This window comes from Sinohyriopsis cumingii, chromosome 7 (genome assembly GCF_028554795.1).
Source record: "Sinohyriopsis cumingii isolate HCF-2022 chromosome 7, ASM2855479v2, whole genome shotgun sequence".
NCBI lineage: Eukaryota > Metazoa > Mollusca > Bivalvia > Unionida > Unionidae > Sinohyriopsis > Sinohyriopsis cumingii.
Genome location: NC_142967.1, coordinates 19,189,180 through 19,333,358, shown reverse-complemented (window position 1 = coordinate 19,333,358; position 144,179 = coordinate 19,189,180). Strand labels below are relative to the sequence as shown.

The following is a 144,179-nucleotide window of genomic DNA, read 5'->3' as shown; positions in this document are numbered from 1 at the left end:
GGTCGGCCAGCGATGCCAAATTGCTACTGGTTGATCCCGGCAAAGAATTTCTCGGCGCAGTAACGACACTGATGCATTAACATAATGTTAAAATCAGACGTGAACACACTGCGATACATCGCGATCAGGCAATCATTGAACGATTTAATCAAACAGTTGCACATCGACCCTTTAGACATCAATATGTCCAAGAATTACTGAGCGGAATGCTGAGCGTTTAGGAAAGATTTCGTGAATGGGTTGCAAGACTACCTCATGTAGTGGACTCGTTAAACAATGAGGTCACAAGTGTAATTAACATGAACTTTGCAAACTTGAGGGTGGTGCAGCAAGAGCAAATGATCCCGTGTGGAGTATAACAGTACATACAAATTCAGCATGGTAATATCTACTACGCAGCCACCAATCTATGTTTTAGATTCAACAGCTTTTCAGCGTGGATTTGTCCGTGAACAATTATAGGTAATTCCTGAAAACACCCAGTGTTGCAGACCCTAGCGGGGGACTCCCCTACGAGCCAACAAAAAATGCTAACAAGAGTCACACGCATTGAGGAAGGATGCTCCTCTAAATCTCTTACATTCAAGAGAGACATTTTCGCGTATGTGGCTGAGACTACAATCGATTCTATCCAAGGTAAATTGTCGCACATCATTAGGAACATATTGCCACAACATTATTGTGTTAGAGCAGACAAAGTAATTACTTTGTGGTTGTTTCAGAGGTATGACAAATTCCAGGTCCAATTCTCGCATAACTTGTCAATTTTTTCTTCACTGCGTTGATAATTGACGCTGTTGTTGTTGGTGACATTGTTGGCAACTACAGCACGTGGACAACCCCGTGTATCTGAGATACTTTTGTTACTCTAGACACAGCCAGATAAGCTAACTTTGACCATTCTGTGCAATCATCGTCTATCCAGATATTGGTATCTGATAATGTTAATCCCTGAGACGAATGAAATGTTACTTCATATCTCAGATTTCATCACGATGGGTTGAACGACAACGCCTCTTGCAAAGCCTCTACTGGAACCTCGGCGATATCATTAAGAACGAGTTTTTGTTTTTGGTGGATACCTACGGTGCCTGCTGCTGAAATGTTAACGAACATATTTTGTCTGCGTGTATTTGTTGGTCGATAACATAACGGAACCAGTTGATCAAGAAATTTGTTCTTCTGAAGCTCAAATAATTTACGCTGAAGTGAATCACGGACATTTTTCCTGTATATAACTATTAGATTATTAGGGCGCCATAAAGTCCAGAAATATGGCATTGGAGTCTCTGAAATTACGCTACGCAGTATTTCAGACTGAAATGTGTCAGGTTGTAATCTAATTAACGATTTCAGTTGTAGTTGTTCATCTTGTGATCGATGGTCATACAAAATGTCTTCATAGTGGCTAACGCAGTTTATCAACCATTCGTGTGGTGATTCACCTGTAAATGGCGAAGGCTGTCCATGATCGTCACACAAGATAAATGTAGTCGACTGTGTTAATAACCGATCAACAAATGTCTGTAATGTTTCTTTGGATACTGTACAGATCTCATCCCAGATAATTATTCTCAAGATATATTTCTCACCCATTCATTTGCGGGTATAGGCATAACCTTGCAATCTAAAGAAACTATGATATTTGCATGCGCTGACACTACGTTTTCTCATCTCTCTGGCACGCAGATGAATTTAGCGTCAACACAATCATATAAGATCTTTTTAAATAATTCTATCGCACGCGTTGTTTTACCATAGCACCTGAACTATTCAGATAGACCGTGATATGTCTTGTGATTGGATTGTTTACTGACGGTGACGATGAAATCTGTGATAAGTAATCTTTGCGATGATAAACGTCAGATGCTTATTTACGTATTTATTCGTGTTTGATACGACACGACCCCCATTAGCACCTTCGGTATCTTCTTCTGTAATGGCTCAAGATATTCCACTTTACACCGATTACTATAAACAGAATCCGTGACGAATCTAACAACATCATTGGGAAATCTGTTGATCATCGATAATATATTTATTGAAGAGTATGCCAGCATATATGATCTCAAATGAGTAAACTAAGGAGGTTTGCCATCGTAGTAGCTAATGATCATGTTAATAATCATTCCATCTCGTGTTGTCGCATTTCTCTGCGACACCAATACACATTTTGCCGCTATGTCCTTGATAACAAAATCTAATTCTGCTGGATCCATGATCAATCTTGTACAACGACGTGATGAACACTGAGTAAATTTACCAATAATTGTTTCTGCAATTTTCTTTGCCATCTTGGGGTAACCAAACTTATTTTTGTTGTTTGTACAAAATTATCGCAGATGTTACCGTTAACGATGTTAAAATCTTAGTATCTAAGATATATTTCGTAATAACACTATTGGAGCCCAACCACGCTGATTTATTGCGCAGCAGTCGTTGAGATTGACATTGGTATCTGATTTATTAAATTGTCTACAAAGCCGAACTGGTGCAACCGGGTGAATACTCGCTGAAAACTAATGATTCAGTCTCCCCAAATCCAGTACAATTGATAAATTAGTAGTGATCGTTTTATTGCAACTCGTCTCATTTCGTATGTTGGGTGCCCGAAAAACGATGACACTCGCCAAGTCCAAGAAAAGCCGCCTGATAAACAGCGACATTGTCAACAGAAATCATGCTGAATGTGATATATTTTGTGTCATATTTTATGTTCCAAACACCGCCATGACCAAAGTCGACACAAGCGTGAGAAACAGCTTTGAAAAATTCGTTTGAAGTTGTTCATCATGAATTTTTTGGTTGGGTTCTATGCACAAGAACAGACGACGCTGTAAAACAGATTTTGAGTAATTCATCGTTGTCTATGATATATATTACCATATAATATGTTGCATATTTTGCTGGTGTGATTCAATACGATAAATAACTCCAGATGGTAACATAAACTGATCAAATGTTGATTAGTCTATAAACTCATCTCCTTGAAATAACCAGACTGATACAGGGTCATACTTACTTATGTTGTAGATTTCTTCGCATATTTCACCGTTGTAAAATCGTATTATTCTCTCTTAGAAATTTTGTTACAGACTCAGTCCAAGCATGTGAGTTATGATCAATTAATGTTCTTTGAGCACCTTTACGACAATATTTACCAGAATTGTTTAAAATCTCGTTTGTGAATGTTTTAATTTTTATCGGAAACTTCAATATTTCTTATCTAAACCACATCATCTATCTTAGGTCTGTTAATAATAGAGTTTTCCTTTTTAATTCTTGATTCTCTAAGTCCATTTCAACGTTTGGAGTTTACAAAATGCTCAATTATACGTTCAGCAATACATTTTAGCGAGCCTGTTTTCACTGGAGCAAGTGCAGATATGTCTAGTTCATTTAAATGACAAATGGCGTAAACAACTCGGAAACTGGATAAGATTCATAGTATTGTTTGTAGATTCCTGTGTAAATATCTGCTTTAGAATTTGTATCTATTATGACGACATTGCTATTATGACGACATTGCTAAGAAAACAATGAAAGATTGGTTAAGTGAATATTTTGTTTTCCGCGATAAATGTTACGGTACATATATAACGCATCGGTTGCGTTGCGTACAACTTCATCGTGGGATTTGTTGATCATCTATATGAATTTTTTGCTAACATACGCGAGTATATGTGCTCTCAAATGAGCGTATTAAGTTGTGCCCGTCATGAAAATCTCGCACAGATACCTGCGCGTGTACAGTCTAGAACAAGAAAATATGACTCTGCGGGTCTATAAAAAAAATAGTTGTAACACACTGATGCAATTGTTTGCCCCTCCAACAGTTATTTTGCCAATGTTCATCAGATATCCTTTGCGTGCCATCATTATTTCTGAATTGTGTCACGCATGGCATATAGAACCAAATACATTTTGGCTGTAGTTATGGCTTCAACGACAACGAGATAAGTCAAAATACGCGTGACTAACATGCAATGCAGCAACACAATAGGGGCCCATCCGACTCTAATCCACCGCTGGGTTCATAAAATTACGTTGGGAGCACGTAATCTACATGTAACCATTACAACACATGACATCGTCCACATCTTAAGCTGTATTCCATAGACCTGTATCACCGTTTGCTATGCAAGGCTGTTTGACATAATCGAGTAATGGAATTGCAGTTGACTGACTCGTTACAAGGATTTGATAGCGCGTCATCAGATTTCTGATGATTGCCATTTTCATACCTGTATGCAGTAGAGAATAAACCATCGTGTACACGTGCTATTCTAAAGCATTTTCAAAGATGACAATTCACACTGATCTATTCTCCGGAAATGGAATAACTCTAAAAACAAAACCATCAAATAGACACAGCTTTATTTGAGGTAACTCTCGCGACGGCTTAGTAAACATTTCTGTCGTAATATTCTACTGCACGCTTGGACCGAATCGCTAATGTAGGATCCTATGCGTGTCCATTGCGCTTAACAAGATCACGATCCGTCGATTTCGTTAATTTGTTGAATTATATAACACTTCCCTAGTGATTGTTTTGATAACGACTAACGTTTGATAGTCCGTTCAAGCGTAGCAACGTCCGAGATAGTCGCGCTACGTTGTCAGACATTGTAAAAGTGTATTTTATCGTCATTCCGTGAATCCATTTCCACCAAAAATATTATATGACACAATCAGCTACACATTTTAAAGTTCAATCCCCTATCGATTATGTTCGTTGATAATGCGTACACGACTGCCTTAATTGTATATGCGTTTTAGTAATACAATTGTCAATTTTGGTCAACATTCATAGTGGAAATAACACAAGAAAGTTTTGACTTCGCGTATTGGTCCCAATTTATCTCGGACAACCGACTGATCATCGTTTTGTAACACGATAAATTTAATATTCAGAAACTAATACTCGCTTCTTTCCAACAAAGATATTACATTTTGTGCATGTCTATCGTGAATTCTAGGTCATCAGCGATGATATGTCCTCGTAGTTTCACGCGCGGAGTTGGATCTTGATGTCTGGTCTGCGTTGATTACCTGGCTTTTCAATCTGCCACGTCGTAATGACATTTACAGTGCTGTCGGCAATAAAGTCATCACAGGCATCTTGGAAACCCTCAAATGAATCACGTGGTAAATTTTGAAGACGACTTCGACATAAACTACTCGGTCAAGATTGAGCGGCGGTGTACTAATTTCAATCTCGAACAGTCTGCCCGATCCTTCCTGGTTAATTATTTCATCAATGTCTACTTGCCTGCCCAATCCTTCCTCCTACATTATTCCACCAATTTTGGAACGACTTTCACCTAACTTTAAAAGCATTCTTGGTTTATATGGATAAGTTTCGGGTGAGTAAAATAAATATGTCTAGTGTGTTAGGAGTTATTTCTTGCAAATCAACAGTTATCTCAATACTGTACAATCTCAGTAGAATCCTCAATTAAAATATTCTTAAAAATATGCATTATTGTGAACATTAAACATGTTTGATTATCTTGACTAGCTTGACCAACTTGATTGGCTGCGTAAGACGATTTAGCGTCACAAGTAGATTTATTTTTATTGGCACTTTATCATTTCATCCAACGTACACTAAGACTACCACTTTACCATATCATCGAATGAACTCTAAGTCCACCATAGTTTTCAAGTAACTTGCATTTTTTTTGTTGGCACTATAAGCAGCAGAGAGGGTGAACAACCTTTAATTGGGTTTCTCTAATTAACATGTCCTAAAATTGTAAACTTAAGCAAATTTTGAGGGGGGTATCATTGAGAACTAATTTTGGAGTCACACCCTCTCTGCTGCTATTCATTTTATCATATTCTGTTTGATATTCATCTGAGCAGAGAGGGCGAACAACCTCTAATTGGTCCATCCGTATTTCGTCAAAATAAGGCTTCCTGGAAAATAATCACTAGAAAACAAGGCTTATTTAATATTAGTCACAATAAGACCATTTCTGTACCAAGTTTGGAGGCGCGCCCTCTCTGCTGCTATTCATTTCATCAAGTCTGATTCGATAAATTAAAATTAATATTATACTCTGTCAGATTAGCACGAGAGCGACTAGAAGCAATAAAAAATATCTTTCTGTAAGAGATTCTGTCAGACGAAAAATACAAGCACGAGAAGAAGCAGAGAGAGGTTTCGCAGAATCATCTGAATTATTATTTAAACCCATTACAGCAACTACTGAAAGAGTCATATTGGGAGATATTAAGGATGAGAAGGAAAGGAAGAAGGGTATTTTTCCAACATTAAAACAAACCGCAAAACAAACTAAAATAATAGCAGAAAGAACCAATCTCCCAGCTAGTACAGTTCAACCTGCTGGAGAAACACTTGAAGATGGTGATACACCAGAAACAAAACAAGCCAGGGCTAGGGTCGATGTGAACGAAATATTTACTGAAGAAGGTATTAAATCTGTAAGGAAGAATGAAAATATAAATAATTTAGCTATATATGCTGCGGAGAGTTATCAATACCGAAGAAGGATTTTAAAACCCGAGTATGCCGATGATAATATCGATCGTGAAAATTGGTACACATGGATATATCGTATATATTATAATCTTGGTATTGTTAGAAATAATGATTTTAGATATGTTGATTATTCCGGAGCAATAGATAACTATTTTTCACGAATACAACAACAGCGACAACAACCTCTTCCACAACAACAATCTCCTCGACAACAACAACAACCTATTCGACCACAATCTCCATAAGAAGAATTTCATGATGCACCTAGTACTACTGGTAGTGGCTTAGGAAATAATTCTGTTTGTCCTGATAATATTCTGAATGATGTATCACGGTTAGACGTTCTTATTGGAGGAAAACGAGCTGGAAATAACTCACCGGAAATAATCGTCTGCAGATATCAGCTGCTTCATTTCTAATGGTGGTCCAAATAAATTATCGCTAACTTGTACCCAACTAAAATATTTTAATAGGGCGAAATCAGCAAAGACCGGAATTCAAATTGATCTTTCCCCAAATGCTATCAAAGTTATGATTAAAACAGGTGATTGTTTCCTCTATTCGCTGCATTACCAGCATTAATAGCTGCTGCTGCACCCGCCATTGCAAAAGCGGCTGCATTACACGGTGTTGGATATCTTGGCAGTAAAGCAATAGAAAAAATAACAGGAGGAAAATATAATTAAAAACAGGATCCGGCCTAAGATTACCAGGAACCCCGCCAACGTGGTACGTAAAGGGTCTAAGACTACCAGGAACACCGCCATCGTGGTATCCAAAGCGCCGTTAACAGACGCAGCGCGTCACGTATCGATGTCAAATTTTGATTTAATAAACGCTGCTAAAAAATTAAAAATAAAATTCTTTAGAGGTGTTTTTATGCGGGATCAGTTACCGGAACAACCGAATCATAACGAAACCGGAATCATTAATCTCGACAACAGTGATGATCCGGGAACTCACTGGGCTGCTTACGCGATAAATCCAAGTGGAATTATTTATTTTGACTCGTACGGGTTAGCGCCGCCGGTTGAATTGTTAAAATACGCACATAAAATACCAAACATTCCTGTCTGGTATTCAACGTTACCAACACAAACATTAACCGATCACCCAATATGTGGTCGTGAAGTAATTAATGTTCTTAATGCATTATCAAAATCAACGAAACCATACCATAAGGTCGTTCACGAATACACTGCAGATAAATTAAATCAGTCAATAATAAATAATGGTTGATATTTATGGAAGATCTCTCCTATCACGAATGAAAGAAAATAAACGCGACGACATAGATTTATCAAAATAAGCAACAAGAGACGAAATTAATAATTTTTTAGCCTTATCCGGAATAGATCCCGATGAAGTTGTTGTTTTCAGGACCAACACGGAAAATTAAAAACGAGTAATATCAAATTGAATGATATAATTACACGGGAGAGATTCCTTGATCATATTTCAGATTTTAGAGATTCTGAAGCAAAAATTAGAAAAATCTATGAAATCAAGGATGAGTTTTTCGGTGTTCGAAATAATGTTATTATAAAACTCGCTGATGTAAAAAAGAACATCAATACGTTCGAAGGAATTCGAGTATTGATTCCTGGAATTATTGAAAAAACTGGTTTTATTAAAATTCCAATAACCTCGTCAGATGTCAATAACATCGTACACACGACATCATCGGGATCTGCAACATGGTCGCAAGATAGCAATACTATTAAATTCACCGCACCGGTCACTGGCGTATACAGGTTATCTGTATTTAGTTCTGCAAGATTTAGAAACTTACAACAAAATACACCTGGTGACATTCCTCCGACAGGTTTCTCGGTTTTATAACTGTTTTATTAAATAAGGGAACCGAAGAAGAATTCATTTTAAAACAAGCTGATGATAAGATATTGGCCACAGTACAATAATGGTGGTGTATAGAATTTGTAGCTGAAACACCTCAATTATTGTGGTAAATAAAATAATAATGAATACCTCAATCGACGACGCACCTCTATTTAGATGCAATCAAGCGCGTAAATGGCAAGCATCACTATTGATTTATATTACAAACAACTATCACTTAATATGACAAAGGCAACTTCCGATAGTAAATTTTACTTCAGAAAAAAGACGATTTATTATGGACTTTTATAACTAGGATATTTTCTCAAGTGGGATCAACAGCAGCAACAACAGAAGGCATATTTATTGAATTAATTGAGATTATTGAATATTTTAAAAAATTCAATCAAGAACATAAACGACTGTTACAACTGCTACGACAGTATTTTCAAGAGTGTGTTTTTAATGTATTAAGGTCATGTACCGAGATTATCAAACGCGTAGAAATACTGAATCAGCTCGCATCCGACATGGAATATATTCACCAGCGATTAATTCAGACAGTAATTAATGATAAATCAAACAATATATAAACTTTTTAGACGCATATTCGTTAACAGAAGCATCGCTGCCGGATTTTAAACTTCCTGGTTATAACGTACCCGAATTAAGAAAATCCGTCAACGATGTCATCAATCAGTTATTTCCTGAAATATTAGCCTCGTGGAGAAATTCACTACCACCGGCAGCTATTCTAGACATAAAAATGATCCATCTGGACAAGGACGGCATATATCTCCAGAAGTTGTAAATATAACCTCCGTGGTCGCAGTTAATCTCGTTTGTGATATCATCGACGGTAGTTACAGAACTGACACAACAATATCAAGTCAAGCTCAGCAAGGATTTTTTCTTCATTCATTTACGCCAAACGAACCACCTACGTTTTTACTTATACAAGAACCAATTAATCGGGTTTATCTGCGATGTCATAATCGTTTGTTATCAGGAATGAATTTTAAATTAACCGATCAGTCTGGGAATTTATTGGATTTGAGAAACGAAACACTAAGTGTTAATTTAGTTGTGAAATCCTAAGTATTTTTATCGTAAATATATTCACTGAAAAATCAGGGCATTTACTATTCAAAATCATACAAATAAATCAATTTTGTTTTTCTGATGGGTATTTACTAGTCAAAATCATACAAATCAATCAGTTGTATTTTTCTGATAGGTATTTACTAGAAAATTCAGTGAAAAAATAAATATTTCAGAGAAAAGATAAATATTTCAGTAAAAATATAAATATTTCAGTGAAATAATATTTCAGAGAATTATTTTTCGTCATTATCTAATATTTTTCTTAATTGTCTCACACGAGTATTAATTATCTTCTTTGCTTCGTATTCGCGAGATAATTATGATCTAGTTTTTTCGATTGCTGGAGATAGATCGACAAATTCTTTTATCTGCGTTTCATTTACGGTAGCCAATAATTGTTACATTGCCGACTGAATTTTCTTTATAAATCTGTATTCGGATGGCAGAACATATCGTCCTTCGTGTTTATTTTCCCGTAGTGTTTCAAAATCCGAAACAATTTTTTCAGTGGTTAATTCACCGGATAATTTTATTCCATTATTTTTTAATTTTTCAAAAGCATTAATTACATCATTGCTATTTTCATTATTCATTATACTAAATATTTATATTTATAAAATGAAGAACCAAAATTTATAAATAATCAAAAATTATAAATAATACTTGAAAATGATTTTTTGTTTTATTTTTTCAAATACGCTGACTTAGATATATTTTCTGAGACTCTTCGTACTGAAGCCCGATGGATATCAAAATATTTACCAGCTGAATATATTGATTGAAATATTATTTTTTCGCCAGTCTCCAGATTTATAGACACAAGAGCTCTGGTAGTTTTATCATTACGACCAGTGTTTCCTCGTATAGAATTCTCTTTTTTTTTGTAACCGCCTGAAGATTAGATATGGAATTATTTAATTTATTTCCGTCAATATGATCAATCACAAGACCATCCTTAATTATTCCAAAGAAACACTCGTATACGAACCGATGACAATAATAATTGTTTTCTTCTAGCGGTGAATTTAAGATAACCAGCATTATTAACAGAAGCAACCGGATTTTTTATTCTACAAATTCTAACCGTACCATCGCAAGATGTTTCGTAGTTTTCAATGATTGGATGCTTCACAAAGACTTCGTTCATTATAAGAATGCTGTTTGTTTAAATTGTAATTTGTCTGTGAACTTATTTATATAATTCATCATTTAATAGCGGTATTATTAGTTGGTTTTTTTTGGTCATAATATCTTTTGAGTTCTCTGCATCGTTTACCGTCGCATTTGCGCACAGTTGTGTTTTTCTTCTGACTCCAACACCACAGCGCAGACACGGTATTGGTCCTAAACCACCTCTACGAATGCATTGTAAATGCTGCCCGCAGAATTGTCCTTTGCAAGATTTTTGACAATGAGCCAACGAACCAACTATTAACCATTTGCATTTATTCATTATCATATTAGATATTTGTCTAAAATATAATATGACTGCAAATAAGCCTTTATTCGATCTTGTCGATATTGAACAAAATCTGACTGATTTCAATAAAGCCAAAAAAGAGTTTCATGATGATGGAGCATCTCATGCGTGGTCTACGTGGAAAATTATACATAGCACTGAAGGTGTTATTGACAATACAATGAATGATACGCTATAAAAAACAATCATCGATTATATTAGTGTTCACCATCGTGATAAGAAATTTATTTTTAGAATAAAATTTATCATGCAAACGACGTATTCTGATGTATGGATTATTCATGATGAACGTGATCCTGTAGTTAGCGGGAAAAAACTGTTATTTTAAGTGGGGATTCAAAACCTGGTTTATTGATTGGCATTGATAAAGCGTGTTATAAACGATCGAATGCTGTAACAGCAGTTGTTTACGGAATTCATCAACTTAATGATAAACCCAACATCAAGGAGATCTTGCGCCGATGACATTCTCTTCGTTAAATTCTTTAGCAGAGCGAGTAATAGAATATTTTACAAACATGAAACGTGGAAAAGGTTTAACAAATTTACGACGTGAAAAAATAACCAAATGGGCTGAATCAATTAGCATCAATAAATGATGTCGCTGAATTATCAAGTAAATTAAAGTTTCCAATGATAGTAAAAACCCTATCAGGAGAAATTTTATACGAATCAGTAAATAAGGGAAAAGGAACACCAATTGAAATTATTCATCAAAATGCTCACGCGTGGACTTCTGCGGTAAGAATATTTCCTCGAAATCGTGGTGTGAAATTTTGTTCTGAAAATATATTTGATTTTATTTACGAAATAAGTAAAAACGATCCCGTGTCAGTATGGTTGTTTAAGAGCTCTGAGGAGGAATATGATCATTTTTGTAAGACCTAATGGTGAATTTTACCGCAAGAAATCCTTAGACGAGAAGATGAAAAAACTTGCAGATAAAATATACTGTGAATTCTGAACAATTATTAGTTAATTGATTTACGATTCCGTCAGTTGCTGCTTATGCTGCTCATGAGAAAAACTCGTGGAAACCGGCACGTGTTGAATTTCTCGAAAATATCCAACAGAGTTGTATCGAATACGGACACGGTGGTTTGTGAAATACTAAATATAATTATAAAAATATATCTGTAGTTATGGTCGCGTGTTATCCAGGAAGTTTTCTAGAAGTGTGTGAATGGGCTGAATATTTTAAAAAATTAGGACATCCCACAAACGAAATGACACGAGTATCAATTAATGGTCCGTTGCCAGATTTTCTATTGACAGGAATGCTTGTGTAGTATCATTTGAGTTTGCTAGAGACCTCCATGGGATTTGTTATATTTGGTTTGGTAGGCATTTCTCGGAGCGACGTTGGGTTCCGATAGTGTTACTAAGGTTTCATTGCACAAGCTGCAATTGTGTAATGTTATGGCGGTATTTGAAAAATGATCCAACACAATTTACCATAGACCGAAAAAATAATAATTGTGGTCATACACGAGAAAATACTATGTTAACCTGTCTTGAGTGTAATCGACGTAACGGCGCTAGTTAAGTGATTTAGGCGGTAATTGAGTATCCTCGGGAATTACTTGCAATTCTTCGCGTGTGAATCCACGTTGAAGAGCAGTTGAATGAAGTATATAAATTGCTGGTCTACCATTTGATCTTGTTACGCCAGATATTTTATGTGTTGTAATGCTCCAAATAGGATCAGTTGCTCTTTTTCTACTTCCTTCGAGTTCACCGGGTTTATATAAATATCTTACAGTGATATTACCTAATACCGGTTGTGTTGAAAAATTACGTCATTGTATTGGTATATATTTTTTTGTGACCGCGTTAATCAGTTTCATATTTATTGCTCGGGTTGTTTCATTATTTACTCCTGCTATCACACTTGGTAATCTTTCAGCACATTCGTGAGATCTGTTATCTTGAATAAATTCTTTCGCGTATTGATATCCGAATAACCGCTCAGCGAGTATTCGATTAAATCGTTCAACAATTGCATGATCATTATGTATTCCGGTGTGTCCTCGTCGTATTTTAACATTATGTTGTTTCATTAACGATGATATCGCACCAAGAAATTCTCTGCCAGGATCAATTTGTAATAACTTTGGCCATTGTAAAGGTCCTAGCAGATAAATTCTTTTAAATGCATCGGCTACTTCAACTGCAGTTTTTGTTGATAATGGTTCCTCTTCCTTATATCTACTTGCAATATCAACTATTGTTAGTACATATTTGTGTGTCTTTTGATGAATAATATCATGCGGTAAAAACATGATATCAGCTTGATGAACTTCATTAGGAACACTATCATCAACATGTGCAAATTGAATTCGTTTAGGCGGTGGTAAATAAATTTGCCATATTGCTTGTTTGAATAACTATAATTTAGCAGTAGAATATTTAACCGTTGCTGCTTTAGCAAGTTTATTAATTGCTGTTTTACCCTTCCAAAATCCTCTTGGAGAATAATAAATTGATTCCACTTTTATATATTACTAGCTCCTAGCGCTAATTTATCTTTCATCGCGGATTTTATTAACCAACTGCTTAATTTTTCTTTGAAGGATTTATCAAGAATAGAATCTAATGTATGAATTAATTTTATATCCGCAAGATGCCTGTCTTGAATATTATTACTTCGATAAGCAATATCATGTGGAAGACATGCCTCATCAATAGCATTTACTGGTTCTTCACCAGATTTTGGTTGATCTTGATTGTCAAGTCTAATATCAAGTCGGGTTCCGGGACCGCAATAACTATATCCTTGAAGATGTTTTTCTCCTGGATATTTAGCCCAGGGAATTCCTGGTAATTTTGTTAACATTGTGGCAATATCACCTCCGCTTTTTTTTAACATTGACTTTGTCCCTGACTTAGCAGAACTAAATCTAAATTTCTTTCTACCGCATCGATCACATTTACCTGTAGCAGCTGTTCTGTTATTTTTTTGTTGTAACCGTAGCTAAATCAATTATTGGAGTACGCGCCTTACATTTTAAACAATATAAATCCATAGTATAATTATATCATGAATGTAATTGATTTTTCCGCGACAAGAAAACGAGAACCAGTTAAACATCATTCCGCGTTACCAAATTCTATTAGAATGATTATAATAGGTCCATCTGGTAGTGTAAAAACACAGTTGTTGCTTAATTTGATAATCAGGCGGTTAAAATGCGATACGTTGTATTTAAAAGCACCATCAGTTGATGATCAACGGTGTTATGAAGTACTAAAGGATTTTAATGAAAATGCGAGATTATTAAATGATCACGGTGATGATATTTTCGATTTTATTACTGATAATAATGAGGCACCGTCAGTTGATTCTACTGATGGATGTATAAAAAATTTGGTCGTATACGATGATGTGATGCATGACAAACAGTCAAATCCAGCTAGAATATTTTCTCGAGGAAGACATAAAAACACTATGTTATTTTTGTTACTCAGCGGTATACGCAGATTCCAAAAGTAATCCGGGATAATTGTAATATTTTAGTTGTTATTAATGGAGTTGACATCCACACACACGCCGAGAAATATTCATCAAACTTGGTGCAACGGTGACATGGACATAATTAAATTCAGAAATCTATTCAGTCAGGCTCAATTATTTCCGCATGGATTTATAACGATAAATTTACATGATCCTCGAACAAGATACCGAATCGGACTCGATACAATGTTTGAATGAAATGAATAGCAGCAGAGAGGGCGCGCCTCCAAACTCGGCACAGAAATGGTCTTATTGTGACTAATATTAAATAAGCCTTGTTTTTGGTAAATACAATGTTTTGTTACTGATTTTTTCCAGGAAGCCTTTTTTTGACGAAATACGGATGGACCAATTAGAGGTTGTTGGCCCTCTCTGCTCAGATGAATATCAAACAGAAGCTGATAAAATGAATAGCAGCAGAGAGGGTGTGACTCCAAACTTAGTTCTCAATGATACCCCCCCCCTCAAAATTTGCTTAAATTTACAATTTTAGGATATGTTAATTAGAGAAACCCAATTAAAGGTTGTTTACCCTCTCTGCTGCTCACTATACTATACCATCCGATGCACATTAAGACCAACACAGTCTTATATTTTGTTATGTATATTTAATTTGCATTGTTTGTTGGGTTCATTTTGTCTTTTTATTATATGTTGTGAGTAATGGAACACTTTATATTGTGCTTGACCATGTCTAAAATTTGTGACAGTTTTGGTAAACCATTTTCTCCCTTTTTCTCACAGTGAGGCTCATTATTTTAATCTGAGTCAAGGACGTGGTGATTGTCTGATGTTTTATTGTTATTTTTGTGAGGGACTTTCTAATTATAACTAAGAGCTTTCTAGAAAAATTTACGTTTGAACTTTATCCAGGTTATCTTCCTGTCTTAGTTTAAAACATAAACTTTGTTAGTCATTCGTGTTTTAAGATCTAGCAGAATCAATGTGTTGTTGTGCCCAGACGTTCATCTGGGCTGGAATTTATTTCTTCAAATTATTTAATTCAGTCGACTTTATTCCTCTGGAAACATATAATGCTGATTAAATAATAATATTTTGGGACAGAGACATTCGCTATGATTTATAGTGAATTCAAACCTAGAATTATATTACTGTGCTGCAACAATAAAAAATTGTTTTGTACAACACCACGATACAGGACACCAAAGACACATCAACAGTTCCAGCGTTTGATTTAATTTGGATTTCCACTAAAGTTTAATCAGAAATTTTATTATTAGGACCAGTGTCTGTAATTCTTGGATGGATTAATTTGTGGATGTATTTCGTAATACCGTAAGTGATGTTTTATTTTCACTTTGAATTCTAGGGAAATAAAGTATTTGCTGACTTTTAAAACGCTTGCTGTTATTCGCTCTTTTCTGTTACTTATCTTAAGAGCATGGACTCGTGAGAATTTATTTTGATGCCAATACCACGACGTTTACTCGGAACATGGAACGAGACAACGGCTGAATCCAGCTAAAGTAGTGTGTATTACAAATATTTTTTTATACTTCGTTGATCACATCGATTCTTTGTAGCAATCAAATCCTATTTCCAATTGTTGTGTGCAAAATAGTTCAAAATCCAAGGTATTTTTAATTTATAGTTCTACTCTTGCGTACATGTATGATCTCCCAGATGAATTTTTCTCAGTCATAAGCCAGATACTATCCCACAATATTGGCCTTTGTTAAAGTCCACATGTCCTATACGAAAAATTCAAAATTCTCAGCGGCGTGAGATTAAGAAACAGACATACATTTTAGGCAGGGAATAAAGATACATGAAGCAGAGACACGGGGAAAGTAAATAATAACAAATTATAACACGAACCAACATACAGATATTAATGGTGACATACTACTGTGATATGTAGAAATTCTGGCATCAGTGAGGATGCCAACATTAATGTGATTTGGATTAATTGTGATACATCTAGAGAATTGTTCCATCAAGTTTCTTGTGACATCACTCCAGATGCCAACATTAATGTGATTTGGATTAATTGTGATACATCCAGAGAATCGTTTTATCAAGTTTCTTGTGACATCACTCCAGAAAATAGATCATAATCTTTTCATATTTTAGTGCTTTGGTTTCCAAGTATAATTAACGAACTGTTGGAAATCCTTTTCGAATCCATAACTTAGTGAGCAATTGCAAATTAGGAATTTATATTTTGTCGATGATCATAAACGGTACTTACAAGTTCCTCATATTACAATGTTGATCAATTATTCAGCAAGCCTATTTGTCGCCCAAGAATCAACTAGACCACGTAACATCAACTTAACCTCCTTCAGTATTAAACATTTGTTCGCATCAATAATTGTTTCTTTCTTTGGTCCACATTTAGTTGACAGACTTTCCAGTAACATTATAATGTATAACTCAGTCAATCTAGAGTGCTATTTTATTGTAGGGAAAGTCTTTCAGACAAGCAATCTATGAAAGGCGCGTGCATTAAGGATTAGAAGTAATTTGTGAAAAGATGAACTGAAAAATACGTTTCAGTTTCACAGTAGATGTCATATTAAAAGTTGGTGAACTATATTTAACAAGGTAAGCAGTCAAACAGAGGAAGCAAGTTGTGAAAATACATTAGTTTGTTGTGGTGATTTCTGTTCTTCATTTGTAGTATGAACTGTGTAAAGTGGGCACTTAAAATGCAAAACGAATTGAATAGACTCAGCTATGTTATTCCAGTGACCCCGAACGTCAGAGGTTTGTCGGTGGGGTTGGATTTGTGATTGTATGTAACACGAATGGACATTTTTGCTTAGAGATTTCCTTTCTGATAATGACACTCGACTATTCTACATTGTCTTGCCTTTTCAGTGTTTCCTATATAGCTTAATACAATATCAAACAAACGAAAACTTTGCAAGCGAACTCCATTTGCATTATTTTATGTCACTTCAAAACTTGGCTTATATTCCAAGTAGACTGAATTCATAAAAGATATAGTTTCAAATAGGATTTAATCCATTCCCCTACAGCGAATAATTTAGAAACAATACTCTCAAGACTATGCCTTTACGTAACTTGTTAACGAATCTTTTATGTATTGTAGTATGCATAGATTGGTATAAAAGTCTGTAGAGAAAAAAAAAATTGTTGAAAGCTTTATCTTAACATCAGTGATTGCATTAATGGAAAACAAGATATGGCTTTACTAATAAAAATGCTAATGACGCAGAGGTTAAAATAAAATTCTATTTTGCCATAACACACGGGTCATGTTCCAGCTTCGGTCCTTGAAAGCAAAGTCTAATTTAAATTTTACATTGAAGAAACAACATACAAAATATGGGAAATTTGTGTAGAAAGAGTAGAAGAGAAAAATGAAAAAGGGGGATTGCTTTACATCCACATGACCAAAATAGTACTTCGTTTTGACAAATAAACTGCAAAAGGGTATACTTCGACAGCAATTACCTATCAGTTTGAAGTTTCATCTAAAATATGTCTTAGGGTATGATCCACTCAGAGGAATATTGCATAGGGCACGGTCCACACAAAGGAATATCTCATAGGATACGGTCCACTCAGTGGAATACCTCATAGGTTATGGTCAACTCAGTGAAATTCCTCATAGCGTACGCTTCACTCTGAAATTAATGATTGCCGTGCAGGCACATTGTGAGTATGATTTGAAGCAAGTATATCGTTCACATTCAAGAAGCACAATGCATGATCACCATCATATGCATGACTCAGGTAGACATGGCCTTAATAACAATACTAATTATGGTTAAAACGGACTGGTCTGTCTTATCAACTATTCCAGAATAATTTTGGGTGGAGATGGGGCTTAGTTGTAGGTGGATGGGCAAGGGTACATAACATGTTTTAGTGTAGCAGTTGGACTAAGCACCAATCCGAGATTGATAGGATGAACCACCCTTCACTCTCTCTCTCTCCCTTATCTCTCTCTCTCTCTCTCTCTCTCTCTCTCTCTCTCTTTCTCTCATCGGTTTTCTGGTAACCGGAGAAATAATATTTAAAATAGCAGTGGTTATATTCCCATACAACGTCAGAAGGAAAGATATCGCAGATAAAATAGATATGCTTCTCAGAAAAAAGTGATACTGTTTATGTTTATCTTCCTTTATATAGCAGTAAACAGCATCACGATCAGCTTCGCACATGGACCAAATCAAACGATAAACCACCCATTCATTACATCACAGTGATATCATTATTCTTAGAAGAAGTGGGATAATCTGTGTGAATGCAACGATGTCGATGATAAAATATCTCTAGTTATTTCACTCCTTTATATTCACATCCACCATATTCAGGGAGGGGAAGAGTTTGGTTCCGATACTGGCACAAATGTTAAATTTGTTTGATTGGTTTGTAACGAAACTTTCAACACAGTATTCGCTATTTGTTAAGAAAATATAAGGTAAGTGCCTTTCACAAGGACGTACTAAGTTAGTAAAAACAGGTTATGTGGGTATCGAACCCCCGACTAAAAGATTACGAATCCAAAACTCTACCAGATGAACTACCGCGGTTCCCGATTACTTTAAGGTGAGAAGATTTTCTCACTGTCACTATTTGCAGTTCTTCTTTATCTTTATGAAATATCAATATAAAGGTACAACTATTTATGTAGCTCATGAGATAAAGAATACTTAGCCATCGGTCTGTTGTATGTAGACAGTGAGGTAAAGAATACATAGCAGTCGGCCTGTTGTATGTAGACAGTGAGGTAAAGAATACATAGCAGTCGGACTGTTGTATGTAGACAGTGAGGTAAAGAATACATAGCAGTCGGCCTGTTGTATGTAGACAGTGAGGTAAAGAATACATAGCAGTCGGCCTGTTGTATGTAGACAGTGAGGTAAAGAATACATAGCAGTCGGACTGTTGTATGTAGACAGTGAGGTAAAGAATACATAGCAGTGGGACTGTTGTATGTAGACAGTGAGGTAAAGAATACATAGCAGTTGGACTGTTGTATGTAGACAGTGAGGTAAAGAATACATAGTAGTCGGACTGTTGTATGTAGACAGTGATGTAAAGAATACATAGCAGTGGGACTGTTGTATGTAGACAGTGAGGTAAAGAATACATAGCAGTTGGACTGTTGTATGTAGACAGTGAGGTAAAGAATACATAGCAGTTGGACTGTTGCTTGTAGACAGTGAGGTAAAGAATACATAGCAGTCGGACTGTTGTATGTAGACAGTGAGGTAAAGAATACATAACAGTCGGCCTGTTGTATGTAGATAGTGAGGTAAAGAATACATAACAGTCGGCCTATTCAAAATTTGTTATTGTTATAAAAAAAATGGAGCTTTGTTTTGCAGAGTCTTGCCTCGGATACAATTTATGGTACTTTATTGCAAATTGATGATTGCACAGACCGATATAGTATTCATTTAATCGTATCAGGGATTTTAGACTAGTTGCTTAGATTTGAAATGACAAGGATTTAAAATGTAATGTCAAGTACACAGTTCCTTAAACATTCATTTAGGATGTCGTCGCGTTTTAGCAAAAATGAACGAAAAACACAAAAACGAAAGCTCATTTTGAAACCTGAGCGAGCTGAATGATTAAAAACCGATTAAATGTTATATTTTCATCTAGGAAATCACGCAAAACAGTATCGAAGCTATCTATATTCCTATAGAAAATCAAGTAGGAAGTTTCACTAGCTAGGTATATTCCTCTAGAATATCAGGCATAACATTATACCAGCCATCAGTATTCCTTTACAAAGTCATCTACAGAGTTTATGTCATGAGCATACTTGTTCATGCAAAACAAAGTTGGTATAACTCTGTTGTCTAACATTAAGAAATATAAATGCATTAATAGGCTGCTGATGAAGCTTTGGTGTCCTCTGATCTTATTTTCCCACCATTTCACAAGTGTGACAAGATCTACTGTATTTAGCAATGTCACTTGTAAGTCTTGGCTAATGAAAATGATTCGAGATTTTGTGATAAGCCTTACAAGCTCACCCCCCCCCCCCAACCAAAAAAAAAAAATACAATGGAGTTTCATCGGCAAGAGTAAGAATTTCCTGTTGATATGACCTTGAATGAACAATCTGGTTGTTCACTGACTTCTCGTTACAAGCGACCACCTCTGGTGGTCTCCATTTTCTCATAAGGATCCCATTTGTGTTAGAAAATAACAAACTGGGACTTGTGTGCCTTCAAGTTTGTTAATAGTCATCCGAAACAAACACGAGATCTCAGGATCTTCCTTTCGACAATGAGTGATTGTCTTTTGTCGTCCTGATTAGAATAGACAGAATGAATAATAACAAGAGGATCACTGTGATCAATATCTATTGATTGATCAATACTTGGAGCACATGTGAACCATCAAAGTCTGACCAATAAATGTGTCAGCTTAAGAAATAATGTCCTAGTCAAGAATGGACTTAAAGGGTATTGGTTTGGTATTTTACGGCACAGCAGCACGCGTAGGTTATTTGGGCTATTCGAGAAGTCATGGACACATTACGGTAGAAGACCCAAGCTGATCATTTGGTACAATTCGGACTCGTATCCTTTCGGACATGAGACCATCATAACCGTTGAGCCACCACAGCTGATGAAATGGGCTGTAAATTAACTTCATTTTTCAGTTGTTTTTTTATCACAAATTGAGATTCGAAATTATGTATCTTTGTGCAGATCTCCAAATGAAGAATACGACTCCTCCTCTCTCTCTTCTGCAATGAAGAATATATCTCCTCCAGGAAACAAAGTGAACGTCTGGAAAGAGATTTCATTGTAACGAATAAGACATCTCCTCCAGGAAACAGCGCGGACCTCTGTAATGATACTCTAATACAAGGAAGAATATATTTGCAGGAAACAGCGTGAACGTCTGAAAAGAGATTTCACTGTAAGGAAAAGTGCAGTTCCAGAGGAAGAAAAAACTGCGATTTTTAAACATTCTTAGCAACATACTATTGAACCTATTGTCTTCACATTTTGTGATATTTTATAGACCAATATACGAGTCACTGAATCATGTTAGATTATATAAACCGATAAAGGAGTTATTGAATCGTGCCAGGAATGTTAGACATATTGCTTAGATATGAAATTACAAGGATTTTAAATGTAATGTCAAATACTCTCTAAAGAAAAGGATTGATATCGTTGTGTTAAATATCTATAACATAGTTAAAATTAGTGACAAAACATTTTCCGACACTGTCTAATCAAATGCAACATAGACAAAACGAGTTAGAAAACAATCTGTCATACTGTTTACTCGAATATTCACAGAGCTTTATGATCATAAACATGGTTCTTCGCGTGTATGGATGGGGACGAGCCTTTCGTGCATTGATTTTGGCTGCATTGATTTTGGCATTGCCCCGGTACCCCTCCCCCATCGGAATGATTCCTGTTGACTCCCATGGTAAAGAAATTCTGACTGAAGATTTGTAAGAAGACTGGCTAAGCTCAAAGATGCAAATTCTTTTAAATGTTCAAGTTTGGTCATATTCAAAAGATTCACTCGACATGAATGAATGTATTTACTAGGTAACAGTTTTGGATTGTCTTTTATCGCTCCGATCCGTTGCTCGGCACTATACGTTCAAGCTGGATATATAATTTCCCTTCGACTGCGTTATAGATTTATATTACTTTAGCAGAACCTCGCGTCGGTCTAGTCAATCAATCAATCAATCAATAGAGAGAGAGAGAGAGAGAAAGAGAGAAAGAAAGAGAAAGAGAGTGAGATAGAAAGAGAGAGAGAGAGAGATTGGTGGAAGATTGATTTATAAGCATACATTTTCGACTCTTTGACCAAGTAGTATTTGCTTACTTTCCGGATATTTGTTCCTCATCGTGTGTGTGTGTGTGTGTGTGTGTGTGTGTGTGTGTGTACGTGCATATGCATGTCATAACCTTAAAAGCCCCTTAGCACAATAATATAATGCGAATTAAAAGTAAAGTTCTAAAATTGTTACAGTAAAAAATCCGGACAATTTATGAAACTAAACTCTTCCAAATGTAAATAATAAGTTCTACAAGATAAAATATAAAGGTCAGAGACGCTATATTTCTGTAAAATGTGTAAAAAAAATAAATAAATATAAAGGTCCGAAACGTTAAATCTTTAAAAATAAGGTCAAAAGTTGTTGCCGCATGTCCTCAAAAAGATCTAAGGTTGTCTAATTAAATTCACATGACAAAACTACAATAATAACACAATACAATAACAATAATAACAACACCCTACCATATTTGTCTCACAGCGTGGATGTCGATAAACTTAAAAAGAATGTGTTTCACAGCCAGTGGGCAATGGCAAGGTATACACTGAGATCGAGGTTCATCCTTCAGGAGATTTGCAGGAATTAGGTATATATGGCCTATATGTGACAGTAACAACATTAGCTCGTCTCCATGATTTGTTCTTTATGAGTGATACAACTTTCTAATGGTGAGTTTGGTATTACAAAGCTTGTTTGTGGAGTTTTCATTCCACATGCCTTGCCAATTGTGTAAAACACGCCGATTTATCTAATATTTAAAGTCTATGGAATCTACCATTCGAAAAGGTTTGACCGAAGGCAGCTCGAGATGGTGTCATGGAGTATTCCAACGACAGCTCCAACCTTTGTCTCCATCTTTCTAACCATCCTTATACTTCGACGTATGGCCACGATATGAGTCTTTCATTTTATCAAGAGTACCCCGGAAATGAAAGGATTTATTCAGGGCTTTTTCAATTGGCACAAATCATTTTTTTTCAGTTGGTGGGGGTGGAGGTGATAACCAAGGTGGCAGAGCCAGCCCAAGAGTAATTGGAACCCTAGTCGAGTTATAACCTTGCCCCCACCAGAAAAAATTACTTCAGCTTACTGTGGCTGCCCTTAAATCTTGTCGCCCTATTATAGCCTAGTTCCCCAATATGACCTGGCCGGTCCTGCAAGGTGGTGCTTCTTGAGATTAAAATTTTGCAGTATCTCCAACGTTGTGATTTGCACGTTTTTTTAAAGGTGAGAACGTATCGAATGGAAAAGGTTGGAATTAAATTTGTTTATGGAGTGTATAAGGTTACGTAACTGGGGATAAAGACCACGTTATGTTCTAAATTAGATATAATACAAGACAGATTTGTAACTTCAGTTCGTCTAATATAAAGGAATGATTCATTTGCCTCAGACATATAGGGGATCACTGCCATCTCACCTCTGTCTGCGTGGGTTCGAGTCTCGGATTCGGCCAATGTGGGTATGCGAAAAGGCTTGCCAGTAGCTTCTCGTGGGTCGGTGGTTCTTTCCGGGATTTACCCGGGTTTTTCCTCCACCATTTATACTGACCGCCATGTATAGTCTATCGCTTGCTGAAAATAGCGTTAAACCCTAAAACAACAACAACAGACATAAAGACTTCTAAAGAGCGGTTCTTAATGCACTCTAAGTCAAAGTCCATGACTGGTCATCGGGTGAATCATCTGCAATCCAGAGTGACGTGTTTTTTTTTTTTTTTTAGGCTCTCTGCGTTACACTTCGCTATACTATAGCCGAGTGGAATGCAGACAGTATACCAAGCAGGGAACCAGACTAAGTATTAACAAGCTAATCAGAGTACTAGTGAAGTGGGGTTTTTTTTGGGTGGGTGGGTGGGTGGGGGTGTGTATTTGTGGTTTTTTTTATATAAAAATTATACATTTTTTTTAGATCTTACTATAGACCTGTTTACAAGCGGCAAGATCCTTCTGTGTGTTCCCAGATCTGTGTGACACGAACTGTATTAAATCCCAGGCATTTATTACACTTTTCCCCTGATGCATATAATGTTTTGTTCCAGATATGGCAAATAAATTAAGCTGATGTAAATCTTGTTGATGACTCCTAGAAGACCGTGGTTTATTCATAAATATATTTACCTTTGCTCTTGAAAGCTATTGAAACTCACGATAGGATCCGTTATTTTATCTGTATAGTTATCCTTAACAAAAGCATTGAATAGCCTGTCAACCTTTTTTTATGGACTGCAGTTCTAATAAGAACTGTGCAAATATTGACATGATTAAGCTGTCTATCAAGTTAGATTCCCGTGTTTACAATATTTGATAAAACGAAGCTACGTTGGTCTTGCATGGAATATATATCTAGCTTAAAAAGGGGCCGAGATAGCTCAGTTAGCACAGCGTCGGACTTGTAACTGAATATCGCCGGTTCGATACCTACTAATGCTGCCTCTGTGTGTTCTTGGTAAAGCCAACTGACTCATGTCTGCAGCATCATAAAGCCAAATGATGTGCTATAAGTGCCAATGAACCCCTCCCCCCAAAAGAAGAGGGGAAAAAACAGCAACTCAAAACAACTCAAAACAAATATATTTTGAAATTTTATGGCATAATTCAGTCTGCTAGAAAGCTTATTGTTGAATCTGCAAGCAAATTTAAGTAGCAGAACTTTAGGATCATTATGGTGATGTTTCCACATTTCGGAAGATTAGTTTTTTCTTTTAAATCTAATAAACACAAGATTACATATGTGTAAATTAAACGCAACAGACAAATTCAAACTAAGTCTCAAGTTAGTGTGTTAATGTAGATGATAACTATGCACATACGTTTAGACTACTGCAATAGTTAGATTAATTTTGTAGTTATTTCGAATCAAAATACATAATTAAGGACTGTCATCGACTTGATTTATAATTCCCAACAATTTATGCATAATTGTGTATCCCTGTTCTAATGGTGAAATTTCAAATGCATTCGTTTTTGATAGAAATCTACTGTAAATCGATTGTAAAATATACATATATCCAAAGCATAACACAATTGATCTTCCTCTCCAGAAGAGTATGTATGTATGTATGTATGTATGTATGTGTGTGTGTTTGTGTGTGTGTGTAAAAGGTTTGAAACGGGAACATTGGTGAGAATACACACCAAAATAACCAACATACTGGGGACACATGGATACGGGACATATTCAAGTCTGCAGCATGATGCCCCAGTGCAAGACATCACTATAAACCACCACAGTGCTAGACATCACTATAAACCACCACAGTGCAGACATCATAGTAATATGAAATTTACTTAAAGTAAGGTTAAATATTAAATCACGCGCGCACACAGAGACACACAAAGTAGTGCAAACTTAGAGAAGAGATGCATAAACTAATTGATTAATATTATAATATATTATCTGTTAAACCCTTCAAACCGTAGATATAGATTATAAATTTGCATGTAAAGAGATAAGGACAACATCCGTGTTTACAAGTAATTTGAGTTCAATGGGCACATTTTCTTCCATGAATAATACATCCTTTGTTATGTACATTGTTGAGTATATCTGACAATTTAGGGCAGATAAGCTTTGGGTCGTTGCAACATTGATGCGACATATAGGTGCATGATACATATATTGATAATGCAACCGGAAGAAATAAAACAAACTGCCTAGAGATGAGTGTAGGCTACTACTCCATTTAAATGGTTACCGATTTTGTGAATATTTACAAGAAGCAAATTAAACAGCCGTTCACAAATTTCCACATTTTGGCCTTAGAAAATACAGATGTTCAATCAGCAAACTTAACCCATCATTCTTATAATTGTAATGCATATTTCATTGAGAACGTTAGGAGTAAATACATTAGTGAATTAGATTTAATATTAATACTAATAGTTTGTGCATTTTTATTAAGTTAAATGTAACCACTAAAAGGATATTTTGTATTTAGTTTTTGTCTGAGACTCCTAATTTTGAGCGTTTACCTCTGAAATAATAAGCATGAGTTTCTAACCGTTGTTGACTTTAATTTAGAAGTTAATCTTTAGGATTGAAATACATAAAACACACTAAGATTAACGGACTGGTGTATTAAGGATGGACATTTACACCTATCGATATATATCCCTTCTATTCATTTCCTATGGAAAAGTGGTGAAATGTTGCAGATAGTACATTGTTGTTTACGTATATTTGGAAAATTATGTCTGAATCTTATACAGTCTAGGAATTATTTTTGTATTATTTACTTATAGATGGACTTGACGTGTTGCATTGATCTCACTCGACAAAGGGTTGCTTTTTCTAAGAAAACATTCGATTGGACATCTTCAGATTAGCAACCAATCAAATCGTTTTCACCGTGCTGACTTCCAGCAGGGATAAAAATAAATTTAAAAAAATACAACAACGATGAAGTCATCATGCTTCGTTTGACTTGATAGAACAGCTAACACATTAGTTATAAAAGGTACAGGTTTTCTCATGTCTATTGGTTGAAACATGTCAATTCCTTTGGGGGCGAAATTTGTTAATTTGATGCTTTGCATAATACGTATAAATTGCCATTATAGAGAAGAAAGGGATTTGTAATGGTCGCTTTTCTTTATTACAAGCATCGTTCATAAGAATTAAATACATAATTAACAAACTTCGAGGAACCTTTGTACCTCGATGAATTTCATCTGAACCTGATACGAGTAAAAAATCAACCCCTATGATGATTAGTCCTTTGTTAAGATTAGTGTCCCCAGTTCGAGGGTAAAAAGTATATTGTTCCAATTCACGGGTTTTACAATAGCATGTATATATGTGAGCCGGGCGTTGTACAAAAAGATACGAACACAGCACCCTCGGGTCGTGAGGTTTATTTTCAAGGATACGAGACAAACGAAGAAAAAAAAACTGAAAGAAAAACCTACAACGAAACAGAACAATTACTTAAATATACAACACTACAAACTTGACCAATACGATAAACAACCTGCACGCAGGTATTTCAATATAGAGCAACACGATAACATATAAATGAGAGCTTACCAGACAATAATCCCCTAAATATTCAGATGCTACAATTCTCGCGATCTATATTCGCCACCGAAAGACAAAATGAATAAGATGTCGTTCGTCCAGAAACGATACGACGAGCGCCTACAGCTTGTATTAGGTACCAGCGTGTTTGGACTTGTAATTCATTATGGCTCTATTAGTAACTCATCGAACACTCATAATATATCAAACTTAATTTTCACAACATTAAAACAGTTTTCTTTCAAAATGTATTTTATCTTCCATGATAATAGGATTTTTTGAAAAACTTAATCAAAGAAGTCTTCTTTTCCGTCACAAATTATAAATCAGATTGATGTATTTAAGACGAATCGCCTTCTGCTATTAATACCGTTATATTGAGGTACGTTTGGAAAATGTAAATTGTAATGTAACTGAGATAAAAGAATACCTATGTAACTGCAGCCTAATAACAACAAAGGCTCTTTTCAGTAATTTGTTTATATAACCGTGTAACATAAAGTACTGTGCAAACTGAGAGAAAGATTAATAAACCTTTAAACAGGTGACTAAGCTTCAAAACGTCGATATAGATTACAAGTTTGCTTGAATGGAGACGAGGAGACCATCTATGATATTTACTTTACAAAATGTTTACAAGTGATCGTTCCGGTTTCCAAGGAGGCCAGGCTTTACTCAGGAATTTATTTGTCTTTACGTATCAAAGCATTTCAAGCTGACAACAGAGCTCACCAAAAAGAATTAACTGATATGTCTGCAAATATCCTATAAAATGCATTGGATTTGCTTTGCAAATTGCTTTGAGTTGGGAACGGTCAAGTTACATTCCTAATTTGAATACGCGTTATCGACTACAGTGCTAATAAAAATAAGACAGAAGGAGATCCTTGGCAAAGATCACTAAAACAAATTGATGAAAGGAGGGTCTTTTGGTCGGATGAAATTTTTCCACTGGCTGAGAATAACCAGCCTCAATACTACAAAATTAGGAGAAACTCCAGAATACAAAAAAATATCATATCTAAATAAAGTTTTGCTCAAAATTCCTTTTTAGTCGCAATAGAACACAAACAAACCTTAGGGGATAAACCTATACATAAAACCTTTTTCCTTTTTTTCGGCAATGGGGGGTGGGGTGGGGTGGGGTTTACCGGTGCCACCCTCCCCGTATATTAACATGTCTTAGCCCAGCTGGTAAAGCGCCCAACTCGTAATATTATAAAATCGCTGGTTTGATACCCACCTAAGAGAGTCTATATTTGTTTCATCCATGATGCGATTATTGTATCAGGATGTCTTTAAGTTTGAATAAACGGACTAAGAATAAAAGAAAACACCTCAAGATAAAATTACAGGTTGGCTATGCATGGAAACATTACAAGGAGGTTCATTATAAGATATCACTAACTAACTGAGCCTGTCAACTGTTATCAATTCCTGTTGTTGTTTTCAAGAAAATTAATAATATATTTATTATTCCTGAAGATTTGCCTACAGGCGATTCACGATACTTACGTACGCGCGTGTGTGTGTGTGTGTGTGTGTGTTACAGAGCAACCGTCATTGAGATGGTAGTTCACTGTCACTGGTTTGGCGTTCTGGGGATATTATCATTAGGGTAAGAAGACTTGCGTCAGCCGAATGTCTACTATGATTCTGTTCATCACCTCTATGAGTGATTCACATAATAAATTTCATGCAAGTGTTATAAAAATAACATGACAAGAATTTAAACATTTTTGATGAAAGACATTAACGTGTTTATTAAACTTGGTTATGCCAAAAGTGCAGCGTGTGTTAAGGTTGTTTTCGGTCATCGTCAGTGAATAACCGCTATGGCGACATTTTCAAAACCCCTTACAATGTTTTCAAAGATAATGAATATTTACTCAATTATACTGAATTGATTTAAAATAAAAAGGCAATCTTTACATAGCTTTTGTTAAGACCAAATTTGTTTTCACATGGAATATATGCATCTTTTCGAAACAGATTGGAAATATTGTAAACAATATTCAATAACAACATAAACATTAGATCTTAATGAAGCTTATGTCACACACAAACACACACAAACACACACACACACACACTATAGTTTCGTAATGTTTACAAAATAAAATCTGAGGTCTGTTACTAATATTATAATATATAATGTGTAGTAAACAATAAGTAGACCTGCTGGCAATTCATAAGGAATTTCCAAAGTCCAAGAAACACAAAGAGATAAACATATCTACTACAAAACCAAAATCAATAATTGAGGCTAAGTACAAAATGAACTTAAATTTGGACAAGGTCAAGTCCAACATACAACGTTACATATAATGAAATAAAAATACAAGCCAACTAACTAAAAAGCAATGTGAATTAAATATACACGACACTACCATTTCAGCTGTTTAGTTTTTAGAAAATTAATGGAATCCACAGCGTACAATGAACCTGATTATTTTTAAAGAATATAAAAATGTGTTCATTTTTTTATACCAGTATATCGTTTTCGTTGTCGCATGTGGACCATGTGGAAAAGGAAACAAAAATTAGCCTGTTAGCGTTCAAAGGTTCATCTTTCCATAAGGAATAGAAGTTTGTTGCATGATAATTATCACATCGTCTAGATATGGCCTTGACTTAATTCTTACACTGAGAAAGAATAAAAACATATTGAAAAGTAATTTACTAAAACTGTCAATGGTTCTGAATCAAGGTCAGAAACTAGATACAGTATTTCTATTATTAGGTGTTTATCAATGAAATAAAAAAGTGAGCTCAAACAGAAATGAACCGAATTTCTGGAAAATGTCAAATCCAGTAAACAATATTACATTAAAATAACATGTAATGAAATTAATTGTTTTTAAAGCTAACAAATAAATAATGAAATTAAATCCCAAAACACGTCCCTTCCATAAAAGAGAAAGAAAGATTTATATAATAAAGCCTTCTTTTTACCATAGGTTAATTATAAACGAGGTTTATAAAAAATACAATAAGAAATCTTATGATTGATACAAAGTGTACACGAAATAATATATCTGTATACACGTGAAAGTGCATCTGCTATAAAATTGTCTTTCCCTTGATGTGCCTCGTGTCAATATTATATTCCTGTAACAACAAACTCTTGCTTAATAATCTCTGATTTTTATTTTTCATCTTACCAATGAAAGTAAGGGGGTTGTGATCACTAAACACAATAATCAGAGAAGGGGCTGAACTAATGTAAACTTCAAAATGTTGTAACGCCACTATTAAAGCCAAGCATTCCTTTTCGATTGTAGAATAATTTCTATGGTGCTTACTTAATTTCTTAGAAAAATAGCACACTGGATGATCAAAACCATTTCTATCTTCTTGAATCAATACTGTTCCAACCCTAACATCACTTGCATCAGCAGACAGTTTAAATGAGTGACTGAAATTTGGAGCTGTAAGATCTGGTGCACTCTTAAGTATGGACTTTAACTTATCAAAAGCCTCCTGACATTTTGCAGTCCAATGAAACTTGGTTTTGTTGCTCAATACGTTTGTCGGAGGTTCAGCAATACAGACAAATTGGAACAAAATTTCCAAGGGTATCCAGCCATACCTAAAAATCACATCAGGCACAGAGAAATCAGAGATAGCCTTGACCTAAGCATCTATAGGTTTATCTTGTCCATGTCCCACGATATGTCCTTGAAATTAATTGTCAAATTTGCATCCGTGAGTCTGTCAAATAATTTATGAATTGTTGCTAAATGTTCTTTCCAGATGTCGTTGTAGATGATGACATCATCGATGTAACCATTAAAAGTATCTAGACCAGAGGTAATCATGTTCATTAGATGTTGAAAAGTACTTGGCGAACCTTTCATCCCGAACGGCATCACTTTATGTTGATAAAGACCATAAGGAGTCACGAATGCCGAAATTTCCTTTGCTCTTTCCGTCAGTTTAATTTGCGAAAATCCTTTCAGAAGGTCAAATGTGCTGACATACTTGGCATTTCCGATCTTATCAATGCAGTGATCGATTCATGGTAATGGACATGAATCTCTTTTAGTCACACTATTTACCTTCATATAGTCAGAGCACATACGGAAAGTTTTACCTTGTTTCGGAACAAGTATACATAGTGAACTCCAGTCACTTTTACTGGGTTATATGAAATCGTTTCCCAGCAAATACTGAATTTATTTATTTTCAAGTATTTCTTTTAGAGATTGTTTCATAGTGTATGGACGTAGTTTAACAGGTGCAGAATTTACAATTTCAACGTCATGTAATTTTTATTTTTGGGAACATCTGGAATTAAGAGCTCATATTCAAAATATAATGTTTAAGTTCATTCCTTTCTTTTTGTTGCAATTGTGAAAGTTTCTGGTCCAGATTATTCATCATTTCTGAATTTTGAGGATTCGTTAGTCCAAAATCAGAAGAGTCCGATTGCATTCCTTCGTTTAACTCTTCACTGAGTGGAAGAGGAAGAACAAAATTAATGGCATGATTAACCTGGCTATCTCTCTCAACATACTGGTACTCTTTTAATTTATTTAGCTACGAGGAGTACTATTATTATAATTTAACTCATTCAATTTCTTCCTAACTTTGTAACGGCTGTAATACCAAATCTGAAGAAAATTTTGAAGAATGAGCAAGAGAGACAGAACTTTATTACCAGACTCAAAAGTTATCTCCTTCGAGGTTCTGTCGAACCATAATTTTACTTTTGACTTGAATTTTAAATGCCAAATTCAAGCATACTTGGCTGGAAAATTCCAGACCTAGCTTCGACCCTTGATCCGTTTGCACAGATTTGGTAAGGCCAAATTGAATTAAAAAAAACTTTATCAAAGCTTTTACTATTGTTTTAGATTTAATATTCCTCAAAGGAATTGCCATTGGGAACCTTGCTGAGGCACACATTATGGTCAACAAGTATTGGTTCCCTGACTTGGTCTCAGTAAGCGATCAATACAGTCTACTTTTATTCTGCTAAATGGTTCTTAAATGCAAGAATAGGTTGCAGATGAGCCTTTGGTATCTTCTGATTGGGTTTTCCTACCATTTGACAAGTATGACAAGATCTACAGTATTTACAAACATCACTTTTGATTTTTGGCCAATAGAAGTGAGCCAGCATCTTGTGATAAGTCGTATTAATTCCTAAATGACCAGCCAAAATAGTTTCATGTGCCAGACTAAATATTTCTTGTATGTATGATTTTGAAACTTCAATTTTATAGTTCACTAACCACTCGTCACCAGCAGGTGCATCGGGAGGTCTCCATTTTCTCACAAGAATCCCATATTTAATTAAAGAACAGACAGGTACTTCAGTTGCTTCAGTTTCACTAATGGCCCTTTAAACAAACAGGAAATCTTAGGATCTTTTTCCTTTTTGACGACAAGTGATTGTCGTTTGTCACCCTGAATAGAATAAAGAGAATGAGTAGTTAAAAGAGAATCACTGTGATCAATACCTTTTGATTGACCGAAACAAGGAGTGAAAGTGACCACATCAAAAGCCTGACCAATACATGTGTCAGCTAAAGGAATATTTTTCTGATGAACATCATTCTCAAGAACTCTTTTTGCCATATCTCTTGTACCTGGACAAGCTGGGCATAAAACAAGGCTTGTCAGTTACAAGTGGATTAACCACAACCTTATCTCCAGCTAGGTTGTTACCTATTAATAATGAATGCCATCAATAGGTTAAGGATACACTGTTCCGACTGTCACTGGTCCTAAGACTAAGTCTGATGACAAATTTACATAATGGATAGGAATATTAACAAAGACGCACTCTACTCCCTGAATAAGAATACTCTCATTAGAAGAAGACTTCTCAGAAAAAGGCAAATTACCTGATAGTAAAAGATTCTGAGAAGCTCCCGTGTCCTTAAAAGTTTAATAGGGATATGATAAGCCAATACACCCAAGAGTATATAGAAATTCGAAAGAGAAAAGTGAAAAAAAGTCAACGAACGGATTAGATTTTTCTGGATCAAGTGTGCGTTCACCCTATTATTCTGCTTTATGCCGTTTACATTAGAAGATTCGAGAGACATTCTTGCCCGTTACCCTGAAAAGGACTGATTCAGATGAAAGTGTTCCAGTGGTCAGACATTGTTAAACTGGAAGTGGGCGAAAAGGATTGGTTTGTTACTTCTGATTGTATGTACTGCAAGGTACACCTACTGCAAAGAATTCCAGAGGAAGAGTTAGAGATTTACCAAAATCTTTTACGCACCGTAAACTTAGTGGAAGAGGAAACTTCTGAACGGTGTCTTTTGATATGCAAGTTAGTCACTAAAATATTTAGATTCACAACTGGAGTAAAATTATCTCTGTGCAGAAAGTACACTTATTCTCTCCAACAAAGAGAGGTATAAAACAGACTACCATGCCGCAACCTTTATCAGAAGTGTTTCAATAGATTCCGTGGAAGAAAATCAATGAACTATTCAAACAGTGAAAGATTACCAACAATTATTACGAAAACTGTATCCTTTCAATTGGGGTGGACGTGTGGTGTGTGTCTTAGTGACTTGTTTTCTGTGATTTCGTTTACCAGCCGATTCCTTGTGGACTCTTTACGAACAATACGTACCACCCAATAAAAATGAAAGTGGTTCCTTTAAATGTCTACGAGAGACTCGTTTTGATCAAAGCCTTCCGTTTTCATCTGGATATTTCTCGACCTCTACGGGAAAGGAAGATTTGTCAACTTTTAGGTACTGAAGATGTGTATGACGGTGCGTGTGTAGCTTGTGACTTACACCCCCATTGGACAGATATACGTGACTGAAAAAAATGGGGTTTGAGGCTTGGACACAAGAAGTGACCCATTATGCTCAAGAGTTGTGATCCTCCATTCCAACGTCCAAGGAAAAAAGTCACTTTTCAGCCTGTGTTAGTGACAGTGCCAGAATAACCCGTCACCGAGTACAACATCTCCCTTCAGGACAGGACTGTCATGGACATTCCTGAAAGACTATTCCAGGAGGACACTTGTGTGACATTTCCCCATGTAGAACCCGTCAGAACATTACACCTTGTTCCTAGGACATCTTGGTCACCATATTGTACAGAGACTTGTTTCTATTCAACTTTGATCGTTTGATGTGTATTTTGTTGTTGTACTTAACCCTTTGGCTTTTATGTATTTTTGTCTTTCGTGTTTATTTTTTAAAACAATCAATAAACATATCATGAAAAAGGTGTATAAACTCTTGTCTTGTCTGCCTTCGTGTCACAATTGACATTGCTTGTACTATGGCTACCTCTGCTGTCTCTGCTTCCTCTTCTTCCACTTTCAAAGTCATCAACGAACACTTAGATCGTGCCAGTTGGGAGGCCTTGTATTTTACCATCCCTTTAACATATTAACTGCTGAACCTAGTGGTTCAGGCCAAACCGAATTTGTCAAACGTTTGATCGAACATAAATACCATCTGATCGATAGTCCACCTCAACGAATCGTGTGGTGTTACAAAGAGTGGCAATCGGCGTAGAGTCTCTTGCGAGAACGTCAAGGTGATTCCATCGTGGTTGTGGAAGGCATTCCTAACGAAGACGACGGAATCGTGTCTTACCCAAGTCAAACCCATCTGGTCATTTTCGACGACATGTTAGGAGAAGCTGAAGAAGAAATTAAACTGTAGTTTACGCGCAAAGGGCATCATCGTAATGCCAGTATCATTTACATTACTCAAAATTTGTTTCAACAAAGTAAAGTCCATCTCACCATCAGTCTGAATGCTCATTACGTGGTCTTGTTTAAAAGCCCTAGAGATAAATCGCAAGTACAAGTCTTAGCCAAACAGTTAGGAACGCCTTGGCTAAATCCTGCGTACGACGATGCCACTCAATCTCCACACGCCTATTTACTCGTCGATTTGAACCCCACTACCCACGATTATTTGCGATTTCGTACCCTTTTGTTTCACCACTGGTGTCAAGACGGAGGGCCTGTCCTGTAGAAGTCTCCATCGTCGACTAAACCTAAAAAATCTATAAAAACCTCGGACACTTTTCGTCTGTCTCACACATCGTCAACATGACGTCCCTTCAGTCTCAATCTTCCCTTGTATGGCATCAGTCGCCAAACAAAATCCACAAATACGTGCTCGTGTCATAGAAGCCAGTCTCAAGGAAGTCTTAAGATGGTTTATGGTGACAGAACGTCAATTACTGCAAGGCATCATTCAGATTTCTCATCAAACCAAACGCTTTTTTGACAGAAACAAAGTAGCCTTGACACAACTGGCTGATCTCCGCATCGACACTCACACGAAAAAAAATCATTTGGAAACCTGGAGGGAGCGGTACGTTAGGAATTGTCATCATTCGCTCCTCTTAAAATGGGATCCTAATTCCCACGAAAATTCTCCCCAAGAACAAAGCCACTCCCAAAACAAAAGCCAAACGAAGCCCAAAGAAGAAAAAGAGTAACTCTGTTAAGACCAAGTCACAACCCCAGAAAAAGAAAAGTCCACACAAATTGAAAAAGAGAAGTCCTCAGAAAAAGAAAAGCCCGAAGAAAACAGCTTCTACCCGCAAGAGAGACACTTCGGCCAGGACGTAACCTTACATTCGCAAACCGCAACCTACAACGACAGTGACCGCGTCTCCGGTAGTCTCACTTTCTTCCACTTCTCCGTTGCATAACCAGCCCAACCCCATTTGACAGCCGTTCGTCCTCATTTGATGATACCATGGAAATCCGCGTCTCCAAGAACTTCAACTCTAGCGGTGACACCGTCATCCTATTTAACTGCAGTGGCAGCTGCTCACAAAGTACCTGCTCCCAAAATCAAAGTCCAAGAGAGATCGGGTATGTTACAGCGCTTACTCGATTTGTCCAAACAAGAACTGTCCCAATTTAATCCTTTGCGAACCCCTCCACGACGCTTGATGCCTGTCGTCAAGTTGATACGACGCAAAGACAATCAGTGGCGACGCATTCTAGTATAAAAAAGATCTGAGACAAAACATGGATATCAGTGTTTTTCGTGCTCCGGAACGCTCAAGGATGTCATCTCAAAAAAGTACGTACCGTCACTATCGTCATTCTCCAGTCCAAAAAGGAAAGAGACAAGGACAGTCTCATCAACTGATAAAGCGCTTAGCCAAGCATCAACGTTACCCTAAGAAACGACACCGTAGTCCAAAGAAAAAGAAGAGTAACCAAGGGGGAGGATTCTTTAGCGATTTCGGAAAACATATTGTCACCTTTATGACGAAGCGATATTTAATATAAAAAAAAATAGATAAAACGGCATGTGCTAAGTCATCGACTTAAATGTATTTTTGGTGAGTGTCCCGAAACCAACAAGCATAGATGTCGCCCTCCAGAAACATCCCTCTTCTAAACCCAAAGGAAAGAAAAGGAAAGGACTGCCTCCTCGTTTAGTAAAACATGGCGACATGTTGTCCGTCTTGTCCAAAGCTTCTCCACGCATGCAAAAAAACTCATTTAAACCGCCCCCAAAGATGTCATTGGTACTGTGTGTGAACGTTGTTTGAACGTCGTGAAAGGCACGATACCTTTGTCAAAACACCAGAAACTTTGCTTAGGCAAACATCATCATGTTCTTCGCCAAACGATTCAAAAGAAAATCCCCATTCGTCAACAGAAGATGTTGGACCAACGCGGAGAAATTTTGCCTCTATTGTTAGGACCCTTGCTGAAAGGAGTATTGCGAACCATGCGGGGAGGACTCGTGGGAGCTAGATAAAAGGGGCCTCTCGAGTCCAAACATCCCAGACGTGACCCTTGAAATCGAATGGAAGGACGCAAACTGTTTTAGTGCTTTACAAACGATGGTTGGAATACCATCGTTTGCAAGAACAATGGACCACACATTTACCTCCCAATCCACATTTTACCGAGATGTCCCAGTTACAACACGAATTGCATTCATTGATGGATCGCCACAATTTGTCCGAAACAGAAAAATCACAAAATTACGATCAACTCTCGCAGCGACTACAACTCTTCCACCAGAAAGTTTTAGACGAAACAGCTCTAACCACTTTGAAAGATTTCAAAACCTTGATGAAAAGTCCATCACCCACACCACTATTACCACCACCACCACACCCAGTGGCCACGAGAGACGCAACCCCACGAAGACCTGAGGAAGAAGAGGTACGGGAAGGTTTTCAACCACCGTCAGCAGCTCACATTCCTAGTAAGATTGCAGCGTCCTTGTTGGCCCCTTCCCCCACACCCCAAAGAGAAGAAATGAAAGCTTGGGTTAAAAAGATGATGTCCACTTCTTCGGCAAAAATGAAAAAGAAAGAATGGAAACCAGAATTGAAGAAAGAAAAGAAGACCAAAGACATTCCATTACCACCTCCACTAGCTTCGACTTCTACTCCCGTGGCCCATTGGACACGTAAATCCGTTTCCAAACCATCCTGTCTGATGCTGAGTCAAGAAGAAAAATTTGACAAGTATCTGGACAAAGCTTGGGATCTCATCTCGGATGAAGCCGTGTTTCATCAGTGGTATAAAGGCCTGCGTGAATATTCTTGTCCTCCATTAACTACTCTGGAGATCCGTCGCATCGAAACACTCTTGGCCGAGGGTACGAAGACGGAGCTAATAACCGTTTACTTGTGAGAAAAATTCAGGCAAAAAGTCAGGATTGAAGGATCACTTATCATTACCTGTGAAGACTAAAACAAGAAATACAAAACAACACAAAAATGGATAACTGGGAACTTTATTACCTTTCGAACCACAGTTCGTACACTGCGTCTTGGAATCCTGTCGTGTGTGCTAAAGATGACAGTCATCTCCCAGGAACCCATTTGTGTAGAGTATTTTGATTCGTATGGATTGCCGTCTTTGGAAGACGATATCATTGACTTTATGAGAAGAAATGCTCAGACAACACGATTCAATAATGTGAAATTACAAGGCAGAGATTCCATGCTGTGTTGACAATATTTTGTGTATTTTCTGCATCAATGCAGTCTTTGATATTCTTTAGAACATTTAGTGACTTATTTTAATCGTCATTCTTCTAGAAACGATGATAAAGTAGATTGATGGTTTTGTGACCATTATGGTTATCTTTTGTCTTTAGCTAGGAAACGTAATGTACATCAATGGCACAATGACTTCCGACAGAGTAAGTCTAACTTTAGTTCACAACGTTGTTAACCTTGTCCAAAATACATTTTAATTGAAAAAAATGTTTATTGTTGAATTGAATTGTTATTTTTTTAAATTGTTGATTGTTAGTTATTTGAATAAAAAAATGTTGTGTTTTGAAAACAATGCGTCTGTCGTTTGTTTGCCATTCGTATCATGAACCATGCTCTTTGACTTCCTCAAATCAAACTAATTTAGCGTTCCGGCACAAAACCGTGTAGGGATGTTTTCGATCGCGTCTGCGCTTGAACGATATAAACCTTGTAGTCTCCAATCTGAATATCCATTGTTGACTCATCCTCGTATGAAGATGTGCTCAAGATTAGCCAGGCTGAACGAAACTTAGGTGAATATGCATCGTGTCAGGCAAAAGCCTGATACCGAAGACTGAAGAGATAGAGAATGTTGAAAGTAACTGAAGACCTGATAGAAGAGCTCTTCGGAGAGGAAATAAACAAGGAGAAAGAAGAATGGACGTAGAAGTACAGACTTCAGAAACAGCAGAGAGAACAGAGAGAGAGCAGCAGCAACAGCAGGTACCTGACAGAGGTTTTGTCGACTGCCGTGTCGACACCAAAGAGTTCTCTTTCTCTTTCCGAAGAAGCAGACCCTATCCTGTGGGAAAGTCTGTCGCCAGACGAGGCCTCTATCTTTGATCATAAAAGATTGCCATAGCTCCTCGTTCACAAAAAAACAGCCCATTTCAAGGTTACCCAATACTCTAGAAAATAAATACAAACTTAATTGCCAACGGTATGTTAGTCAGTTAGAAAAAAATAGAAGTGCGTCTATAAGCACATTATTTCTTTATCTTTGTTAGAAAGTGTGACTATAAGCCCTTCGTTTCCTTAGCTTGTCAAACCTTTTAAATTAGTGATTGTCAGTTAATAAGTGAGTGTTTCTTTTAAGTCCGCGCGTTTTTTGTGATAATATGGGCAGTATAGGTTTTGGTGTCAGGGGTTGTTTTCCTTCACGTTATTGCTTGCCTAAACTAAAGGAAACGCTCGTCAGTCTGGCTTCCCGTCGTTGATTCAACAACATTGAAAAAACGAGTAGCAGACTCACCAAACTTCTTTAACTCCAGATGCATCTCCTAGATGAACTGGCTATGGAGGTCATAGCCGAGGACGCCTAGATATAAGAAGAGGAGGAAATAAAAAAAGAAGAAAGAAGAGAAGGAAAAGAAAAGAGGAATCCTACCTCATGTAATGATGAGACAAGTGTGTGAGGTTAAACCCGAGGTGACGATAACGCAACAGGCAGTACCACCACAATCACATCAGCTAGAGCCACTACCACAGCCATTACCGCCAGTAGCAGGAGTCGAAATCCCACAGATGGAGTTACGAGAACAACCACGTCGACAACAACAACAACATCAACATCGGGTCTGGCAGCGTAGGAGAAGACAGAGGGAAGGTTACAGTATCCCAGAGACAGAAGATTGGGGTGCTGAGGCTAATCATCCAGTCTCTGCACTCCCAACCACAAGGGTGAATTGGGAATGGGATTGGAGTCAGAGATGTGTCTGTGGTGCCAGACCCGGAAGATGCAACCATTAGACAGATGAATTTGGAGTTTTAAAAAACAGCCCTTTTCAAAGCGAACCAAGCTCTAGAAAAGAGTCACTATTCACTTTTCCAATTTGTTTGACTGTGCAGTAGTGTGAATATAAACACTCACTCATTTACTAGTATGATTGTATGTGTGTGCATGTGTGTGTTTGTATGAGCTCGAGTACGTTTGTGTGGATAGTAGATTATTGGGGTTTATAAGCGTGCACGTACATTTGTGTGGATAGTAGAGTGTGAGGTTTTTCACCTTTGCTTCTGTGTGGATGGTATAATTGTGGTTTGATTTTTGCTTCTTCGCGTGTGTGAAAAGTATATTTTTGTTTTGTTTAGCTCCTTCCCGTGTGCGGATAGTATATTTTGGTTATGTTGTTTGCTTCTTCGCGCGTGTGGATAGCACATTTGTGTTTTGTTTAGCTCCTTCCCGTGTGTGGATAGTATATTTTGTTTTTTGCTTCTTTGCGTGTGTGAATAGTAGATTTGTGGTTATATTTGTATCCTTTCCGTGCGTGGATAGTAGATTTGTGGTTAGTTTTCGATTCTTCGCGTGTGTGGATAGTATAGTTTGGTTATGGTTTGCTTCTTCGCGTGTGTGGATAGTAGATTTGTGGTTATTTTTTTTATCCTTCCCGTGTGTGGATATTAGATAATGTGGTTAGTTTTTTGGCTCATCACTTCTCTGTGGATAGTAGATAATATGTGTAGGGAATGCAAGGGATGTTTTCCTTCACGTCCGTGCCTGACATGTAAAAAGTCAAAGCGTTCTTCCTTCGCGCAATTCTACCGAATAAGGAAAAGAATAAGCTGGCAGCAGTGTCAGATTCATTTAATGAGTTGAAGGATAACTATTTCTGGATGATATATGCTGAATATGTAGTTGAAAGGATAGAGAAAGAATGGAGGTTACCAGAGAGACTGAACTATGCTTACAAACTGAAAGTAGCCAGGGAGAAGATAGAAGGGATCCTAGAAGAAGTAAAGAAGTTGAGAGGATTGATTAATCCTCCCTATGTCAGAGTGGGAACATTGAAACATACTTTGGATAATGTAATCCAAGTCAGGTACTTTATGGAAATATAATGAATTGGCCAGAGTGGTCCTATGTGAAGTGGAGAATGGACCAATTAAAATATGCTGAATAACTAACGAGAAAGGTGATGGACGTAGAAGTGAAGAAGATCAAAGATAAGTGGAGTAAAGATAGAAAGAGCAATGAAAACTTAAAGAAGAAAGAGGCCTTTGACCAAATAAATCAGAATTGGATCAAAGTACAGAAGTTTAGGTCAATGGACCATCCTGACTGGATGCCGGAGAAAGAGAAAAAGAAGAAGAAGAAAGAATTGATGGAGAAATTAAGGAAATGGTTAAAGATGTCAAGAAATATAAGAACCCGAAGGCCCTTTTCAGGGCCACTCATATGCCTCGAAAAGAGTAGCTTTCTTGCCTCAATTTGTTTTAATGTTGTATAAGTGTTTGTCTATTGTCTGTGTTATATATGTACACCCGCTCTTTTCTCAGTACTGTTTCGTCACCTCCCATGGTTGCAACATTGTTGCCAATCTCCCCTACCGTGACGTCGGACTCTACTTTCCCTTGTCCCTATACAGGCCCACAACCTTTTCGACTGGATTTTCCATAGTGCCCCTATCGCCCCACTTCACTACTTACCATGATAGCATGGTGTTAGTCCTGATTACAAAGAAGAAAATCAATACATCTAGTAATATTTGTAATGCACAGTCAATTCTAATTGTACCTATATGTTGGCATGTGCAACCAAGTTTGATCCTAAATCAACTTATGACTCATGCAAAATAAATGTAACATCATACCAAAATGGAGGATTATTCTGAACTGCACATTTCGAATTTTAAACATTTTCTCTGCTAGCCGACTTCGCTTTAATGTCTCACGCCATTAATTAATTTGCATTTTCATAAACTCTTGCAGTTTTTGATGAACAATATTTTATGTACCCTACAATTTAAGACAGTTTTCGTTGGTAATGTTATGTCTGACCCTATTTTTAAAAAAACACAACTAGATAAGCACAATTACCTACGAATCTCCATCCAATCAATACAGATTTTTATGCTTTTTCTTTAATTGGTCCTAACATAGTGTTATTACACGGTGAAGAGGACAAAAAGACACTACGTCATCTTCTAATCAGCTGTAACTGTTCAGGTAGCTATAACGTCTACAAGCATATTTCTGGGCTCGGGGCAAAAGAGAAATCGGTCCTAAAATGAAAGTAAACTTGTTCTTGAATGCCACACGTACGTTTTATAATAATGCCAAGAAAACAAGCTCGACGAATCTGACTCATCTTGACATACGAAGGCTATACAAATCATGAATACAAAATAAACCTCCCTTGAGACAACGACAAAAGCCAGCTTTCAGATCGGTAGTTTCCAGTGACGTTAAAGATTAGTTACTATGAAATATGTGTTCTACAAAACAACTTGTGTTACCGGTATGTTACCTTTACATTGATCATTTTACCTGCAAAAGTATCGGCAGGTTGTTGTATCTACAATGACATAGAAAGGGGTTCGCGGCTCCGAACATTTATTGTTCTATAAGGTATTAGTAACAACCGCTTTCGCACCAGTAACATGGATGCTCTTCGGTTAGATACATTATATATTTACTTTGAAAACATTTTGTAAATAAACGATTTGGCGTCATTGTTATGTCAATTATATTATTGTTTATATTGCAAGATAAAGACAGCTTCTTTACGATCTGCATACAATTCGCCCATACAAAAAAAAAACCCAAATAACTTGACCAAAATTGACCAAACACACTTTACAATCTTTTTCGAAGTAAAACTAAATGTATTGGACAGACACATACTTAATATTGGTACTATACAGTATCTTAAGTGAGTGCAATGATACAATGTGTAAAGCGATCCAAACAAACTATAAATTTTATTTTATAACATGTATGATATATATAAGATTCTATACGACAACAAGGGTAAAACATTCATAATTTTCGTGCCAGGTCAGTTGAAAAGAGTAAACACAGGCCAGTACAGATCAAGAGAAATAAGGACATGAGGAGTTTACAAAACACCAGAGAAAATAGCCCACGTGTGATGGAAGTCTAGAATGGGAAATGAAATGCGAGGATAACAATTTTCTAAATAGGTGAGAAAAGGCACAATGCCATAAAATACCCCAAATTTTTGTATATTTTCTCTGCATCAGGAGACATCCACTAAAATTCGCTCTAAAAAGTTGCCTGGATAAATAGGAAACGAGTATTTAGACTGGCCTTTCTCAGACGCCTATTGGAAATTCCAGCCTTGAATCAATCGTTTTGAGTACCATTGTACCCGCACCGACAAATTATGGCACGCTGATTTCTGCAGCGCAGGCCCTAGAGACTGGATATAGTAAACATGGAAAAGATCTGAGCTGAAATAAGAGAACTGAATTTGTTGCCAGGTACACAGAAGACAGTAATGACATTCACTTCGAAGAATGTACAATAACACAATGTTGTCAGGAGTTTGGAAAGTACCGTTCGGCCCTGCAAATCGGTGCCGTTACATTCAGATAGAAATGTAACTCAAAATAACAAGGTATTATTATTATCGTGGTAAACAAACTCTGCGCCCATGGAAATTTCATGCATTTTGGGAAGAAGTTGATAATTGAACATGTAGTGCAAATACGAATGTTCAGAGGGATATCGATGACTTCAGTTTGTAATGGATGTCAACAAGGTGACAGCCTATCTAATTAGTATTAGTTATCAAATAGTTGTATAGTTTCATTAGGCGGATACAACTTAAACCTTTCCATGTGAATGTAATTTGTACAATGAACCTGGGACAAAAGTGAAGACAGTTTAGTTTTTATTATCAAGTCTAAGTAATTATAAATCTGATGCCACATAAACGCAATATTGTGAACTGGAATTTTATACTTTCTGTCGCTTGTCATAAGAACTTTCAACAGCAGTACCTTTCGTGAAAAAAAACTGATTTTATATAATTTTGGCACCCTTTCAAATATTCATTATATAAAAGGAATGCTAGACTTATTCAGTAACTCTGATCTATGGAGATTCATTCTGATGTTTAATTTATGTGTTTCTCCAACATATTGAATGCTGTATAGCTTACATTTGATGAGGTAGGTCACATTTTATTTGCACGTTTGTGTGAAGATGGGGGATTGTATCAGACCACTCAATCATGTAGCTAATATGAGCCTGGAGGTCCATGGATCACAACTCTGAAATCTTTGGATCCACACTCTATGTCTATGTGTAAACACAAATACCCTTACCACTTACTCCATTCTTTTAAATTCCTTTATTATATTAATCTGAGGGAGACAATACTAATTTAAGAATTTAAAACGACATGTACTGCCATTGATTTAGAATGCAGCTATTCATGTTCAATTTATCAAATACTCGATAAAATAAGTAATAGGCACGTATGATTTGAAAAGCAAGCATTATTACTTGCACACCGAAGAAAGATAATAAATACAAGCCGTATCAATTTATACAGAAGAGACCGAGAGTATCGTAGTTGTAAATATTACTGAAGTGTCCCTACATAGAGGCAGACGAAATGGAACACTGAAAACTTGATTTTTGTTAAATAAGAATTTCTATTTTCTTTCTTTTGACGCTATGAAAAACATTGAAAGCCTTTACTGGAGTCGACTTCATAGTTTTTTACGACTAGCAACAAGATCAATTGATCAAACTTAAAGTCTTTGTATTGCAGTAAATACGGTGATTGCTGTCAGTGAAAAGTTAATTTCATGTATATTTTATTGCCTGATAAGCTTTTCGTAGGATTATTTACAAAATATAGATATCCGATTTAAAATATTTCAACATATTTTTTCAGAGTTTTATTTAATAATAAGTATTTTGTTTCACTTTTAGTTCTCTCAGAATGACGTTTCGTTCTGAACGTATGACTATAAAATAGCTATTTGTATACTTATTTGGTCCAGATATTAAAAGCAGTTTATATATCTACCCCAAATTTTGACTGAGACTTTTTTATTCTTATAAAAATATATAGAGGTTATACTAATAACAAAATCAGCAACATTATTAAGGAAGAACATAAATTTCCTTTTCTTCATTATGCGCGATATTTGGAAAGGTATTTATAAGCAATGTTTGTTTAGCGATCTTGGCCCCAGATGTGTCATAATTCGATGAGTTTAACATCAAATGTATCGCTATTTTTATTGTTTCCTTGGAGGTAAAAGATGAATGTTTATCTATGCAGACTCCGACTTCTAACCAGAGAGAGAGAGAGAGAGAGAGAGAAAGTCATTTTTGAAGTTTAGAAGTTATGTACTGTTCAATTTGGTACTCGTGTTAGTTTGAGAGAGAGAGAGAGAGAGAGAGAGAGAGAGAGAGAGAGAGAGGACAAAGGGGGTTATGACATGGTACAAGTACCAACGCGGAATGGAACATTCTCTCTAGTTACAGTTACGAAGTCGATGCATTTTGTAGAAAATATCCCTACCAACGAAACTGTCCTTCTTGGAAATACAAATGCGTAAAAATGCATCCAATCAGCGCTTTGAATTATCTAGCTGGGACAATAATAGAAATAGCGCTGTCTTCATACAACTTTATCAATGGCGTAATACAGTCTGACTGACTAGGTATTACCTGCACCACTTACCCTATATCATGTTTTCAACGGTTTCGTTTGGAAAAAAGTATCACAATGTTTCGGAAAACCACTGAACGAAGGCTTGATTCAGGAAGTGTATAGATTCCATGCAGGAAGATATACCATACACAGAAAGTTTGTATATTAATTAGTGTAAGTTTATTTTGAATATTATTCTCAAAAATAAGTTCGAGTTTTGTGCTTACAGTTTATTCAATATATATTCATCTGCATTTTATTACAGCTCACTGTTGTCAAAAGTAATGAAAATTATTTTAATAATCTTTCCATATTAGTGGCATGCCGATCAGTTTTGAAGTGCTCGTGGAAATGTCTTATTTTCTCTATTCGTCTTTACGATTATAGTTCGTTCAGCACATCATCGCGAAGATATCCACGTCTATTTCTCATTGAATGTTCACGTCAGCGCTTAGAAATGTAACCCAAATTATATAATTCGTTTCGTGTACGAATGATTTAGACATAATTCAAACTGACGTACAGAGCAACACCATTCATTCGATTCATCCTGAAAAAGACTGATATGTGTACATGTCCGTCGCCATGTTCGTCCCGAGTTCTAGGAAAATTCGTTTTAAATACAGAACTGAGCTGTATGGGAACCGTCGTGTGACACTCGTAAACAAACATCATCTGCACCGTCCTTAAATATTAGTTTACTTTCATTAACAACATCAAAGTACCATCGAAAGACAAATGTGCCTTAAATGAATGAAATCAGTATTTTAATTTAAAGAAACTCACAGTGAGCAGCTTCGGATAACAACAACACTAATAATAGTTACGATTTCGATTGTTCCAGACCATATCTTAAACATCATTTTAAATAATTGCTGATTAGTTTGACTTCATTTTCTTAATTGTGATTTTGTAAAATCCAAATAAGGCATTAGTTTATTTATTGGAAACCATATATTTATTTTCTACACCCATATTTAAGTGTCAAAAAACATTATATTAGTAATAAAGTCCCGTTATTTTATTACGCAACTCAGTTATCAATGGCTGCCTTTGTGTATGTACCGATATCAAATAATAAATTCAATTTTTTTTTTGAGCAAAGTAAACCGTTATTTTATTTTTTAAATACATGAAAAATGAAAATTGTGTCTCCTATTTAAATTGTTAATAGCTCTGTTGGTTGATTGGAGGATTATATACCCCACAACCAACACCTCTAGATATTTGGTATGAAATTTGTCCATTTGTAAATGTAGATGGTCTTCATTTTAAAGGTAAAATAATTTTGCAAGTCTGGCAATAAATATTATGACATTGGCAATGGTATGGACATTACTACATGCTTATAGTTTACCTGGATATTATGAACAGTAACTAAAATATATTAAAATGTTGTATTATATATTGGTATACATCATAAACTAAATCTCGAAAACAATAGGATCAATACAAATTGCAATTACTTCACTATGGCAAATATTGCAATATTTAATTCCAACAATATTGTATTTATTTAAGCAAACTATTTGTTTTTATCGACATACATTATAAAATAGTATGAGAATATTGATTTCACCTCTGTTCATCTATTTTTGTGTCCATTCATAAGTCTTGCTATCTATTTTATATGCATTGTGGTTATATTTCATTAATTCCCAGGCTTACCATGTACTAATTCGAAATTAGATATTATGAATAACTTGAATAACTTACACATTATATATATATATATATATATATATATATATATATATATATATATATATATATATATATATATATATATATATATATATATATATATATATATATATATAGTTTTCTGTTGTGACAGCAATACTATTTCCAATCTAAAGATGATTATAATAGATTTCTTCCAAATTCTTATCTTTAATGGTCAGAGACCAGTAAACCACTTTGGTTCATCCAATCTTTATGAAAACTCTGCTACTCCATGTATAATAGTCCGATAAATCAAATCCCCCATACCTGTGTTGCTAAAAATGAACTATTTGTAGGTTTAATGTCAACTATTTTTAAAATGTGCAATTTCGATTCATGCAAATTTTCCGGAACATAGATGCGGACAGTTTAGACACCGGTATTTTAGTGATACCCGTATCTAGCGCTAAATTCAAACTGACCACAGGACAGAAGGTTGTGTTATTCCACGTGGATTAACAGGTCGTAAAGAAAGGATTTGATCTGGAATTATTATGATCATATCGCCAAAAGAACCCTTCTGCCGACAGTAGGTCAGCAGCAGCAAGAAATACCGGTAAGTGTATAAAATATACACCAATTTATAAAGACGAAAATATTGGCAACTTTTAATCAATAGCCGCAATGAGATCATAAAACTTCAATCAATATCATTACAGGTGTGGGGCTGATTTATCGGCCAACGTGTATCGTTTATAAATGAAGGGGTTCAGACTTGATGTCCAGCTTAGTTATTTTCAGATTTCCAAACTTCTGTTCTTTCTTAACATTATGCCACTCCCGTTGATTTTATATAACTCTGAAAGGAAATGTGACAATTTATTATATTAAGTTATAATGAACCTCAGTAATAAAGCAAATGTTATTATGTGCACCACTTAACACTACTAAGTTCGATGGGAGTGGTGAACTCCCAGAGAAAATTAATCAGTAGAGCATTCAAAATAAACGGTGTGTTTATTTTGTAATGCTCAGACGATTAATTTTCTCTGATCTGTTTAGTAGATCACAGAGATAATTTTTTAAAGAAAAATTATTTGATTTCCTGAACAAATGTTCAAACTTATAATGAAGAGCTAAATAAATATTGTACATGAATACTTGTACTGTAATTACTCAATACCCTTAAATATGTGTGCGTGCGTGTGTGTGTGTCTGTGTTAATCATCCTTTATGAGTTTTAACGACTTTGTGGTCTTAAACTAACTAATAGAAAGAAGCAAAACCAACAAGTTATCTGAAATGTAATGTGAAATTTTTAATAGTTACAAAACGAAAATTTCAGAGGAACTTGCAGTATTATGAATCGAATAAAAAATAATCCTAAAAAGTTCTATCACAAATCCAAAAGAATATAGTGTTCCGAATGAATTCCATGTCTTCTATTATGCTAATGTAACAATATCCCTAAATATGTCGAAACAATATTGACGTATCACAATGTCATTGTCCAAAACTCCATTGAATGAATTCACACTAATACTAGAATAATGTTTAAGTTCAAAGTCAATGAGCACTCTGTAATTCCAGTGAATAGTCAAAACAAATAAGTCCTCTTAAACTCTCATATTGTGTCTAAACGAAACATTAAATACATCTGCAGACTAACTTTTACAGAATACTATAGAAAAAGAGAATGAATCAATTGTCCACTTATTTGTCCTCCTATACAAAGTAAGCTATACATCGCCATATGGGAGTTTAAAGACACACAGGATGCTGTTCAGGTTCTGAAGTACGGCGTTGTTTTCGTTTACAAACCCTGCTTAATGCATGCTTTCTATGCATTTATGCACATATAAAAAGTATTTTTAAACAAAATGTTCCAAATTCATAGCAACATGTTATCGTGAAACATATGGCAAATAAAGATTAATATAAATATTAACCAGTTTCGGAACCAAGTACTATAATAAGGCCAATGAAACCTTCGTTTAATATACATTGAATAAATCCATATCTAACGAAAACTCATATATCAGCTGAACATACAGGACACATAATAAGGTGAACATTTAAAACATGTTGGCATAATTTTAAACTTAAGTGTCTCTATTATGAATATGCAAGGTTACTGGCTCAGTTTTGGCTTATTATTTGGCTGAATGTTTACGCTAGACTCTGCATGTAAATCTTTTAAAGACAAATAGTAAACATCAAAACAGATATCATACTGATTTGCTTCAAAGCATAATTTTCATTATCATGCTACCAGTTATAATAAACTCTGTAATAATTTGTCTTAAATCTCAATTATTACACTAAATACTTCTGTAAAGGATCCTATGGCAGCGCATGATCTGGAAACCAGGTAACTTCTTGTAAATGTGCATTTTGTCCTTAAACAAGAAATAATTCTTGTTGAAGTGGTAAACTGTTTAATGTTTTTATTAATTGTCAGTGTTTGGGCCATAATTTGTCTGATGACAAATACAATCCTAATTTCGATAGAAAAATATTTATTGTCAGAGGCGTATCAAGTAACATAATGTAAATAAACGTATATGTATCGATATACAGCTGCAAACAGTCAAAATTATGGCAGCCGATAGCTGACAGAAAAACTGATAACTATTTAATAAACAAATGGAGTTTTCCGCAAGACATTGCAGCAACGAAAAATTTGACGTAAACAGACCACCCTATTTCAACATACGTTTAATGAGATGTATTAAACTGTATTTCGATTGGAATGGTGTTGAAATACTTTGTGAGCGAAACGAATAAAGTACTTTAATCGATATTTGATAACGCTGAGCTAAGGACACGGATATCATTCGAGATACTGTGCAGAACGAACTATAGTTTTGTTTTATAGATGTGATATGCTTCATTCATTTCTACTACTCTTAACGAGATTCCAAATACCACTAATAACTATACTGATTTGATAATCAATAAAAATGCAAAGACGAAAGACATTCAAATCTTTTTAGTGCATTCGTATATTTCATTTCAGATGATGGAAGATGATCTAAATTATTTAGAGTTACCAGTTTTGGGACTTCCTTTCGAACTTGGTACGCTTTATAATGCAAACAAGAACCAGATTGTTCCAGCAATGCCACTATGGGAACAAAACAACACAAATATACGTGTGATTCCCCACCCCACACAAAACACAGATGTGACTACAACAGATTCTCTGGTATCAAAGATGAAATCTCTCGACATTAAAGGTAATGTTGTAATAAGCGCCTTATCGAACAAGTTGGAAGTCAAAGGTTCAGGTTCCGTTCTCAAAGATAACAAATCTTCAAAGATGCAAGCTAAGATAGTGCTTGAGGCAAGAGGTACAACACGCAAAGAATTCATATCAAAGGATCATTGTTCAGAAGCAAATCTCGAGCCATATCAAGAATTTATTAAAAAGAGTGGAGCTACACATGTTGTTGTCGGAATAACGTACGGGTACCAGCTCTTCTTGATAATGGAGACAACATGTGGGAGTGAAAAAGAGAAAATGAGTGTTCAAGGAAACCTTGACTTGAAAATTATGTCTCTTGTACAAGGAGAAGGATCTTATAAAACAAACGAAGACAAGAAACTAAACGAGTTGAAGGTTAGAATTCACGGGAGTGTACAGATCCCATCAAACCCGATTTCCTTTGTAGAAGCCTTAGAAATTTATAAAAAAATTCCAGAGTTCGTAACAAACAACGCGTGCCCAATGACAGTTCATCTTCTTCCGCTGGCCTCTGTATGTTCATCTTTACCTAAGGCATGCAGCCAGATTAATGAAGCCGTACTGAATTCCGTTACAGCAATTTTTGAAGATATCAGTGAATTAGAAGTGTCACTCAGTGGAATACAGACCTCTGACATAGCTACGACAGAACCTAGAATACGACGAAAGGCTAAAAAACTGTCAGCAATGCTAATGGAGCACAAGATTTGGCTACAGATGAAGTTGTATGAGATAATCAGCAATCCTAAGGTGGGTACAGATTTTTCAGAATCCAAACAAATACAAAACGTCCTGAAAAAACATCAAACTTCGCCGTTCTCAACTGAAATTTTTGGCATTTATGTATTAAAAATGGAAAAAGAAGTATGTTTCCTGAAGAATCTGATGAGGATGCTTACATTTAGTGATGAAGATGGAAGAAGCGGTGACGCTGACACTATTAATGTAGGGGAAGGTGGAAGAAATATAATTTCTATTGATATCCTATCAGATGAGACAGATTTTTTGATCCCTTTTGAGAGATGCAAAGTCTTTGTGCTAGAAATACCTATCATTACAGTAGAAGATGATCTACTAAAGGAAATGCAAAAGTACGATCCGGACAATGACAACGAATTGGCACCTTGCAAGGTAGAGTCATGGACATTGCCATTCGAGGACAAAAAAATTCAACGGAAGATTCTAAAATGCGCCAAGGATTTTGTAAAATTAGCACGCACATATCAAAATGACGACGACAAATGTTCGACGAAGTTTAGATGTGTGTTTACGAGCTACGAAATAGACAGAGAACCAACAATCAATGCGTACAACGCATCAACAGGTGACATTGAGCCATATTAACAGAAGAGGCTTCAGCGTACGAGTGTCTTTCAGGGCCATAAGGAGGAAAGAAAACCAGCAATCGGTGAATGCGAAGCACCAATAGCGGACTTACAAACGACTAATGACGATGAAGCATAAAAGACAGTCAATACATTAATATCACTTTTCGAAAGAAAACGTGAAGCGCCATAATCAATATATTATACAATTTGGAGCTACACATGTTGTTAGCATTACATACTTGTATCAGTTCTTCATGATGCTAGAAACAACATTTGAAGGAGAAGAAGAGAAGCTAAAGGTTGAATGCAAATTTAAATTGAAAGGTGTGGATACTTTGCAGTAAGAAGCCAAACGGAGGATATACAATTAAATCAGTAGACGATTTACATACACAGCTATAAAACTGGTTTCATTTAAAGAAGCCATACAGATTTATTCCTGAATTCTAGACTGGTGACAGATAATGAATGCCTAATTAAATATCATCCGCTTGCCTGTGTATTTTCATCTCTACTTAAAGTATGTAGATTTATACGACTCTAGGTCTTCAAATATTATCAGAAAGAAGTGAAATCAATAATTTAACTAAAACAAACAAGTTATATATAAAGTGAAAATCCAAGAAACACTTACAGTATTATAAATTAAATCCCCAAAAATCCAAAATGTTCTATCATAATTCAAAACATTCCAATACTTTTGATTCTCCTGAGATATCACAATAATACAATTGAGGATGTATTTGAGTTAGTTCACAATAATTCCTAAGTAGTGTGTATGAATCTAAAACGTTAATGAGCACTTCAGTAATTACAGTGAATATTATAAATAAATCCTTATTTATAAACATTTTCACTTGACCTAGCTTTGAATCATTCCAATGGAAAATTTCAATCTAATTGTAAACAAAACTGGGTCTAGAATGTACCAAACTCGAATGTAAACATCCTATTTACAACTAACAATCATGGACACAAATTATCTATGCTAATATTATATTCACAAATGACCATTATTTTAACGCATAATCAACAATCATGCACAAATGTTAATCACGCGATATATATATATATATATATATATATATATATATATATATATATATATATATATATATATATATATATGAATTCTTTTACAGCGATTTTCAAAGATACGAACAACTCAGAAATAGCAAACATATCTCAACTACGGAACCGAACACAACGAAAAGCTTAAAATCTGTATACTATTCTGAAGTGGACAATATATGGCTGCAGATGACGTTGCATAAAATAATGGGTGATCCTAAGATTGAGAAATAATCATCCGAATCCAATTTATGAAATAATTATTGGTCTGGTGACAGACAATGAATGCCAAATGAGAGTTCACTGTTTTCTCTGGCCTTTTCATATTCGTCTGTGCCTGGCATATGCAGTCGGATTAAGGTAGCCTCCTTTATTCCGTTATAAATATTTTTTTAAAGATATCAGCAGCTCAGGAGTGGCACTCAGTGGAATACAGACTTCTGATATCACTACTATAGAACCGCTCATAAGACGAAAGGCTAACAAATTTTTAATTCTGCTTATGAGCATAAATTCTGATTCCAGATTCCTCAGAATCAAACTAAGTAAAGTCCTTTAGAACCAGATGATAAAGTCTTTGTGCTAGAGATACCCATCATTACAGTCTAAATTAATCTACTAAAGCAAATGCCAAAAAAAGAAAAAGCCAAGACCGCACAACGACAACAGATCGTCATCCTGCAAGGCATACTCGCTTATATTGATACTGAGGGTCAAAACATTCAAGGGAAGATTCTGAAAAATGCCATAGATTTTGTAAAATTAGCACTCATATAAACGTGATGACGAAACAAGTTCGGTGAAGTTTAGATCTATGTTCCAAGGATAACTACTGCACACATTTTCTAATTATATACCTTGCTTTAGTTTTTCCTGCTAGAATACAATATTAAAAAATGTTGACATTTAACCGTGTGTTACATCTAAAAAGGCTAAAATGTCGATGTAAGTAGGGCTTTCCCTGTCTGAAAATAGATCTTGTCAACGCGAAATATGGTCACGTATGGTATTTTAAAGCGTAATGAGCGTGAGTGGATGTTTATGGTTCACACAAATTTATCTGGTAAAAAAAAGTTGAAATGCTGTTCCCTATGGAATGGGAGAGTTTTAATAAATAGTAATATAGCCTCCTTGAATTAAAACAATGTTTATACTTAGTTTTAAAGAAGTAGATACAACATGTAATTTCTAATGTAATAGGAAAGTGGACGTCATTTCAAAGTTGTATTGATTGTCAAATTACGTTATCATAATCTCTCTCTCTCTCTCTCTCTCTCTCTCTCTCTCTCTTAAAATAATAACAGTATGATAACTGTATCTGTCTGTCTTTATGGTAAACACATAATAATCCCAAATTTTACTCATAATGAAAATTTATTGTTTTATAAGAGAAGCTGTATAGCAGTTTCAGTATGGACATGGAAGACAGATCAACCCACATACACAGATTTTGACAAAGTAAACCCCAATACTGCCAGTTTATTGACGTGAAAGTTTTAAAGGGAATATTTTAAACGTGTCGCAAGTCTTCAGTAATTTTCAAGAATTTAATTGAAGTATGGCTTACCGGGCAAACATTGAAATAAAAGTAAAAATTATGTTCAAAATAGCAATTTGCAGGTTTAACTAGGTTCAGAGATTTTTCTGATTGTTGCATTAAACACAAGGGCTGCGCACTTAATTTTCAGAAGATGGATGTGGGCTTGAATATTATACCCCGAAAAAAGACCAGTTCCAGCCCTCAGATAGCTTATCCCATCCATTATATCAGTTGAAAAGAATTAATTATCTAGAAATAATATAAACAAATTCCTGTCATCACCCCATTACCAAAATAACATTAAATGCCTATTACGTACGCTTTCCTCTGCCAATTACATTGACCTTTGGGCTACAAAACTGCCAGCTGCATGACACGGTGTAACTCCCTTGTTTTTAACCCTATCCTTACGGGAAGAGGGTGTTGACAACGAAAAGACGAGACACTATCCAGTCTAGATATACAGGAGGCTACATTTGTATGAAATTGCTTTCAGTGGTTCAAATGTTATATCTGCACATATACAGAGATGACTGATTTATATATTATCTAACTGTGGCTCAACTTTGAGACTGAAGTCATGGCTATGGTATCTTTAAATATTAGGTATAACTAGTTCAAGTGTCTTTACAATGTCTTTAGTAGCCTAAAGGTTATCCATCAGAAAATGTACAAAATCAAACAATTAATTTTCTTCTGCCTTGCTGTGAATTTGACGTAATGGTAGTGGGGACGGGGCTGTATATGACATACCGTCTAGTCATGATACACGTACTGAATTTCATCTCCAGCTGTCATAGTTATGGTCTAGACAAGCAAGTATTAACAGAAGGATGGACGGGAATAGTGTTGACCAACGTGTCTTAAAAATGGAATCAAACGGAGTTGTTCGGTGGATATATCTCAAAAGCACTTACTTTTTCTATCATCACTACGAAATTGATTTAAATCTAACTTGCTGACGCAGAACGGTCTAAAGGTCGTGACCTAAGTACCTACTGACACTGAGATTTTTTCTCACATAAACTTCGAAAGATGTTAATGAATAAGTTGTGTATATGTTGCCTACATAAGCAGAAAAATATCTTCCTTACATGCCTTCATTTTACATATCACCTTTGAAAGGTCTTAAAGAATAATTTGTACATATATTGCTTACATAAGGAGAAAAATCTCGTCTTTACATGAGGGCAGCAGACAGGATTTGTGGGTCCTAGGAAAATGACTCCAATAGACCCATGTGAATTACAAATTGTAATAGCAATGACCTTGTGGGCCACCGAAAGTTTGTCATACCGTGTCGGCGGACCTGCTTGACATACAATCATTAGGATGACTTTTGACATCGTGCATTTTCTATTATTCAACGATTTACTATAATCAAATGATCTGTTTAACAAAGTCGTCTCAGTGATGGTTTGTATATAGATCACACTACAAGAGCTTAAAGGTTTGGTGTATAGAACACACACACACACACACACACACACACACACACACACACAAATACTTGAGTATAAAGATGAAATATCCACTTATATTATTATTCCACTCTCAATATGCTTTTAAATATGTCTCTTTTCCTCTTGATACACATATATACACGCGAACACATAGACATAAACTTGAAATGAAATTTTCTCCGAACGATCATCTCCAGCAGATAAAAACATATACTTATTTACAGTCTTCACATTCTCTCTCTTTCATTTCTGCCCCACCTCTCTCTTTACATACGCATGCGTGCATATGTGAAAAACCTAAAGATGACATTTATATTTTGGGTCTACGAATGATAAACGTTCGAAGCGGCATCTTGCTATACGATCATAAACGTGTTCTTAAATTGCAATTTTCCTGTTCTTACGAGCTGTGTATAATTTCAAGAGTAGTATAATTGTCGTCATAGGATGGAAATTTAATTAAATCAATCGCCGAAGTTTCTCGTAATTCCGTTCTTTATCGGGAGTGCTCCAAAAGAAGTGACGTCATACATTCGACAAATTCTGCTAGGGATTAATCTAACAACAACAACATTCGGATATGGCGAACATATTGATCCGAGAAGGAAGGAAGAGAGGTAGGACCATTTTTTAAGTGGACCCGAGAAGGAAAATATACCGAAAAACGTGCATGACACATGGAAAGAACATCTGGCAACAATTCGAAAATTCCTTTACAGACTCACTGATGCATGTTTGACAATTAATTTATCTAAGAGTGAGTTCTGCCGTGCAAATGTAACCTTTCTAGAACATTTCGTGGGACAGGAACAAGTTAAACCTATAGATGCGAAAGTCAAGGATATCTCTGAATTTCCCATGCTTGTTAATAAAAAGAAACTGATGCAATTTTTAGGCATGGCCAAATGCTATCGAAAAGTTTGTTCCAATTTTTCTATAATTGCTTAACCCCTGACAAATTTACTAAGCAAGAAAAACAAGTTCCTTGGGACTGAAAAATGCCAGGAGGCTTTTGACAAGTTGTAAGCCGTGCTTAAAAGCGCACCAGTTCTTACGGCTCCAAATTTCAACCAATCTTTTAAATTGCATGTTAAATTGTATGCTGATGCAAGTGATGTTGGCGTTGGGGCAGTTTGTTTCAAGAAGATGAAAATGGTATTGATCATCCAGTGTGCTGTTTTTGTAAGAAATTAAATAAGCACCAACGAAATTATTCAGCAATCGAGAAGGAATGTTTGGCTTTGATATTGGCATTACAACATTTTGAAGTTTACCTTAGTTCAGCTCCTTGTTCAATTATTGTGTTTAGTGACCACAACCCTCTTACTTTCATCAGCAAGATGAAAAATAAACATCAAAGACTGCTAAGGTGGAGTTTGTTGTTACATGAGTATACTCTTGATATCAGGCACATCAAGGGGAAAGATTGCGAAATACCTAGTATTAATATTGATGTCTAGACAGAGAGAGAGATCTTAGAGAGTTTTGGGGCTTTCAAACACTTGATGTCAAGTTTGATTTTTATGTTGTGACTAGGTTTGAGCTTTTGAGTTTTAATTTTTCGGATTCTAAAAGATTAATTCGTTTCTCTGGAAAATGTTTGTGCTCATACAGAATTCTTGAACAGAGACATTTCTTGAAACTTTTACTTAGATTTCCAAGACCGGATGATTAATTATTGTGTTTCTACAAGAAACTGTAGACTCTAACACAGTACAAGTTACAGTATACGTCATCGCCCTCCATCTTGGATTCTTCATCGGGACTCCAACTTGAAATCATTAGAACATTTCATTATTTGGACTTCTAAATTGTTATTCGTGGATTATTCTTGGGTTACTTTTGGATTTTATTCTTGAAACAGTAAGTCATTTTATTTCATATTTTATAGTATTTTTCCAGGAAAAAAAATATTTTTTCAAGACTTAATGTTTTCACTCTTTCTTGTGTTACTGTTTATTCGAGCCTAAACACGTAACACAGTCGCTTTGCACGTTTTTCTTTTCATAAATGTATTGCTCATCCATTTTATCACAAACGGTTACTTCATGACTTATTGCCCTATTATTATAGATGATGATAATTGTATTTGTCTGTCCCTTTATTACCAATTGCAAATATTACATTTATGCAGGCACGCATATACAAAGTCTTATGAATAATCTAATCAATTACTTGCTTACATTAAAACAACTTTGATTGCAGTGAGAAGTATCCACACTTTTTACTCAGTGATGGTGATTAGAAAAACCTCATTCAACCGATACTCGGCCATTTACGCTACTTACATTTCACGTAGGTATGAACACCATTGTTTCATTGTTAGTTACTTAAAAACCGTATTGTTGCTGCATTAATAAATTCATAATATCCTCAGTTGAATGAACTAAAAAAAAACAGGAATGTACTTGAGATCAAGTTTTGTCTCCCTTTGCTAGCTTTAAGTCATAAACATGAGAGTAGATAAATTAATCACGATTAAGATCATTTATTTATTATTATTAGGAATATAGCAAGTGCTAGCTTGTCAAAAAATGTAAAACGTTTTCATTTTATATTTCACAATCATCAGTAGTATATAGGGACGATTCAGCCTCAGTGGGAATTAGCATTACAGACCCCACCCCACCCCCACCCCACCCCCCGGGACTGTTTAGCCTCAATGGAAATTTAACATGGAGAAAAATCGTGGGACTGTTTAGCCTCTAGGGAATTTAACATGGAGAAAAATCGTGGGACTGTTTAGCCTCAAGGGAATTTAACATGGGAAATAGATTTTGGGACTGTTGAGCGACAAGGGGAATTGAACATGGGAATATGGGACTGTATAGCGTCAAAGGAATTTAAACAGGGTGGGACTGTATAGCGTCAAGGGAAATTTAACATGGGATTTTATTTTTTTATTTTTTTAAAAATAAAAAAGGGGTGGGCAATGGAAAGTCATTCTCTTTTCGAGACCTATGAGTGGCCCTGAAAAGGGCCTTTGGGTTTCTTCTTCTTCTTCTTCTTCTTCTTCTTCTAACTCCTCCACTTCTTTATCCATCCCCTTATTTTTTCCATCATTCCTTTCTTCTTCTTCTTCTTTTCATTTTCCGGTATCCAGTCCGGGTGACCCATGGCTCGGAACTTCTGTCGGATTTTTATCCAGTTAGCGTTCAGTTTCTCTAGTTCTTCCTTTTTCTTTCTATTTTCTTCTTCTTTTCTATCTTTTGTCCACCTGTCCTTTATTTTCTCCACTTCTTCATCTATCACCTTTCTCATCTTTTCTTCCCCTTTTTTCAATCTTTCAACACTCCTTTTGACAAAGGGCCACTCTGACCTTTTTTCTATCTCTTCCAAAAACCTTCTTACTTCTTCTACCTTCTCCAGGGCCTCTTTTAATGTCCCCACTCTGACATAAGGGGGATTTATTAGCCCTCTCAGTCTCTTCACTTCTTCTTCAATTAATCCTTCTATCATCTCCATGGCTAATTTTAGTTCGTTCACGTAGTGCACACTGGTTCTTAACCTCCAATCTCTTTCAATCCTTTCAACTCCATATTCACCATCCACCATCCAAAAATAAACATGCCTTAAATCATTGAACAGTTGGGACACTTCCATCTTCTTTTTTATTCCTTAGAATGGTGCGAACGACGAACTTTGTGGGTTCTTATAGTTAAAGCGCGGACGTGATTTAAAACATCCCCCTAAAACAAAATTGATCTTACCTAGATCATTACTTAAAACGCGCGGACGTGAAGGAAAACATCCCCTACTTTTCTCATTTCATATCATCTACTATTCACATACGCTAACCAACAATAAACTAACCCAAAATCTACCATCCACACACCCAAATCATTCAAATCAAATCCCAATAATCTACTATCCGCACTAACCTATGCTAGCGCTTATTAACACACAATCATATACATAAACTTATCCACTCACACTAGGAAAAAGAGTCAGTGTTTATATTTACACTACTCTACATACACACATTGGCAAATCGATTACTATTTCTTTTCTAAAGGTTTGGGTAGCCCTGAAAAGGGCTGTTTGTTTTTGAACTCCAGTAACACCTGGTTAATGATGGCACCTTCCAGGCCTGGCACCACACACACATCTTCTTCCCCAGTCTCCTTTTACTTTTTTTCTTGAAAGCGCAGAGGGAGGATGATTGGTTTCAGCACCCCAATCCCCTGTCTCTGGTATCTTGTAAGCCATCCTCTCTCCTATTTTCTTTTCCTCCTCTTCCCTCTGTCTTCTCTCCTCCTCTTCCTTCTTTATTCTTTCCTCTTCTACTATGGCCTCCGCGGCCAGTTCATTTAACAGGCGCCTGACATATTCCAGATGTATCTGGAGTTCAAGAAGTTTGCTTATTTTGGTATTCATTGTCTTGTTAGCGAATGAACAGGGTAGCTAGATGCCAAGCGAGTTTCAATTTATAGCGAAAGAGCGGACGTGAAGGAAAACATCCCCAAGACAAAAGTTATCTTACCTAGATCATGACCAAACAAACGCGCGGACCTAAAAGAAACACTCACTCACTTTTTTGTACTACCCATCACTATTCTAAAAAAATTCATTAATCACTTCAACATACTATCCACACACTCAAAGCAATCCAATCAAACCCCAAATCTACTCTCCCACACCTCCAACAGCCAAGAACATGATCTAAATCTACTATCTACACAAACGTACTTGAGCACTTACAAACACACAATCATATACACAAACACATACACTCACACTATAAAAAAGAGTCAGTGTTTATATTCACACTACTCTACATACACACATTGGCAAATCAATTGTTATTTCTTTTCTAGAGTATTGGGTAGCCCTGAAAAGGGCTGGTTTTTTTTTTTTTTTTGTTTGCTATGGCAATTTTTTAGTTTCTAAGAATGCGTCGTCCTCTGAGGATAGACTTTCTGACGATAGGTCTGCTTCTTCGGAAAGAGAAGAAGAACTCTTTGGTGTCGATACGAAATCGACAAAGCCTCTGTCAGGTTCAGGTTGCTGCTGCTGCTGCTGCTGCTGCTGTTGTTGCTGTTGCTGCTGTCTCTGAAGTCTGTACTTCTCTGTCCATTCTTCTTTCTCCCTGTTCACTTCTTCTCTGAAGAGCTCTTCTATCAGGTATTCAGTGACTTTTAGCATTCTCACATTCTCTATCTCTTCTGGCTTCGGTATCAGACTGTGTCTGACCCTATGCAAATTCACGTAGGCTTCGTTTAGCTTAGCTAGTTTGGAGCACATCTTAGTAGGAGGATGAGTCGACAATGGATGGTTAGACTTGAAACTACCCCGGTTCTTAAAGTCAAAGCGCGGACGTGAAGGAAAACATCCCTCTACGGTTTTCGAGCCGGAACGATCAATGAGTGTCATGAGAGAGATAGAGAGAAGTGAAAGAGCATGAATCAACATTCTTATAGCCAAACAAAAGACAAAGGCATTTTTTTCAAACACAACATTTTTTATTCAAAATCACTTAACACTAACCAACAACTCTAACATTTTTAACAATAATCCAACAATAAAGCATCAAACATTTTTTTTCAAATGACAAACATTTTTTCAATTCACACTCTACTTTAAACAGGGCTGACAACGTTGTGAATGAAATTGTGATTTCCACTGTTGGAAGTCATTAGGCCATTGATGGACACTACGTTTCCTAGCTTGAGACAAAAGATAAGGATAATGGTCACAAAACCATCGATCTACTTTCACATCATTTCTAGAAGAAGAACGAGGATCAAAATGAGTCACTAAATGTTCTAAGGAATAGCCCAGGCTGCGATGATGCAGAAAATACACACAATATTGTCCACACACCAAGGAATCTGTGCCTTCTAATTTCACATTATTGAATCGGGTAGTCTGAGCATTTCTTCTCATAAAGTCAATGATATCGTCTTCCAAAGGGGGCAATCCGTACGAATCGAAATATTCCACACATCCTTCTTGAGGAAAGTAGACGGCTACCCAGTGGGTTCCTGGGAGATGACTGTCGTCCGTGTTGATCACATAAGCTAGATGGTCTTGAGGTTTGCGATGAGGGAGTTCATCTTTAGCACAGACGACAGGATTCCAAGAAGCCGTATACGAACTGTAGTTCAAAAGGTAATAAAGTTCCCAGGTATCCATGTTTTGTGTTTTTTTCTTCTTCACAGGTAATAATAAGTCATCAATTCGATCCTGACTTTTTGCTTGAAAATATCTGACAAATAACCGTTTCTTCGTTTCGTCTCCCCACTCTGATTCAGGACAGCTTCGATACGATGAATCTCTTGCGTGGTTAATGGTGGACAAGAATGTTCACGCAAGTCTTTATAATACTGATGCAACACGACTTCGTCCGAGATGAGACTCCAAGCTTCGTCCAGATACTCATCCAGTTTTTCTTCTTGACTCAGCATCAGGCATTTATCGTATTGAATTTGACTGGGATGATCGTTTTGACATCCATAGCATTCTTTCTTGATCAATTCCGTCATTTTTTCGACCAAGTGTTTGGCAAAACAGGAGACTAAATTCGCTTCTTGTTCTGGCCATCTTGACTTCATCATAACTTCGCCGTCTTTGTCTTGGGATTCTCCTTCCACGGTCTCCTCACATTCCATCTCCAAAGTTTCTCCACTAGGCAAAGAGGGATAACAGTCTTCCATGGCTTCTAATAGTCTAGAATGACTTCTCTCAAACTGTTGATTTCTATGGTATTATCGAATTCTGCATACAGGAGGACGTTCACCGTCTCTGTTAGACTTGTAGTAAACTAAATTTCCACACGAATCTGGCCAGATTTTATAGGGTGGAAATGTCCCTCGTCGCTGCCTTGGTCTGGAGTGAAATCGAAAGCCCACAAAGCGTAGCCTCCTGCGTAATCCTCGTACGTAATGCCGTGACTGGTGTTGGTTCCTAACTGACCGGTGGCTTCGTACAGGGACAAGTACGACCTCAAGTAATTCTTCTTGTCAAAGTTAAGTTCGAAAGGTCGGGTACACAAGGTCTTGCCATCGCGACTGACTTCGATCTTGGACACGTCAAAGTGTTTAAAGTGGAAAGGATTTTTAGCCAAAGCTCCGTTGAAGGCTGCATTCTCGACGATACCAAGGATCAAACGTTTGGGTAACTGTCCTTGGAACAAATGATCTTCGATCATGGATCGCAGCCCCGTAGGAATGGTGAAGGTTTTCACTTCCACGCGTCGTATGGGATACTTGGCGGTCGTTCTGCTCAACGTCTGACTGATGTCGTTACCCACTTTATGTAACACTTCCACGCGTCGTACGTAGAGCTTGGCTTCCTCGATGACAGTTTTGCAAGCACTAGTACCTATCAAATGGAAAGCGGCACTACTACGATTCAGTCTCAGGCGGAGATTCACTCCGTTCAGCAAATACTTTTCTTGTAACCACATGTCCAAATGCAAACGATCCATCAGTTCTAAACTATCTCCACTTTTGATTCTGTCTCTTCGTTCTACAAATCCCGCATTGTGTTCTTTGGTTGTATTAATTTCGAATTCTTCAAACTGGCCTGCATCGTCAGCTTCCCATACCACACAGGCATTGAGATGAGTGTTCTTGGCGTCTATTCCGTACGTCAAGAGATTTTCCAGGTACGCTCGATAAGGGTAAGTATCCATGCTGCTACTGACTAGTTTGTTATTCAAGTACAAGTCCACTCCACTGAACAAGGAATGCATGAAATTGTTGACGGGAGCTATTACTTCATCACCATCTAGGGGCGTATTATCCTCATCGACAACTTTGACGTTCAGGTACAAGTAACTGCTATTCAGATCGATGTAATCTTCGGGCTGTCCTTTGATTTCAAACTCGATGGGAGCTGAGGCTGTCAAAGAGGAGACGGGGTGAAATTCCACCCACTGGGATTCTTGCATGGTCATCATGGTGGGGGGCATGGCAAACAGATCCAGTTCCGACTTGGAACAAGCGCAAGATTCTCGGTGCATCATTTTGTTCTTTCTCAATAATAGAAAACGTCTAAGTCTCGAACGGTTCTTCTTTTCTTTGTCTTTCTAGCTTTAGACGTGTGAAGTCTGGTGAAAGGATGTTTTCTTCGTCGTCTCTTTCTGCCTTGTCCTTGCTGAATGCCTGACTCGGTAGCGTCCAGGGCATTTATAGGTGTTTCTCGTTGGCCCAAAAGGTCTTTGCCCGTTTGCAGCAAGACATTTTTGCCTGCCCTCATGAAGGCTTCTTTAGGGTTTTGTTTGTCAATGATGACATTTTGGAGAAATTCTTTGCCTTGTGTCAGTGCCGCATCTTTCAAGGCGTGCAATCCTCGTGTCACCATCGGTTTCAAGACTGGGGCCACCGAACGAAAGGCCGATTTCAGCATATCTCCTAAACCGTGTCCTCGCTGTCGAGCAACCCCTCGGTACACTAGACACATAACTTACGAGTCGTGAGAGAACCGTTTTCGAAAATGGAGTTTCACCATGACTTTTCCTTTGGTGTCGGGGAATATTTTGTCCTAGATCTCCTTTTATAGCAATGTTGACCGTGTCCAAATAAGACTTACTGACAGGCAAATAGTGAGGATGTACAAATTCGCGGTGAACGTGGTAAGTGTTTCCACCTTCCTCGTCAGCGTTCGTGGCAGAATCCACTTCGAAAGGAATGACACGCAGTAACGGTACGGAGGTGTGACCCACCACGTTGTACTCCACCACATCGGAGTACACAAACATCAAATTCAGTCCTTGGCTCAGTTCTACCGGGGCACGAAATAACTTGCTAAAAGACTCGTTGTCGTAAACGATTGGTAATTCGTTTTTCTTGAGCATGGCCATTCTCATGTCCATGTCTCCGCCCAACATGTCAAACAATTCAGGACAAAATAAAATGGACAGGATGTTACTCCCGTCAAATTTCATCAAGAAGCGACGAGCTGCTTTGTGGTATTCCATAGTGACACTTTTTTTGACACTTTCCAAAGCTTTCAGAAACACGACATTAAACCTGGAGGTAATGGTGTTCACCAAATGTTGACCACTAAAATAGTAGCCTGGGGGAATGAACAAGTGATAGGTGGTGTACTTTTGATTTTTTGTGCCAGGGGTTTTCTTGTCATATTTGCCATGGGTATCCAAGTACTGTTGCATTTGCTCGTCATAAACTTCCACATCAAAAAAGTTTTGATTGGGAAGGACATTGAGGACTTGGGACGGGTGAATGATTTCCACAAAAGCCACTTCCCAATGGGCTTCGTGATCTAAGGGGATGGCCTGAGGTAATTTGGCCGTGTAACAGCACAACGTGTTCTTGGGAAACACCTCCATGGAACTGTCACTGGGTAAGGTTAAGTAAAATTGGTTTTGGTAACTCATAATTCCAGAGTTCTGTGGCTGTCCGAGGGGTTACTGGACGTCAGAGGTGTGTCTCCGCCCAAAATGGGGTTGTTGTTGTTGTTGTTGTTGTTATTATTGGAGTGGTGACTGGCACTGGCACTGGACACAATGTTCCCGTTCGAGGAGAATTTCAGGGAGGGATTGGGAAGCAGGTAACCGATGCAACTGCTCAATAAAATGGTCCACAATTGTTTGTCTCCTTGTTGCAAACTCAAATTGGCGATGGCTGCCCCGATGACACAATACACCACGAAGATTTGGCAGAAAAAGACGATTTGCGTTTTAGGCACACGTTCTCCACACCACACCCACAAGGGTTGTTTTTGTAAATCTTGCAGAGAAGAACTAGGTGAAGGAGTGGTCGACGTAGCTGCGTCTGTGTGAAAGGGCATGATGGTCACTTCTTTTATAGTCGATGACTTGCGAAGCGTCGATCCAAGAATCAAAACTGGGTGGATATCCTTTCCAACGTACTTTGACTTCTTTGACACGTCGTTTACCCACTTTACGGGTTCTGCATTCGAGAATGCTTTCGATGTCGTACACGTAGTCTTCTTTTTTGGTGACACGTTGCAACCCGGGTAAGTAAAACGTTCCTTTGAGCACTTCTCCGTTCATGTCTTCCAATTTATAGACGGCAGGATGACGGCCATGCACTCGTCCAGTGAAACGAAACAATTCGGTGGTCCAGTTAGGTAAGTAACCTTTGTCGAAAGTGCGTTTGGTTTTGCCAATGCGTACCCAATCTCCTACGGCCAACACTCCACTTTTCTTGGGGACAGCCCTCGTCGGGGACGTACCAAACAGGCGTTCAAACACCATCACTTCGTTGTCGGGAGTCACTTCTTGCGGGGCACGTCCAATGCTTCGATGGTAAGATTGGTTGTACGCTTGCACCAGTTGTGGTAAGATGTCGATGTACTTGAGAGTGTGGTGATGCGTAAAATATTTCCACATGTGTTCTTTCAAAGTGCGTTGAAAACGTTCCACGATGCTGGCTTTGGTTTCGGGATTCTCAGTGGTAAAAAAATGAATGTCACGTTTCTTTAATTCTTTTTGGAAAGCTTGGTTCAGAAATTCGGTACCTTTGTCCGTTTGCCATCGAAGAGGGTGACGACCGCTTTGTTTCAACACCCATTGCAGGGCTCGCACTAACTCGCTGCTCGATTTGGAAGTCAAGGGCACGACCCAGCAAATTTGGAAAAGACGTCGATGACACAAAACAAATATTTGTATCCGCGATTGTAACTGGCCAAATGAGAGACATCGGCTAAATCGGCTTGCCATTGATGATCGAAGCCTTCCACTCGGGTGCGACTTCTGGAAAGCTTGCGTCGAATGGGTTTGTGTAAAGTGTAGGTAGCTTGTTCTTGTAACCATCGTTGCACTTGAGGTAAACGGAGACTTTTCAGATGCATTTTGTCAGCACGATACAATTTTTGAACTCCTGCATAACCTGCAGGATGGGAGGGATCGTAGTAAATGCTGGCTAACACTTTTTCCATTTTTTTGTGTTTGTTTGTTAATAAGACACCCACTCTTGGATGATGCTACTCTTTTTCTCTTGGGGTATATTCTTGGATTGCAATGCTTTGCGTGTGCGACAGGCAATAGGTGTCGAGGAGGAGGATGTGTGAACAGGGGATATCGGTTCTTGTTTCACTTCTGTCTTCACTTCTGTCTTCACTTTCTTTTTCTCTTGTGATGAAGAAGGGGTGGCCATCATCTTTTTAATCCATCCAATTCTGGAGGTAGGTAGTGTTGTTAACTTGCATACTTTTTCTGGTGGAGTTTGAAACCCTTCTTCTTCTTCCTCTTCTCCTTTTTCTGTCTTGGTCACTGGTAGTGGTGGTACTGGTACTGGTGATGGTGCTGGACTTTTCATCAAGGTCTTAAAATCTTTCAGAGGGGGTAGAGCTGTTTCGTCTAAAGCTTTCTGGTGAAAGAGTTGCAGTGGTTGCAAGAGTTGACCGTACTTTTGCGATTTTTCTGTTTCGGACAAATCTTGAAGATCCATCAAGGACTGCAATTCGTGTTGTAACTGGGACATCTCGCTCAAATGGGGATTGGGAGGTAAATGCGGGGTGCGTTGTTCTTGCCAACGATGGTATTCCATCCATCGTTTGTAAGGCACTAAAGCTAGTTTTCGTCCTTCCATGGGGTTGTCAGGGGTCGATTCTGAGATCTTGGGACTTCCGAAGGCCTTTTTATCTTGCTCCCATCAGTCCTCCCAACATGGTTCCCAAGACTCCTTTCAGTAAGGGACCTAACAAGAGGGGTAAAATGCCTCCACGTTGGACCAACATCTTCTTCTTTTGACGAATGGGAATTTTCTTTTGAACCATTTGGCGAAGAACGTGACGATGTTTGCCTAAGCATTGTTTCTGGTGTTTGGACAAAGGGATCGTGCCTTTCAAGACGTTCAAACAGCATTCGCACACGGTATCGATGACCTCTTTGGAGGCTGATTGAATGAGTTTTTTTCGTAGAGGTGGAGAAGCTTTGGACAGGACAGATAACATGTCCCCATGTTTGACTAAACGAGGAGGCAGTACTTTTCTTTTCTTTCCTTGGGGCTGTTTAGAAGAGGGATGTTTTCTGGAGGGTGACATCTTTGAGTCTTCAGCACCAAAAACACTGATACCCCGACTTGGTCACAGGCCTCTTTTTATACTGGAACGCGTCGCCACTGATTGTCTTTACGTCGTATCAACTTCAGGACAGGCATGACACGTCGTGCAGGGGTACGTAACGGACTAAATCGAGCCAGTTCTTGCTTGGACAAATCCAGTAAACTTTGTAACACGCCCGATCTTTCTTGGACTTTGATTTTGGGAGAAGGTACTTTGTGAGCAGCAGCCACTGCCACTAAATTGGAGGGTCCTGCCACTGGGGAAGTTCTTGGGGTCATCAACGGAGAAGTTCTTGGTGTGATCAACGTCTCCAAGTACTCTTCAGTTCTTGGTGTCATCAACGGAGAAGTGGATGAACGTGAGGTTGCCGGAGACGCAGTCACCGCCGTGGCAGATCGTGGTTTGCGAGTGTAAGGATGCGTCCTGGCCGAAGTGCCTCTCTTGCGACTAGTTTTCTTCTGTGGACTTTTCTTTTTCTGGGGACTTTTTCTCTGTTTCTTTTTCTGGGGGCTTCTTTTCTTTTTCCGGGGTGGTGTCTGGTAAGAGGAGGGTCCCGCCACTGGAGAAGTTCTCCTTGGGGACCTGGTCTTTTTCTTCTTCTTGGGGCTGTCGTTGGACTTTTTTCTTGGGGAGAAGTTTGGGGGCATTAGGATCCCATGTTAAGAGAGAGCGAATGATGACCCCTCCTAGACTACCGCTCCCTCCAGGTTTCAAAATGATTTGTTTTTTGGTTTGAGTGTCGATGCGGGCATCGGCCAGTTGGGTCAAAGCGACTTTGTTTCGATCAAAAAAGCGTTTGGTTTGATGAGGAATCTGAATGATCCCTTGGAGTAATTGACGTGCCGTCACCGTGAACCATCGTAAGACTTCTTTGAGACTAGCTTCAAAGACACGAGCTCGTATTTGTGGATTTTTTTCTCGACTGATGCCATACAAGGCACGAATCAATTTGACGGGAGGATGCGACTGAAGGGACGTCATGTTGACGTTGTGTGAGACAGACAAAAAGGGTCTGAGGTTTTTATAGATTTTTTTGTGGAGTGAAATTAAGTCGAGGACGGAGACGTGTACAGGACAGGCCCTCCGTCTTGGCACCAGTGGTGAAACAAGTGGGTACGAAATCGCAAATCATCGGGGGTCGTAGGTTTCATATCGACGAGTAAATAGGCGTGTGGAGTTTGAGTGACATCGTCGTACGCCTGAGTCAGCCAAGGCTTTCCTAACTGTTTGGCTAAGACTTGCACTTGCGATTTATCTCGAGGGCTTTTAAACAAGACCACGTAATGCGCATTGAGACTGATGGTGCGATGGGCTTACTTTGTTGAAACAAATTTTGGGTGATGTAAACGACACTGGCATTACGGTGATGCCCTTTGCGCGTGAACCACAGTTTAATTTCTTCTTCGTCTTCTCCTAACATGTCGTCGAAAATGACCAAATGGGTTTGACGGGAGTCAGAGACGATGCCGTCGTCTTCTTTAGGAATGCCTTCCACAAATACGATGGAATCGCCTTGACTTTCTCGTAAGAGGCTGTACGCCGATTGCCACTCTTTGTAACACCACACGATCCGCTGAGTTGGTCGATCGATCAAATGATGTTTATGTTCGATCAAGCGTTTGACGAATTCGGTTTTGCCAGAACCGCTAGGTCCAGCAATGAGCATGTTAAAGGGATGGCGAAGATACAAAGCCTCCCAACTGGCATGATCTAAGTGTTCGTCGATGACTTTGACAGTAGAGGAAGAGGGGGCAGAGACAGCAGAGGTAGTCATAGTGTTAGGAATGTCACTTGTGACACGAAAACAAACAAGACAAGAGTTTATATACTTTTTTTCAGGACACGTTTATTGAATGTTTTAAACATGAATACGAAAGACAAAAATACATAAAAGCCAAAGGCTTAAGTACAAGGATAAAAGGCACATGATAACCATCAACGTGGAATAAACACAAGTGTCTGTACAACATGTTTTGGGTAAAGTTCTGACCAGTTCTATAGGGGGTAAGGTCACACAAGTGTCCTCCCGAAAGGGTCTTTCAGGCCTGTCCACGACAGTCCATTCCTGGGTGACGGGTTCTTCTGGCACCGTCACTAACACAGGTTGAAAAGTAACTTTTTTCCTTGAACAACTCTCGTGCATACTGGGCCACTTCTTGGGTCCAAGCCTCAAAATCCCATTCTTTCCAGGCACGGACATCTGTCCAATGGGGATGTAAGTCACAAGCTACACACACATCGTCATACACGTCTTGGGTAGCTAAAAGTTGACGAATCTTTTTTTCCCGTAGAGGTCGAGAAGTATCCAGATGAAAACGTAAGGCTTTGAGCAAAAGGAGTCTCTCGTGAACATTTAAAGGCACCACTTTCATGTTGAATGGGTGGTAAATACTGTTCGTAAAGAGTCCACAAGGAATCGGCTGGTAAACGAAATCCCAGAAAACAAGTCACTAAGACACACACCATTTGTCGACCAAATTGAATGGATACAGTTCTTGTAATAATCGATGGTAATGATCCACGGTTTGAATATGGTCATTGAGTTCCTTCCACGGAATCTGTTGGATTACATACGATAAAAGTCGTGGCATAGCAGCCTGTTTTTATAGTCTCTTTGTTTCGGAAACAATACACGTACTTTCTAGCCAGAGATCTTCGTTTTCCAGTGGGGAATTTAAATGTTGCATACTGTAACCGAAACGTCAGAGTTCGTTTAGAAGTTTCCTCTTCCGCTAAGTAGATTCCACGTAAAATATGTCGGTAATCCTTTACCTTATCTTCCTCAATGCGTTGCACTAGGTGAATCTCGAAGTAACCAAAATGATCAACACGTGGATCATCGGGGGCCTGGAAGTATTGAACAAAGTCTGACCACTGAAACAATTTCTGACGAATCAGTTCTCTTATACCATTCAGGTACCAGTGGTTAAAGATCTGGTGACGTAACGGATGCAACTGTTCCTTACGTTTCACTTGTATTTTCACCAGCTCTCGGTAAATGCGTTCTCTCAACTCCACAGGCAAAGCACGAATGTTCTCTTGTAAAGTATCCATGAATAGGTCAGTCCGTACAATTCACAATCTTCTCCTAGAGCAAAATTAATACACATAGTGAGTAATTTCTGACCACTGCCATTCAGGGTAACGTCCAAGAATGTCACTGAACTCCTTTGATGTAAACGGTCTAGAGTAATACACACTTGACCCAAAGAAATCTAACACACTGGTTGACTTTTTTCACTTTCCTCTTGTGAATTTCTCGGCAAAAAAGTTCTACAGTCACCCATTGAGATTTCACTCTAAAACATGCAAAGAAGGTAATCCTTCCCTATCCGTAGGCCATTTCTGAGACGTGTCCAATCGACGGGCACAATCACAATAGTCAGGTAAGAAGACTGAAAAATGGTAGGGTTTGAACTTGGAGTTCTCATCGGGTTTCTCACTCGATTCTTGCTGTGGCGAAGTCATTGTTCTGGTGGGTGGCTATCCTCTTACACCCAATGTTTTATACCAACCGTGCCCATACGGCAAAGTAAAGTGGTTGGGTACTCGCACTCGCTTCTGGTACACGATTTGATAGCTTTTTCCAAGGGTCGACTGACGATGTGGTGAGTGGGTAAACGTACAATCTTGTTCGGTTGATAGGTGGTCACTTTAAAGTGTTGATCTTTTCCAGACTGCAAGGCTTCTTTCAGTACCCCAAAGTTGACCACTCGACTGGTACGATAATTCAGAGTCAATCCTTTCACTTTACACTTCGTGTGCACTTCTCCTTGTGGTTCCCGGTATTCGTAGCCGTAATTTTTTGGACCGCCACTGACGAAACTTAGAATCTTGTCGTCGGGATGCTCGTCTGTCCAGGCTCCTAAACGGTCTCCTTCGATGTCAGGGTGCTGTTGACTCGGGTGATGGATGTAAATGCAACTGTCCATGTCAAAGTACAGGACGCGTTCCCCCAACAGTTCTAAAGCTTCGTACAATTTTAAGCGAGCATGAGCTGTCACGTAAGACGCAATGATGACATTTCCAAAAGGGTCGTCTTGCACAAAGTCCAGATCTTCTTCGTAATTGACCAAGATCAAATCCTCGTGAACGACGTCCACGTGTTTCATGAATTTGGTTTTGTCGTGAATCATCTGAAAGTAGCGGGAAGGTTCTGTCAAATACTCCGTCTTGGGTAAACACGGACGTTGTGCCATTTTACCCCACAAGCAATTTAACATCACTTTGGCAAACGATCGCCTGCCTTCGTTTTTCTCGATGTGATCTAAAGTGATGCCTTCTTGTTCATAGTATTTCTCTTTGAATGTCTTTTCGTCTTCGGAAGTGTGACACCAGGAAGGATAGCCGCTGACTTCTTGCTTCAGTTTCAAAAAGGCATCCACGTAGTCGGCGAAAATGTCTTTCTGCGTGGGGTCACCTTTGTTATATTGTTGTGTCTTGGGAAAGTGACAAATTTCGTACACTTCTAACAGTTGGTATCCCATGTCCAGAGCTTTGAACAATTCTACGCTGACCCAGGTTCCCGTCAAAGCCCGTTCTTCCTGGGTGTGCTGACAAGGTTGGTCTTGGTTGCACGTTTCGGCACAAGTACGGCACAAAGGAAACATCAGTTTGCCTTGGCAATGGTGAGGTAAGACGGGATGGTACAAGTCCATGGGAGGCAGGACGTTGCACTTGATCAAGCCTTCGTATTGTCGAATGTTTTTCAGGTCGATGTGTTCGATGAACAATTGTGGGTGCCCTGCAGGAAAGCTACAATATTGGTACACGTAAGGATACAGCGAACACACGTCCAAGTATTTGATTTCTTCTCCTTTCTCTTCGTCGGCTTGGTACAGCAAACAGGTGGCATTGGTCCTTCCTCCGTACAAACTATCCCTCGGGTTCAGGGGGTCCATGAACTGGTAACTTTCCACGAGGCGTTTAAACTCGGGATCGGTTTTCAAACGGTGATCGTACTCGTGTTCCCACATTTCCATCACTTGGTATCCTTCCTGTTCTAACTTTAGGCGTCGCTGACAAGTGTCCTGGTACAAGTCTTCCATGGTTCGTTGTAAAAACTGATTTTTAGTGCTACGATCAGGGTAACAGACGGGACATCCGTGAAATAAGCAACCGTTAAACTCTTACACGATCTTGGGGTTTTCTAAGTCCCAGCCATCTACCGAATACGTTCCGATGGTCTTTTCACCCCCTCCGTTGCGGGCATGCTGAATCCATTTGTCTTCCTTGTCGCACAAGTAATGTAACCAACGTAGGGCTTTGACCGAGTATTGACGTTTGACATAGTTGGTCGTTTGAGGACTGACGACAGCCACGGTGTTTTCAGGCATGAATCGTTGTCGATACACTAAGGAACACGCTTTGGCAATGGTGCAAGCTTTTTTCAAAGGATCGACCCCTCCGTGTTCCATGAACAGTTCTCGAAATTTTCCACAGCATCGCCGTAAAATGTCCACGTCGGAACGACAATATTTTAGCATTTCTTCCTGAAAGTCGAAAGGGTCGGAGGCGTGAGCCTGGTACCAGCGTAGGAAGCTTCTCGTTGTTCGGTAGGCATGTTGTCGGGGTCGTAATAGTGAGCCTCAGGTAAATGGGGTAGAACGGCATGTTGATTGGCTTCCGTATTGAAAAAGTGTGGAAAGTACCATTTAGCCATTTCTGTCATTCCAAACGTTTTAGGCATTCGGCTCAAAGGCATGGCCAAATAGCTCATCGGATCTTTAAACTGTACTTGTCCCACTTGCATGAAAATGATTTTGGCTCCGTTCAAAGTCACTTTAGGACGCTCGGTGCCTTGTTCCGTATAGTATCTGAGAAGAAACTGTGCATCATATCCGTAGAAATTGTGAGCCATCACCGTGGCATGACGATGACAATCTCCGTAACGTTCGATGTCCTCTTGGCTCCACGTCTTGTCGATGGGGTCTAAGACCCATTGGGCAAAATCGGCTAACGTGTTCGGTCCTCGAAAGATTTTTTCACGCCCTCGGGAATCTTACTGCAGTGAGGGCAATGACTGAAGATAGGTTCCTGAATGCACTTCTCGCACGCTTGATGAGCCACGCAGAAATTAGGAATGTGAATGCCGGTCTCTTGCATGCATTCGAAATCGAAAAAGATGAAATTGCCTTTCTTCTTGTGACCGTCCTCTTTCTCTGGTGGGGGTTGGTATTTTTTGCACGTAGCATTGGTGTTCCAAGTCCACGATGTGGTGACAAATGTGACATTTTTTCTTTCCTCGACATACGTGTGCCTTGACAATATTGGTACATAGGCCTTGTCCACAGGTAGGGCACAATCTCAGGAGTTGACAAGCACATTTCTGCTGTGAACCTTGCGTCTTCAGATGTTGTTGGTAACAGGCAGGGCTGACAAACGTGCGCAGACAAGCAGGACAATGTACTCTTTCTTGTCCTTTGCTCAGACAGGGTGGAGAGGCCAAACATCCTGAGCATTTCAATCCGCAATGTTTGTGTTGCTCTCGATTATTATAACCATGGTCACATTTCTCACAGTAATAGCCGTATCCCAGGAATGCAGTGATACTGGTAATGGTATCGAAATGGTCATCGTGATAATAGACATGAATGTATTTTCCGTCCGTAAAGTCTTGGCCTCGAAACAACAGAGGCCCACGCACTTCTTGAGGGTGCACTTTCAAGGTGTAGCGTGGAACTAGGACATCTTGCAATTTTTGTATTTCAGGAATGCCGCAGGGTGTGTCTTTGGATAGGTCAGCTTGTTGCAACAGGAGTTCTGCTTCGTTTCGTTGTTTGGACGGGTCCGATTGTCGAATAGTTTTCCAGGCTCTTTTCCATTCTGTCGTGTCGTTCTTGTTGGCATAGGTTCGTCCCACCACGATGGCTCGGGTTAAACACATCTGGTCTCGAGAATTGTGAATTTGGACGAGACTCTTTTTGGTACTGCGAAGGTCGTTCACCAGTAACACCTTATTGCGTTGTCCGGTCTCTTGAGGAGGACAGACGTGGGTCATGTCCAGTGTGGCTTTACCATCGGTGATGTCAAACTGGTCATTAGATTGTTGCACGTGTTGAATCTTGTCCATGACTTTGGAAGCGGTCAATTCTGCGGGTCTGCTAAACTCGATCCAAACAGGGGATTTCAAACCGGCGTGTTGTATGGAAAGTCTCAAGCGATCGTCTTGTTTGGGTTGACATTGTCGCTTGAGTGCGGTGAGCAAAGAATCCCACACCCCAGTGATGAACCCTTCTGCTTTCTCTAACGGTACTTGAAATCTTTAAATTTCACTGTGTATTTGTAAGCCGTGGTTCTAAATTTTCTAGAGGAGCGCTTTTCCGTCTCTCGAATGGAATAGTACTTTTCAGGGTTGTCTAAGGGTGGTGAACTTTGTTTAGAGGGTTCGGATTCTGGCTCACTCATGTCCTCTTCAAAATCACTGGCATGAATTTGTGCCAAGACTTCAGCCCTGGTACGAGGCGATAGATCACGTTTCTGCCTCTTACTTTCTTCTTCTTTCTTCTCAAATGAATTGGATCGTTTCATCTTGAGTGAAAAACGTCAAATGACTAAAGTTTAAACACCATGGGCTAATATTATAGTCATGGCAGACCAGAGTATATAAAATGGTGTGTGTCTTGTCCTTTCACTATTCATTTCACTCTCTAACCGAGCACAACGATGGAAGAGACTAGCCAAATCGAACGTTTCATCAGAGCTTTGCGAGGGGTCATTAGAAAATTCTCTTCAGACCAGCCGACGGACTACTCTCCTTCCTTTCGAGATAAAAGTCAAGATACTTGCTATATCTGTCAGAAGAAAGGGCATTGGTCTTCAGAGTGTCCAGACCATCAAAAAAGAAAAAAAGGGGTTAGAAAAGACAAAAGTCAAGATACCTGTTATTATTGTCAAGAAAAAGGACATTGGTCTCCAGATTGCCCAAAAAAGAAACAAGAGGAGTCAGAAGAAAAGAGGGATTCTTCTTCAGAAGAGAGGGATTCTTCAGAGGAAGAAAGCAGCCGGGTAAAGAAAAAGAAACAGGAGAAGAAAAGAAGAAGAGAAGAAAGTTAGGAGGAAGAGGAGGAAAAGACTGTGACGGTGAAGAAATTTAAAAAACAGAGAGACTAAACAATGAGACAGAAGAAGTTTATGAACTTAAAGTGTTGGGTTATGAAATGTGAATTGAATTGTAAATATTGACAAAAGAATACATTAATTATATAAGGTAAGTGTCTTTGAGTTTTGATTTTAAATAAGAAGCTACTCTCACGCACTCATATACACCTACTATAGGGGTAAAATGGTTTTTTTTTCTTGATTTTTGAGTTATTGGCAATTGAAAGTCTATCTCTTTTCGAGAGACGTGGGTGGCCCTGAAAAGGGCCTTTGGTTTTTGGTGTAGAGGTGAGTTTAAGCAATCAACTTTAACTGTCTTAAGCCTTTGCCACGGCCAAGGCCTACTTCTGGACTGCGTACTGTTGATGATGATGATTGGTTTGAAATCACTAAGGGTGGTACGGTAGGCTTAGTCACAGGGTTGACGTGTTTAGCTCGGGAAGGTCGTATTCTCTTCGGTCGTAATAAAGAAGTCTGATACATTTGTTTCAGACTTCTTAACTCCGCTGAAATGTCCAACAGTACCGTGACCGTTTGATTTTCACCCTCTTGTTTCTTTGCTGCTACTTCTTCTTGTTGTTGTTTTTTTCTTACCTCTTCTTCTTGCTGCTGTTGCTGTAGGAGAAAAGCTTGTTCCGCTTCCTTTTGTAGTTGTATAAATTTCTCCAATTCTTCTTTCTGTCTCTGTCTAAAATTCTCCAATTTCGGTAATGAAGAAGGTAACGAAGGTTCCGGAACAAATTCTTACGAGGTAAGAAGATCCACAAAATCCCATTTACCTCTTGTGAACGTAAGTCCGGGTTCCCTTGGGCGGTCTCCACTGCTGGTGCACCCCAATTTATCGTTTTCTGAGTTTCCGTCATGTTGAATCACTGTCGCATAGATTGACTGCACACAGGCGCTAGCGAATCTCTATAGACCACGTGACGTCACAGACTGCTCTCTTCGGATTGGATGCGGGCTGACTGAATTTTGTAACGCATGTTTGGATTGGTCAACAAACTCAATCCGTTTCAATCCTACCTCTACCTATAAATAAGTGCAGTTCACTGCATTGATTCAACTGTTCTCGGTGCCTCAAGATGTGGACCGATGTGCAATCTTCTACGCTTGTGTCTTCAATGATGTTCCGGACGGACATACCCATGTATGTCCGATCCAAGTGGACAGTTGTCCACAGGACAGACACCAGTCTGTGGATACGTAGGATCTACGTAGAAAGACAAGGATGCCTCAAAAGAGTCCTGATTTACGGTCCTACAGTGAGACGCAGCCTAAGGACAAGAAGAAGACCAATGCGGTGCCCTTTATGTTAATGGATACATTAACATAAACCCAAAGGCCCTTTTCAGGGCCACCCATAGGTCTCGAAAAGAGAATGACTTTCCATTGCCCACCCCTTTTTTATTTTTTTTTTTAAAAAAAAAAAAATCCCATGTTAAATTTCCCTTGACGCTATACAGTCCCACCCTGTTTAAATTCCTTTGACGCTATACAGTCCCATATTCCCATGTTCAATTCCCCTTGTCGCTCAACAGTCCCAAAATCTATTTCCCATGTTAAATTCCCTTGAGGCTAAACAGTCCCACGATTTTTCTCCATGTTAAATTCCCTAGAGGCTAAACAGTCCCACGATTTTTCTCCATGTTAAATTTCCATTGAGGCTAAATAGTCCCGGGGGGGGGGGTCTGTAATGCTAATTCCCACTGAGGCTGAATCGTACCTATATACTACTATCATCATCAATATATTTCTGTCGTTCACAATGCTAGCAAAAAAGAGATTATTTCATTACTTTAAAGATCGCATCAGTAATCAATATAGGAAAACAAAATTGGGAATCTGTAAACGAAAGGAACTCCAAATGTTTGTTGATTAGAACTCTGCTGACGCTTCATAATTATTACTACTTTCACTAAAATATCAATCATTACTTTGGTGTCCACCTTTCCAGAACTGTCGTTCTATGAAAGTCAAGGCCATCGATTAAAGGTGAAAAATTTGCACTAAATTAAGATCAATGTTTCGGACACATATACTAACATCTTTCACTTTCATCAGTCAAACAGAGGACCTCAGTTTCAACTTAACTTTCAATAGCAAAGTCATTCATTCGGTAAATCGTGCAAATATTCCACGTTTTCAATTATAAAGTTATCATATTTCGAAACATTAAAAAGCAACAACAAATACATACATTTAAAAGAAGAAAAAAATTGTCTGCAAATGCCTTACCAAAAAAAAAACGGAAAGTCTAATCAGATATAAGCAGTATCTTATTTCTTTGAATAATGGAAGTTTTAGACAAGCTATGAGTCAAGTTGTAACTCACTCAAAATTGAGAAATTGCAAAAATGGAAAGACCCAGTCAGCTTTAGCCACCGATTTCGTCATCGAGAATAACAATTTTAAAGGAGATAGAGAGAGAGAGAGAACAGTAAATAAAATAAACTGATGGTGTAACCTATGTATCAATATGTGTTTGCACTAGAGTCTTTTTCATATAAAAAAAGGTTCTAATTTAAGGTTCGCAATCTCAAGAAATTTGTAACATTACTGAGTAAACCCATCAGATCAGATACAAATATACCGATGAATAATATATAGCGTAAACATGAATTATATTACAAATTCAGTGTAATTAACTTGTTCTATGGTGACATGTTAACAAACAGAGTCGGTGAAAAAGCTGGTACATTTGTTAATATTCTGTATTTTGATACTTAATGTTTATTTTGACATACTATTTTAAGGTTCTTAAAAATCAGGATTTAATAATTTATTTAGTCAATTAAGAGTGTCTGTGTATTGTTGGTTTTTCTCCTCTTTTATATTCTTTAAACACACATATAAACTTCACAGGGCTTTTGTTGGCTTCATTTTCACATGAGCGTGTCAATTTTACAAAATCCTTGGCGCATTTTAGAATCTTCCGTTGAATTTTTTTGTCCTCGAATGGCGATGTCCATGACTCTACCTTGCAAGGTGCCAATTCGTTGTCATTGTCCGGATCGTACTTTTGCATTTCCTTTAGTAGATCATCTTCTGCTGTAATGATGGGTATCTCTAGCACAGAGACTTTAGATTTGTCAGAAGGGATCAGAAACTCGGTTTCGTCTGACAGGATATCAATAGTAATTCCATTTCTACCACCTTCTCCTGCTTTCATGTTTGTGTCGTCACCGCTGTTTTCACTCCCATAGCTGAATGTAAGCATTCTCACTAGATTTTCTATGAAACGTACTTCTTTCTCAATGTTTGAAACACACCTGCCAAAAATTTCGTTTGAGAATGGCGAATTTTCATGCTTTATCAGGATATTTTGTATTTGTTCTGATTCTGAAAAATCTTTCTCAATCTTAGGATCACTTATTATCTTATGCAGCTTCATCTGCAGCCAGACTTTGTGCTCATTTAACATAGTTGACAGATTTTTAGCCTTGTTTTGTATTCTTGGCTCTCTTTTAGCGATATAAGAAGTCTGTATACCACTGAGTGCCATTTCTAAGTTGCTGATGTCTTCAAAAAATTCTGTTAGATTATTCAGCAAATCTTCGTTAATCTGACTGCATACCTTAGGTAAAGATGAACATATAGAGGCCAGTGGAAGAAGATAGACTGTCATTGGGCATTCCCTGTCTTTCACCAACTCTGGAATTCTTTTATAAATCCTTATGGCATCTTCAAAGGATACCGGGTTTGATGTAATTTGTACATTGCCATAAATTATAACATTCAACTCGTGTAGTAAATTTTTTTCGTTTAGTTCATACGATCCGTGGCCTGCGGCTTCGCCTTGTAAAAGGACGTTACCAATTTTAACTTGAAGATTTCCTTCAGTTTTTAACTTCTCCTCTATACTTTCACAGTTTTTCTCTAGCATCAAGAAGAATTGATAGCCATACGTTATTCTAACAACAACATGTGTTGCTCCACTGTTTCTGATATATTCATGATCAACCTTTTCCTTCGAAAAATCTTTTTTTGATAAAAACACATCCTTTGTTGTACCTCTAGTCTCAAGTATTATCCTCGCTTGCGTGTTTGAAGTTTTCTTATCTTTCAGAAATGCCCCGGAACCTTTGATTTGCAATGTGTTTGCGAAGGCTCTGATTATCAAATTGCCTCTAATGTCAAGGCAATCCATCTTTGATTCCAAAGAATCTAAAGTTGTCATATCTGTGTTGTGTGTGATGTTGCTACGCTCATGTACATGTGCGTCTTCCCATAGTGAAATTGCTGGAACTATTTGGTTTCTGTTCGCATTATATAACGTGCCAAGCGCAAAAGGAAGTCCTAGAGCCGGAAGCTCTAAAAGTTCTTGCTCCTCTGCCATAATCTAAAATAAAAATTAAAAAAGAATTGATATGATCTGAAAACCGTTTTTGACTTATTATACTGAATATTAAATTAATATTGTTATTAACGGTATTAGTGAAACAGAGTAGTAAAAGCGAAACAATATATATATAAAAACAGAACTTACTGTATAGAAAAAAATAGATAATAAGACATTCCATTAAGACGTGAAATTCAATCTGCATGCCATTAATATTGTTGTTTTAAAATATTTTTAATTACTTTGTTTACATCAAAGAGCGGCCTTAGGTGAAAGCTTTTAACAATGCAGCATGCTCAAAACTCCTTAGTTTTTCAAGAAAACGTTTCCATACTAAATACTTACAGTAATTAATATACAAACTTTGTGTACTGTATTTCTTCCTGATGCGATTATATACACTTCCTGAGTTAAGCCTTCAGTGAATAGTTTTCCGAAACCTGGTGTTACTTTTTTAAAACGAAATCGTTGCAAACACAACATACAGTGACAGGTTCAGGTAATACCTATGCAGTCCTAATACTTTATATCATATAACTGAGAGACGAGTGGGCTTTTTGTATTATTATCTGTACTTGAGAAATTGATCGCTGATAGGAGGACGAAATGCAATTGTAGGGTGGAATATTGTCAGTAACATATATTGATTTGAAACACTTCCATTCCACATTGGTACTTGGTCGATGAAATACAGACCGAAGGATCAATAGGTAATCTCTCTCTCTCTCTCTTTCTCTCGTAAATCTACCTCCAGCCCTCTCGTCTCCGTCCCAGTCGTACCTTCACCTCTCTCTTCAAAGCGTATCTTAACCTTGATTTAGAAACATATGAGCAGTATCAGCAGGAGGGGTATGACGATAAAAAAAGTGTCGCCTACCTTGGGGGTGGGGGACACCCTCGTCAAGGCCTCATTGCTGTAATCCAGCCAAAAACAGCCAAAGTCCATGGAAAAATTAGACGAAATACCACCATCGTTCTTGTTGTCAGAGCTGCTTTACAAATAAAGTAATGCATACACCTGCGAAACCTAATACTTAATTAATTTACACATCATCATCGTTGTTCAAAACGTCATATTCTATATGTTATGTCATAAATAACGTGCAAATCTTGATATTTGAAATCGATCTTATTATTAAGCAAAAAACCAATGTAATACAGATCCAGAGAACACTAAAGAGGATATTATAAAAATTTCTTAATATTTAGCGTTCGTCCAAGCCGATACCGTTGGGAAATTTCTTACTCAGGAGATGTTGACTAAATCCTTAATATAATATTGTTTGAACGAGCACACCAAGACCAATGTCAAAATTATGTATACGTGTCCAATATATTTCTTTTTGTCGCATTGTACACCAAATAAATGCATGGATTATTACATCAGTGTAGGGGCCCCTAGTGACCGAGTGGTTAAGAGCCCTCACTGTTCCAGGTCACTGGCAAAATATTCTCAGTTGCTATTACTAAAACAAAGAAGATAAACCTCTTGAGGAAATTTGCAAACGCTTCAGGACATTTTATTGTACTGGATACAAACGTGTTGGGGCAGTAAGGTTCGCTTGAGCTCATTTGGCCTGACACAATGTTGAAATATACTTTATTAAAATTTTCAAAGATATCTTATGATTCTAAAGAGAATGATTCTGCTTATTTCAAAACGCCTGATTTAAAATTTTGAATTACTATAAAGCCAACATTTAAATTATATGAAGTTTAATGTTAAAGTTGGATATTTACCATTATATCCATTTACAACACTGTACAGAAGAAGATATACGCCAGTGGCAACTAGAAAACGAACCTCAACGAGTGGAACAATAATTCAATTTAACCACTAACCTTTACAAATATAAACAGTTCAATGGAAATGGGATGTAATAACTGAAAAGGTCTATGCTTTGGGGAAAATGACCTATGCAAAATAACATGCCAGTATGACTATTGTAAATCACATTTGATTGGCGTTTCGTTTTGGTACAGTTACTTGGTCATGCCTTAACTGCGGCATCGGAGTCAAATCATATAATCCGCTTTGCCGGCCATGTGGATCTGGTGGCGAGTATTAGTTTTCCGGAACCTATGATTGTACAAATACCCGATGCTGTTAAGAAAAATTCCGACGGTGTTGATGAAATAGACACAGAAGTTAACGAAATAATTTCTAGGATTAAAGCTAGTGCGGATTCTGATTTTGATAGAGTGAAATATGTATTGGAGGAATTCGCAATTAGAGAACGATATTACTAAATATGCCGATTGTGATTCAACTTAGACAATCACACAACTGCATGGATTACGAATACCAGGCCCTATACGAAAATACAACTCTTTCGACTCTAGGCCTTTAATTATGTAAACTCAAAAAAAAATATTTCCTTAATTTACAAAGTGAAAATTTAAGAGACACTTACAGTTTTGTAACAAATGATCGTACATGTCCTACCACAAGTCCATAACTATAGAATGTTGCAAATGAATTCCAATAGTCTTGAATATCCTGGTGTACTAGAATGATGCAATCCAGTATGTCTTTGAATTAGTTCTCAATAATTCAAAAAGAATGTGTTAATCAAAAGTGTATGAGTACTTAGTCATTCCAATGAATAATTTAAATAATGATTTCCTCTCGAATTGTGTCTGAAAGTAAATGCAAACTATGATCATTGATTCAAACTGGCTGACATAAAACAGGAATGAATTAAGAGGAAAACCTAGTCTAACTGTAAGACTGTCCTTGCACTCTTGCTACTAACAATCATGGAGAAACTTCAGCCATGTAAACATGTTTACAAATTACCATTATCTTAAAGAAGAGTATACAATCATGGGCAAAATATTAAGCACACAATACTGATATACATAACACCGATATATGTGCGTTACAAGGACCTATATTTGTGCAACAACCGGCTGTAACTTTACAACAACTGACACAATTCGCACTTGAGAGTAATATACGAATAGAATCGCCGATTTTTAAGTTCATGATTACTTTCACAGCACTGGTGCTTATAGAGGTGTTGCGCGCAGCGCATGCAAGTTCAGTAATGAATTAAACCAAGTCATATAAAGGTTAATGTGGTGTTTCATAGCCTACCGGAATATGATGGCCGTTTAATAATACAAGCAGTAGCATCATCGCCAAAAGGCACCAATAAGTGATATACCAAAAGATATTGAAAAATGTGTTTAGCCTCGGACAATTACACTTTACAATTGCGTTACAGCTTTTGAATTCATCCATATAAAGCTAGTTAGCAATTTAACGGCAGAAAAGTTTCAAATCACTAGTCCGTATTTTTCCACTAACACTGAATTGCTAACTAGAGAAGGAACGTACCCATACCAGTACATTAGCGATGGTAACAAGATAGAATGGCTGGGATGCACTTTTAATTTTTTAAACATTCGAGTTGAATTGTTGACTAATGTGGAAATGCATCTGTTTATTGAGAGCTCACTTTGTGGTGGAATATCAATAGCAGTTAATCAAAATGCTTGCGCAAACAACCCATGCATAAACGGGTGTGACCCCATTATACCACAGAGTTACACATTTTTCTATTTACATCAATAATAGTTATGGTTCAGCAATTATGCAACCCTAGGGTGTTGGTGGATTGCAAAAGATCCCGCACATATTGGTGGTAATTCTGTATTCGCTGGAACGACTTGCAATGCCTCTCGCACAAATGCTTTGATTGGTGGTTCGACCGTTCTGCGATATCCTAGTTATTTATCGACAGGCGGCAAATTATAATGTGTTGGATGTCTTGCAAAATCAATCCTATTTGAAATTGTAAATAAATTAACCATACTATGTGAGTATCGCGATGTTGCCAGCCTTCTGACTCTCCTGGTGTATATCAATACCGATGAAAATTAATTCTGAATGGTTCTAAAAGCGGTGGGTTTGAAATAATTGTATATGTAATGGTGAAATTTTTTCGCCAAATTGTTTTAGCTGGTTTTAATTTATTTACACTTGCGATATCATTGTTCAATGCATGTGTGAATATTCAAAGTCGTGTTAATCATACGCGCGATAGGGTATGAGGTTGGTTAATAATCCTTGTGCGTAGTGAAATCCAAATTAGCGTTCTACAAGTGTACTAGTAGTACTACCACATTAGCTTGGTCACGACGCACATTACTATTGGCACCACGACATCGCACCTGCTGTTTTGATAAAGTGCAGTAACAGCTTCAACAACTTCTTGACCTGGATCGACTTGTAATAATCGTAACCATGTTAATCGTCCGCGTGCATAGATGCATTAACTTCCATCAGCGATAATTTCAGGATCTTAAAAGTTAACGGCTCAGCTTCCACTTGCAACATCTATAATGGTTAATGCTTATTTGTTTGTGCGTCCCTTGACAAGATGATGTGAAAGAGATAAATGATTAATCTGTTGAACCTAATTTAGTATTTTGACAAAACCAATCACGTGATTTTTTCTAGGCGCAGTTAGGTATATCTGCTGCAATGTTTATTGGACCAACCATGCTCGATCGTATCATAAGTGACATTTTCCGCGATTTCTATTTATTCAACGCAAATTCACATTTTCCAATGACTGCGAGGACTGCAATATATTTTACTTAAAGTCTGCTCAGAAACCATGTTCGTTTTGTATCGATATATTTTACCATTAATTAGTGAAACTACCAATTGCGCTCCGTTGGTCGAGTGGTTGAGCGTCCGCCTCGGATGCGGAATGTCGTGGGATCGATCCCCGGTCGAGTCATACCAAAGACGTACACAAATGGTACTAACAGCTGCCTCGCTTGGGGTTCATCAATAAGAGGTTAGTTTTAGTACTGGTCGGCCTGGTGTCAAGATAATGTGACTGGGTGGGACATCATGCTACATGTATACGGCATGATGCCCCAGTGCTAGAGATCACTGTAAACTGTCACAGTACAGACATCGCAGCGATATGACTGAAAAATTGTTAAAGGTACGTTAAAAATCCAAATCACACACACACGCGCACCTTTAGCCTTAATATCCATTTCTCATCTATCTAGCTATTTGTTCTCCTAGTATCGAATTAATTGCATGCAAGTTATGGATGAGATATATATCAGCACGTTTGATCGCGTGTATATAGTTTGTTGTGTTATTAACAAGGTAATGTTGGTAACATGTATCATCAACAAAATTATAAGGTGCATCACCAGGCTTTGGTTGGATGTAAGAATCAAGCTGTATATCAAGTCCACAGTAACTGCATCCACATATATGATTTTCACCAGGATATTTACTGGTAATTTTGTTAATGTAACAGCGACATCACCAGTGACAATTTTTTAAATGAGCGTGAACACAAATTCCAGTAATCGTCATTTGACCATTACGTCTTTGAAATCGAGTGGAATTGCGGTACAAGATTTTAAGCGATATTGCAGACAATATGAAGACATCATTGTATTATGCAAGAACATTTTACATGGCACGACGAAAAAGGTTTTGATTGACATTAATTTCTCTGCGCAAGCAGCACCTAAAGCACCCAAGCAAAGTTTCGATGGAACCAGTCCCATATTTCAAAACTCAGTTCGGGCATTAATCATTGGTCAGTTGTACTTGATTCCACCGTTGGCTGAAAGTGTTATGATGTTATCAAACATTTTAAGCAAGGGTAGAGTGGCAACATTTTGAGTGGTTAAGCTACTAGCGTTGATCTCTTTTCCACAACTGATGAAGCTTCTACCATTGATGAATTAGATTCAAGTGAATATAATTCTGTTAAGCACATCGATGTGATGCTTGAACTTCAAATCAATCCAGCAAGGACATTTTCACGAGGTCGACTCAAAACACCCATGTGATCTATTTGACTGAACAATATGCACAGATGCCTAAACTGATTCGTGGCAACTTTAACGTGTTTGATGATATTTCTTGGCATTGATGTACATCGTCTTTCAAACACACATTGGTGTGCAGCTAATTACTTGCTTAATGTATTTCGTGATATATTTGCTGAGGTCACTAATCACTCGTATAACCTGCTCCTTACTGACCTGACTATTGGACCCCAGAAAAATATCGGGCTGGTTTAGACACTAACCCGTCTCATAGAACAATTTAACAATCGTGATAAACATATAAAATCTCTCTCTCTCTCTCTCTCTCTCTCTCTCTCTCTCTCTCTCTCTCTCAGCCAGTGATGTCATAGAAGAATATAGCAAGCCACGCCATAAAGACGCTTGCAAACAACATGAACTGATTCGTACTTCTATAGAAGGCTGCCAAAGTCTGTAAGACATGCTACAGTCAAGACACACTGCACCAAAAGATCACAGAGTGGGTTTTGAACAACAAGCATTTGCACCATTGATTAAATAAAAAAATGAAATTGTGGAGCGTAACTAGATTTTGAAAGCCCACAAGAGCAATAGTGGAACAGGTGGCAACACTAACGGGGAAAGAACTAGAACCACGTCAAATTAGCAAAAGAGCTAAATACACCAAGGATATTAAGAAAGAAACAACAGCAATGCAGAGACGATTTGATACAATAAGCGATAGATGAAATCAAGGAACACATCAGAAAAATTGGACGTGTAAAAGAAGAAAAAAAAAACATACAAATCTTACCTCAAATGATACATCCACTATCACCACCACCCGCATACCAGTCAATGCTAACAGCACCAAAGCAACCGTTTAATGAACATGGTCGCCAGTAGATGTTTGAAAATGTATATATAAAGAGGATTCATCGAATTCCCGACCGGACAAACGTAATGATGCAAGAACCAACAAAGGGTATACAATGGTATGGGTCAAGTGGGTATACAGGGAGCAAGGATTAAACAAGCCTCTGGTAAGCTGTCTGATTTTGAAAACAAAAACCTTGATATGTCTTAAGCTGGAGAATATTCCCAAGCCATTGAAGTTATGAAAGATCTTACGTATAAACTGCAAGCGTCTAAATATGCACCTTCACCAGTCAACCCCGAAAGAGAATTGTCAGAAGGGGGCAATGCAATAACGAAAGGAAGGAATAGCGTTGTGAACTATATTATTCTAACGACATTGCTGATCAATTGGAAATACCTTTTTGATCGATTCGAGCGGGTAAAAGCGCACCAAACGACATTAATGAGGTCACGTGCATAAGTCAGCGATTGATTACCAACAACAGTATGGACCGGAAAACATGTTTCGTGTTTCTGCATGAATTTGCTGAAGACATCAATGGTCTATAATAGGACACCGTTGGTGAATTTTGGGGCGATTGAAAGCTGCGTGTTTTATACGACATTTATGTTCCGATGAATTGTGTTGTTGTAGAAGACAACACAGAGCGTTACCGCGATAATCACAATCGCATCAATGAAACCAGAATTTAATGTGACTTCACGTGTTACTGCTGGAGTATTACGCACACTTGAAATTGCATTATTGTCACTGAGAGTTTATTATTCTTGGCCTAATATTCGATCACAACCATTTGGTGGTCTTGGTGCAAGGAAATTATTTGTTTTATCATTAGACAGTGATGCTGCCTGGAAATATATTGAACATTCATAGGCGTTTGCTGCATGGACATGATCAGTGAAACAATTCGATGAAGAATCACATTGTTAATGACAGGCAAAGACTCAAAACATTTAATGCGCACATGCGCCCACACACAGTTCTGTCTTTTCAATCGAATCTGTGTCATACGCGGTTGTCAAAAGATCAGCTTTAGGTTGTTCTCACGACATTCCAGATGACAAACGATTTTAACGCATGGGGTATCATATCGTGCCTCATATTGTCAGGATTACCTCAATGATTCAAATCATTTAATCTGTGGCATTTTTAAAAGTAGATAGGAAAGAACAGGAGTAGCTGTTCAGGATGACATATTGTTTAGGTTTTCACCAACAGTCGAACTGGGTGATTGGATGTCAATAACACTCACGTCCACTTTTTATCTTTTATTGTCTTAATAATCGGTTGGTCACCAAGTAATGCACGTCAGTATCAGCTATAGACAATCACTATACTTTACAGTCATGAATATAAACTAAATACAACAGACAAAATCATGTACCAGTAGTTACAAATATTGGTATAGACAATACTATCCACAGGAACGTTTTTGATACTATCAACGCCTCACGTAGCAGGTTCTTTAGCGATAGGTGCAGCACACAATGATAAGGCTATAAGCTCTTTTGGTGCATCTTTGAACAATCCACGAATAACGTCGCCCAGGCCAGCTCCATATATTGCGTTAACGGGTTTTCTTCCATTTACAACACGCAGAAGTCTCACACGTCCGCACACGATGGTCGTTATATTAAATATCAGGTTGATCTCTAATATACAATTTCCATCTAGAAGACAACGAACTCTTCTTGATCCACAAGTGTAAACGTTTATGTGTCGACCGATTCTTTTGATATTGAAGATACATATGAGCCGTGGGAGTAATCAATATCGAATCAGCCAGTTGGAAAGTTAGCGAAAATCAAACCTTTATATATATATGAACAACTACGCCAATCGTTTTAGACCTGTTTTATTACTACCAGAGGTGGCAGCACGGGTTGAATTGATCAGCATCGTTGAGATAATTTTAACAATGTCAGACGCAACAGGATATCAGTCTCTGAAGGCCCTGTAGGGAAACATTGATGGTTTTCGGGAATATCTTTGGACCAACCTTGAACTCTTTTCAACGACGACTGTCCAGTGTGAGCCAAATACTGTAGAGATTCAATTGCAATGACGGAGCTGAGTGTGGGCTCATGCTCACGTATAGATGTTTTAGAGTCTTTTTCAGTCAACATGGAATTCTTCGGCCAGCGTCATCGTCGATAGAAGTAATATCGTACGCTCTTGTAAGAAGTTATACCATACCCTAAGTTGTTCCACGATCTGGTGAAAACACAAATGGTTGTGATTCTATATTAGGCCCACTGTAATCTCGCAGCCATACAAATGCGATCTCAAGTATTGCAGAAGGTGATACATGTTTTGGCTTGTATATAGTTGCATGCTTCTCTTCAATTTGGGTACACATGCTTCGCATTTTAATTGTTCTTCATATGTACGTTGTACCTCATATTCATGTTGCAGTTTTTTCTCAGTAGCATATTCAATGTCGGGTTCGGGGCCTGTAGGTCGTTGTTGTCTTGGCAATTCATGCTAATTTGAATGCTGTTCCATTGAATCTGCCCATAGAGTTTCACCTTCTTGCGTTCTTTCATTTATAAAAGGATCAAGTGTTTACAAAATGATACCACTGATCACATGTATTTTGTCGCATTCCCATAAACTCCTTGAATACCATTTTTGGCCATTCCTTTTACAAGTGTTTATCATTCGTCTTTTATGATATTTTTATCACGTACTCTTTCCAGTCGCCGAGACTGCAAACAGCGACATGTATATTACTTTTGTAAATTGCACTCATGAGCTCTTTCACTGAAGTATTTAAGCGATGTTTGCATTTCCGACTTGTATTCGGGTGGCAAGTATTTTCTGTTGGCAACTGCCTGTCTGACGTCTTCATCAAGTACACGGGTGTCTGTTGCAAGCACACCCAATTCTTCTCCAGCTTCAACTACGTCTTCTTTCTCCAGCTTCAACTACGTCTTCTTTGAATTCATCCATCGCAGCTGGCAAGCGCATAACAGTTTCTGCAGTTGCTTTTGCTGCTATTGTAATATCCTTGATGCGTTTAGCTTTTTAGCGAATTGAATCCGGTTCTTCTTCTGTTTCCGTTAGCGCTGCAACCTATTCCACGGTTGAGCTTGTTGTCTTTTCAATATCCCTCAGTTTCTTTTGGCTAGTGCAAATGTTTGTTCAAAGCCCTTTTGAGGGTCTTAAGGTGCAAATATTTTGATATTATTACGTGTCGTTTGCCATTGTCATCAGTAATAGCCTTTCAAATCAGTTTCTAGTGTTCGCTAGCAGATTTTCATACTGTTCTATAACATCTCCGACATAGATTTTATACAATTGTTATTATTGTTAAAGTGTCGTGTGAGATAAATTCGAGTCCAGACTCGCACAATATTTTCCCTCCCAACTAAAACTTCTGGTCCAGTAAATTGTGAGAGAACTATATGGGTCCTTTCATGAAATGTATTCCACGAGTGGTCATCGGCACACCAAGTCCAATATGTGTTGCAAGGCTATGCACGTCAGTACCACAACATATCATTACCATCTTACAATTGTCACATATTAATTTAAGCATATGTGCATATCGTTGAGTCAAGTAGTGAACGTCGGTGTTTTTGTGTTGAGCTTGTGAAAATATCTGAGCGGGATTGATTTGATGGAGCATTTATAACTGGGCCAAGGCGATACAATTTTCAAAAAATTGTCCAGATTTAGTATCCCAATAATGACTCTGCAGAAATGTTGGATTTTTATTACTCTCAGTTATGATATTTTTGTTTATTTCCAATACTTGTGTGTGTGTGTGTGTGTGTGTGTGTGTGTGTGTGTGTGTGTGTGTTTTAAGGGCTTGTTCTCAAAGCTGAACTGAAGCTTACATTATGCTCGCTTCTTTGAATCACCCACACTTGTTTCTTAAGTTCTTACGGTAAACGCTGGGACATCTGATAGTTGTATTTCTTCATTGTTTAGTTTGTATTGCCTGTCTACCTATTTTTTTATACTAACCTTCACAGTTACTTATCATATATCTTTCCTAGCGTCTGCCACAGAATTGTGTGTACTTAATGTTTATGCGTGATATTTCGAAATGTGCTCGGGTATTATTATCGCCTACAGGATTGCCCGAGGGTGGTTTGTTTCCGTCTTGAGCTATTTCAAAATACTGAGTAGGGTTCACCAAATGCTGCATGGCGAAAACCCCAATGCCGCCGTTAATTGCGAAAAAATGCCGTAAATGTATGCCAAATGATCTGAATAATCATAATCTATACAGTTATTGGCCTTAAAATCTTTGGGAGTCTGGGTGCCATTAAAACTATATAATATGGACGTTTCATCGCTTTATAAGTCGTGTAATTTCTTCTTGGAACTGAGAAACCCGGACATTTTTCACATGCGAATGAATTAATCCGATGTTGATGGGCTGCATCCGTGGGTCAACAGATTTCATTCAAGAGCTGGAACACAAAATTAGATGCCGTCACCGTCGTAAAGAGAAGAAGCTAACGTCACACTATGTCGCATACGTTTGGTGATCCTTATGTTATACGCTGTTATGATTTTGAGTTTGATATGATGCAGTACTTGGTCTTGCATTTACTACTACTTTTTTATTCTTTAAAGGCATAACTGACGTACATTAATTTTTGCAAGTCCATGTAGTATGATAACCAAATAATAAGGATTTCGCAACAGCTGGATTTTTCTTCAGCACAAATTAACCCTCAAAGTATTCAAGTGTCCCAGCTAATCAGAAATATGTACTTGAGTCTTATTGTTTATATCTGATACACGCTTTTTATTCTCAGATCTACTTTACAAAGACGGCCCGCATCTCTTCACTTCATTTTGTCCGCCACGTGCAAATGTTGTTGTCATTAGATTAGTCAATATGGGAATTTGTTGAATGTATACATCATCACTTTTGAAGCACTGCCAAAAAAAGATTTGGAATTACGAGCTACTTTGGCGACTGAATTAAGAGGTGGTACCTCTTAATTTTGAACTTAATAATTGAACGTTGCTTACACCTAACATCTTGTTAGTTTAAAAAAAGGTTAATGTCAGAGATTTTTGTAACAAATCATTTTCTTCCTTTGAAACATTTATTAGATTGGAAAAATGGTGAAATGTATGAGTTTTAAGATCTCAGGCAGTGAATTTCAACATAACCACAGTACGTATAAAGTCTGAATTGATTATTAAAATATAACAAGTTTTGTTAGGAAGCGGTTCACTTTAAGGGAGCAACCTACAGGGCCATAGCTGTTTTGTTTGTGACAGGGAGTCATATAACTCGGTGTGGTTTCGTTTAACTCGTTTGCTGCATCTGATTGTTAAGTTGGTTTGGAGGACGGTATTGGTTTACTGGCAGTGAGGTATCAAAGCTTCGGGGCTAACGGTGAGTCAAGGAATGAAGACGCTCTTAAGGGATCTTTCAGCAGACAGGACGAGCAGGCCATTCGTGGTGGATCCAGGACCGTAGAGAGCGATCACAGGCCCTGGGATAAGAAACATCCGAGCCTCTCTTTGTTCTTGTTTGACCAAAATTATTCTTTAATAAAATTTAAAAGTGTTGTTCGGCCCGACCCCTCTCGTTGCCCCCCCCCCCACACACACACACACACACATCTTGTCTGCCCTGGGTAAATCATTGATTACTTGATGAGTGCTGTGGAACCGGAAATACAGTTATACGCCATGATATACATATGTTCCATTTTGAATCAATATTCAGTACAACCATATAAGTGAAATCCGTAATTCATTATACATACAGCCTGAATGTGAATGAATAATTATTCACATTTTTGTATAAATTCTATATTTTGATTGCCCGTTGTGACAGAATCAAACCTTGTTCATAGCTGTGTATAAATCTTATACTTTTTATACCATTGGTGATAGATCATACATTGTCAATATTTTGCGTTTACTTCTATACGTTGATTATCAATGGTGATAGATCCCTATATATATCGTATTTGTTTATAAGTTCCATACGTTGATATATATGCTATATATAATATTGTTATGTATTTTTATTTTATATGGTGTGTTGGTTTTTCTTAATGATCATATGTTATGTATTTCCATATTTTGTATTTGACCTTGTCTAAAATCAAGTTAATGGTGTACCTGACCAGTCACAATTATTATGTAAGCAACATAATGCATATATCAATATTTATATATAATTGTTGCTTAAATATTCAGATGTAGACATGTTTATTTATATTTGAATGTATGATATTAGTTTTTAACTTGGTCATTCTGAAACTTGCTGACAACTTGGAATGCTTTAGTAACGAAAATAACCTACATCCTGGCCATGTTATTGTGTCTGAGCTTGTTATATAAAGCTGTATATTTGAAAATCCCTCGTTCGCGTCTTAGCATCCTAAGCAAAATCAGTATTAGTGTTCAGTGTTCAGTTTTTAATTTTGGTGGAATTATTTATTCAAATTATTATTCACTGGAATTGCAAACTGCTCAGCAATATTCGTGTTGTGGAACATTAATTTGGAATTATTTTGAATTCAGAAAAGAATATTTTCTATTATAGTATTGTGACACATCAAAATACTCAGTAATGTGATCTTGAAGGAGAGGATGAGACTGACAACACAGAAGTGCGTCATCTCTGTCATAACTCTCTGCGCATTTGTAAAGATGACATGTCTCCAGGGCACATGTAGTGGCTGCAGAGAGAAATAAATGAATAGCCAAGGGTCTCTGCAATGGGCATGGAGAATAAGTATAGAAATAAATGAATAGCCAAGGGTCTCTGCAATGGGCATGGAGAATAAGTATAGAAATAAATGAATAGCCAAGGGTCTCTGCAATGGGCATGGATAATAAGTATAGAAATAAATGAATAGCCAAGGGTCTCTGCAATGGGCATGGAGAATAAGTATAGAAATAAATGAATAGCCAAGGGTCTCTGTAATGGGCATGGATAATAAGTATAGAAATAAATGAATAGCCAAGGGTCTCTGCAATGGGCATGGAGAATAAGTATAGAAATAAATGAATAGCCAAGGGTGTTTGCAATGGGCATGGATAATAAGTATAGAAATAAATGAATAGCCAAGGGTGTTTGCAATGGGCATGGATAATAAGTATAGAAATAAATGAATAGCCAAGGGTGTTTGCAATGGGCATGGATAATAAGTATAGAAATAAATGAATAGCCAAGGGTGTTTGCAATGGGCATGGATAATAAGTATAGAAATAAATGAATAGCCAAGGGTGTTTGCAACGGGCATGGATAATAAGTATATCTACCTTTATATAAAGATGTAGACAAAAATAACATAGTACTTTTCATAAAGTATGATTACATTCCTAAATATTTGAATTTTCATCAAATTTAAACATATAACTACATGAATTTTAACTTAGATACAGCTTTTAAAATATTACAAATATTCATAATGTATTTTTCTTAAAGTGTTGACTGACAGTAGTCCGTAACATCTGAAGCGACAACACTGACGGACACGTTTAAATCAGTCATTTAGTTGAACGCACTCAGCATTAATCATAACACATTTATATCTTAATTATAGCATCAACATAAAGTCCTTATTTATTTGTAATTGATGGTTTACTTGTTTTGCACACACACACACACACGCACACACACACACACACACACACACACACACATATATATATATATATATATATAGAGAGAGAGAGAGAGAGAGCTCGTATGATATAATTTTGCACAAAGCGAAGATAAAAATGATTTTGCAGCCTCACTACAGTAATTTTATCATAAATTCGGCAACTTTAATTATGTCTAAGTCCTCTATTAGAGAAAAAGGAGTAATCTTATGAATATGTAAGACACGTCAAATACAGCCGGCCAGGCATAGCCGTATGAAAGACAACACTTGCATATTCAGATTTATCATGGAAGAAGTAACAAGGATTACAAAAATGTGAGAATTGTGATAATAATGTGGCTGGTTAGTCATTAACAGTTAAAAAGCAATAATAGATTTAAAAACAATTTAAATATATGAAACTGCGCTATGATAGGCATGACGAGCAAGATAAAGGCTTTCTCTTCCCATTAATGATTTTGTATTCAATCAACATTAAAAAAAAATGATTTTTGTAATAATAGTAAATACACTTGTCAGCAGAATCTTTTATCTAATGTATGTCTGTGAAAGAATGTATAGCCCACCATGTAACTGACTTGAAGGAACTTTAACATACAATTTTAGCACAAAACATTATGATTGTCAGTATCACCATCTCCATGTAGTACCTCTCTCACCATGCTCTACGGCATGGGAGATGAACAACATATCACTGAAGTAACTCACTTGTCTTCGTTCTATGTGTAAATTCCGTATGTTGTACATAACGTCGAGCGACATTACGAGTTAGCACATCAGCAGCTTAAATTATATTTTACCGTAGAAATGGAGATGTTTACCGTTATTATGACAAGTTTAAAGGATCGGTACTAATATTATAGTTGCAATGATAAAATAACCCTTTGGAACATTAAAGATACTGTCGCACCGGTATTTGAATACCATAATGTAGACAATATAACTAAAGATGTCCAAATATAACTAAAAATAAGTCCAAAGGACAACATGTCAGCTAAAGATTTACCACATGTATCATCATCATCATGTTCATAACATATCATCCATATCACCTATATGTCACTGTTTAACGACTGACACCCAGAAATATACGAAATAATAAAACATATTTTCTTCATGATGTAAATAATATTATAAAAAGAACGTCCTTTATTTCCCTCAACAATTATTCATTTAAAGGTTCAGATCCATCAATATATACGATGACAACAGAACTCTAATAAACCTTTATGGACTCTGAATATATGTTTATTTCAAAACATTTTGTTAAAGTTGAACATTTCATCAAATGCAAGAACGTCTATGTCATATGCATTCAAAGTTACATTTTAATGTTCTCTATATTGTATATAAAAGTACTTATCTATTTCAGGTGCAGTGGATTTGCTCCAAACACAGGTGTCTATAATAAGAAAACAGAAGCATAAAGGCTTCTTGTCTACATAATAGTAACTGAATGACATTAACAATGCGCATAAATCTAGTTATTTTCTTCCTGTGGTAAGTGAGAAACAAAGGGTGTGCTACCTTATTTCACTAATGCAATGAGAAACAAATGTTAAATAAATTATTAATGGTGTGAAACTGAACAACTGAACGGTTTTATTCATAAAAAGACACAATGTTGAACACTTCGTCTGATCTATCGCTCAGTCTATCTGCTGCCGGAAGAAACTTTAAGCTTGGAATGGCGTATGATGCAAATACTGATACACTCTTTGAATCTCTAAATTTACTCGATAAATGCCCCACAGTAGTCAAGAAATCGAGACCTTGTCCGTCTCACATTCTTGATTTAAAGTCTTCCTACACCATAGACGAGAGGATGGAAGCTTTTCAATTTGGTGGCCATATGAAAGTTCGAGTGGCTTTTGGATTGCTAGAATTAGGGTCGGCTTCGGGAAAGTATGTTAGTGACATGAGTTCTTCAATTGGACAGTCTAGAATGACGCTTCAGTACAAACAGACGAAAAGATACGAGGAGCTTGATACGGCGACTGTTCTAAAACTGTGTGATAATCTAGAGCTGCTCAAACTGGCCAGGGATAAAGGGGCGACACATTTTGTTGCTGGGATGACACATGGTAATCAGGTACTTTTTGACTTTAAATATACCAAACAGCGAGATAAAGAAACTGATCTACTGGATATCCGACTCGAAGGAATATTATCTATTGGACAGTTCTTAGCTGATAAATTAAACAAAGATAATGAACGAATAATTACCTTTGATGACATTCAATGTGAGATTTTCTGTGAAAGTAAGGATATAAAAAAACCAACGTCTTTCACTGAAGCCCAAGACATCTACCGAAATCTACCCACAACTCTTCAGGATGTAGAAGCTGTGGATTGTGTTCACTTGCTCCCACTCACCGTCATCGACAAAGATGCAAGAAAATTCAATCAGAGTGATATTGATGAAGTAGCAATGAAAAAATTAGTTCATATCCGTGATGATCTCTACGAGCATGAAATGAGATGCGATGCCTTTGGAAAAGGGAACCCTAATGTTTCGAAAATTAAGGCTGACATACAAAAGCACACAAAGAAAATGAAGGATATGCTGTCCTCTACCACAACTAAAAACTGGAAAAGAGTAGTAGTCGAACACAATAGTTCCGATTTTGAGACGAGCAAACTTCGTAAACGGATAAATGAAGAGTCTCAACCGAAAACAGGTAAAAATTTTCGTAAACAGTTGCTTGTTGCTTGGTTTTCTACAAATAAATACTGTTAAATGAATTATCACATTTTTGAACATTTTTTATACCTTAATATTATTGTTAATTTTCCTTGAAATAATCAAGGCTAGATTCTGTTTCATCTTTTCAAAACAAATAATTGTAAATCAAACATGTTCTACAATGAACCTTAAAATTTAAAGCTTCTCAAAATCACACTTTTGTAGTTTAATTTCAGCCTATAGGTTCATAAAAAAACGTGACTTTTGTTTTGCAAAGCAGTAAAACTATTGTCCTACCTGTTTTGGAAGTCAACAAAAAACAAACATTGTTGCATAACTGTAATGTCTAGATATATACCCATATGTTCAATTACCAGCTCAGTGGGTTTAACAGGGTTGACGAAAACTATTTACACATTTTTCCCAGTCAGAACATACAGAAAACAAATATGCTTGCATTGTGTCCACAAGCATATTCGGTTAAAACAAGTGTAATCCTATATTAAACATATCGTCATTCATATCCTCCATAAAACTGGCAAATTCCAATCAAATTATTTGGATATGAATACAAAAGACGAGCGGTTGAAACTGTATCCAAAACGACTTTACATTTCATGCAGAAATTTATGACGTGCTACATCTAGTTTCCTAGACTGGAGTGGGAATTAAAAATAGATGCTTTATCAGGCACTTGCTATCACTTATAGTTTTTAATTCCACTTAGCTAAAAGTATCAACTGATTGGTTGAAACATATTTTATGGAAGTTATGCAAAAGGGATCGCTACAAGTTCTCACACCATTAGAAATGCCCTTGACCATACGAATACAGTTGTAAAAATCGATCAAACAGGACAAGCGGCAGAAGTAGTAGAAAACAAAAACAACAACACATTAAGTCTGTTAACAAATAAAGGATAAAGCTTCGAAAAAATTTAAATAAAAGAAGAGATATATTTAAGAAACGTAAAAAGTGATGTTATCAAATTAAGAAAAGAATTGCATTTAGTATGTAATGCACCTTCATCATTATCAACTGGTTATTATACAGTGGGGAAGCGTATTATTATTAATATAAACAAATCCTTTATATTTACAGATATAAGGAAAAAAACATTAGTTAAATGCCTTGTATCCTTAATGTATTTTTGAAACAGCTTCAAGATATTCAAAGTTCGCTCCGTTGCAAGTTAAGTTATGCCACATACAAGAGCGCTTGTAGAGACTGGGACGGATATTTCTTTAAGACTTAAGTATTAGATTTTGCCTTTGAAATATGCATTGAATGCATACGAAAATATAAGGCTATGAAGTTTCTGCTTCTGCCCCATAACTGTATAAGGGATTTTCTATCAGGTCATTGTTGTACTAACCGTTCTGTGGTCGCTACATTGGTTTCTGATCCTGGTATAAATATTATGAATATCTGTTATCAAGAGAAAGATAATAAGAAGCAACATTGTTATTTAGCGGTTCAATATACTTTTTAAATATTACAAAATCGCTTTCCGATTTGAAATTTAAGTAGGGTATACCATGCGAGAATAGAAGACTTAAGGAAAGATATTGTTTATTATTTCAAATATAGAATTTAGTATAGAAAAATTTTGTCGATTAGGTAAATTGTATTTTGTCCTTTCTCCCACCGAAAAAACGGGGTAACATTTGTCCTAAACCAATTGGTGAATCATTACAAATGTGCAGAGTTTGTGGGATTTTCTTCTCTCTGAGACCGGGGGTCAGCCGCATTCTTTATAAATATTCCGTGTATGTGCACTTCTGTCTAGACGTATTACTATCCTGGCAGCCTCTAACTGCAATTTCCCTAAGCTGTCTGCTGTTGAACATCCAACCCATAAGACCTCTGCGTATTCTAAAATAGGCCTTATGTCTATTATGTAAATTATAACGAAGGCTTTTCTACGCATCTTGTATTTGAGGAATCTTAAAATATTTAATAATTTAGATGTCTTGTTAAGTATCTTTTTAATATGTAGGCTCCAAGTGCACACATTACTAAATGAAAGGGACAATTCCTTATGATTGTCAACAAACGAAAGTGATTCATTTTGGAACTTCAGTTCTGGAAAGAGTGGATTATTATTTTTTCTGAAAACATGATTTCAGTTAGACTGCCTTGAAGCTTACCAACCAATGACTTAACCAGTCACGTAGAGTTTCTAGGTCATCGATGAGTATATACTGCATATTTTCCATACTTCTAGATGTGTAAGCAATACGTCCGGTGAGATTAAATAAATTATCAGCAATATGAGTGATATAACCATAAACATCCTATAATTGAACCCTGGAGCACCTTGCCTGAAACATACTGACTTATGGACTCTGCGGTTTGCACAACAACAGTTTTTGTTCAATCGGAAAGATAGTTAGTGAACCAATTAATCAGATCTGACTCTATTTCATAACGTTTAACTATGTGGATAAGACCTTATTGCCATACTCGGTTGAATGCCTTCGATTCATCGCAAAAGATTACACAGATGTCTTCTCCATGATCGAGTGCTTCACAGATATTGTTGAATACATGTATCAGCTGGTACACAGTTTAATGATTTGGAATAAAATCTAATTTATGCTTGTTAAACAAATCATTTTCTTTAAGTAATTGTATATAGGTTTGAAAATGACCCTTTCCATAACAGAGGAGTCTGTAACTGGTGAGATCGAATTTACTATCTTGTGTATTGAAAATGTTACCGCTTATTTTCAGAGAAGGGAAAATATTCTCATTAAGAGATCCATTAAATAAAATATATAGAGATATTATAATTGTTGGTACTGCATCCTTAAGAAGATCATGACATTTTATCAGAACAACGAGCTTTATTTAGAGGAAACGTTCTCATAAAATCTAGATTCTCCTGTTCGCTTATTACAATATTTGTAAATTTGTTAAAAGTGCGAAGTGATAATTCCGAAAGAGTTATATTGGCGTCGTTGATGTTAGGGACAGATGTGAAAACGAATTTAAACGCTCATCCTTCTCTGAATCGGATGATGCAGTGTTTTAAAGTGCCATCATTTCGTTTGAATAATAGTGATGGTATATCATAGGATAATTTTTATTTAACTAAGTGTAGGGTGAGCCTCCAAAAGTCTTTTCATTTGGCCTGGATACTATCCAAATTTTAATAACATTTATTAAAAAAGTCTTTTTATTTCGAACATTTTTGTATTTAGCCGTCTCCTGGGTTGTTTGTTCTGATCCCTAGCTTTCTCAACCGATTTCTGTTTCTAGTGTTTCTCTTCAGAACGCTATCATAACCAAGCTTTATAGGAAGGTCGAACATTGCTAGCTTTATAGGAATGCATGCGTCAGCCATTTCTAATGAGGTGGATGTAAATTGATCTGTTACTTCGTTGGTATCGGAGCATTGGCTAAACTTTGTCAATGTTTATTACTAAATTATTAAGCCTCTAAAGTCCGCAGACTTATAAAGCAAGAATTTGATTTGCAGGATAAACTGGTTATTAAATGAGTTGACACGTGGTCACTTATTGACATATCATTAAGAATTTCTATGCTAGATAATACAATGACAGGGTCGAGCAGGGAATGAGCAGTTACTGTGTTAGGTTCACTTAAGAATTTTTTTAAATTAATAATTACAAAAACTTACCTGAGTTTTTTTTAGATTGGAATTTAATTAGGTCTCATTTAGGTCACCAACAATGAGTAGGTTTTCAGAAATACCGAAGATTTGTTCCATGCTAATAATGAAGTATCCCAGAAAGAAACGTGTTCCGATAGAGATCGATACACAACTGTTAATAGCACCACATTAGCAAGAAATATTCCATTCATTTGTGACATGAACTTTGAAGTATGCATTTCTATCATTATAATACAGTGCATTGATGTGATGTGTGCTCAAATGCTACGTAATGGCCAATACTTGGCAGTCGTTTGAGAGTCAAAATGCACTGTTTGAGTTTTGTTACGAATAAGTGGATCGAGATTCAAGGCCATTCTAAACTAGCATGACTTGGTCCAATATAGTTCTCTGCTTGACCTCAGGTCACAATTAGCATTTTCTAAAAACAACCATTACCTAAATGAAAATAACCTTCTAGAATGATCTAACGACCCTTGTTTATTTACAACACAATAGCCTACAAAATTCATTTAGGAATCTCAAAAACCCTGACCCTGAACAACATATTGTTTACCTGAATAATAATCTTGATAATAAGTTCATTACACATGATAATAATGAAGCTATTATTAGTTGTTTACTTAAACGAAATGTACAAAATTAAAAAAAGTCAATCAGGTCAAGCAGAAATGAACTCAGTTTTGGACCAGGTCAAGTCCAGCAAACAATATTACATTACAATAACGTGCAATGAAATAAAACTATTTAAAACTAACAGACAAACAATTAAATTAAATATACATAAAATTATTTTATCTTCGATTGCAACTGAATACAGATTACCGATTGTATTCAGATATCTCGTGTAGCTGCTAACAATTTCTAATGCAATCACATCGAAATTAATTTGCAAGCATCACCAGAGACACCAGTTACAAGTGTATAGCTCCAACTATAATTCCGACTGGCGCACCTACGATGGTTGATGTTGTCCTGATTCCAGTCACACCAATACCAAGAGCCGTTGCTGCGCCAAGACCGCAAATAGCAGCTTCGACAAAATATGTGCGTTTGAATTTACGATCAGCATAGGCCTCTTGGTAATATCATCTCTCAGCTGTCATTCCGCTTCGATTAGTTTTTCACGTCGATAAGACTGAGGGTCAACTATAGTTTTTTATTAATAACACAATCGCATAATTTAATTGTATAGCAGGCAGAATTTGTCCAGTCTCATCATCACCCACCGGTGCAATAGCACACGCACTTCTAGCCAATTGCTATTTTACTGGTACAATTATTATGCAATTATAGAAAACCCTGCCTCGGGAATATTTAAATCCCCGTCTGTGTTCTGGTGGTCTGATGCCACTTTTATGCATAAAAGCAATAATTATGCCAACCTTTTATATACCACTTTTACGAAGATATTCCTCGACAAGTGGAGCAAAATTGCTATTAATGTTAATGTCCGCTGCCAGCTGATCCAACACCCCGTCGGTAAATTCTGCAACTACATGACCGCGGTCAGATGCCAGTTACCTGTTAATTTAACACTAATATATAGAAAGTCAACGATAGATTTTTTAAGTTTAACAGTTTGATCTTCAAGCATCACAAGCTCACATGGGTCAACACCAATAATAACACGGCTAATAAACTCAAACAAATCCGTATGATGGCTAATTTGCTCAGATCTATGTCAGCACAGTGTTCTCTGGCAGAGGAACATCCGCAATTGTAATAGGCATTGTGCATAGTATTAAACCTAGTTTAAAGTGAAATCAATAAGTGTCTGCGGTGTTGGTTAACGCTCCACTGTACGCGACGCTTCAAGGACAAGATGACCACGTATGGGTCCATTTAACCGAGTTTGTACTGACATAGTCGAATACAGCTGTGGTTGTTGTTGCTTACCGTGCTTATTTAAACAATTATCAACCTCAACTGGTGGTGCAAGTCCAAAAGAGTCAGAACACAAGCGATGTTAGGGTGTCACCACGTATGAGACGTAGTGAGTTTCCGGTCCTGTTCTTAAATCCAGGCTGACGATGCCGGCTTCACGTGAAAGAACATCTCGCTGCACGAAAATATTTGATAGTTTTTGCAATCGCGAGTAAATCAACATTAGTCAATGGATGGGTCTTCGGCGTAATCATCTGTGACAGAGTAATCCAAAGCCTTTGCCCGAGTGTATTTGACACGTTGCTCCTGGTAATCGAAGGTCACTTCCGTTTTTAGAGGGCGACAAGACGCTAGGTGACTACCAACTGCTTTTTTCAAAGCCGTCTCGGATGCAGTTTCAAAAGTCACTAACGGTGCAGCTTTTGTAGCTGATGCTGCCAACAATGCTGGAATGGAAATATTCCACCGGTCCCTTTTGCCACTTCTGACTTTGATAATTTTAATATCGGTGAGGTTATTTTGTTAATTCCCATTGTCAATGAGTTGAGCGAGTTGTCTTTGGATCAACCACACTGGGACATTTCCGCTTAATTTTACCGAAGAAAGTTGTAATGTGACCCTACAGTTATTTTTGTTTGAGTCTTTAATTTTTGCAAGTTAATTTTCAGTAAGAGCTAAATCCACAACTGGTTCAATTATGACAGCTATGAATTTTCGACAGGTGCATCGATGACCCTCATTTCGACAGGTGCATCGATGACCCTCATTCGGACACCAGCACCCTCCAAGAACAGAGCTTTGTCAAAAAGTATCACAGCATAACATCGATAACCCCTACCAGCGTTACCTGCTCGTGCATCAAAATACATGTCAACTACCGACTCTCTGGAGAACTCCGGATATTCCAATACAAAGTAAAAGGTTGGGCACAATGTATGAATGTCTTGTTGGGAAATTTTCAAATCCGTGTCAACGTTTTGATGCCGTCCATATACTACCACAAATTTTGATATGCACGTGCAATATGACGAGAGGTTTCTGCATAGTCAAGCCAAATGTCTTCAGAACAGATTAGCTGATTTGTCTATCGTTCTGCTACCTAAGCATCATTAGCGGCGGCTGTTTTGGCAAGGAATATTATCACTGATTCAAATGGTCTATTATGATTAGTTGCATCCTTATTAAACTTCATTGTTGGGCTAGCTGTTCTCGTGTAATCATCGCTATATCTACCGTGTCCAAAAATTATTGTGGCCGCGTCAACATTGTCCAGAATCGATTTGATTTCCTTCCCATGGACTGAATAACACGAACTGTTGAGCAACGCTTTAATACCGTTGTTAACAAATCCCATTTGGACGTTGGCGGGGTAATCAGCATTGTTCTCGCGTAATAGTTTTCCGTCAACTTCTAAGAATGCGTCAGGTGGAAGGAAAAACTCCAGACGCATCCTGTTATTGCAATTCTATTTTTAATTGATAGGGACCCTTGCCTGATATGAGTAATAGAGAAAATCTCTCTTACTTCGATATACTATCACTGTAGCTGCAACCGCCTTTGATGATGCTTGTGTCACTAATCGTCGTATTCGATCATGAAGTGACAAGTCGCCTGCAATCCCATTTGTTCATTCTATTCACAGCAATGCTTTAAATGTATCCACGACTCTTACTGCAACTTCGATTGGTGCAGCACTTAATAATTTAGCTATTAGCGCTTTTTGCGCGCATAAAGAAAAAAATCCACGAACAACATCACCGAGTCTAGTACTGTAATAATTAACGTACATGAGTTTTCTCGTGTTAACAATGTTTCACACGTCCAAGCACCACTATCATTAGTATTATTATTATTAAATATCAGGTCGATCGCTAATATACAAATGTATTGTTAATGTTTCACTGCACAGATCCACAACAGGGAAAAATGGAGATGTGTCAGACAATTATTATGACATGGAAGATAAACAGGTGCTGCGAGCCTGATCGAACTCAAATCACCTCGTTCCACCGTTGGCGAAAACCCAAACATAATATTACCCTAGGAGACTATGCCTCACGCACACCTATCTTTTGGGACCTGCGTTCATAACTGCCACTGGCAGTATCACAAGGTAGATTACCCTGCGTTGTTGAGGTACCGTAATCTTCAGAATATCAGGCTCGATATGATATCCAGTCCTTTTAGGTCCTGTGCTCAAAATTTGCTTATTTTCGGGAATTTTACTTGTCCTTCTTATTTAACACTACATAAAGCTAAAGGATTATATAAATAAAATGCAAAAAACTATTATGTATATACAAAACTACATGGTTTACTCGGTGCTTCTAGGCTTGTCTCTTGTATTCATTAAATGGAGCATTTCTTGTCACTGTCCAACAATAGCCTGCAAGCATTGATGGGATCCATTTGTCTTTCTCCATTGTTGCAATGTACTGGTGAAATCGCTCGCCGTGCTCGTCGCTCACTGCTCAGTGGAAAATATCTAGATGAGAGTGCAAAAAATGTATCTTTAGTGACATGTTGCAACCAAGGCTTTTATATGCCTTGAGAAGGTTTTCCACCAACTCCCTGTTGCTGTCTGGTTTGTTGTTTCCAAGAAAAGAATTTGCCACTAACTGGAATGCCTTACATGCCGTATTTTCCTTGACACACAGAGCACGGTCAAATGCATCATCTGGAAGAAGTTCACAAATCTGAGGATCAACAAAAACACATTCCTTTATCTTAGCTTCACTTAACCTTCGAAATTTTACACGGAGGTACTTGAAAGCTGCCTGTGTTTTGTCTATGCTCTTAGAAAAGTTCTTCCTTAGACCAAGCTTGTTGTGCAAGGGTGGTAACAAAATATTCCTTAATTTCATAAGTGGTGGATGGTGAACGCTTTTCCTCCCAGGCTCCAATGACTGCTCGAGTTGCCAGTCTTGATGTAGTGGTAATCTCTCGTAGGACTGTCCCATTCGCAGAGAAAACAGCAGTACTTTGTGTATCCACTCTGCAGACCAAGCAAGAGAGCAAGAACATTCCAATCCTTACAAAGTTGCTGCTGATGTTGGTCATACTTTATGCACCTTAAATTTGTTTTTCAGGTTTTCATAGGTTTCCTTCATAAGGACTGAATAACCAACCGGAGTGGGTGACAAAACATCGCCATTATGCAACAAAACAGATTTTAGACTCGTCTTCGATGAATCAACGAACAGTCTCCACTCATCTGCATCACGATGAATGATGTTAATGGCTGCCATCACACCACTGCAGGCTACAAGATCACTTTCAATGAAGAAGAACGGGACAACATCCTTTTGAAGGTCGCGGAACATGGAAACTCTAACATCAACAGCCAGGAGATTCCACTCATATAGTCTGGAGCCCAACTATCGTGGATAGTTCCAAATTCCGGTCAAGGTCGTCAAGTTCAACTTGTGTTAGGAGGTGTGGTTCAGAGGAGGAGGATGTAAGAAAATATTGGTCATGTGACATTGATCGTTCAGGACTAGAAGTTTCGTCCTCTTCCTTTTCCTTGGCTGACTCAAGTGAGAATGATTCTGGTCCATCAGGAACCGACAGTCCTTCTCCGTGGAGTATTGGGTGTATAGCTGATGGAATGTTTGGATAATGCTTAGGCAGAAGTAACAATTGTTGATATGATTTGTTGGCTCTCTCCTAATCATTGGCACTGCAAAAGGCATATATTTCCTTTTTCCTGTTCAACCACTGGTGAAGATTTGTTGCAGCATATGTGTGGGGCCCACTTGTCGTCCTGATCTCCAATTTTGCAGACAAAATAAAAGTGATAGGCTTTCTTAACCATACTGTTTATAGTGATTTTTGTGACGCAAACGTCACTTCACCACAAACATAGCCGAAGTTATCTACATTGTTCACACAAGTAAGAGGCATCTCTGTTCACTTTGGCTAAACAGAAATGTGTCCCATTGCAAAATCAAACATTGATAAATAAGAGATCACAACACTGTATAATTTCTAGAGCTGATATAGGGCAATTTGTTCAGCAAAGTGATTTAAGCTCAGTTATGATTGCATCAACCATGACTTCTAGAAATAACATGATGCAGTTCATATCGTGTATGATGCTATACCAGCTTCAAATTGCATCATTGTTTTGTCTAAAAAGCAAGTACTGTCCATACACACGCGTAACTTTATTCATAGAGCAAGTCAACGATGTATTTGAGTCATTTCTGGTTTAAATTGAGATCCCTTTCCATTATAACTCACTTATCCTCCGACATTCCCTAATCAAGGGTCGTATGTACTGAACCAGCATCATATCTTTAAAGTAGAGCCAATCAACAATTTTAAGCATTATTTTCGATCACAGTGACCCAGTATTAGTAATGTTTGACTGCATTTTTTTCGAAAGCATTTTGGCTATAGACAATTGTTTCCTGTCGTGGTGGTTCTATAAATTTTTTATCTTTTGCCATTTTTAACATCGATTTATGTTCGATTGGTTTTCTTGTTGATGATGCATAAGCGTCTTTTCTCTTACTGCAGCCATCTCTACTGGAAGAGTGTAAAAGTCTGCAGTTTCTCTTCTTGCTTTTTTAATATCTTTCGCGTGTTTAGATATTTTACTAATTGGCCCATGTTCTCCTTCTGTTCCATTTTGCGCTGACACCTTTGTCACGCTTGCTCTTGTTTCCTTTTTGATATCTTTGGTAGGCTTAGCTACCTTACGAACTGGACCAGATTCTTTTCTGTCCCGTTAACGCTGCCACCTGTACCACCCATTCCTTTATAGCCTTTTTAATATCATCGGCACGTTCGCACTATTCTCTTTGGTTTTAATCACCGGTGCAAATGTTTTTCATGCCAGCTGTGAGGTCTTCTCGTGCAAAATGTCGCATCTGTAACATATCTATGACGTTTTGCAACCTTCTATCACATTGTGAATTAATTATTGCTGTTCTTTAGCGGTTTTAAGGCGCCTCTTCCAATACTGCTCTATGATATCACTGCCGAACATCTTTTATAGAATATTTTTTTTAATTCTTAATTTGACGCACCCACAAAAAACCAGTTCGACATTTACACCTGCAAGTTCCAGTCAAATCAATAATGAGGAAACTACACAGATCCAAGGTGATCCTCGCGAACATATCAAGAAATTAGTCCCACGTGTGACCAGCAACTCACGAAGTCAAAAGAATATTTTTCAAGGCCGTGTGCGACAATGCCACGAAAGATCACGATGATACATTTGTCACGAACTATTTTAAGCAAACGTGAATACCAATGAGTCAAACAGACCACGTCGGTGTTTCTGTGTCGAGCTCATGAAAATATTTGTGCGGAATTGATTTGGTTCCCAAGCATCATTTCGTTGTGCATGTTACATTTGTCACGAATCACTTTAGTCACGTGCGTATCATTGCGTCAAACATATCACGACCGTGATTTGGTAACAACCTCGTGAGAATATTTGCGCAGGATTGACTTGATTCTCATGTACCACATCGTCCAATAAGTCGATATTGTTTTTAGTTTCGTCCAAACTTGTCAGTTGTGGGTGCTTCATCAATGGTGAAAAAGAAATCGACGGACGCGTTTTTACCAGTTGTTAGCGATCTTTTATCACTTAACGATTTTTGAAGATATTTTAAATCATCATAACATGATTGATCATAGTTGTGTTTTACCTGATATAGCAGGAACAATGCTCACTGCACCAACTGAGGATGGAAACAGGGTTATATCACCTCGGCTGGACGGTTTAGGTGCTTCTTGTGCACAAAATTTAATAACCGACAAATCTTTAATTTTGCTCATATCTTTGCTCTTGCCAAACACTTACAGTTTTGTCTGCCTCCTAATGGTCTCCATCCACCACGACATGAAATTGATCTAACGATAGGAGAACGAATTACACGATGGTATGTGAAAGGAGGTAAGTACAAAAATCTACTTGCTTTATTAGATAATCCGTTTAAAGCTGGATTTCACACTGAAAACAAGGCATGACAATGTAGTTTGTATATTAATTCGGCATTCATATTTCCTGGTAGTGTTATGCAAATGAAAACTAGTTGATAGACTAGAATAATTGCCTGTCATTGGATAGGACTAAAAATGTAAAAGAAAAAAAAACAATTGAGATGAGCTAGTTTGAAAGAAAATTTCAAGATAAAATCACAAAAAGTATATAAAAATAGTTTTGGATCCCGCCGCCAGTTTTGACCTCGCGACCTCTTGCATCCGGGATGCACCGAAACACAAATGTGGGTGTTTATATATGAGCAGCTTAACTGCCCGTCCTAGGACAGGAATATAAAAAAAGTTGGAATGTGAAAGTTTAAAAGAAATTTTAAACATAAAAATACTAAAAGGTATTTTAAAAATTGAGACCTCCGAGAGTTTCGAACTCGTGACCTCTGATAGTCAAGCATGACACAGACAAGTGTGTGTGTGTGTTGATAAATAATTTAGCAGGAAGAACGTTAATCATAAGTATAAAACGTTCTCTCCCTTTCAAATGGAATATGACTAAGACCTATTCCGGAAAATGGGCGTGAACAATGAACCGGTACTGGAAATCTTGCTGAAAGTATTTACAGTGTAAAATCGTTGCTCTTTTCGTGACGCTCTTGGATGTTTGAATCAACGTTCCCTTGAAATTCAGATATTTACATACGCACAAAACTTTCAGTGAGATGCTTCAAAAGAAATATAGTTTACCCGACCATAATATCCGTCATATTCTCTTTGTGTATAAAAACAAAACGTTACTATCCTATTTGTATAGCGATTAAGAATAACTTTTTTTCTGCAAATTTTAAAGCCAAGTTGACGTACGGAAGTTATTAGAAAATATACCCAGGGACATGCAGAAAATGGCTAAGTATTTAAAAAGAAACAGTTAACGTTGTATCAAATATTATACCAGCGTTTTGCAAATAATAATTTTAAATTCCAATTTATATATATATATATATATATATATATATATATATATATATATATATATATATATATATATATATATATATATATATATATATATATATATATATATATATATCACAATTATATCATGAACAAAATCAATTCAATTTGTATTTCTCTTTGTTTGTACAGTTCTTCGTACCTGTCCCACTTGTAATAAGACATTTTCAGATGGAAGTGAGTTCGTCAAACATATGGGCACCCACGAAGGTAAGAATAAACCATTTCTCTAACTGTAATCAAGATATCAAGACAGAAAAATATAACGTTTGCATTACAAAATTCGTTTAATCTTTAATCTATACAACGACAAGTAGTACATGCATAATTACATTTACAAAAGAATTCTTTCGAATACTTAGGTAAAGGTTTTTATTTTTACATATGAAATTGCCCAGTTGATGCCGTAAAAGAAACCTGGGGAAATAGGTTTGCAAAATAACAATATCCTACACAGAATTGGAAATTATGCGTCATTTCGCTATTTGCAGTTGTAGTAGAGTGGTTACATTTTAAATAAAATTGTACATCATGTCACCAAGGACTCATAAAATGGAGCAGTTAATAGAATACAATAAATGCAAATAAGTACGTAGTTGCAACAGTATGCCCTCAGTTATACTCTGGACAATTGACTAATTGAGGAACAAAACGAACATCTTCCGTTGGCAGGTCATCACACTAAATCAGTTAAAAATATACTTTGTCACATGCAAGTTCATATGACGTCCATACATATTTTGCTTGCCCGTCTGATGTATTAGTAATGATCGTTACGATTATGGCAGCACACTTTACATACGATAAGTAACATCATACGTAAAGAATGCACCTTTGTGTCTATATGAGATATATGTAACTCTTTTCACTGAATACTATATTTAACAGCTTTATTAAACATTATTCTTTTAAACTAAATTAGGCATATAATGAATATATATAGTTTATTACAGTTACCTTTCGTATGACCTGTTTCATTACCGAAGTGCTTTATCAAACAATTTAAATATTGAAATAAAATCTACTGCATGACAAATCCATAATATTTACTGATAAACAACAACTAATACTGGTATATAGCATCTGTCTTGTTTATACTTACACCATGCATGAATAAAAACTGGATAGACAATGTCTCAGTTTTATGTCTTTTCATTTTACCGCCATGAAATACTGTGAATATCCTACTGGCAAACCATTGGCCACAAGATGACCAGTCACGATGAATAAAACTAAGCTTTGCCCCTGAACAAGAGCGTGACTAATACTGAAAAGGCTGGCAATTATTTTCTAAAATCTATATCACGTTCTTAGTTCTTACGATAGAAACAATGGTTCTTTTAGAGCCGTCATTGCAAGGAGGAATCACCTGAATCACTTTGAAATGATGGCCGCATTACCATATTTAAGAAACTGTCAACAAGGTGATAAAATAGAAAAGAACTTTAGTCACTTCAATTTGACTTTGCTTTCTCATCGCTTGATAAAACAAACAACAGGTTGGTGTATTTAGTTTACCCCAACTTTTAATATTGTACTGAACTGAAGTATCCAACAAAGTTTTTTAAAGGATACCTGGGAACTGCTTTTTTTCAAATATATTTTCACCTTTTATAAAACATGATACAAAGGACTTTCAACAGAAAGTGAGCTAGCGAAACATATGAAGATTTACTAGAGTAGGAACGAGGCTGTTCTCCAAATGTAATCAAATCAGAATGATACGGCAATTCATTTAAACTTAAACCCATATGACTACAGAACCTGAGAACAAGTGCCTTGCCATCTGCGTAGTTGGTTAATCGATCTAATAATCTAAATTCTGGTGAATTTCGTTGCAAAATGAAAATATGAGACTCTGATTTGGAACTGTATTATCAGTAGTTGTAACTGCAACAGTACATAATCGATAGTATTCGTTGTTGCAGCAATAGCGATGGTAGTAGTAGCAGAATTGATTGTTGAGGTGGAAGAAGGTTTAGTAGTAATACTATAGAAATAAGAGTAATAATGGTTAAAACTATTTTTGCGCGCGTATACACGATTTCACACACCAGTGAGAATAGCATCGTAACATCCACGTGCTGTAGTTATAGATATTCACACAAATACACATGTACAATATCATACATGATTCGGTGTCTCTTTTGACATATTTCTTTTTTTCATGACTTTTTAAATAGAAATGTAGACAGTTATGGATGTGAACAGCTGAAATCAGTTATATCTTAGATGAAATTACAGACTTTTTAATATAAACTGTCCAATATATTTTAGTAATCAATAAATTCATTGTGAGATGTAGAAGTGTTTCGACAGATTCTGGCAGCTGCTGTAAAGCAAATTTAATGTCAATTATACATCTTCTATGCTAGTGTTAATATGTTCATATATGCAAATTTAATTACATAGTTATAATACGTCCTCTGTCAAGATGTACAGATAATTTTTAGTCAATTATACATCTTCTATGTTGTGCAAATATGTACAGACAACTTGCAGAGGAACATAAATTATTATGCAAAGAAAAAATGTAACATCAAAACCAAAGCTGTGGAAATCATGCTCAGCTTTGTGGAACGAATATATGCACTAGACATGAAGTTATTGTTTGGTTGATTGGGATTTTTCAACGTACTGCAAGGCTAAATAGCGCCACAAAACATGTTATGTGATAAAAAAATTGTCAATAAAAGAGATTCAGGATCAACAAGCGGTTTTTAAAAAGAAACACAATGAGATCGCAAGGACAATTTATAAGGGATTCCAATCAAAATATTATGTAAATGGCATGTATAAAGAGTAATTAGACGATAAAATATATTTAGTGTGATTACAAAAGGTGATCCACAAGCTATATTTCAGATATACATGTTAACTTCTGCTACGACTGCATGGTCTTAAACTAAATAACAGATAGAATCGAAACCAACCACTTTAGTCAATTGAAAATAAAATTCTTCTCTAACTTGCAAAGAGAACTTTTAAAGGAACTTACAGCAGAGTGAATTATATCGTACAAAATCCTAAAAGTTCTATCACATGTCCAAATTGTGCAGTGTTACAAATGAATTATAATATTGAATATGCTGAGGTACAAATAGTCTTGAATAGGTTGATGTACCAACAATCTTGACGCATCACAATGATATAGTACAGAATGTATTTGAATGAACTCACATAAATTCCAAAATTGGCAAAATGGAGTTTGTTATTGACAGCATCATTCTATGATGCCGGCCACTGACGAAATAAGGATTTTATGATGCAGGGTTTAAAATCAGTGTATGGTATTTTAAAATCATATGGTTACTTTTGCAGCGCCTTCTGCACTTTCATTTCATTTACTACCGAAATGACTGGGAAACAAACCGTAAGTGTTACTGTGAGAGGTACACAGCTCGGTATCGTTAACTAAATGTTGGTTAATAACGGGTTTTCCAACTTTTTATTGTGTAGTAACTGAAGTATAGACAGTGAATCAGCAAACATGACTGAATTTGAAATATCTTTGGTTTCCATTTATTTCAGGACACGATCTAAACTTTGCAGTAAGTTCGATATAATATATTCAAAAAATGAATTGATTTGTTCTGGATTTGTTTCCTTTACACAGCGTAAAACGTAATTCGAAATGTTTTAGAAGCCAAGGAAGTGCTACAGAAACAAACGAATTTTGGATGTTTGAAAGGTAAATGTTTCCCTGGTCAAGGCAAGAATATATTTTAATGCCGAACGTAGGAGTGGCATTTGGTTTATTTTCATCTAACGTTCTGTAGTTGGGTTGAAAACACACCAAAGCAGGGTCTAAAAGGTTTGGAGTTTAATTTTAGGGCATATTGTAAAATTAATATTTCTCTGAGATGTGATAGGTATAGCTCATTCGCTTCCGCCAAAAGACTTTTAACTAAGGATGTTTCAAACGCTGCCAGAACGAGTAATATTGTCTGATGGTGAATTGGGTCAAGCATCTTTAAATATGAATCTCTAGCAGAACCATAAACAACGCAACCATAGTCCAATTAAGGTCATATTTATGTTTAATATAACTTTTCGATCAGCACCCCAGTCACTCTGAGTAAATCAAGGGATTTCAAGCATTCCGTTTTCAAATGTTTAATCTGTGGACCAACATTATTTTAGGATCATTATCTTGTCTTCGTAGGTAAGAAAATGCTTAGATACTGTTTTTGATTCTGAGAACTTAAAACCATTTGCAGTTGCCAAATGTTGAATCTTGTCTATCGTTTTTGTTGTTTTAATTCCATTTTTGAAAGAAAGTTCAATATAAAATGGGTGTACGGCCGTTTAGACCACGATTATATAGGTCATTCATTATTCCGTACTACCCTGTTGTATCATAGGCCTTTCCATATCCAAGAAAACAGCTACTATATGTCCCTTTTCATTAAAGCATCGCGAATGCATGTTTCAAGTCTAACCAGCTGATCGCTGGTACTACGGCCATATAATAAGCCACATTAGAAAAGAGATATTAAATTGTTAAATTACAGGTACCAAACGAACCTTGCATTGATTTTCGTTCCCTTGTTTTGCAGTCACAGCTCGTCAAAGCAATGGGATGGTAGTTGTTAAGATCTGTTCTGTCCGTACCTGGTTTGGGAACATGTAATACTTTGTCCTCTTTCCAAGTTACTGTGTAACAAATGGTCAATACAACATTAAAAATTTCCTACAAGAGCATTTAGTCTAGTTGGTTGTATCATGGGCCCTGTTTAAAGCATCCACACTCACTTTCAAATAGTGAAACTGGTTGATTATAACTCCCTGAATAACATAATGAGACTTTTAAATATATCGTCTCTTTTTGACAATTTAGCCCTAACAAATATGCTGAATGATTAGACGATTAATAAATTTTAGAAAAAAAATATGTCATGTATGGAACAGGAGTTTCGTTATTCAGTTCTAGATGACGGAAACAGTTATTATTTCCCTTAGCATTTCTTTTGCAGATCGTGTCCTATACTTTCTTTCTTGAGATGCGAGATTTCAATGTAGAAACATTTTTCTATGATGTTCTCGTATATTCTTTAAATTGGCGACAATTTTTTTAGGCTCATCGATAGCAGAGTTAATCTGTGTAAGGGAAATTGGGAAGTGGTTGCTGATGTGAAAGATATCAGCAACCTTTGAATTGCAATTGAAAAGCGGAGAAGGAGAATACATTGTAATATATATGCACGTAAATGTAACTATCTCTGATTTAAATACGTTGGAGACTCTGTGTTAAATAAACACAAATCATGTTTGGAAACAAAGTCTACTTTTTAATATTTTATCCATAGTTGTAAATTGTACAGAATTATTCATGGTTGTAAATTGTACAGAATATCTTGAGTTAGGTTTTGGCTACGTTACCTGGGTCTGTTGAGGGCGTAATATTACATCGGATCTATAAATAAATGCTGACGCATGTGTTCACAATTACTTATCATCATTTTAATAATAAGACTTAATGCTGTCTTTGGGTTACGTTTTCACTGGCTGGTAGGTTGTGGAAGGTTATAAAATACTTCAGTAACTACTCATTAGTTGGGATAGGTCACATTACAATTTTGAGGCAAGATGAGTAGTAAGAGCCTTCACGTGAGGTATATCGTGAAATTAAGTCACCATTGAAAGTGTATGTAAGGAGGAAACTGAACAATCAGATTCATTCCGATTTTTGGAGTCATCCTCATTTCTTGTGTTCCTGTTGTAAGTCTCCAGACGTGCATCAATGTTGTACTTAGATACTATTCTAGAAGAAAAACATTTGCTTGGAATGTTCAATAGAAATAGAACGTGCTCCTTATTTGGACAGTAATATTAATCTGGAACTGTTGTGAGTTATTCAAATGAGTTCTGGACGACGCTATCTTGACAATGTAATGATTCTCGGTGGACCAGTACATTTAAAGTTTTGAAATTATACGGAACTTTTCATTGGATTTTCATAAAACTTTATCAGGAATTATTTTGGATTTCTCTTCATAATACTTTAAGTTCATCTGATATTTTCATTTATAACTTCGATAATTAAATTGTTTTCAAAACTTGCTGATTTTGCTTCATTCTGTAACTTAGTTAATGGGCATAGAGTCGTAATACCTATTGTTCATAACAATGGGAGCCCCTCCTGAAGCCCTGTCAACATTTTGAGAGTAGGTTTTACTTGCAAGGGTGATGATGTCCGTATCTTTTTAAAAGTTTCCTAAAGATAACGCACTGCAGAACAGTATTCATTTAAAAGCAGAAGAATGTCAATGAAGTTGCCTTTCAGTTCTCGACGATTCCACTATACAATGGTGTTTCTCGTAATGAGTTAAACGTTGAGATAGTACAGTAATTAGGTAGGACCTATCGGAACGGGGTACTTCTGTGTGCTTATTTATCAGGAGAAAGTACTGTGGTAATTCGTTTGTAGGACAGGAACAACTCTGAGGACAGTTACCTCTGCATCGATGTTATCAACATCGTGAAATATGTTATGTGGTCATCAGACCCCTTGTACTGCCTGCCATGGTTCAGAGTGTTTTAAGGTTTGGTGATTTTGATGTTTGTGCATTAGTGAATGTTGTCTGGTCTGAGAACGTGTTTCTCAGAGGTCTTTAATGAGTGATAATTGAATATGTTTCTGCTTCCGGTAGATTTATTTTGGTCTCTGCATCCTTTGTTGTCTTCGGATTGGTCTTTACTATAATAGAGAAGGTTGCGTCAGGTAGGAAGGTTCGAGATTATACAATATTTCTGATCTCTTTAAATGATATATATGGGGTGTATTCACCGTTTGAACCTCCTGCTGTTGTTTGTGGTTGGTAGTTAGCGTTAGCGTAATGATATTTTGCACATGTTATAAAGTGTGCTGTGGCGTGACTTCTTCTCGGCGTGAAAAGTTGCTGCATCGGCCACACAGAGAGAGTTTGGAGCATCTGTCTTCGTGGATGACCATAATTCTGCATTTGAAACCGAGAAGTGAATTTTGGGATGCATATCTTGACCTTGGCCTGCAAGGATCCAACTTTTACTACCTTTGGTAGCATTTATGTGTTGAAGCTAATCCGAGATGGAAATGGAGAAGAAAAGAGGAAACACGAGGGCAACGTTGGTATAAAGAGAGATAAAAAAGAAGAAAGGAGTTACAAAAGAAGGTTAAGAAGACTTGATATCGCTCTGTATGACAAGTCGATTTACTTCGTCGGGCCAATACCGACTACTCGTCTAGTAAAGGGTAGTGGTCAGAGTAGTGTATTGCTACGGGGAGCAACTCAGGGGCATCCCCTTTAGTCAGCCAATAGGATACTTTCATCCTTCAGATGGCACCCCACGGTCAATAGGCTGCGTGTACTTCGTCACCTTTTACGACATGAGTAAGGACGCATCAGGCCTATTCTACAATCCCGATCCGAAACACACACACACATACAAGCAAACACATACACACACAAGAAATCAAGGTATATAGGATAAATTATAAATAATTACAAATACATACCAAACAGAACTGAAATATATTTCCAGGGATAGCACTTTTCGTTCTGATAATTCATCACAAATCTTGTGCTCAATGAATCAATTTATATCTAGAGTACTCCGCTTCCGAAGACTTGTTTACTGCTTCTCCGACAAATATGATAGAGAAATGAAAAGCAAGTGATATTTACGATGTGAAAAGAATTCTGCAAAATCTGGAGTTTGATTCATCTCATTTAAGTGTTTGCAGTTCGTTCAAACAAAGATTTGTTTTTCAGTGCTATAATTGAAGTTTGCTGTGGTAGAAGATCGGTAAAACAATTCGTCTAATTGTGCCTTATTATAATTCTTCACTTTGAATATTTTAATGTTTTCATTTGTTCATTTTTCATCCCATCTATCCATCGCCACCTCATTTTCCTTTCCTCACCATGATTCAAACACCGTTCAATCCATCTCTGTGAAAGTTGGCAATCATGTTGGTACAGAAAAGTCAATAGTTCTTTAAAATTGTCCCCTTCAATAGTTTAAGGTTTTCAACAATTATTAAATTCATAAATACAACTCCGTCACATTTTTATTTCTATTGAATATATCAATATCATTCTAGGTAAACTTACCAGAATAATGATATAAAAGTTTTTTCCTAATACCAAATTTTAATTTTGAGTATTTTTGAAAATTTTACCCATTCGTTCTTCCATCCATCCATCCTTCTGACACTTTTATTATTGGTGTATAACTCTAGTAATGTTCAATGAATCTCAATGAAATTTGTTATTATTACCCTAACAGTCTTCTCGTGTGTCTTTCTTATTTTGAACTGTCTACTTTCAACACTTCCGTATAAGGAGGTGACGTCTACGTACCAGTTCTGTCACACGATACAATTCCGTCGTTCAGTTCTGTAAATAAACATTGGCAGAATACGTTATGTTTTTATAGTGCGAACGCAGTCTTCTGTGGTTAAAAAAAATTAGATCACACACTGCCATTTTATTGTGGGAGTCGTTTATTCTAGGACACATCTCGGCATAGAACAGTTTAGTTCCCCCTAGAATCCACATTAGTTTCAGAATATTAGTATCAAATTGAAACTGAACCTTAATATTTACATTTTTCCTTTCTTTTTTCTTTTTTTTTTTTGATCTCTTTCAAGCCTATCACAGGTTTAGAAATTTAGTGTTACTTATGGCACTGGCCACATTTGTAACATATTATTCAGAATTTCATTTTTAATCTCAGCTAAGGTCTGTTTTAGGTGCTTAGTATTAATATTCGTTTCAGTCTAGGCCATTATGATCGAAAGTTCTAAACTTTTGTATTCTCCGTTTAACTCCGAAACAGTTTCATGATTTTAACATTACTTTAACTCACGGCCATTTTTGAGGTAATATAAGTTGGTTCCCTTGATTGATAATGTATAGGTAACGCCTTATATATATATATAGATATATATATATATATATATATATATATATATATATATATATATATATATATATATATATATATATATATATATATATATATATATATATATATATATATATATATATATATACAGATATATATATAGATATATATATATTTCGAAGCATCTCTGTGTCACTAGGCAGCGTTCTGTCTTTGAGGCAACCATTCCTCTGTTTTCTTTGTTAAATTGTGAGTGTTGGACGGCGATAGAGAGTGATTGTCTGTCTGAATGTTTGCATTTTCTTTATTTACCCCTTACTTTGCATTATACCTTACGCACCTGTTGGTCAGTAGATGTAAGGTGTTTGACAGTAGATATGCGCACTTGTCTGTATACTTTACGTTAGCCAGTAATCGTGAGTTCTGGTCGGTAAGTAAGGGTGCTTGTCAGTAAGACTGTGAATGGTAATTAGATATGAGGTGATGATCTCTATGTGTATGTGATGGTAATTAATTTTGTTGGGCAAGAGTTGTTGATGTTGGGCAGTAAGCATGGGTACTGGTTAGGAATACAGTGTGTTGTCCAGCAGGTATGGGTGTCGAATAATGCAGACTGATACTGGTCAGTAATGTCAATGTTAAATTCCCCTTCACCCCATAATGTTAAACTTACGGATGTTTCAACGCTGCATTTTTTCCTTTGTAAACATACATTTATTTTCTTTTGTTCTATAGTATAATGGTACGGAAGTTTCTAGCATTGGATTTTCCATAGTCCCTATATTTTATGATACTTTCTATTGTTCACATATAGTCACATTTGTCTCTATAGTATCAGCCATCACAAGTAGTATTTAAGAAAATACTTGAAGGAAACATTGTAAATGCTTCATCTCTTTAAATAAAATTTTCGTTTTATACAATAATATACTGGCGGTTTCAAATTAAAAAGTGCAAATACTGTAAAGTTCCAGAATAGAGGAAACGTACTTATATCATGGTTATCTACTGTTCTCATTTTTGTTCATACAGATGGTAGGCAGTATATGTGTGGCAGGTGCGACATAAAATTTGACACACGGAGTGAGTTATCGGAACATGAGAAGACTCACGACAATAGTAATAGAGGTATTCTCAAACTTTATTCAAGAGAAATTCATTTAAATCTTATGCTATATGACTGCACATGTTTCGTTCGGTCAGATGATACACCTTATTTCATTTTTTAAAATGCAACATCCTACTTCACACGAAACAAAACATAATATCATCCATGATAATTTTAGGGGCTGTATTCATTATGTAACATAAATAAAACTGTATATATTGATGTGCAACAAATCATGCCATTTTTGATGTTTCGTATAAGTAGGACAAAGTGTCTTCACCGCAACTACCGTTAACCTGGTTTGCTGACCCTCATACTCAAGTAATTTAAAACTTAATGCAATTCATGCAAAATGTAGATCTATATAAATTAGTACTACCATACACTGAATGCGAGATTAATTAAAATAAAATCCATAGTTTCAAATACCTAAGTACCTAAAATTAGCAAGCCTTATCGCTTTCTCCCTTAGGATCGTGTATTGCGAACAATGGATACCGCCAATTTCTCTTCCATTCAGATAATCCTGCAGTTATGGTATGTCAGGGACAAACTCGAGCTTGGCAGATGCGCTTTAACAACTATTAAGTAAATGGTACAAATAAATAAAGTGAATATTAAGTATCCAACAGTCATTCTTGACTTGATACTAGATAAAGATAATTTTAATTATTACTGGGCATTTGACATTTTTGGTCGTTCATTTAAACGATATAGACAAAACTAATCTTTAATTCATATTGAAAGTTTTGTCTTTTCCATCTGGGACTTTCAAACAGTAGTTTCGAACGTTGAATTTACGTTGCAGTGACATAAACGTAGAATAGGTATTCAAGCTGCATTATGACGACAGCTAAAATATAAATGAACAATATGTCTTATCAAATATTGCAACGAGTCTACGCTCTTAAAATCATTAACAGAAGAAAGTTGTTGTTGTTGTTGTAGGGGTTAACGCCATTTTTCAGCACAAGGTTCGCTATACATGGCGTCCAGTATAACTGGTATAGGAAGAACACTGGGAAATCCCAGGATGAACCATCGACCCACGAGAAGCTACTGGCAAGCCTTCTCACGTACCAACGTTAGCCCGAGCCTGAGACTCGAACCCACGCAGACATCAGTGAGATAGCAGTGATCCGGAACGGTGAGCGCTTGAGACCACTCGGCCACTCGATGTCCCAAACAGAAGAAAGTAAAAAGCAACAATTTTGTAAAATTCAACAAATAATTTATTTCTCTAGAATACAAAGTAAAACTGAAAAAAGAATTTACGGCAATGCAAATTAAATCCCGAATTAATCATCGATTTATAAAGAAAAAGCCCACTAATTTTTAGTGTAATAGTGTAAATCCAAATTAAATCCAATGCTAAAGGTATTGATATGATTGTGGCAGCCTGTATCGCGTTGCTGTACCAACCGTTTTTGTTCAGACACGGTAATACAATTCCAGGTTTGAATTCACTATATATCCCAATGAATGTCTCTGTCCAAGAATATATTGTTTTGAGCACTATCTATTTCCAGTGGGATAATAATCGTGAATTCAATAATTTGAAGAAATAAATTTAGAACGAATGAGCTACTGGACACAACAATAATACAATTTGATTCTGCTAGGTCTTAAATAACGAATAAATATAATTTTCAGTATCGAGAGTTTTCCACTTGACTTCAGGTCACAAATAACATTTCTAAACAAACAAAATTCCTAATGAAAAAACCTTCAAAAAGTTATTGTTGTTAACAATAAACAACGATAGTTTTCATTAGAAAGTCTGTTACTAAAACTATATTATATAACTCGGACTACGTCAGATACACCAGGACAATTGTAGGTAAATTCCAATAACCTAGATGCAGACCCAAATAAACACAGTTACGTTCATTAATAGTGATCCTGATATTAAACCCATACACATAAAGCATATTTTAGCTATGCATCAGTTGTTTACATAAACAAATGTAATAAATAATTCAGGACAAGTAGAAATAAACTTGATTGTGTATACGGTTAAGTCCAACATATAATGTTACATTACAATATCATGTAATGAAATAACAAAATTTAAAAACCTAACTAAAAAAGAATGCAAATTAAATTTACATGACAATATGAACTGTTTTTGTTGTTACCAATAAAAATAGATTTTTTACGCCATACTCAATGAAATTTAATCATAATTCACCGGCCATTTATAAACATCGAAGAACATTTCATTTTTTATGAAGTAGTTTCCGGGACAAATATCTAAACTTGAAAATATTAAAACATTCCGCTAAGATATACCCATCGTTGCCTTGCTCTAGGATGCAAAGAATGTACTCTGTAGCACTTCAAAAATCACACAATTTAAAATCAATTAAAGTGCAGTTTCTTATACAAATATCCAAGATTGTGGGAACAACTTAAAGGTAAAACAACAAAGACAATACTCTGATTTAAAAGTTTAGTTAACTCTTCTTCTTCTTGGCATCCATCCGTCTACGGGAGACGATAGTGTAGCTCCAGAGTAAGCTATTGTTTATCCTTCTTTCTAGCTCTCTAGGTATTGTAATGCAACATTAGTTAACTAAACATGCATATAATGCACAAGCAACCAAGATTATATTTTCATATTAGTGCCTTTCTTTAATACACAGATGACCTATGACAAACAGACATAGCTGACATGGAATGATACCAATCATTTAACAATTGACACAAATAGACGTTTACAGAGATATATATGTTTTTCAACAAACGCTAAACAGATAGAGAATAAAAAGGCATGCCACACACAAGATACTTTTAGAAGAAAATAGATAATGAGCGGTAATCTGAAGAAAGTATAATTCGATGAATGCGAGGAAGGCTACAACCAAAAGGTCAAATAGTTAGTGGAGAACAAAAACAATAAATACTTTTCCACTTTCTAAAACAAAAAGCATCTGTTACAAAATGATTTGATAGAAGTCTTAAGATAAGAATATTTCACTCAAAAGCAGAAAAATTAATGCTATTGATATTCAAAAAAGGTCTAAATATGGATCTATTTCTTTTGCTCTATAAAAATTGATATATAGATATATACAGAGAGACCATTTAATACAATAGTACAATGTTTAAGGTCTCGAACTGTAAATTATTCCACAAGGACTCTAACCCTAATATCAGTGGGTAAGTATTTCGAATCATACAAGTAATGTTAGGTGGAAAATAATTATCCTTGACAGCTGTTAAATTTGGTTTATTTAATAGATCACAAATAAACAAGACATAAATAAATTTGATAAATAATAAATAAAGCGGATAATTGTCACGAGACAGCAGAAAAACTTATCAAGCCTATTAGAGTGACATATAGATAATTAGATAGTTTCGTAGATATGCTCATTGAACTTGATCATTATTTTGGAATATTATATGCATTAAAATCAATCGAATGCCAGGTAAGCAGAAGGCAAGGCACATTATTGTAAGAGGTATATGAATAGTTGTATTCAGACTTATGGGCTCAAAATCACAAATATTATGGAGAAAAATTGATAACACAATTAACATACTTCAATGCTTAATTTAAAAGCTGCACTATGAACTAAAAACTCTGTTTATTATACATCAAGACTATAAAAGAATTATATGACAAATAAGTGCAGAAACTGAATATGTAGAACGTAGGGCAAGAAAGGGTCGTAATACGATATTCACGGTTGAAGAAAAAAAGAGAAACAATATAATTCCACCAATATATAACATATTTGTGAAACAAAAATAAAGAAGATTAAGAGTACCAGACTATTAAGATGACCCTACAACCACCAATAACAATGCAAGAGATGATGACACCATTACCAGAATATACAAGGCTCATGCACACTCAGAGTGTAATTTAAATTATCAACATCCTAAATAAGTATCACTAATTATTCATAATTTATCTTCATGCGATTCTTATCTGATAATCACGGCCTTCGTTAAACAGAATCCCGATAAACAAATTATGATATATATATGCAACAAACAAAATACATTTCGTTTAGTAAGGAGTTTATAGTATTTGTAAAAGCGGCTGGAAGCTTAACGAAAGTTTAGTTAAAAGAACAATCAGATTAGTTCAGTTAGTTATTCAAAAACCAGTCACTAATACACCTTTCAACAAATCTATATGATGATAGATTTAAAGATATAATCAAACATTTTGAAGATTTCGGATGCGTAATCATGGAATCACTTTAAATTGGCAAACAAACATCCCATCCATTAAAATAATGGAAGAAGTACTTTATGTCTTTAAGTGATAATGAACATTTTATTGTAATTTTGAAGTAGATGTGGAAGTGCCAGCACATTTGCATGACTGTTTGAAGACTAATTTCCACTGTATCTGATTTATGTCATTTACAAAAGAAATTGATGGAAGATAAAAGGATACAAAAACTTACTTGAATTATCGATCATGTTACACATAAAAAGATAAGTTATTTGCCATGTTGATTTGAAGCTGCGTGTAAAATACGATATATATATATATATATATATATATATATATATATATATATATATATATATATATATATATATATATATATATATATATATATATATATATATATATATATATATATATATATATATATATATATATATATATATATGATAATATTACTTGATCAAAAAACAATGGCTAAAATCGTATATTGAATTACATGCATCTTTATGACAAAATGTAATACGTGATTCTGGAAAAGATTTATTTGAACTCTGTGTTTGGAAAACCAGTGGAAAATTAAAACAAATAAACAAATACAAACATATGTGGCCATGAATATATATTTTTTAAACTTTAGAAGAGTATTTCATTTGCAAGAAGAACCATAAACAAAGATATGGCTCTAGTTAGTTTAAAGAAGAAAACAATGATCAAATCAATTTATGGGATATTTAGTGGATTAGATTAAAGTAAGTCGTTGATGTTTAATTTCTCCTACATCACTATAAAAACAAGTACGGTGACAAAATGAAATATTTAATTACATATACTTATTATATTACGAAATTCATAAATCAGACACATCCTGGTATTTGTTCCCTATCTGGTCTATCAAACCTGGTTTTATCATCGTTTAGCACGCTTCTAATTTTACCACTTGCACAGTTTATTGTAATACTAATTAAACTCATGTTTGAATATATTTTAGTTTTATTGTTTCTCTGTGTCTTCCAATTTCCGTTTCAACTGTACCGATTATTTCACCTTGTTCTAGAATTGGTATTACTCTTTCCCTGCTCACTAACTCTGCCTTTTCCTGTGTACCAGTGCGTTCATTTTTAAAGTTAGCAAATCCTGGTCCTTTTAGTGCTTTAATGTTGTCATTTATGTCACCGATCCAACATTCCTGTGTCGTTTTCATACATCTGATCATATTTTCACTCAAGTTTTTTTGATGATGCATACCTTCAGTTAAGTATATTGTGATGCTATGGTTTCAATAACCCACAAACAATTATTTATTTCAGTAGATGCCCGTGTATATCAATAAGCTTTTGAATCCTAGATAGTTCTTATAATTACTAATCTTTATTAAAATGTTTGAGTCTTTAAAACACTAAATATTTTCTTCATTGTCATCACAGCAGGCATTCTTTTTTTACCACATTAAAGTAAACTTTCAAGGTATACCGACTTATTTTTATAGCGTTTGCAAAAAATGCAAGTACATGTACACCCAAGCCACTACATGTAGATATATACTTGTCTTCTTGCGACTCCCCCAATTCCTAAATCACTTATATCTCCTGATATAGTTATGATACAAATCTCTACCCGGTCTAAAACTTGTATGTTGTTTATACTTCTGATAGCTCTATAATGCTATCGATCTTTTTAGCCAGAATATTCTTAATTTTGTTTATTTTCCCAGTCTGACTTTAATGTGGTAAAAAAAGAATGCCTGCTGTGATGACAATGAAGAAAATATTGATATTTAGTTCATACTGACTTATTTCAGCGATAATCATTTTATCTTGACCTTGTTTTAACGTTTCTACTTTAGCCTTTTTTATTTTTGTGAACAGTGTATCTCTACGACGATTTCTTTTCTGTTAAGCTACCTATTCTGGTCGTAGAAATTTCTTCAGTTTTACTTTCGAAAACGTGTTATCTTTTATCTCTACCTTCTATTTATAGTGCATCAAGATTAACAGTTAGCGTAAGCAGGACTTAAAGATTAGCGATGCTTTATTCGGCAAAAGATTTTAAATAGTCTTTTTCTAGAGCCGTGTTTCTTTTTATATCGATTTGAGCAGGCTTTAACAAATCGTTGAAAAGTTAAAATGATACAATTTATGTTGCATAATTCAACTGAAATGTATAGTGTAAACCAAATGGAGTATTAAACATGTTCACAATGCAATACAATTTAAGTCAACAGAGTTCACCGAAAATAACTATTGCAAACCTTGCTATAGGTTATATCTTGAAAAAAGATTGAAGACAAAATAATAATTATTTATTTTAAAAGTTAACGACAAAACAGTAGCAAACACATAAGTATGTAACTTAAAGTTATCTCACCGATAAAAAAGACAAGATATCTCATTGGCAAAAATTATTGTCTTAAACGCGATGAAATGTAGATCAAATCTGATATAACATTATAACTGTTTCGCGTTAATCAACTGATATTTACCAGAACGGCTAAAGTTTACAAAGCTGATATAACAGATATAGATATTATGTATGCTATTCCTTGTACGTATTTTGATTTTTCTGATCCTGAGCAACCAAATAAACTGTTTCGTTTGTCAAATACAGTATTGTTGACGGCTAGTCAAAAAAGGTAAAATAATGTTATTGCAGAAAGAAGTAGAAGAATATAATAGAAATGTTGAAGCTGTTAATGCTGTTAAGTGTATACTATTTTAATTTGTACATTTGTGTCCTCTTTTCTTTATTTTTTATCCTTTTTAAATGTTTAATTATCTGGCATAATAGTTTTAGCGGCCGTTGTTAAGCGAACGGTTCAAGAAATCAATGCATTGATTATATAACATCTTTATACTCTTCATTATCGCTATTATCATTGTTTTGTTCAGAATCTAGAAGCTTGCTAGTTTCACTATCATCTTTTGTTCTCTTCTTTTTAAATACTTGTATTTAATGATGTTAAGCTAGCTCTCATTGATGATGGGGTAATCTTAACCTAACTGACAGGCACACAGTAAAAGCTCTTATTCCAAATGTTGTCATGTAAGCTTCTTTGAACTCTGTCGGTAATTTGTTTGCATTTCTGTTGGAAGAAATTTACACATGATATATGCCACTCCGAGTGTTATATCTGATAATGACTGATATTTTACTATATCTGGCATGTACAAACCATTCGTATGTTTTCTTAATTTGTTTGCAATCAACTGTTCTATCTTCTTCTTGGGTAAAATGTTTCTAGATATTTCCGTTATATTCCATTTGGTATATTGATTTTGAATTCCTGTTTGTATTCATCTTCTCCTTGATTTTCTATTAATGGATTCATTTATGTAACTCCTTTTAATATCTGCTATAAAAACAGCATCGGAGAATATTTTGATACTCCTCATAAGGATAAGAATATTTTGATGACCTTTACAATGAATATGGCTTCAGGAATCAAGCTATAGATGCACTAATATTAATACGCTAATAATTTATCTGATTAGGGGGTTTCAAACTTCAAAACAAATACCTTCAAATATAATTGACGAATACGAATAATAAATTAACCGTCGTTTAGGTACAGAAGAATATTAATATACATTGATTAAACTTTATTTAAAAATTGAGAAAAAACAGTGATTAGCAAAAATATAAAAGAATTCAATTTTTCGCATTTCCAGAATAGGTTAAACAAACAAAATGTTATCTCCCATCTCACTCTTCACAAATCGGTGGAAATTAATTGAGTTTTTAGGATGGCCAAATGACACAAATGCTGTTTTATATATGTTCCAATAAAAATACAGTATGAAATGTGTTTTCTATCCTGCATGGAAGAATGTTGTAATTCTTTTCTTTATTTTAAAAAGAAATGTTATTTCGAATAAATCTTTTTTGTAACCTTAGCCTCATGTTTGTTATCTATTAAGTTTTGCATCGTGAGAGTATGGTGTTGGTTTCCAAAAAAGAGTGCCCATTTTACTGAGCTAGAAAATGATATACTAGTACTAATATATATATATATATATATATATATATATATATATATATATATATATATATATATATATATATATATATATATATATATATATATATATATATATATATATACTCACAAACTTTCGAGATATTTCATGAAACTGGTGCCAAACAATTCCCAATAACGTATTATTGCAATATGTATGTTTTATCTTTTTTATAATGACATATACTTTAACTTCTTTAACAATCTTCTATAGAAAATGTCTCCTTAAAGCCGTATTTGGTGAGTTTAAAAGTCAAGTGCAGAATAGTTGCACAAGTTCTGTCTCTTGTTCTCATTTTTCAGATGGCTCTAACGCTGGATCGAATAATGGGATTGTTGTCGGTGTTGTTACAGCAGCAGCTTCTGGGGCAGTAGCTGGTGCATTCCTAGGTCCTGTCGGTGCAGCTGTCGGTGCAGTTGTCGGTGGAGTTATTGGAGCAGCTATGGGGTTGCTTAGATCTATTTTTAAGAAGTAGAACGGCTTAAAAAAAATAGGACAGCATGGTTAAGACTGTTTTTCTGTAGCATGGAAAGAAAGACCGATACTTGCAATCTTCTTTAACTTGCCATTATTTTATTTCTTAATTTCCACTTTTATTAAAATATTAATAACAATAACAATTACCAAGGTAAGTAAACGAAAGTGAAACACTTTATACCGAATTATAGACAGTTGATTAAATTGTAACAGTAAATTATATATGTACTTTCATGCGTGTAGTAACTAGGTCTACTAGGCAAAACATACACGTACGAATGGTAACTTTTACAATTCGTAGCCAGGCAGTAGAAAAAAGACAGGAAAGTCTTCTTCCCTGAGCTTAATATTAGAATCGATTCAATCACATCTCTCCTCATAAAGTTATGGGGTTGATATCAAGGTAAATGCGCGTCTTGGGAAATTTTGCTTTTTGAAGACTTAAAATTACAGTGAGCATAAGACTCTTTAGAAAAATCTGAATATTTCTTTTATTATAATCTCGGTTAAAATGAGATAAACATTAATCAAGGATTTTAAGATTATCCTTCACACTGAGTCAATCTAGGTTGTTTCCAACATTTATTTACTAGTTCACTTACCATGCTGAAATATCATTTCTAACCTATTTGTCATTCTGCCTCCTATAGGACGGTGGTGACGGTTGAATACAGACTCGTACAGTTATTAATAATATGTAGACTTTTTTAGTAGATAACTGCTTTTTGATTTTTTGCAATAAACCATGCTATTTATAAAATAAACAAATCTAGCTTTAAATATTGGTTTATGACATGCACCTTACAAGCCTACCTAAAAACATAATACCGAATGTATATTTTTCATTTGTTTCGAAAAATAACCTTACCGATGACGTTATAACATCGAGATCAATGATGTAATATTTTGATATTTCCTCTTATCATTTAATATAGGTACAATGCAAAAGATGTATTCCCTACATACACACATGCATACATACACTGATATATAAATGAGTCACGTGGTCTCACGTGGATAATATAATTGAAAAAGAACAAACCAAACCCAAAGCATCAAAAGTACTTTCACGTGTAAATAGATATGCACCCTACCTTACTTCTTTTTTGTGTTCTCCTCTCGTGCACACTGATATGTGTGTGCTTATATATATATATATATATATATATATATATATATATATATATATATATATATATATATATATATATATATATATATATATATATATATATATATATATATATATATATATATATATATATATATATATATATATATATATATGTATGTATAGAGCCAGGCAATTTTGAATTCTTTTGTTCATACCTCTATGAACTTTAAAACAATATATTATTATATTATGATAATATAGCCTTGCTCACATGCACTACGCTTTCCGACATTTGCATGGTTTTATGTGTAAGATATTTGCAAGCTACATTGACGTAATGTTGGTTAACTTCAACAACGAAGGAAATGTGATTATAGCATATTTCTTGTGTGTAAGAAATAATGCTGCGAATGAAAAACCAAATCCCCAAACCACCTAAACTAAAATCGACTCTATAAGGCTCAGGTAATCCATTGAGAGGGGCGGGCACTGACTTTCCAAATGTTCTTCCATGTCAAATTCTGACCTGTACATTTTAACAATGTTATATCTAGTAAGGTCAAGTTCCGTCGAATATTCGCGCAGGACTGAATGGCTGATTCTGGATCTCGATTTGACAAGCTTTTGCTTTGAGGGCTGTATGCGTACTTCCATATTATGCAAAAACTGTGGCCCAAACGAAAATTTACAAGAAGTTAACATCTTCTTCAGCTGTAATTCCTAAATAAATAAATAACTTTTCTTGCAGATTTGTATAGTTTTGACTTTGCTATACTCATCGATGTAAATAGTAGAAGCTGTCATTTACTGTCGTCAACAATTTATAGAGACAAAATCAGCTGAAGGATTTAAAGAGATGGTAAACGTGTCTTTCGAGAGAATTTAGTATGGATTGACCGTAATATAGCAGAGAAGTAAACTATAAACAGGATGAATCTCTCTCTCTCGCTCTCTCTCTCTCTCTCTCTCTCTCTCTCTATCTATCTATCTCTCTCTCTCTCATATACAGGAATACATATAAACCCAACGAAACATTTCCATTTATACAGTCGGTGAAAAATATATTGGTCGAAAATTGTATCCAGCGGCCTCATTTGGCATTGGTCGAGGAAACTCATTCTTGACATTTTTTTCCTAGCAACATAAATAACATCTGCTTTGTCTGGGGGGAGTTGGTTGGTTTAAGAACCAGTTTTCTTTGATGGTAATCTCAAACAGCACCCATTCCTGCTTTAACGTAAGAGAGATACATTCAGTTTTTATCAACCCTAACTGCTTTTCGAATCAGTTTCTTCGTTCATGAGATCCATAAACAATGATGATTCTCTCTCCCACTGAAAATATTATCTTGTTAAGGTGACTTATCAATCATTTCCAGCAAATTGCAAACTGGACTGCAAAAGTTATGCATAAAAGATATGTTATTTTCAAATAATGACCTTTGTACAATAACTAAGTCAAGTAGGCACTGTTCCCAAATTTCGACATCGGTTAATAAGGGTAAAAGTAATTAATCAAATAACAATTATTGTTGCAGTTTAATCATAGGCGTATATGTCCACCATGAATGTCACATTGGATATTGTTACTACATAGTCCAATGGAGGCTGCTCATTTCATGAATTAATGACAAAAGGTTACTGGGTGCGATATTGTCAGGAAGCTGTCTGTCGTACTCATGAAAATTACATATCTTGTTTGCTGTTTGCATTTATTCATGTTGAAATTCGGTTAAAATGATTTTTAGCACACTGTTTAACATATATACTCTATTTTATCTACACCATTTTCTAGATTGGTTCCTATTCTTCCGCATAATTAGTACCGCGTCGTACCGCGAGTCTTGGATCGGTTATGCATTTCATGTGTCGTGGGGCAAGTGACTTTTCTCCAGTTGCCTCGGCACCATACAACCTTATATAGCTGTATATAAAACACCTGAAAGAAGCAAGCAAACACCCATGCCTTTGCTACCTTACATTATAAAGGAATTTTGATGGTTTAGTTGAGACAGACAGACAGACAGAGAGAGACAGAGACAGAGAAGGGGGGGGGTCAATGGCCTCTTCGCAAGTTTTACACGATACGAACTAATATCATTTTCGGTGACTCCTTATTATCCAGATTCTCTCGCATACAGGTTTCAAGTATTTAGCATTTCCCCCATTCATCCATTACACACTAAATTGTTTCTCCTCCTCAGCATAACGTAGTGGAATTGTAAGCAAAACAGTTCCTTTTTTCTCATTTACTTAGCATCCAACTAAGAGTCGTAGTGGGTTAGGGATGGTTAAGTGATGCATCGATTTTATGCTTTAATGGATGATAGGTAAAAGCTTTTACAAATGATCATTAATCGATAGATCATCGTATATGTTGAAAATGGAACAAGGAACACCTTATTTGCGAGGATTCAAACCTAGATGTATATTTCCAAGACAAAGGTAGTTCAGTCGACTCAAACTGAGCAAGCTGATTCAGACTATGTTATCGTCGTCTTTTCAAATAGATTATACAGTTCTGCTAAATCTAACATTTTTGCCATTAATGATCCATGCAGATACCTTGCTAACAACTTTCAGGCATTTAAAAACAGAGAGAAAAAGAGAATTTATTATTGTCGTCTTCTTAATAGTCATGACAAAATGTATTAATAATGGATTATCGGTTCCATTGTCTTTCTCATTATAAAGGGTCACGTATTCAAAAACGAGTGAATGGGAGTATGTCTGTTTTATTGGGTCTGGCTAGCAAAGCTGCGAAAGAGATCTTAGAAATAATTATTTCATTGGTGAATATGTGACTCTTCAAGCCTTAAACCGTATATATAAGGTTCTGTATATCCTCAGTTAAGTCATAGAAGACATTAGGAACTGAGTACTTATTATTTATGTGATGAATCTAAATTCTCATTTGATAGATACGTTCACCTTTTATTTAAGACAAAAGTATACTTTAGAATATTACCTATTTTCGCCTGTGCCAATATGAGAAAAATACACTAACCATATAGTAATAATTGTAGATTGCTATCTAACCAGGTTCATATTTGATTTCAATTCTGATGTTTCTTGAAAATAAGGACCTAAAGCGAAAAAATAGTGTTAATTCTAGTGTACTATTTTGACTTTTGCTGCTACCCTAGAATTGAAGGTCAACTAAAAATACGTTTAAAATGCGTTTAAGTTAGTACAAACATTAACGAGGTTTGTTGTCTCAAGTGCATGTATGTGTACACTCTCAGGTTATTGTTTGTTAATTTAAGCTTAATCGCACTAGTTTTTTTCAGTCAGGGACCTATGTCTAAAAGACTGAGACTAACATTCTAGACCATTATCCATGAACGACAAAAAATAGTATTGTGGTAAATGTACCCAGTTTGTTACAATTGGATAATGACATTTTCAGAACAGATTATTATTAATATCATTATTATTATAATTATTATTATTATTATTATTATTATTATTATTATTATTATTATTATTATTATTATCATCATATGATTCAATCATTGGGTTTATAATTTTGCGAGATGGCAAATCGGCGAATTGTCATTCTTAGACCCAAAATATTAATATGTAATCTGCGTTTGATTTCACATGTGCGTTCTTGTGCGCGCGTGTAAGTGAAGAGTGAGGTGGAGGCAGACATAAAGAGAGTACAAATATTTGCATCCTTTTATCCGATCAATAGGATCGTTGATCAAAATGTTATTTCAAATCTGCGCTTGTTTTTGTGTACATGTGTGTGCGCGAGTATATGTTTGTATTAAGAGTGAAAGAGGTAGAGAGAAAATCATATGAGAGTGAAGTAAAGATTAAGTTTTGTACTCAAATGCGTGTGTATGTGAGTGTGTGTTCATACATCAAAATTGTGAGGACTTCTCGTGTGACTTGTGTACAGACGCACTTTGAAATAAGTGTAGCAAATAAGTGTACATTTACTCATTTATGCAGTAATTATTACAAATATTAGAACAATAAGAAATTCATGATGATATTAGATGTCATGAGGTGTTCCTCTTTACGCAGGTTATTCATTAAAACCTTTAAATGTTGATGTGTAAACAAGTCACATGATAGGATCTCCCAACGTTAATAGATACTTATGTCATCCACGACCTTTTGACGCTGTTGCGTCTACAACGTATGTTTAAGACACTTTCGAAGTGAGAATGAAGAATCAGTGCTACTGAGATACATTTTTTTTTTAAAGTTAGGCTTGATTTTATTGTAAACACGTTATTAGAGCAAGATGGTTTCTGTTTTTAAACTATTAAGTCTTCGGATAATGATTGAAGAAAACTTGAATTATAAAACAAGTAATTTCCATTCCAAGTATCTGCCAAATCAGCAACTCGAGGACATGTTCTACGTCTACTAATTAATTTAAAAAATAAGCGGGAAATAAGTTTTTAACATCCTCAATTTTATTAATAAAGCCTTTAGAACCTTTATTAACCTATTCAAGGTCGACTGAAATTACTGAGATGTAAATTGCAACGTATTCTTATATCACGTGTTTAGGCTCGAATAAACAATAGCACAATAAAGAGTGAAAACAACAAGCTTTGAAAAATACAATAATAGTTTCTTTCCTTGGAAAATTCCGAAAAAATGAGAGAGAAAAATATGAACTTACAGTTTTAAGAATCAAATTAAAAAATATTCCAAGAATAATCCACGAATAAAATTTGTGCAGTACTAATAACAAAGTGTTATACTGATTTCAAGTTCGATACCCGACGAAGAATCCAGAATGGAAGACGAGAACGTATGTTGCAATCTGTAGTGTTGAAGTCTACAGTTCCTTGTAGAAACAAGAATTATCACTCCGGTTTCGGATATATGAATAAATTTTTATATAAAAAAAACTGTCCTTGTTCAACAATTTCACATGAGTACTCGTATTTTCCAGAAAAATAACGGAATTAATCTTTCTGAATCCACGTAATTTGAAATAACTCCAAAAATCACAACACACAACTTCCAGTGTAAGAGAAAGCCCAGCTTCTACTGAGAATAATTCTCCAAAACATAGGTTATATCGTCTTCTAAACATAAACAGGGGGTCACGTGATCATGTTCTCGAAGCTCGTATAAATTAGGTACTTTTTAAAGATCACGTCCACCCAGTGTGGCCCTGATGAAAACCAATCATTTTACTCTAAGAAATAAAAAAAAATTGTTGACATTTTAAACACATAGTCCCATAATGACCTCGACAATAACCAATAATTTAAAATAAAAAGAACTTGTTTACGTGGTTGTTACAAATTTTGAATCAAGGTCAGGTTTAGATCAACACCTGGTGTTTATAAAACGAACAGTCAAGGTCAAATTATTTTCTGAAAAAAGTGTCATCTCTAGTGAATAAATTTACATTGCAATAGCATGTAATGAAAAATAATAATAAAAATAAAACTGACAATTAAATTGAAATATTAAATCAGATATAATTAAATCAAATATACACAACACTTCCCCCATAAAGAAAAAGAAAGATCTATACATAAAAGTTTCTTTTTACCACGGACTAAATATATATGAGGTTTAAAAAACTCATAAATTACACACAATGTGCATGAAATAAAACACTGGTATACATAGGAAAGTGTGTCTGTTATTAAATTATCTCTTCCATTGATGTGTCTGATGTCGAGATTATATTCCTGTAACAACAAACTCTACCTTAGTAGTCTTTGCTTGTTATTTTTCATCTTGCCGATGAAAGAAAGGGGGTTATAGTCACTAAATACAATAATTGAATAAGGAGCTGAACTTAGGTAAACTCAAAATGTTGAAATGCCAATATCAAAGCCAAACATTCCTTCTGAATTGTTGAATTTTTTTTGTGCTTATTTAACTTCTCAAAAAAATAGCACACTGGATGATCAATACCATTTTCATCTATGTGAATCAAACTTGCACCAACCAAGACATCACTTGCATCAACAGACAGTTTAAACGATTGGTTGAAATTTGGAGCTGTAAGAACTGGCGCGCTTTTAAATATGGCTTTCACCTTGTCAAAGGCCTCCTGCCATTTTTCAGTCCAAGGGAACTTGTTTTTCTTCGTCAATAAATTTGTAAGGCGTTCAGCAATTATAGAAAAATTGGAACAAAATTTTCCATAGTATCCATCCATACCTAAAAATCGCATCAGTTGCTTTTTATTAACAGGCACGAGAAGTTCAGAAATAGCCTTGACCTTATCATCTTTAGGTTTAACTTGTCCATGTCTCACGATGTGTCCTAGAAAAGTTAAACTAACACGGCATAACTCACTTTTAGATAAATTAATTGTCAAACATGCATATGTGAGCCTGTCAAAGAATTTCCGAATTGTTGGGAAATGTCCTTTACAGGTGTCGTTGTAGATGATGACATCATCGATGTAAGCATCACTACTGTCTAGATCAGAGGTAATCATATTCATGAGACGTTGACATGTACTTCGCGACCCTTTCATCGCAAACGGCATTAATTTATATTGGTGAAATCCATCTGAAGTCACGAATGCCGAAATTTCCTTTGCTCTTTCCGTTAGTGGAATTTGCCAAAATCCTTTCAGAAATTCAAATTTGGTGATATCCTTGGCATTCACGATCTTAGCAATACAGTCATCGATTCTTGGTAATGGGAATGAATCTATTTTAGTCACACTATTCACCTTCATATAATCAGTATACATACGGAAAGTTTTATCTGGTTTTGGAACAAGTATGCATGGTGAACACCAGTCACTTTTACTGGGCTCTATAAAATTATTCTCCAGCAAATATTGAATTTCTTTTTCAAGAATTCCTGTATAAGACGGTTCAACCTGTACGGGTGTTGTTTGACATGTTCAGAATTTACAATTTCAACGTCACGGAAAATGTTGTTGGTTCTTGCAGGAACATCTGGAAATAAGTACTCATAATCAAATAATAACTGTTTAAGTTCATTTCTTTCTTGCTGTTGCAAATGTGAAAGTTTCTGGTCTAGATATTTCATAATTTCTGAATTCCGAAGAATTGTCACTCCAATATAAGTAGAATCCGATGATATTCCCTCACTTAAATCTTCTCTGAGTGGGACAGGTACAGCTAAATTAATTCCATGTTTAACCTGGCTATCTCTTTCATTATACGGGTACTCCTATAATTTATTTAGATCCCAGTATCACTAATATTATTTAACTCATTCATTTTCTTCTTAACTTTGTAAGGGCCGTAATATCTAAACTGAAGAAAAATTTGAAGAATGAGCAAGAGAGACAGAACTCCATTATTAAAAAACTCAAAAGTTCTCTCCGCTATAGTTCTGTCAAACCATAATTTCACTTTTGACATGAATTGTTGAATGCCAGATTAAAGCATAATAGGCTGGACAGTTTCAGACCGAACATTCGACACTGGACCTGATTGGACAGATATGGGAAGGCCAAATTGAGTAAAAGACTTTATCAAAGCTTTAACTATTGTTTCAGATTTTATATTCCTCAAAGGCATTGCCTCTAGAAACCTTGTTGACGCATACATAATGGTCAACGAGTATTGGTTTACACGACTTGGTCTTAGGTAAGAGACCAACACAATCTACCATAATTCTACTAAATGGTTCGTCAAAGGCAGGAATAGCTTGTAGGTGAGCTTTGGAAATTTTCGGATTTGGTTTTCCTATCATTTGACGGGTCTGACAAGATTTACAGTATTTACCAACATCACTTTTCATTTTTGGCCAATAGAGGTGAGTCAAGATCTTGTGATAAGTTTCATTGATCCCTAAATGACCAGTCAAACGAGTTTCATGAGCCAGACTCAGTATTTCCTGCCTGTAAGGTTTTGGAACTACAATCTGATAGTTCACTGACCATTCATCATCAGCAGGTATGGATGTCTCCATTTTCTCATAATAATTCCATTTTTAATAAAATAACATACAGGAACTTTAGTAGCTTCATTTTCACTTAATAGCCTTTTGACACAAACAGAAGATCTTAGGATCTTTCTCCTGTTCGACGGTAAGCGATTGTCGTTTATTACCCTGATTAGAATAAAGTGAATGAGTCGTTAAAAGAGGAACACTGTGATCAATACCTTCTTATTGATCCAAATAAGGAGTGAAAGTGACCTCATCAAAAGCCTTACCAGTACATGTGTCAACTAAATTAATACTTTCCTTATCAACATCATTCTCAAGTGCTTTCTTTGCCATAGCTCTGGTAACAGCACAAGCTGGAAATAAATCAAGGAATTCGTTTTCAATTGGATCGACTTTCAGAACCAAGCAAGGCTTGTCAGTTACAAATGAATTAACCACAACCCTGTCTCCAGCTAGGTCGTTGCAAGTAATAAATGAATGCTCTCATTGGGTAAACCTGAGACAATTCCGACTGTCATGGGTCCTGAGACTAAGTCTGAGGACAAATTTACACAATGGAGAGGAACATTAACAAAGCCGCACTCTACTCCCTGAATAAGAACACTCTGATTGGAAGAAGACTTCTCAGAAGAAAGCTAAGTACCTGACAATAAAAGAAGAAGCTCCTGTGTCCTTTAAAATTTTAATAGGAATAGGATTGGCCGAATCAGCCAAGAATGATATAGAACCCTTCGATGTGAATGGTTCATAATTCTGTATAACAAAATCAGACTGGGGTTTATTAGACCCAACAAATGTATTACTTTCAATACATGGCCGTGACCTCGACCTCTTAGAAATAAGAGCATATGGAATAGGTCTGTCTTGATTCTGATGCCTAGTTTTCAATTTGTAGCAATCAGAACTAACGTGTCCTTTTTTCTTGCAATAGGTACACGTAGGAAGAGACAAGGATCTTCAATCAAGCTTCTCTGAAGTTTGGTTTTTAGAAGTTGTGCCAGTGTGAGTTTTAGAAGGATTTGTATTAGGCTGAAATACTTTTCTGCCAGAAGCCTGTTGAGTATATGTCTTATTTACAAAAGGAACTTTATGAGTTAAAAAATACTCATCAGCAGCTCGAGCAGCATTTTCCAAGGTTTCAGTCTGATGCTCGTCAAGATAAGACTTAATGTCACTATGGACACAGTTTTTGAACTCTTCAAGTAATATAAGTTGTTTAAGACTTTCTTAATCTTGTTCAACTTTCTTGGCTAAGCACCATCTATCAAATAACTGCGCTTTTGTCTTTAGCAAATTCGACATGAGTTTGTCCAGATTCTTTTCTATAGTTTCTGAATTTTTGCGGATAAGCTTCAGGGACTAAATCATAATCCCTTAAGATGCATTCTTTGACCCTATCATAGTCACCACTTGGTTGAAATGACAGTGAACGGTAAATATCAATAGCTTTACCAGTGGGTACACATTGTAATAATAGAGCCCGATGCTCATTTGGCCATTTCAAATTTTCAGCAACTTTTTCAAACTACGGAAAATTTGTCTACTTCTTTTTCTCTGAAAGTGGGCACTAATCTAATATTATTTGCAAGATCGAAACTTAAATTTGGATTTGAAGTATGAATGTGCTTTTCAGTTCTTTCATTCTACATTGATATTCTCTCTCTTCTTCTCTCTTTACATTTGCATTAGCATCTCTGTCTTTCTCTCTTTCTTTCTTTTGCCTTTGTTCTTTTTATAACTGCATTTGTCGCTCTTTCTCTTTTTCTTCCACTTGTAAATGCATTTGTTTTTCTTTCTCTCTTTTCTCTCTCTCTCTTTCTCTCTCTCTCTCCTCTCTCTCTCTCTCTCTCTCTCTCTCTCTCTCTCTCTCTCTCTCTTATATTGTAACTGCATTTGTTTTTCCTGTACCTGCATGTCTTTCTTTTTCTTTTTCTTTCGCTTGTAACTGCATTTGTTTTTCTCTTTCTTCTTCCTGAAGCTCCAGCTTCCTCAACTCCACTTCAATCTTGTATTTTAATTCTAATTCCTTCACTTTTATGTCAGAGTCTGATGCGGACTTACTGATCGAAACTAGAACACTTTTATCCAAAACATTCTTTTCTGCCAAATACTGAACCAAATTATTTCTTATTTCCTGTTTCGTTAAGGAAGCTTTTACCTCAAATAGATCGTATTTTCTGACAGGTTGAATCAATTCATCTTTTTAAAAAGATCTATTTGTTCCTGGGTAGGATTTAAAAGAAAGATTTCCACTTTTGATGATATTTTTGAAAAAGCTTGCCGATTTCACTGAGATTTCAAAAACTAGGGAATTCAAATTTCAAAAAACAAAGTTTTCTGAAATATCATATCCAAAATTCAAAATTATCCCGGACGAACACCCACTTTATTATGTCACATGTTTAGGCTCGAATAAGCAGTAACAGAAGAAAGAGTGAAAACAACAAGCGTTGAAAAATACAATAATAATTTATTTCCTTGGAAAATTATGTAAAAATGAAGAAAAAACATGAACTTACGGTTTTAAGAATCAAACCGAAAACTAATCCAAGAATAATCCACGAATAAAATTTTTTCAATCCTAATAACAAAATGTTCTACTCATTTCAAGTTCGAATCCCGACGAAGAATCCAATATGGAAGACGATAACGTATGCTGCAATCTATAGTGTTGATGTCTACAGTTCCTTGTAGAAACAAGAATTATCACTCCGGTTTCGAATATTTGAATAAATTTTTATATTAGAAAAACTGTCAACAATTTCACATGAGCATTCGTATTTTCCAGACAAATAACGGAATTAATCCTTTTGAATCCAAGTAATTTGAAATAACTCCAAACAACACAACATACAACTTCCAGTGTAAGAGAACACCCAGCTGCTACTGAGAATAATTCTCCAAAGCATAGGTTATATCGTCTTCTAAACGTAAACAGGAGGTCACGTCATCGTTTTCGAATCTCCTAGAAATTAGTTACTTGTTAAAAATCACGTCCACCCAGTGTGGCCCTGACAAAAACCAATCATTTTGCTCTATGAAATAAAAAGTAAAAACAAATTGTTTACATCTTAAACACATAATCTCATCATGATCTCGACAACAACCAATCATTTTAAAATAAAAATAGAATTTGTTTACGCGGTTGCTACAAATATTTAATCAAGGTCATCATTTAAATCAAGACCTGGTGTTTATAAAGCGAACAGTCAAGATCAAGCTATTTTCCGGGGGAAAAAAGGTATCATCTCCAGTGAATAAATTTACATTACAGTAACATGTAATGAAAAATAAAAAAAATTTAAAAACTGACAAACAATTAAACTGAAATAAATATATATTAAACCAGATATAATTAAATCAAATATACAAATATACATAACTGTGTATATGGTATTTCATTCGACTGGCCCTTTGTGGCTAATTTTCGCAATATTTTATATTTATGTACACATAAGATCCTGGGTTCATTTAAAATTTCGCCATGTAGCATTTACTCGAATTGTACCAGTCTCCATGCATTATCAAGTTTTTATTAAAATTGCAATTACTGGCTTAAAAGGAACTTTTCATTCCCTTAGGCCTTTCATAGAGCTTTATAAGGGCTAATGTGGATTCACTTCATACTATTGTAAGTTCCTCTCACACTTTTCATTTATAACTTTGATCAGTGTTTTATAAACCTGTTGTTTTTGGTTCTTTTCTGTTATTTAAGTTTGTGATCATAGATTTCTAATACAGGAAAATTTGTTTTAAAAATCAACATTTAATTTATTTTCCTAGATTACAAATTGAAAAATTAAAAATAACTTACAGCATGGTGAATGAAGTCCTAATGAGTCCTAAGAGTTCTATCACAAGTCCAAAAGTATCTAGTATTTCAAAAAATGAGTTTCAGCAGTGTTCCGGCTGAAGTACAATTTATTGTGCTGATGTGACAGTAGTCTTGATATATCTCAATGATATAATCCAAAATGTCTTTAAATGAATAAACAGTAATTCCAAAATAGTTACTTAGTCCTGAAGATTATGAGCAATTTGTAATTCTAATAAACAATTAAGACAAAATATACCCTCTCAAATAATAATTGAATACAAATAGAAGAACATATTCTTCTTTAGATGTTTAAGCTAGGGATAACTAATTTTCAGATCAAATCAACATCCCTTATACAAAAAAACGAAGACGCAATTCCAGAAACAGAACGAAGTCGAATAATCATTTCGAAATCACTAACCTGTCAACAATGTCAAGCACTTTATCAGCCAGTCAATCAGGGATTATGAATCCTTTATCTTCAAGAAAACCCATGACCTGATCTCACATCTCGTCATCATGTTTGCATCTATCCTGGAACTTTGTCACGTGTTTACTAAAAATGACTTCATCTTAAAGTACAAACCCACAACTTTAAAGAAAATTGTTTAATATGTTATTCACTAGATGACCATTACAATCTATCATCATGAAAATTGACAAGCATAATATAGATATACATAATAATAGCCAGAATTATATAAAGACAGTATATGAAGACCATCAGCACATTAAGGCAAAGATCCATTGGTCCCATGTATGAATAAGTAAAAACATGTATAAAACGACGAACTACTTATAAAAATCACTTCCATATTTTCCTTAGATTAGGCTATGCACACATGTTTGACATTACCCCGTTAACAAATCCAGATTTCGTTATGTTTAATGGTTAGATCTTATTTCTTTTGACAAAACCGATATAATAATATAATGTGAGCACAAAATCACGATGGTTTGACCGACCAGGCATCTCCATGTGGTTGATCGGTGGTCAGTCAGTGAATTCAAGTTAATGAATGTATAACTGGGGCCGTCAAGATTACATTCGGTGGATGGATTAAGCGAGTCATCATCGGGTGGATACTACAGCATTGCAGGTACTTTATATCATTAATAATCGCAGTTAAATGCTGAAGTTACCATTTTGTTCGAATTCTTTAATTGTTGTTTCTTTTGTAATTTAAAATATAGCAAGCTGAACGATCTTTTTTTACTTTCTCTATCGATTCTCCTTTGATGTACCTGACACTAACACAGATGTGTGACATACTGACCCTGATTTAATATAAATGAGAACTTATTATATTCCCTTTTACCTGCGGAGTAACAAAAAAGATGTGTTGTCAAGTCTGTTGTTTCAAGCTGTTTGATTCTGATTTTCCACATATTCAGGAAAGATGGTGGGAGAAATTGAATTAACTGCATGCTTTGTGCACACGTTTTCACAACCATTGACTAAATAATTATAAACTATGTAGAGATTACCAACATCAGGCCAGAATGATGCTCGCAGCATAGGCAATGTAAAAGTCGAATAACATCTTCGATTAATTTAGTTCCATGAACAACATATAATTGTCCACATTAGGTTCAGTTTTCCTCTAAAGAAAGATGACAATGGCTTGATACTGAAAACGTTGTTAAAATGTAAAGCCTTTATATAACCATTCAATATATATATATATATATATATATATATATATATATATATATATATATATATATATATATATATATATATATATATATATATATATATATATATATATATATATATATATATATATATATATATATATAAAATTTAATTTTAATTTCACAGTCAACGATCATATATACTGTAATCTGACCTTGACACCAACTCGTTTGAAAAACAAATATCTAAGTTATCAGTGCCTATTTTCACTCAATGATCTGTTAACTGATCATACATTTTAAATTATAATATACAACGTAAGCAAACACTCGAAAAATACGAACATACTAGCATATTAAGAAGAATAATTTGCGAGTCACCTGTAAGATGGAAACTTTCATTTTCACATACGCTTTTAATTAATCATACTCATATAAAATATGTGTGTGCATGAGGTATAAGGTGTCATAATTTAGACCTTGCATTCGTAGCAATATTCCAGTTGAACAACGCATTATAATTCTCTAACATGTGATATCGTTGGCATCCGTCCGTCTTCGAGAAACGATGGTGTAGCTTCAGGATGGGTGTCCTATATGCACCTTCGCAAGTGGCTGAAGAGCCCGAACCTATAGTGACAGTCTCCATTGCACTTGCTGCAGACGAATGTCGATGCTTGTTGAGGCTGGTGTTGTTTTTAACAAGACGCCTGTTTTGGATGAAGAGCTATTGCATGTACAGTCAATATTATTTGGCTGATCAAAGAACTTGAACTGTTAGGCTTTCAATATGTTGACCCTCATGATGCCCACATACTTTAACTTGAGAGAAAGACAAGTATGAAGGGGTTATATATAAGAAATGTACACACTTTTTGTATTTTCTACCAATGCTGCTATGATAATTCTCAGCTTTCTTGAGCTGCATCCAATCCTATAGCGTGGCGGCGTGTACTGTTTTTGATAGCTACATATGCACATGATCGATGTGGAACGACATAGAAAAATGGACTGTGGCTAACGTTTTCAAATTCGAGCTGTATTATATTGGGCTAAGCGTGTTACTAGAAAAAATGAGTAGAAGTTCAAAATATATTATAGAAAGTTATGTAAAGCAATGCTGGTACATGCAATTTTAAATGATTGTTCGTTATCAAGTAAATTTTGCATTGTTTAGGACTAAATTAGTTATGTTTTTTTCATTGCTGTGTCATTA

At 36.2% G+C, this 144,179-nt stretch overlaps 3 protein-coding genes across 5 annotated transcripts; 2 read left to right on the top strand and 1 right to left on the bottom strand.

Annotated features, from left to right (window-relative positions):
• Positions 1–45,614: 45,614 nt before the first annotated feature.
• On the top strand, positions 45,615–52,360 carry LOC149794822 (verrucotoxin subunit beta-like). 2 transcript variants are annotated; one of them, XM_089963978.1, is made up of 2 exons: positions 45,615–45,782; positions 50,311–52,360. In XM_089963978.1, exon 2 carries the CDS (start codon positions 50,311–50,313, stop codon positions 51,880–51,882), a length of 1,572 nt encoding a protein of 523 aa, XP_089820104.1. In that variant the 5' UTR covers positions 45,615–45,782; the 3' UTR covers positions 51,883–52,360. The 2 variants fall into 2 exon arrangements, with proteins under 2 accessions (XP_089820104.1, XP_089820103.1); XM_089963977.1 differs by having other exon boundaries at positions 45,615–45,800.
• A 26,370-nt stretch (positions 52,361–78,730) lies between these two features.
• Positions 78,731–80,950, bottom strand: LOC149794821 (neoverrucotoxin subunit beta-like). Of its 2 annotated transcripts, none has more exons than XM_089964477.1 (2): positions 80,722–80,950; positions 78,731–80,376 (listed from the first exon to the last, which is right to left on the bottom strand). In XM_089964477.1, exons 1-2 carry the CDS (start codon positions 80,857–80,859, stop codon positions 78,829–78,831), a joined length of 1,686 nt encoding a protein of 561 aa, XP_089820603.1. In that variant the 5' UTR covers positions 80,860–80,950; the 3' UTR covers positions 78,731–78,828. The 2 variants fall into 2 exon arrangements, with proteins under 2 accessions (XP_089820603.1, XP_089820604.1); XM_089964478.1 differs by having other exon boundaries at positions 80,740–80,950.
• Positions 80,951–80,955: 5 nt separating this feature from the next.
• LOC149794820 (verrucotoxin subunit beta-like) lies at positions 80,956–129,303 on the top strand. The gene is made up of 5 exons (XM_089964479.1): positions 80,956–81,086; positions 96,029–97,337; positions 109,971–110,048; positions 119,763–119,858; positions 128,349–129,303. Exons 2-5 carry the CDS (start codon positions 96,278–96,280, stop codon positions 128,519–128,521), a joined length of 1,407 nt encoding a protein of 468 aa, XP_089820605.1. The 5' UTR covers positions 80,956–81,086; positions 96,029–96,277; the 3' UTR covers positions 128,522–129,303.
• Positions 129,304–144,179: the final 14,876 nt, after the last annotated feature.

What these genes read in the sequence shown, in the direction of transcription:
- LOC149794822 (XM_089963978.1), top strand. Translation starts at nt 50,311, where the DNA reads ATGATGGAAGATGATCTAAATTATTTAGAGTTACCAGTTTTGGGACTT.
- LOC149794821 (XM_089964477.1), bottom strand. Translation starts at nt 80,859, where the DNA reads ATGTTGTGTTTGCAACGATTTCGTTTTAAAAAAGTAACACCAGGTTTC. An exon ending in AAGTTTGTATATTAATTACT is followed by an intron (nt 80,377 to 80,721) that starts GTAAGTATTTAG and finishes TTTTTATTTTAG; the next exon opens with ATTATGGCAGAGGAGCAAGA.
- LOC149794820 (XM_089964479.1), top strand. Translation starts at nt 96,278, where the DNA reads ATGTTGAACACTTCGTCTGATCTATCGCTCAGTCTATCTGCTGCCGGA. An exon ending in ACATATGGGCACCCACGAAG is followed by an intron (nt 110,049 to 119,762) that starts GTAAGAATAAAC and finishes TTGTTCATACAG; the next exon opens with ATGGTAGGCAGTATATGTGT. An exon ending in TCACGACAATAGTAATAGAG is followed by an intron (nt 119,859 to 128,348) that starts GTATTCTCAAAC and finishes CTCATTTTTCAG; the next exon opens with ATGGCTCTAACGCTGGATCG.